Source organism: Desmodus rotundus, chromosome 6 (assembly GCF_022682495.2).
Source record: "Desmodus rotundus isolate HL8 chromosome 6, HLdesRot8A.1, whole genome shotgun sequence".
NCBI classification, from domain to species: Eukaryota; Metazoa; Chordata; class Mammalia; order Chiroptera; family Phyllostomidae; genus Desmodus; species Desmodus rotundus.
Window position 1 is genome coordinate 147954720 of NC_071392.1, and position 144179 is coordinate 148098898.

A 144179-nucleotide genomic window follows, 5' to 3' on the forward strand; every position below is an offset into this window, starting at 1 on the left:
GACACTTGCATGCAGGTTTGTGTGGACATGTTTTCAAATCATGTGGGTATCTATGAATGTGATTGTTGGAACCTATGGTGAGACGATGTTTAGCCTAGTGAGACAGTAGGAAACCGTTACCTAAATTTGTAGTACCATTTTGCACTTGCATCCGCAATAAGCGAGACTCCGGAAGTCCGCACTTCTGCCAACAATTGATATCGTCAGTTTTTCGGTCCGTGGCCATTACCATGCGCACTGTGGGGACTCTGCCTGAATTTGCATTTCCCTAACGACAAAGGATTTTGATCATCCTTTCATATATCATTTGTCATCTTCATCCTCTTTGATAAAATGTCTGTTCAGATGTTTTTCTTCCCATTTTAAAAATCCAGTTATTTCTTATTTTTGAGTTTTAGGATTTCTTAGTATGTTTTGTATACAAGTTCTTTATCAGATATATTTTGCAAACACTTTGCCATTTGACTTTTCATTTTATTCACAATCTGTTGGTAGAACAGAAAGTTTTATTTTTAATAAGATCTAATTTTTTTTCCAAGAATTGTTCTGTTAGTTTTATGTCCAAAAACTCATCACCACAACCAAAGTTCATGTAGATTTCCTCATCTGTTTTCTATCAGAAGTTTCATAGTTTCATATTTTAAGTTTTAGTTTATGGTCCATTTTGAGTTAAATTTTATAAAAGCTCCACGATCTTGTCTGGGTTCTTTTTATGTATGGATATACAATTGTTTCAACAGAGTCTTATCTGTTGAAAAGACTGTGCTTTCTCCTCTGAGTTGTCTCCTGCCTTTATCGCACATCAGCCGGCTGTGTTTGTCGGTCTGTTGTACGAATTTCTGTATTCTTTTCCATTCATCCATTGTCTACTGTTTCACCAATGCCAGCTGTCTTCATTATAACACTTTAGTAGTTAAGTCTTGAAATAAGATAGTGCGAGTCTTTCAATGTTTTCCTGTTTCTTCAATATCATATCAACATCAATATAAGATACAGAATTAGTTTACTGGAACTTTGATCGGAATTGTGTTTCGTCTACAGATTAAATTAACATAAATTGGCATCTTAATTCTAATTCCAATCCATGAACTGAAATGACTCCATTTATTTAGTTAGATCTTTGATTTCTTTTATCCGTGTTTTATAGTTTTCTACATATAGACTATATATATTACTAGATTTATACCTTAGCATTGCATTTTTGGTTGTTGATATTGTAAATCATATTGGCTTTTTAATATTAAAATTCCATTGTTCATTGTGGCAGACAGGAAGCATCTGACTTTTGTATATTAGTCTTGTATCTTATAGTCTTATTACGCATGCTTATTACTTGCAAGAGGTTTTGTTTTTGTTTTGTTCTTTTCTAGATTCTTTAAGATTACTTACATAAACATTCATGTTATCTATGAATAAAGTATTATTTCTTCCTTTACAATATGTAGATGTTTTATATTTAGATACCTTATTGCATTAGATAGGACTTCCAAAACTATGTTAAATTTGGGTAGCGAAAGAGCATTGCTGCATTGTTCCTGATTAACGTAAATGCATCCATTCTGTCTCTTACTCCTCACTCAATATGTTTAGTGTAGCTTTTCTCTGCTTCTATTTTCTAAAAGAGATGGTAGATAATTGGTATTATTTTTATTCCTTAAATTTTAATAAAATTCACCAGTAATACCATCTGAGCCTGATGCTTTATTGAAATATTTGAATTATTAATTCAATCTCTTTAATAAACTTGTGGTCATGAATTTGTAGTATTCCTTTATTATACTCTTAATGTTCATGGGGAATGTATCTTGCCTCCTTTTGACTTTGTTAGCCTGGCTAGGATTTATCCATTTCATTGACCATTTCAAAGTACCAGCCTTTGGTTTTATTTATTTTCTCGATTTTTTAATTGCTTTCAGCACTAATTTTTAATATTCCCTTTCTTCTATTGCCTTTAGGGTTAACTTGATTTTTTTCTAATTTTCTAAGGTAAAGGCTATTGATCAGATCTTTTCTCTTTTCTAATATATGCATGAAAAGCTGTAAATTTCCCTCTAAGAATTGTTTTCATTGTGTTCTACAAATTTGGATTATTTATATTTTTATTTTAATTTAGTTCAAAACATTCTTTTCATTTTTCTTGGAAATTCTTCTTTGACCCAAGGGTTATTTAGTAGTGTGTTGTGTAATTTCCAAATATTTGGAGATTTTTCAATTATCTTTTAAATGAATTTGTAGTTTAATTATATTTTGGTCTGAGAACATACTTTGTATGATTGCTACTCTTGAAATCTATTAATGTATGTTGTATGGCCTACCATCTGATATCCTGGTGAATATTCCATATGAGCTAGAGAAGAATGTAGATTCTGCTGTTATAAGATGGAGCATTCCCTAAATGTCAGTTATATCAGACTAATGGGTAGTATTGTTCACTTCATTTGTATCCTCACTGACGTTCTGCCTGCTTAATCTATGAATTACTGAGAGAGTGGAGGTTGAAGTTTCAACCATAATAGTGGATTTGTCTTTTTCTCTTTTTATTGCTGTCAGTTTTAGCTCATGTAGTTTGACATCTGTTGCTAGGTCACACACATTTAAGATTGTTCAGTGTTCTTAGGGAATTTACTTCTTTATCAACTGCATTGCCCCTCTTGGTCCCTCATAATTTTGCTTGTTCTAAAGTCTGCTTTGTTTTAAATTAGTATTATAGCTACTTCAGCTCCTTTTCATTATGTTGGCATATCTCCCTCCATCTTTTAACTTTGAACCCAGCTAAATCTTCGTATTAAAAATGGATTTTTATTAGACCAGCTATAACTGGATCTTGCTTCTTTGTTGTTGGTTTTACTCACTCTGACATGCTCTGTTTTTAGAACTTTCACATCCAAATGATTATTGCTGTATTTAGATTAATACCTACCACGCTTGAAACTCTTCTCTATTCTTCATAATAGTGTTTAGACATCTACATAATTTATGAGGTGATCTCCCCAATAAGTCTAGTACCTTCCTGGTCGCATACATAGTTACTGCAATATTATTGCTTGATCTTTTTTCTGCAAAAGGGTATCTGTATTTAAGAATACATTGAAACAATGCCTTCTGAGAATGTTCTGTTCTAGGACTTAAATAATAATGTTTGAGAGGGAAAGTTACTTAATGCAGTTAAAGCTCAAATATTTTAGGATAGAATTTGCTTTCTTTCAAAAAGGTATTGTCTAAACCCAAAGAAAGGAAAATAAGTGGTAGTTTTCCCTAAATAGCCAGAAAGTATTGGGGAAAATAATGCACAAAACTTAGAGACAATAATTATGTCTCAAGGTCATACAGGCTTTCAGATTCTGACTTAATTCAGCTCATGTCCTTTTTCTCCACTCTGAAGCGATGTTTGTGGATGTTAAAATAAAGCCAAGTCATTTGTATTTACCAGAATTGTGTCTGTAAAATTGTAAACATTTTGCAAGTAAATGTCCTTGATTTATCATTTACTTCCAGTGAACTCAATCCAATATGAAATAAGGAATACTAAGCTGGCACACACAGACATTCCCTGCTGTAACTGCCTGGGGTACATCCATGCCAAAGAAAGCTCTGAAATATTTCCAAAATATAGGTGGATAAATTGTCTCCAAACAGAAAGTATTTAGAATTTCTCTAAGTATAGTGTCAACTCCTTACTGGTCATATAACTGATGTTTTCATTCTAAATATAAACTCTGACATATAGAAGTGATGATTAAAGGACATCAAGGCAAATTCTATTTGACATATGTTGCCACTGATTACCTATGGAGAGATGAATTCGCTTTGTACAGGGGGAGTCCCACAGATTCCTGTAACAAATCCTGAGTTACTGTTTATGGAGTACTTAATAGTGTCAAACACTTTATTACATAGGTTCCTGTTTTAACTTTCCCAAAACATTATAAGGTAATATCTCCATTTTTTAGTAAATTAAACTGAAACCTAAGATGGCTAAGGACTTCAATGCCTCTACCATTTTGCCTCCAAGCTAATATGAGTTATGCAAACTTAGTTCAGTAAGTTTAATTTCTGACTAGCAATTAAATTGTACACTCAGAGAGAGTGAGATAACTTCTAATCTACCTCAAAGAGGTGTTCCTTTTACATTATTTTATTCAATCACTTGTTAACTCATTTAACAAATATTTATTGAGTGCAGATTCCTTGGACATTAGAAATTTGAAACAAGGCAGTTAAGTTAAAGTCCCTGCCTTATGGAAATCACCTCCTAGTGAGGATGACTGATAGTAAGAACAATAAAGAAGAAAAACAAATGAATAAGATAGTTTCCAGTAGTGATAAATGCTGTGGAAGTAACTATGTATAATAGATAGGGAGTTAAATTTAACCAGGGTAGTCAAGGGATAGTCCCCTGTTTGTTGCAGAATTAACACTGAAGTTGAAAAAATGCAAAACTGACCCTCACTATTTTGAAGCTTGAATTCCATACCTGTCAAGCCTTAAGTTTGGTTAATTCAAATTCAAATTTTCTCTCCATTTCTTGAAGATTGCTTCAGAGGGAGAATTATTGAACTCCTCAGACAGAGAGGCATCCTTCTATTGCTAATATTCTTTTTAATCACAGGTATTGCTTTATACTAGGAATATTTTTTGAAAAGAAAGATTGGCTCCTGTGATAGTGTAGCTTCAAAGAAAACGGTATTTTTTTCCATTGCTTGTTCCTTACCATTTCAAAGGGCCTCTTCTCCCATTGTTAACATGGTTCTAATGTTGAGAGCAGAGTGGTCTGCTTAGTGGAAGGGGTGTGTCAATTCATGCCGTGGTGGTGAGTTCCTTTCTTACCTAATGTGTTAGGAAACCCATTAGCCAACTAGGAGAATGGGAGAAAAGCAGTCAGGCTACCCGATAGTCATGTGGGCACTATTGTTTCGTTGGTTTTCCTGAACTGAATGACTGTTCATCGCTTGTATGAACCAAACACTCTCTCCTGTGTACCTATAGTATAACGAAAAATAATACAGGTTAAAATTACAAAAATTAAAAACATTACAAAATTCCTATCACCATAACAATACACTGCTATATTAATCACCTGCTTGCTCTAAAGGCAACCTTTGAGTTAAAGTTTTATTTGCCATATTTCTTGGTAGCATCAAATAAAAACCCTGTGTGTAGACAGGCAGTTAGAAATTTGCCTAACAGTGGGGAGGATGGACCACTGGCGAGAAAGGAGGACTCTCTGAAGGACAGGGCATCCGACGCCTACAAAAACACTGAAATGGCATTGTAAATTGTGATTACATATTGTTCTGCTATGGCAAACTGTGATTAAAAGAATATTTATATTCTTATTACCAAAACGATACAGTGCTCTTTTTCTTTTTCTTTTTATTAATTGAAGTGATATAATCTCTAAAGGTGAGAATAGAGCCATCTGCTCTCTTTGCTTCCTTTAATTATTTTGTGTTAGCTTAGACAAGCTGTTACTGGAGATTTATTGCAAAGAATTTCACTTCACTGGCACTTAGGCCTTATTGTGTAAACATGAGCAAACCTCTGTAGGTTCTGTATATCATTTTGAAATAGCTATATTTCCAAAATAAAGCTCAAAATCCATAAAAGAGACGAGATATGACAGGTGCCACATACAATGTATGATTGCCGAAGGCAAGATCTGGTAACTCAAACTGCTTTTCTGTTAACTCCTTTATGTCTCATCTGAATAATCATCATATCTTCCTGAATTTTTGTTCCACAGATGTTCAGTCCTCTGTTTCTCTTGTGCCTTCTTTGTAAAGTCCCTTACGGATGGTTATTTGCAGAATAAATGTTTCCTGTTTCCCCCACTTGCTCTCTCTTCCTGATGCTATTAGATACTGATGCTTTCTTCTCCAAGAATCATCTGAGAATCAGGGGTGATTTAATTTGCTAAGTAACTTTGGTTAATTTATTCAATTACCTGAGATCTCCAGAACACTTCAACGTCTCATCAGCATTGATAGGAAAAGTCACTTTGCCATCTTCTGCGTCTCCCAACACACACGGAAACTCCAGAGTGTTTCTGCAGAGACGCGGGCAAAGCAGAGAGCTGCATGCACATCATCAGACAATGTACTCGGAATTATCTAAACGTAGTCCTGAATTCGTATCCCTCAACCTCATAAAAAAGCTGTACACTCATTCACAAAAGAGGTTAAAGCAAAGACACTGTGAATTTCAATCCAGGAAATACGGTGAGAAATTAAGGTGTTCATTTAAATATTTTTATTATTGTGGGAAACAACCTTTCATTTTTCTGTGACTTTATTATGGGAAATTATGAATTTTATTATTATTTAAATAAACTAAAATCAATACTCTGTTAACTTGCAGCCCCAAATAGTCTGATATTATAACTCAATGATTTTTAACTGCTGTGCTGCAAAAATTTTAAGACACGCAATATCGGACTATTTAGTCAGGGGCACTGACCTCTTTTCCCTTAGAGTGTCAAATAAAAAATGACAACAGCTAACACAACAGTCGCCATCTGGTGAAATGCCCTGTCTTGAAACATAAATATATGGGTCATGTAACAGAATTGTATCTTATTGGTCACATCACATAATAAGGTTGTATCTGATTTGGTAAATTCTTGGTACCAGAAATCCTTATACACAAGAATAGGCATCTAATCTTTCAAAAAGTCACTTTTTAAGGTACAGGGAATAAGTAGCAAAAATGGAAGATACAAAATAGACAGAAGGACGGTAAGAATAGTATAGGAAATGTAGATGCCAAAAAACTTATATGTACGACCCATGGACATGAACTAAGGGGGAGGAGGATGTGGGTGGGAGTGTGTACAGGGTGGAGGGGAATAAAGGGAGGGGATGGGACAATTGTAATAGCATAATAAATAAAATATATATTTTTAAAAGTCCAATTGGTTTCCATCTCACCTGCAAGATGGCACCATGGCAGAAGACATTGCCCGGGCCACCCTTGGTAGGCTGGGCACCCAGTGCTTAGAGCCAATGCAGGATCAGCAAGAACAGGAGGGGAGGAAAAGGGACAGCCCCTCCATAGACAGCCGTCTCCGGCCAGTAACCCCCTCTAGAGGCCTGTGGACCAGAGTGCAGCATTGGGGATAATAAGGAAACAGGGTTATAGGAAGTGATCCCATTAAAGACCATCCTGGACAGTTCAAGAATACACTTGAGTCTACAGACAGAAAAGGCATTCTGGGCCACCCTCCACTAAGAAGTCCAGTGTGTTTTTTACTAGCAACCCATCTTTGCCCCCGACACACACGCGTGCTTGTGCATCCCACACGGCTGTGCTGAAACTGAGGAAGCCAAAAGAAAAAAGTCACTTTGAAGCAAAAAGGTAGATAATTACTATTGTTATTTATTTTGTAAATCCATTAAAGTCATACCTTTTTGTCAGATTGGGGAAAAAGTGTAATATATTTTTTGGTGTGCTGCAGAATTTTAGTATTTAGTTTATGTTTGCCATGAGACGAAATAGGTTGAAAATTGCTGCTATATCTCAAACACTATCAATGGCAATGTACGTAAATCACTGCAACGTTTTTTGTATACGTGTCAGAAAGTAACTTTAAATATTTTTAAATGTGCACTTTCTTTGACCTAACTACTAACACCAGAAATGCATCATATGGAAATAAAGTATAAAATCATATGCATATACATAAGTATATATAAATAATACATAGGTACATTTATATGTATAAATGTTCACTGTAACTACTTTTAGGCTGCAGGGGTGTTTCACTGCTTTTGAATGAATGGATCATGAGGGCAGTTGGATAAACACCCATTTGCCCACCTCCCAAGGTCTTTCAGGTGTACCACCTGCCATCAGGCAAAGTGCATTGCATACAAAACATTGTACATTTTATAATAACAGATGAACTTGTACTTCCTTCAACAAGGAAAGATGATGCTGTGTTATCTTATAAACACCAGGATAAGACATCTCTGATGTGTTATGAACATCAGAGAGTAAATGCTCTCCTTTTGTCAATGAGAAAAATAGGGATTCGATGAAGGAAAGTGATGCACGTGAGACTTTGGTTAAACAGCCAAAAATTGTGATTGACGGTCAGCATAGTTTACACTCCTTCCCTCCATCACTGCCTGTCTCTACAGAAAATTTTTAAATAGACATCAAATATATATAGATTCGAAACATTAAGTAGATCTAGAATATGGAAATATTTTAAGTAGGAATTTATTTACATTAGGACCTAGCATCATATCTATCATATAGTAAATTAATATATGAAAGAAAGGAAGGAAGGAAAGAAGGGAATATTCTTAACATACATAGATTATAAGGAAAACCAGCGATGGCTGAACTTAAGAATATGTTCATGACTAAAAAGACTTCAGTTAAACATCATTTTAAATATATTTGAATACAGAGGTTTTTAAAGCAAATACAATAAAATAGTGATTTTTCCCATTTTAAGTATACATGCTTGTTAACCTTGCATTTTCATTTCTCCATTTGTGTCTTGATTTCTAGGGCATATTTAGTGGTCAATGACTACATATATCTCAACCATTACATATGATACATTCATCAATTAAATGATCAAAGGCTACACATATATCACGGGAAGTTAGCTGCCGTGCACTCACGGCAGTTTCTGTATGAATATGTTGTGACGAATGTGTGTTGATGAATGGAAACGTTTTCTAAATGAGGGGATAAGGATTATGTACTTAGTCACTGATTAGAAACTATAAAGGTTATGTACTTAATCATGGCTTCGAGAATATAAGTGGGTAATCTTAATGCCTCTTAGAAAATCGTAAGTATATAGTATCAAATGTCAGCAACAGTGTTGAACTACCGGAATACATTGCTTGTGTGAGAGTAGATTGATGAAATATCTTTGAAAAATAATTCAGTAAATATCTGATAAAGTTGAGTTTGCTTAAACCTCGAGGCCCAGCTCTTCTATTCCTAAGTATATGGCCTAGACTTTCTCGATCATTGTACATGTATGTGCACCAAAACAAAACTATAACAATGATTACAAAAGAACACTTTGTAATTGGAAAAAACTGATTTATGCATCCAAATAACCACCAATATTAGGATAGGTCAATAATTTGTGATAAATTAATTCGATGGACTATTCTACAGCAGAGACAACAATTGTGTTACAGCCACACGAAATAACATGGATGAATCGCAAGATCTACATTGAGTGAAAAGTAAAGAATATACAATATAAAATTTTGGGGGATATAAACATATACAACTAAAGAACAGCAAGGGTATTCAATATAGTGGCTACTCTGAGGATATAGACAAGGACGTGGGGGAGGGGTTGGGTACACAAAGAACTTCAGGCTAAAGATAATAATTTTTTAATTAAACTGAATTATGTGCCTACAGAGATTACCATGTCTTTATTCTTGATATATGTTTTGTAAATATCCCTTTGCACCTGCTTAATATTTAATTTAAAAAATATTTAATGAAGAATGATAGAAAATGATATAATAGTGGAGTTTAAAATAGGTATTTATTTTTATTAAATAAAAATTCAAACCACAAACAAAACCTAAAAGGAGAGATAAAATGAAACAAACAGTATTTCTCGATATTCCTGGCATTAGCTCCTATCATGACCGCTTTGTCAGCTGTGATGTGGCTGAGGTGAAGCCTCCGACTTTGCCTGTCTCTACATCTTATTTTTGGCACGCACTACATTAAAAAAAGAACTCTTAAGAATTAGGATTGCCATCATTTCATCTCTCATAGGAGCCAGGTGTTCAGCCAGGTTAAGTCTGTATTTTCATCAGATGGGTGTACATGCACACATATGCACAGATGCACACAGGCACACGCGACCACAAGCATGCAAGGCACTAAAAACCAACCAGTTCAACACAGATTCATAGGCAAAGCCATCTACCACTATTATGACATTGTGAGTTGTCCCTCACAAGGGAAGTCACAGCTATTAGGCTGCCCCAAAAAGTTGAGGGAACTAGAAAGTAGTCAAGTCAACTCACAGAGGTTTTCCTTCCCGTGTGAGATGTCAAATGCCCACGGTCCACCTCACTACTTCTTCAGCCACAAGCAGCCAGGGCTACATCTTTAACTGCCGTGAGCTGATTCTGTGGGACACGAGTTCTGCACCACACGTTTTCACGGGGAAATAGGTGGGGACACATCGTCACACAAAGACAGTAAGCCCACTGCAGTACATTTTCGAGGATGTGAGACACTAAACTGCATTTTGATTCTCCTCTAAGTGGGAAACACATTTGCTCCTCAAATTCCTTTGATTATGATGACTTTTCCTCCTCGGAGGATTGTAATAGGGGATTCGCGATTGGTCTAACAAACTTTGAGAAATGCTGCTCAAACCTATTCTATTCTGTTCTCTGCTTTTGCTAAAAAGGTATGAGAATTAGAGAACTTAGGCTGTGTCAATAGACTCGAAATTATCACTGGATGGCAGAGTGGGCAGAGAAGCAGACTGAAATAAAACAGGCTACACAGATACTCTATAAAACTATTAGAAAAAATGGTTTATAAAGGCATACTTTATATCTTTTGATCACTTAAGGTGCTATTAAAGGTTCCCACTGCCTTTTTTAATATTCCCTTTTCATCCTATTCTACTTGCCCCCAGCTAGATCCTAAATAAATTAAGTAAATTTAATCTGGCCTCTCGAGTTAAAAAAAAAAAGGAAAAATAGAAATCTTTTGATAGATTCACCATCCCTTTAATCAGGCCAAAGAATTTTCACTTTAAATATAGAAATGTGTCTCACTCAAGCTTCCGCACAAGTACCATGCGACCCACATCATACTCGGTTGTTTTTAGATTCGTAGTCTTCATAAAAGGACCAGACTAAGAGGTGAGAAAAGTCAGGTGAGTGTTCCGGATGGAACGGAATAAAACATTATTTTACACTCCATATGGAACCAGGCTTTATTTAAGTGTGAAATTGGGATAAAATAACCTATCATGCTTTTATTATTACCATGTGGCTTTTCAGAAGTTATGTCACACCCACCAAAGCCCTCCACAACTTTATCGAGGTCACGCATATCGGGGTTCTTATTTCGGTTTCTGGGTAATGACTAGGAAATTTAGATAACCTGCATAGAGTCCCAAGGGGACAGTACGACATTCATAAAATGAGAGGGTTGGAGTAAATGAACTTTAAGAGCTGATTTTAGATTTAACACCATTGGATTTTAAATTTTAATAATGTTCTTTCTGGTCAAGCTATATTCTAGTAACATCAAGGAGATACGGCAATGTTGAATACAACCGAGGTTATATATCAGGGATTGTCTTGATACTTTTTGATATATTTTTACTGTTATTCTGTCAGAGTTGGCCCAGTTTTTCTGCCTTTGTGCTTTTCTGCCCAGCCCACGCCCCACTCCCCCAGTCAATCCCCACTCCATTGACCATGTCCATGGGTCATCCGTACGTGTTCTTTGACTAGTCTGTCCCCCTTCCCATTTATCACCTTGATTAATTTCTAAATCAGCCGTTAATCTTTGGGTCAAAAGTGAGAGCGTATGCTGACTGACCTGGGGTTCATTTGTGCCCTACTTGCCTGGGAAGGTAGGTGGCTATTATAACCCTTGTTCTACAACAGATGGAACCCTACCTGCTGCAAGTGCAAGAAACAAAATAAGACATTCAGATGCTGGATAGATTAAATGCATTAAAAATATATAAGTAAGGCAAATAATGGAACATCTGGTTTCATAATTCGTGGTCTCTTGATTGGATGAGCTTTCTAGTTTGGCAGAACTGGAAAACTGTCACTCACAATGGTTCTTTTATATTTTATCCACTCTCAGTCCGAGTTTGTGCTGTGGAGTCTCCAGAAAATGAAGCTTGGTGGTAATGTCAGCTACTGGGTAAACAACTGGCAAGTATATTTGATAATGACTCTTGCAACTTCCACATAGATTGTCAGTACACATGAGCAAAGGATCATCAGGTGTGGAGACTGAAGTATCAGCCAAAGTGTAGAAAAACATTGGGAAAGAAAATACATCCATTCCTTAGCTTGTCAGGAGAGGACTCTGCCAACTGAGAACTTGAAGCAAATCTTTGGTTGTAACAAGGTGGAAGGGGAGTAAAAGGTAATGAAAAAAAAGTAAAGGAAAAAAAATTAAGTGGACATTGGCACTACAAAACTGTAGGATGGTGAATTCCAATGTTTTCTTGTGTTTACATGTTACTTAAGCCTTTGACACAATTGTTACAGAATATGCTGATGGTTGTTCCTATTATGTACAATAGGGAACAATAGGTTAAGTAAACTAACAGAGATTTAAAACCTGGATTTCAGCACCCGAAATCTTAACCACTAAGGCATGTTGTCTCTAAAGAAACTAGAAAAGATCGCCTAATGTGGAGGAGGTGTTTTCTGGAGCCCTGAGCTAACACCATTGTGGTCTCCCCTCCGTGGAAAGCCAGTCTGGCATCCCTCCCACATTTATCTCACCATTAGGGACAAATGTAGCCATGTGCCCATGTGGAGTGCAGGGTGCTGTGCTCTGAGGCAAGTCACCTGTTTCAGAATTAAATTTCCCCATTCATACAGTAGGATGGTTGGCTTTAACAGGTGATCTTTAACGTCCTCTGCAGATAAAACACTGTTCAAATTTCACTCACAATTTTCCCTTTAAGCCTAAGATTTTAAAACTCTTCTCATGCTTGATTCTTTTGGCAAATAGGATCATACTATGAATATGTAAATAAATGCATGTATTGACATTAAGACTTTTTAACCTAAATCTTACAGATCTACCTTATTCATTTGAAACTTTGTATGGTAGTCCATAGTACCCCCTGGTATTTCATGTTGCACCAAGTTTATTTACTTATGTATCTATATAAAATCATATAATGTATACCTCCCTAATCTTATTTATCTAGCAAAATATCACCATTTTCCATGTCTTTTAATATTATTAAATAGTCTTCATGAAACATATACATTTCCTTATTTTAAACATTATCTTACCTCTTTTGTCAAAAGTGGATTGTCTATTTTTACTTTCTTTTTACTTAACCTGTCTCAAGACAAATTAACATTTGAGATTCTTAAAAAACCCAGAAAATTGTGGCATTTTATTCAAGATTTATTTATAAACCAAATCAAATGTCACCCTGAATTTAATCCTGTATTCATACATTAAGTATAAATTTATGTATACATGACTCATTAAAAAAAAAAAAAAACAGTCCCTTTAAGTAGCTGAATTTTCCAGGAATTGTTCATTTATTTAAAGCTGAGGCTCCAAGTGTAAAATGAAATGATAAATGACTAACTGGGTCCTCCCCAGGCGATGGAGATGACAAGGTTAATATGATCTAAAGGAAAATGAAAAATGTTTGGAAGCATGAATTTTTATGTCACAAAAGAACATTTTGTTTCTCATTTTTCTGTGCTGATCCTAACAGCTTTATGCCAGCGTTGAAATGAACCAATTCTTCTCAAGTAGAAATAAAACTTAAAATCACTGCTTACATTTCGGTAGATGTAAGGTACACAAAGGACTTTTTTGTAAAAGAGTATCCAAAATAAAAGGGTTGGCTGTCAGTTCGCTAATTACCTGGGTAGAATCAAGATTCCAAAAAAGAAAGAAAAGCAGGCTGCCTGAAGGGGAGAGTAGGAGGCTGAGAATGTCACCAATTCAGTGGTTCAAACCAAGTTCTACCATGAAACTGAACTGTAAGCCACCAACACCACCCCGCTGAATCCCCGCCCACCATGCCTCACAACGGCGAGTGCTCCCTTCTTCTACATCCCAGCTCCATAACTGATAACCGCCACACTGCTCTGTTGAAGAGTTAAGTGTCAGGATTTAAATAAAGTAAATCACCCTTTGAAGACCGGCTTAAATAAACAAAAAACCGTCTCATAGATTGCAGAGTATTCCATAAGAACTGAACCATAAATACTTTGCAGTGACCATCTTTACCTTTGTCTTAAACTGCAAATTGAGGTTGTTTCATGGGGGTGAGAGGGTAGAGCAGGGTGGGGAGATTGGGTCTAGCAGACAGAAAATCTGCATTCCCCATCCTGGCTCTGTTATTCATCAGCTGAGTGCATTGCAGTCAGTTCTTAAACATCTCTGGGCCTAATTTCTCATTTTTGGACAAAGAGAACCTTTGGTCGAATACTTCCTAAAATCAGTATCAGGTCTAATGTTATAATTTTTTTCACAGAGTAATTAATTTGATATGGATTAGTGGAAACGTGGGCAGAGTAACTAAAGTATGAAAGTATCTAATGTCACAAGTATAATACCCATGAACTATAACAATTTCAAAAAGTCTTAGTTGCTATATTCTATTTAATATCAAATCCCACAACCAGCCACATATAATCTCTTAGAATGCCAACAAATATTTCACCATCTGAATCGTTTTTTCAAAATGTGAATATAGCACCTTGAAAGTGAATACCAGGCTGCCTTCCTCATGCACCTGTGTGAGGCTTGAGGACAAAATTCATGCCTCACTCACTTTTCTAATCCCAGCACCTGGCACAGTGTTCAATGCTTCAAGTGACAATTAGCAGTATTTGTTAAATGGGCAAATGAATGAATTGACAAATGGACTTGATCTGGTTCGCCTAGGTTTCTGGAGATTAAGTTCCAATGGATTTCTATTAGAAATAGTATTCCAGCAAGTAGAAATAAACTTTATATAAAAGTAAAGTAAGTAGCTACCTTGCTAATATGAATCGAGGGAATAACAACGGAATTCTCTTGTTTATTGTCACAATGTTGTGCAACCATCACCTCCACCACCGACTGAACACATTTCATCATGTTAAACTGAAAGTCTATACCCATTAAATGATAAGTCTTCATTCCCTCCTCACTACGGTCCCTGGTCACGATGTCACTTCCGGTCTCTAGAATTCTGACTGCTCTAAGTATCTCATGTAATTGGAATCATGCAGTGTTTGTCTTTGGGTGACAGGCTAAATTTCACTTGGCATCATGTCCTCGAGGTTTCATCCATGGTGTTGCATATGTCAGAATGTCATTCTTTTTAATGCTGAATAAAATGTTATATTGCATGTATATACCACATTTTGCTTATCTATTTATCCATCAGTGAACCCTTGGGTTGTTATGGTGAATTCTTTGCCTCATTTTAAGCCACAAATTTGGAGTTCAAGAGAACCACCCAAAGAGAAGGATGTGTTCCTTGGCTAACATGGAGAACATAGAGATCTACCCATGACTCGGAACCGTCACAGTCTATCATAGCAAGAGGCTATGGCTAGAGCTTCCTGGTAACAGAGGAAGGGACTGCGTGCACTGGAGATATTCTGCACTTTCAGAGCTTGGCAACAAAACTGCGTTCACCATGAGTCAGAGGTAGCTCCCAGGAAAGGGGGTTGGCTATGGGCCATCCTGGTAGATTCCACAGAAAGGACTTCTGATCAGCACAAAGATCTCGAGATCTTCCCAGAGATGCAGAAATTGCAGGAGATCATCACCCCCACTCAGGTGCAATGTTGGCACCAGAAAACTGATTCTGGCGGCTTTTAGTGGGAATCTCAGAGGAACTCTCAAAAGTGCCTCAAAAGAGAGAGATGGTAATTGTGTATCTAAGGCCCTGACACCAGGTCATCAAGTACCAGTCAAATAGTATCTTTTCCCCTCCCACCCTTGTTAAAAAGCAGCTATAGGGTGTGTGCATGTGTGTGGCAGTGTACGGTGGTGTTTCTAGGTTAGCGACAGAATGAGGGAAGCTGTACTAAGAAAAAGAAATGTCAGTTTTTATTTCTCCCTTCCCTTATCAGGCTTCTTATCCGGAAGTACTACATCTTTTCAGTGCCACAGGAATGCTTTCAACTGCAAAGTGCTGAACAGAGTTTAACGCTAAGTTGAAATTGCACGTTAATACTTGATAATAACCTGTTCATTTGATAGCTGACAGGCCAGGGACAGCTGTGAGACGTGCCTGGGATGTCATGTGGGAGACAGGAGGATGAGCACACAGGAGAGACTTGTAAAGAATTTTTGTGAGAAGGGTCTTGAGAGAATGTAAGCCTTAGATACACTGAGCTAGATTTCTGGGAGACTTCGAAGTGATGGGGTCCAGTGGGCAGTTGGATGTTCGGCTGTGACACGCAGAAGAGTGTTGGAAAAGGGCTGGCTCTATGCTCCAGTAAAAATAATAGTGGTAGAAAATTAACTCACCACACTGTTATCTCTTCAAGGGCAAGAAATACATTTAATGAAACTTTAAATGATGCCTAGATCGAGGCCAGGTAGCGATTAGGCGCTAATAAATTTTGCTGAATGTTGTTAAATACTAGAACAATAAATAATAATAATAATAGGTAATATTTTTGAATATTAAATATGGGCCAGAAATTTCATAAATTATTTACATATATTCATTCATTTAATCCATGGAGCAATATGAGCTCAGTATTGTTATTAGAGTATAGGCAGATGAGAAAAATATATTCAAAAAACTTTATCAGTTGTGACTCAGGCATGACAGTAAAATTTCTGACAAGACTTAAAAAGTGAATCAATTTTCTTGCTGACACCTCTTGCTTTTTGACAAAGGCAGTAGAATTGTTTAACATATTTCTGTACATTTAAAGAAGCCCTGTTTTCTTTAAAGTATTAATTTGAGGTGCTGACATTAGTTTCCTCAATAAAATGGTCTGATGATTTTAAACTGAAAGTCTTCCTACAGTTTGGTAGATCCATATTGTATTTCTATTTTCACATTTGTTTTTTGCTGATCTACATCAAAAAATTCCAATGGTTGCAATAATGATTTTATATATGAGTTGTGTTTTATTTTACCAGAATTGAAATTTTAAAAAATGCAATGAATCATTTAAGAACTGATTCACCTGTCAACCAAAACACACACACACACACACACACACAATAATTTATTTTAAATGTATTCCAGGAAGATGATCACTATAATAATTTACTGTTATTTTCATGGGCCCTTTATTTTACCCTGAAGTTTAAAATCCTCTTCCCTGGAGTAATGGACAGGATTCTGAAGCCAGTGGTGTTGGGTGGGGGGAAGCAACTCATACTGTAGTTTCAGGCTTGCCTGTCCCGCCAGTCCCTCCTGCTAACAGTGTCCCACTAAATGAGACACCTGTGACTCCAAAGTCTCAAAGAAGGCCCCCGGGAGGCACGTTATTAGCAACGAGAGACATTTGCCCGGGGAAACTCTGCTTCACCGTATCATGATTGCACAGAACATCTGAGAGTCATTACAAGATAATTTACAGCCTCGATCAAGTTCTTAGATCATGTGTAAATGTTGAGAATGCCTGTGATTTTCAGAGACCATAATTTGACATTCCAAAAACAAAAACAAAACTATACCCAGTGATTTCAAAAGATTGGCCAACTTGTGATCCATATACCATTATTGCAAAAGTATACTGACATCTTCTGGAAGAAACTCTATGAGAGTCAACTTTTAGATTCCAACAAATTTTTAATGAGCATGTACTATGTGCCAGGCCCTCTTCTAGGAGCTGGGGAGTGCATTAGATAAGGCAAGTCAATGCCCGTTGTCATAAAGAACTGATGTTGTTACAGGATGGCAGGAGCATTGCAAGAGGATGAAGACGGAAGTGGAGATGCCTTTCACAGCTCAGACTTCAGAACTCACACATATATATGTTCTACTGGACAAAGCAAATCATAAGGCCAGCCCCAACTCAAGCCTGGGAAAAGAGACCCCACCTCCACCTCTGGTTCATCTAGTATCCTGAACCATGAGGTACTTGCACTCTCTCATGAGATTTAGGAAGATTAAGACAGAGATAACTAAGCCAAACTTTTTTTCCAGTTTATTTTAAGGTGCAGTAACATGAACACCGACCCCTGTAATGCTGTGCTACAATTAAAGAAGCTAACGTGTTTGAAAGAGCTAGTTATCTCTTCCTACGTCACTCACAAGGAAATGCTATTCAAATTATAGTCAATGAGTGTTAAAGATGAAGGGTTGCATGTATATCACCTGTACCATCCATCATTTTACTGATGAGAAAATAAGACATAGAGAAATGAAGTAATTTCCCCAAAGTCACAAAGTTAATGACAAAGCCACGATTTCTGACTCTGAACTGTATGCTCTTTGTATTACATCATGTTGACTCTGCAGTTTTATCATCACTGAGATTAAAGAAGGGAATTAATAACTATGTTATTCATTGCCAGAATCATGTTACTGAGAGATGGTTTACAACCACGCTTAAGAGTTCAATTTCTTATATTAGGCTGCCTGGGTTTAAAATCTGCTCTGCCACGAGCTGTATAATCAACTCTATAGATTATTCTGGGCAAGAAACGTCACTTTTCTAAACCTGAGTCTTCTCGGGTATGAAGCGCTGATATTAACAGTACCCTCCTTGTAGATTTTTAATGAAGATCCAATAAGGCCTGTCACGCAGCACCGCGCCTGACACGGATTATGCTTATTGATGAGGATAATGCTTATTTTAACAATACAATTTCTGTGAAGGTGAAATTAATGTGCAGTGACATGCTCAGATCTTAAGTGTATGACTTCATAAGTTTTATCAGTGTATGAGACTATGTAGTCACTTACCTAATTAAGACGTAGGATACTTAATTTACCCTAGACATTTCTGTTGTACCTCAAAAATTATAGGCAAAATCTGTGCTTACTTTAATCACATAGAGTTCTTCTGCTGCCCTTGAAGATAATATAAATGGCGGCATCATATAGTATGTACTAGTTTCTGCTTGGCTTTTTATGCTTAACGTAAGATTTTAAAAATTTGACTATGTGGTTGAATGTATGTATGTATATATGGGTGTATATGATATGTTTGTGTGTGTGTATATTCATATAAGTTATTCATAACATTATTGCAGAATAATATGTTTTTCCATTGTCCAAAAATACCGTGGGATCTAATTACCTACTTTCCTATCGATGATATTGGGATTGTTTCAATATTGAATAAATCTCCTACAGAATTCTTTGCTTGTGGAGCTTTCCCACCTGGGGGCTGTTCTTTAAAAAAAAGTATTTTAATATATTTTCTGAAATTTTTAATACATATAAGGTGGGACAAGAGTAGGTTTATACTTTTTCATATGGAAAATAATATAATAATTAAAAATAATAATACAAGATTAAAGTTTGTTTTTCAGGTACTCATAGGTATATTTATTGTTGGCCACTCTTAATAAGATATGCTTATAAAACACTTAAATTACCATCATTTTATAAACATGATGTCTGTATTTTCATTCTACATGTTTATTTATTTATTTATTTACATTAAGGTTTTAAAAATATGAAAAAGTAGAAAGAAGAAAACTAACACTTATATCCTCTCATCCAACTAGTCATTGTCAATATGTTGGAGAATCATTTAGTGGGTTATTTTTCTCAGAAAAAAAATTTATTTAAAATTTTAATTTGGCACTGCATCATCATCATCATCATCATCATCATCATCATCACCACCATCTTCATCATTATTATTACTATGCCCAGAAGTGAATTATGAGGTCAAAATCTTGACCAGTTTGGTTTTTGATGCCGGATATTTTATCATTTGGGAAATTAAAATATATTACTTAGGTGCTGTTTTGGTAGTTATGAAGTAAGCTAATTATTCTGCAGATAATAATTATAACTAACGGACAAATAACGGAAGTACTAGAAAGTTACCAAAAGCATGCAAACGTGATGAAGATTTAGCCCTAGAAAGAGAAAACTGAATTGGGTGAGGTCTAAGATTTTGTAGCTTTCCCATGAGGACATGTAAAGGATGACCATTTTTCTTTCCATTTGCCTGAAACTTTACTGGTTTCGGTATGAAAAGTGCCACAGCCCAGTATCACCCTCAACACCAGCAGTGCAGGCCGGCTAGAATCAGCAGAAGGCACTCATCTTATTGGTTTGAGTTTTCAGAGTGTGGGGCTGCCAGAGAAGCTCAGATTGAAGAGGGAAGTCCTAGAAACAAAGTAACAACAAAGAGGCAAAACTCCAATTTCACAGGCAAACTTCCCTTAAATGTTGTTTCTGGGTGGAAGGAGGGAAGACACCAAGAAGCCCTAGAGCAAAGCAAAACTCAAATACTCAAAAAGCTGAGCCAATATTTCAGACACCACTCATTGCAGAAACACTGAGTTTGGAGTTTGAATTCCACCAGTCTTGATAAGCAATTCAGACTTTGCTCTGAAACCCCAGAAGGACCCTAACCCTTCTCTGTTTTAGAACTTAGAACTTGCTGGAAGCCTGAGGGCAAAACTGAAAGTAACCCAAAAGCAGTACAAAACCAATCCTGCACAAGATTAAGGTGATTTGTCAATGATTTAACTCCCGTTAGAACAAACATTGACATTCTTCAGAGGAGCATTAAAAATCAAAATGTCGATAATATATAATACATGAGATCCACGGTAAAAAAATAAATAATGAGATATACAAAGTACAGTCTAATAAGACACATTAAAAAATAGCAGTCGATATAAATGAATCAAACCTGAAATGAAGTTAGCAAATAAAGACATTCAATTAACTATTTTTAATAGTGTAAGGACTTTAAGGGAAAATGGTCGTAATGTTTATATGATCAATGAGTATACAGTAGGCAATTCCAGAAAGTAAGTGAATCACTTTACTGACTCACAGCCAGCCCATTTCTATCATTTATCGCACTTGTGTGGTCTTTGTAGGTATGCGACTATATAAACCTTGGCCTACAAAAACATGATCGAATATCTTCACTAGATATAAATATACGGTTATAAGCCACCTAGGTATTTTTGTTGAAAAATCATAAAGAGGGCTAAGTTTTCTCACAGTGCAGCAAGGAACAAGGAAATTACAAAGAAGGGGGTTTACATTTGTTTTGGCTCCAATTCGATTATAACTGGAAGGAGTTAACTGACTATGGAAGTGAATGCTGCTTTTGTTGGATTTTCCCTAATCCCATAAAATAACTGTCTGAGTAGAATTCTGAAGTCATGCAGCTGTGCAGGTACGTCCGTTAGGCCTTGTTTGCTACCTAGTCAGAATGCGTCCCCTCAGCCTCTGTGGTGAGCAGAAGCCACCAGTAATTCTCTCTGCTTTTCTTGGGTAGCCTTTAGGGTTGGGGCTGGACAGTAGACCTCCTCGTCTCCGGGTCTATTTCTATGCCTCCTGGACTCCTTCTTCATGTTGCCTCCCCGGAAGATTTAGTTTATGCAGAAAAGCCAGTGGTTCTGATATAATCCCCTGCTGTGCTCCAGGAAAGGGTCCGGTTGGTTTTCTTCAGCTGTATCTCTACATGAACACCTTTGCAGTGGTCTGGACTCCGCAGAAACCTTGAAACACTCCTCCACCTTCTTCTCCATGCTCAGTGAGTGGAGTTCCCTCTTTGGTGGATGAACTAGGTTCAAATAGAGGTTCAAATGTCTCTCATGTATCAGTACCCATGGTAATGTTCTGTGCCAGAAGGAAGCATGCTAACACCACTCACTCACCCCAGAAATTTTCAGGATTGTCATGAAGAAGAAATAAAAAATGTCAACTCTGCACAGCAATTAAAAATCCCTGTGTATTGTTGACTCTCTCCCTTTGTCCAACTTCCCTTCTACAAGCCCCCTTTGGTTTTGTGGTTTATATTCTTTACTCAGGCAGCTGTCTCCAGGCAATTGCATTCTTCAGCCTTGAAGTAGTTTGTGTCTTTACATTTTGAGAGCAGAACAGGGAGGAGTGCATCCTGGAGAACATAGAATTTCTTCCTGTCTTTTAAATGTCAGTGTTTTCTCCCTTCAGTCCAATTGAAAATCCATCAAATCTGTTTTTAAACGGGATGCTTTTACAGAGAGACAGTCATGCCTCCCCTGCATGCTGCTCTCCCCTTTCCCACAATGGGATCATGATTTCTAAGTCTGCGCGATTTTAAATAAGGATTCTTGGCAGATCTGACGAGACAGACCTCCTGTCATTGGTGTAGAGTTTATGAGCTAGCTGAAGCATCTCCCGGCTTTCGTGGGGATGAAAGGCAGTCCTTGCAAGCTTGCGTGTGCAGTGAAGGGTTAAGAAGCACTGGAGAGATACCACGCATGTGTTAATTCGTGCTGCTGCAGCGTGCATCACTTCCACTTTGACCTCATAGTTATCACGCAGAGATTCTCGTGATTTTTCTGTTTCTTTTAAACACACACACACACACACACACACACACAGCCCTGCCCCCCTCTAAAAGAAAAATCAAAACAAACAAATAAACCTCCAATGACGGACCTGGGGGAGTATGTGTGAGTGTGTGAACGTGAGGGGCATGAGTGTGTGTACCAGCGTGCGCGCCTTTCTCTCCCTCTTATTTGTCTCTGTGCGTCTCTCCCTGAACCCTCCCCCTGCCTCAATTATATTATTCCCCCAGACTTGGAAGCTGCTCCCCGAGCTGACGCTTTGATGGTATCTGCAAGCCTGTGTGCTGATCTTATTTCTGCTCCCTGAATATTAATTCCTGAAGCTGGTGGCAATACATCTCCCCAGTGACGGGACCTACTAGAGGCAGGTGGAGGGAGCCACCATCAGATCATAAGCATAATAATAATACAAAGGGGAGGGATTCTTCTGCAACCGAGAGGCAAGAAGCAGAGAGGGAAAAAAAGCGATGAGTTTGCCAAATATATGGAGCACAGGAAGCTCAGTCTACAGGACTCCTGTATTTTCACAGAAAATGACGGTGTGGATCCTGCTCCTGCTAACGCTCTACCCAAGGTAAGATGCGCCGGTTTCGGCTTTGTTTTGTTCCAGAGAGGTGGGGGAAGGGGTGGAGATGTGGCATTATGGAGACCACCCAGATGTAAAACACTCTTCCAGTATTTGGGGCTTTGTAATTTAGGGGAATGTGAATGTGTGGGGAGGGAAAAAGAGGGAGGAAACAGGAAGGTCACTTTCGTTTATTTATTAATTCATTGCATTGATTTGTTTTGTTTTAGAGTGAAAAAGCTATCAACGTAAAGACTTTGTGTTTGAGGAGTAGAATTCTGATATTACTGCAAAATGAAGTCTGGGTGGGCTGTGCTGATACATGTGGGCATTTGAGGCCATGTTGGAGGCGTTTGGGGGGGGGGTCTGGAGGAGAAAACTGCAAATGAGGTCCCGGCGCACCCCCGGGAGAGATGGGTTTGGGGGGAGGGGTTCTGTTCGCGTACATCAGAGTACTGCTTGCGCCTGCACTTTGGCGTTCTTAAGATCAGTCAGGCAGGTTTTCTATCCAGCCCCATTGACCTGGCAGCAGCTTCCCTGATGGGCAAACATGGTTCAGCACCAGGGACAGCAATTCTGCTTAGGGCCAAATGGAAAGAAGCTTGTCGAACCCCATAGGGCACCCCTAAATTTACACAGGACACCCATAGAGTGCAGACAGAAGGCCAACAGAGCCAAGGAGCACTCATGACATCCAGGGACCCTATTCTGATTAGTCCTACCCCTTCCTCGAGATAGGGGGGGACTTTGGGGCATGGGCTTAGAGAAACTAGTTGATGAATGCATGGAGGAGTAGATGCCTGGGAAAGAGTTGGCCTTGATGCAGTGTTGAAAAACATGCTGAACCAGGGGAATGTGATGCAAAATGTGTGAAGTATGCTTTCATGCCCTGGAGACTTGCTTCACTAAACAGAAAAGATGGGAAGGAGGGAAGGATTCCCAAACCCCTGAGCAGGTGGGTGACCTGAAGCGCTTTGAACTTCCTTGGACAAAAAGAATCAAGGGAATATTCCACCAACTATAGTTCACCATTTATCCACCCACCTAAACATTCCCCACCCCCAACACACACCTCAGGATTTCCAGCAAGAACCAAAGGCAGGCTGGAGACCCCCTATCTACATTACTTGAACTCTCCAATACTGAGAGTGATTCTACTCTCCCCCCTATGAGAAAAGAAAAGCTATGTATCAAGCCATTGCCCTAACATTTTTGTGGGAGTTGACACTCTTATGTAGTAGTTGTAACAAAGGGAGAAAAAAGGGATGAGGGTTAAACTGTTATTTTATTAAAAATAACTAGTTAACTACTCTGATCCTTCATTCTTTAAGGGAGGAGATGGGATTTCTGGTAAACAGACCCATGCAAAATAAGGAGTGAAAGGCTCTGCTGGAGTTTCTAAGCAGACAGGGGGTCTGCCTAATTCTTCCAGTATTTTTCATACTTTCCTCCTTCACTATAAAGAGTACGTTTTCATTAAGAATATAAGATTAAGTGGATTTCTTAGAAGAGGAGAGGTCTTTTTAATGGTTTGTGTGCAAATACATTTTAGTGGAATCCTGGAAAAACATTTTTCTGTTCAAAATTTGCAGACATGTTTTCCTGTCTAATGTGTGTAGTTTTTAATTTGTTTCAGGTATTAGAGAGTTGTTAATTGCTTATGGGTAGAAAATATCATTCGCATATTCCTACCATTTATGAAACCTGTGGATAAAAATCTAGATAAGACAGGGAAATATATCTTTCCTTCCTACTCACCTTACATCCATCTTAATAAACAATTTTGTAACTAAATAGATGAGGACATTCTTACGTATTTTATCCTAATGGTCTTACTTTAACCAAAAAGTGTGTAATTTTATTGTTATTCATAATAGTATCATATCTAAGATGTCTTACTTTTCAGGAGTCCCATGTTTTTCTTTCTAATATCATATAAAAAGTAAAACTTAGAAATACATTTTAATTTTCAATTCTTAGCATAGTAGCCTAGATGAGCATTTTAAATAACTCTAAATAATGGGACTTACGTGCCATAAACTGTCCAATAGGAAGATTTTCCCATCCCAGGAATGACAGAAACAAGGGGTAGTTCGGTGCAGAGAATGTGATTGGGGTTTCAGTTTACTGCAATTCCATAAAAAAGCTATTTGTGTGGCTGCATCAGGCGGGGTGGAAATAGAAGCTTGGATCTGAAGTTGGTCCTAAAGAAGAACTACCAATTACAGAAAAATATGTGGGATCCTAGGAGGTGATCTGAAAGAGGCTTTATGGGTAAACAGTGACAGTAGAAAGTTGAAGAGAAATTATAAAAGAAACATTTAATTGACTTTTGCACTTACATAACTCCAAAGAGTAAGTTTTCCCCGTGATTAAATTGACTAAACTCATTAGGTTGTGTTTACAAAAAAGGAGGAGTAGACAGCACTGGAGTGAAGACATATAACAGCGAATACCTCTTCCTGTGTGTGAAAGAGTTAATTTTTAAAACTCAAAATTATCTAAGCTGTCACTTAACTTGTACACAGTGCTGTCACAGCATCACGTGGAGAACTTTCTAAAATGGAGATTCCTGGACCGTACGCTGGACTCTGAATCAGTGTGTCCGGGGTGGAGCCCAGGAATGTTCATTTTCAACAAATGCCCTAGACCGCACATTGAAGAGAAGGGGCGTTTGCCTTGCTAACGTCCGAAGTTTATTTATCACCATATTTAATGTGTACAGGCCTTTTGATTATGACTACTTTATTAAACAGCTGAGCACAATGAGTTAATTTTATCTCAGAATTTTTTATTTGTATACAAGTCATTGAGTGTATTATAGAAACCATAAAGGGTGAGGAATAGCTATAAAGAATTTTAATAAACCCTCCTCATATAAGAGAAAACATTGGTTGAAAAAAAAGAGACCTCTCTCATTAAAGGTATGTATGCATGTGTATATAATTGTATTTTTAAATTATATATGATCCCTGTGGAAATATTCATACATATAGGTTTTAAAACAAATTTCCTAATTTTATAAACTCTTTTGATGTAACTACATTTCATTTCAGAGTAAAAACACTTTAAGAAGAAGAAACAGAGACACAACAGAAAATTATTTAGAGTTAATAGGAATATGTGCTCCAAGTAAAGATATTTTAATTTTTTCTTAAAATAAAATAAGATTTTATAGGATACTTCAAGTGATAAAAAATTAATTTTCAAGGATAGATTAGCAGAGATGAATCTGATGAAATTTGTGACAATCTAACGCTTACTCTGAAGTGCTAACACTTAATTTAAAATATACATTAAGTCAAATACAAATTAAGTCGATTATAACTTGTAAATATATTTTTCTGTTCTTATTTGTAGCCTAAACAGAAATACTTCAGGTAACTTTTCTTATGAGGTGCTGAAATTGTTTATCCCATAACTAGTTTCGTCAGAGTTTTTAACTTGTATAGGCTATGAGCATGCATGGAAGGCAATATTATAACTTTTATTATAATCCTGTTTATTTACAGAATTAACATCTACAGACAAGCTTGTGCTTCCCTAATGTTCCACCTGGTTTTATTTAGAAAAAAATCGTTTCCTCAGCATATTTAATTGCTTAGCTATAGACATAGTATTGCAAGTAGTCTACACTGAGGCAAACATATACATAAAAAAAAATCAAAAAGAAAGACAGAAAGAAAAGAAAAACGAAAAACATTACTAAATATTTTCCGGGATCCAGCTGCCTACCACGCACACTCTAGACAAAACATCTGGATCCGAGGCAGGAGTTCAAAATTGGCTTTTAATTTAAAGAATGAGTTGCATAAATGCCTGCTTGATATCTTAGACACATTTTAGAACTAAGAGCTAATCCCCTCAAAATAATTCAATTACAGAATATTTAATGACTGAGGTCTCCGTTTTAAAATGGGCTTCGTGCGAGGATCTCTGCTCCCCCTGAAAGGAAGGCTAACTTTAGAGACTTTATCTTTGTTGTAAATATTACATCACCAAGGTTGTGGTTGTTTCTCACTGTTACAATTTCCTAGCTGTTCCAAGACAGACTTGCCACAGTTGAAGTACAACTGGAATTACACATACTTGTAGTTGAAGGGAGAAGAATTTCTCTCTTTGGTGTAAGGAATATTTTAGACTGGTTATTTTTAAGAAACAGCGTGCACAGGAAAAACTCAAAGCCAGTAGAAGTTACCCTTTTGGAAGAGACATTTACATTTACAAGGGAAATCTCCATTTGCAAGGGTGTCTCCCTCCCACTAACAGGTAGAGGAGACTGGCTAAATCTGCAGAAAGGCTTATCAATGGAAAAGGCAGGGCCTTAAATCTCCATAATAACCCTGTCTTCGGGTTACTGTGCTTTGCCTGATAGCTTTCCAAGTCTGCCTTCCCCCCAATTTCATCTTTGGTCTTTAGCTGGAGATGGTCATTAAGGTGGTGGACTGGTCATTCAAGGGAGTTCCGCAGTTTTCCTGGTTATTTTCCTGGTTATACAGGAGGTTATACATGTTATCAAACTTCTGTTTGTTTTCCTCCTGTTAACTTGTCTTTTTTATTACAGCAAAGAACCTAGAAAGTTAGAGAGAAAATTACTTTTCCTCCCTTACATGGTTCTCTCCAAAGTACTTCTGCCAAATTCACAGATTGCAGAAGATTGGTTAAAAGTTATAATTAGCACAGTTTAGGAACTCTTTGACCACCGTGGGTGTCAGCACAATTTCAGTGCTTAAAAATTCAGGATTTCAATTGGGATGTTCATTCCAGATATGATAACCTATTCAGATAAATGTAAAGAGAAAAATCCATCCCTCCACTACTGGGCCATAAGACATCTATGTGACATCTTCAAAGTTAGTGTGGGCAGTGAAGTTTTCCTCTACTGTTGTAGGTTCTTTTGGCTAGTCTAATAATTAAATCTACATGAGACAGGTTAAGAAGAGAAAATAGCCAGATTTAATTAGATACGTGCATATAGCAACCCGCATACATGAGAGCTTCAGAGACAGAGAGGGAAAATGTGCTGTCTGCGATATTCTGAACTACGGAGGAGATAACGGCCCCTGGGGCTTCACAGTGTCATTGAAGGACAAGAGGAGCAGGTGTGCGGCCACTGACAGTTTGCCCTGCTGTATAGTCAGATCACAAAAAGTTATCTTTGATAATTTCTTATCATGGGCAAGGCCTCTAACTCAACTTATTCTAGGTAGTTGGAGAGAAAAGCGGGGGTACAGAAGTTTCTGTGGAGCCCACTCAGTTTCCTTTAGCTCAGAATAATCCACATACCACAGAAGCACATCTGGGGGTGACTTGTACTGAACCCCTACATCAGAAACCAAATAGTCACAACATAATATCAATTTCAGAGTTTCAGATCTACCCATGTCATGCACACATATACAATGAACCAAAATTTTAATATAAATATCAATAAGTAATGTTCACTTTAACTACTATATAAAGCATGTATTTCAAATATATACTAATGAATTAATAGATAATTAATATATTGTATATACTATATTTTACTAAAATCTATGAAGCAGTTATTGTCAACCACATTTGACAGATTGGGAAATCAAGATTATAGAGAGATTCAATGACCTGCTTATAAACAATAGATAATTGGAAAGATAAAATATACTTCATAAAATAATAAAGTGACAATGTAGCATGTGTGTTCATACACATAGATATGGATGTATAATGATAAGTAAACATACATGCATACATAATAGTGCATGTTTGTGTCTGCGTGTATATCCCATCTTGCCCCTCCTGTCCTGTGTCCCTTAGTGGGTGCCCTCCAGGAACCAGGAGGCAGCTCTCATTCCAGTCAGCAGCACTAATCGCATCCCCCAAATAATTCTCAGCAAGGTCACTGTGCATCCCACCCCTGACCCGCCAACGGAGTTGACCCGCAGCAAGTGTTTCCTTTCTGCGGCCCCACCGCCCCCCCCCCCACCGCCCAGTGCGCCTCACCATTCCACCCAGACCCCTTCCTTCCCCCCAGCAGGGCCTCAGAAGGCTGCCACCTCCTTCCTTTATCTCTTGGGACAGAGCCACTCTTTTCTCAGTACGTCCCTTTCTAAATATTCCTCTTGTTTTTTGTATAAATAACAGCTGATTTGGAGTTGTCTCAAAAAATACTTAATGAATATATATACACAAATGATCATAAGAACTGGTTATATTTTAGATCTGTCACTAATTACGTTCTAAAAGTTTTGACCAGTTTCACCCCATCGATACTGCTTTCTCACTAGAGTAGCTAATTAGTCTAGATTATCTATATTTATCAGCATTAATTTTTATAATTATTCGATCCTATCTTCAGACAATAGAATCTAGAACAGACACCTTACTTCCAATGAGCCCACTGAACAAATTAAAATAATCCACATGGTAGTATGTTTTGAGATCCTCAGCCTCCAACAATCACCATTCTCAAATTTATCTTCTTACTTTTGTTGAAAACTGTGAGCAGAAATGCTTAAAATTAATCCACTATTCAGTTGTTTTGTGAGTTTAAAAACATGTTAAATGGTATTACAGTTGCAAAATACAGTTTCTTAATGGTTATTTCTCTGTATATAAATACAGCTTAATCTGCAATTCAGTCATTATCCAGGAATTTAGCTCCTGCATGTCATTCCATTTTCAAAGAGGAGAACTTGCTCTTCCCATGAGCAAATGTACAGAATAATCCGCTGCAGTGTTTCCACAAAAATTCTTAGAAAAGTGAAAGACAAAATCAAGGCAACTATACTGAATATTAAAGTAGAAATAGTATTACTACTTCAATATCTGATGTTTATATCTTCAATATATAGATATATAAGGTTGACATTTTAAATCACCTCAATTATATTGGCAACTTCTTTGATAACTTTGGCATGTGATAACTTAATATCAAGTTTAATTTCCAGAGGAATAAAAAGATGTAATTTCTAGAAGCTGGGGCTTTAATTTTTCCTGAGAATGTTTGCATACATGTCCTTATTCTCTCCACAGCCTTGTGAGTTAAATGAAGATACATTGCCCTTTGAAAAGCTGTAAACAATGAGGTACAAGGAGCCCAAAGGACTCGCCCATGGCTCCCTGAATATTATCTGTGAAGCAGGGTTTAGCCTTCCTAGTCTCACTTTAGTCTATACGCCATGCCACACAAGTATAGTCACCCTTCTTCTTTCTAAAAGAAAGAAGGATTGTTCGTACTTTGAAATCCAGAAATAATTGGATGGTTCCAAGATAGAGCAGCCCTCTTCAGTTTGCTTAAGTGAGAGTGTTATTTGCTATTCATTTCTTTCTTATTCTAGAGAATAAATATCCTTTGGAAGGAAATGAAAAGTTCTTTTAAGTTACACATTAGGGTAAAAATAAAATTTAACTTCAAATCATATTAATTTCTATAACATTATGGTATGAGTCCAAAACATGGTAGTAATTCTATATCATTATAAAACTCATTGTATAACTCTATGGATCTAGTGCCACATAAATACTAAATAAGCAGTACTGATTGAACACTTGCCACCCATTCATAAAGAAAACCATAATGAATAGCAAGTAACATAATAGTGGGGAAAACAAGGAATTCTTTTTAAGCAAAGATCCTTTGTAATCATGGAAACCCTGCCATAAACTTGTTCAGTTGTACAACCAAAGTTTATGTACTGAGACAAATATAAACTGAGTTCTGTACTTTATTACACATTTAAATAAAATAGCCAAAACACACTGAATGTAACTTGTCGGTGTAATCTTGGTAGAAAGAAATAAATGATTGACTCATGTTATTTTTTGAAGGTTTGCAGTCCTTTTTGTATAAATTGCTTTTGAAAGCACCTTTGAAATACATAATTGAGGAAAACCACTCTAGACACAAAACACGTTTAGGTATCGTGCCTCCACTAGGTCTGTGCTGGGGACTGGGCGTACAATTATGGGGCAGCTGAGGCCGTGCTGTCTGCCATTGTGGCGTTTGAATCTCGTGGGATAGCAGTGACCAAAGAGGTGTACAGATAATGATTAAATTTTAACTCAGGTAAATACCACACAAAAAAGCCACATGGTGCCATGAGAGAGAACAATAGCTCTCTGGCACAGCAAGAGCCAAGGACAGAGAAACTGAGAACAGCAGTCCAGCTGAAACTGACCTACAATCATCCAGGCAGTTGATTTTAATATCCCAACACTTTTCTTGGTCATAATAGTTTTGCTGAACTTGTTGCCCTCGATCAGAGAGGTTTTTATTTGAAAATGAGTTTTTTTTGGAAGAAGAAGAAAAGTGGTATAAATTTTTAAAAAACTGTTCTGAAAACTATTTTTCAGGATTTACAAAAATCTATATAATAAAGATCATATTAAAGATAATTAAAGCAATATGGTCATCTATGACATTATTTTAACACAGACAAAATTTACAAATCAATGGCCAGTTGATGGGCTTTTGTTCCCCTTACTCCCTATCCTGTAGGTTCTCAAGTTACATGCATGATAATGGTCTATTTTCTCACCATACTTGTCATTGATTCAACTTCTCTGAGCCATTATCAATCCAACATAAATAGTCAAATACAGTGAAATGGGGGAGACAAAACATAACCACTTTAAATATACACACCAGTGTGAGCTTCAGTTAATTTCAAAAATATTAGGGCTTGAAAACTTGGATGTAATTGGATCGAAAAACATAGTGAATATTTTGAAGCTTTTAAAAATTAAGTGCAAACTATACTGTGTATGGCCTATGGAAATACGGAACAAGCTTTCAGTGCCTCGATAATTTTTTAACATTGATACATTATAATCTTTGGTAAGAGTATAGATCGTAGTAATTATATGCAAACAAATGGCCAACTGCTTTTAAAAATCAATTTAACTATTTTCTTCCAGTATGCCCCTTCACTATATTCTCTTAGAATAAGCAAGGGAGTATTTAGTTCCTCTCAAATAATTACCTTTCTAAAAGCAAGGTGCCTTATCCTCATGTACATGCACACGAATCTGCAACTTTGAGATATTTAATTAAAAGCTCTATAGTCTTCTGCATTTTAGCCATTATAGTGGGACTAAACCTGTATCCATCAGCTTTATGTATTTTTTATTATATTTTATTTTATTATTGACTTGAAGAAGTACTTTGTGAATTTTAAGTAAAAAAATCCATGTCCAACACATACAGTGAAAATATTTTTTTCCCATTTTGGGGTGATTATTTATTTACTTATAAAGCAAAATTTGTCACTTTTTAATTATGATTAGTATTTTTTTCTGTATTCACTAATAAATTTTTAACTCCCCTAAGCTTGCAAAGATATTTTCATGTATTTTTAGACTTTGTAGTTATAGCTTTTTCATGTAGCTCTGTGATCCATTTTAAGTTATTATTATTTTTATTTAGTGCATATTAGAAGTTGATATTCCCTCATGCATCCCCTCATGCAGTTATCCGATTGTTTTAGCCCCATTTTTTGAAATGATTTTTGTTTTCCCATGGACATTCCTCAGTAACTTTGACAAAATGTTATCAGCATATATATATATATATTGATCTCTCTATATATGATTGATATATATATATAGATCATTCCATTGATCTACTTGTCTATGTCTATACCAGCACCATATGACTTTGAACTTGGGAGTTTTATAGAAATCTTAAAATCAGTTAATAAATATGAAACATATTCATATGTGTTCTTCTTTTGTAAAACAGATTTGTCTATTTTAAATCTTTCATATTCTTATATGTTTTAGAAAATTTCCCGATTTATACCAAAGCAAAACAAATACATCCCACTGTATCTTTATTGAAATGGTGTTCAATACATAGATCAATTTAGACGGTACTGACATTTTTGACAGTCTTAAGTCTTTCAATTTATAAACATGGTTTATCTCTCCATTTGTTTTAGTTTCTTTTAATTCTTCTCACCAACTTACTGTTTATTTCAATGTCAACATCTTGCACATTTCCTTGTTTATTCTTAAGTATTTTGTGTCTTTTATTCTATTTTAATATCTATTTTCCAAATGTTTACCATTATACAGTAAAGCATTTCTTTTGTATATTAATACATATCCTGTGATATTAGCTCTAGTAATTAATTCTAATAGTTTTTGTAGACTCTTTATGATTTCTATATGTACTATTTTCATCTTCAAATAAAGACAATTTTGCTTCAGATGGACTTCCTAAAATATAAATATGGTGGAAGCTTTGCAATAACTCTCCTTTCTCCCATAAGATACAATTGTCTTACCTAGACAATAGATACGACCATATATTTATTGTACAAAACGCACACCTTTTATAGTGAAAGAAGGCATAATTATGAATGATGATGTCAGAACCACAGGTGCCAGTTGGAACTTTCCCAGGCAAACTGGGCATGTGATCACTCAACATGGTCCTTCCTGACCTGATCCCTGACAGCCTCTCCAGCCTCGGCTCCCGCTCTCCCCCAGACACAGTTCGACCACCACACTGTATATCAGTAGATTCCCATGAAGATTGGTCTTATTTTCCTGCCTCCTTTCCATGTGCCCTTTTCAGGGCTTTTTACCCTTCTTCCATTTTCTTTTAAGTCTTTCAGTCTTTAATACAGAATGTTTACCTGAGAATGTTTTAAGATCTGTAAATATTTTTATTAGAAATCATTTCGATTTGCAGTTAAAAAGGAGAGATCACAGTGAATAAGTTTAACTAAACTAATATTTTCAAAATCATGAAAATATTCAATAAGAAAAGTGACTCTGAATAGATTATTTTCCAGTGATATCACATGTCACTTCCCCCAAACTCTTTTACATAGTAAAATATCACAGCAAATAAAGTCAAACCCAATGTTATAACACCAAGGACGTGTTGGCACTCTACTGCTCGAAACGTCCATCACAGTGACTATGATTTTCCAGGTGCCCTTGTGGTCAACAGGCCATTAACAATTTCCAAAGCCCACGACAGAAGCTCCTTTTTGTAGACCTGCTGCCATATGCATTTTACAGATCCATTTCTCTGATGAATAAGCATCAGAGTAAACTCTGCAGAGAATCACACGGGGAGGGAGAGATTTCCTCATTCAACTTGATTCTCCTTGACTTCAGACTCTAAGTAATCTCCCAAGCCGATTCTTAATAGATGCTTAAGTACCGATGAAATAGATCATAAAAATGCATATGCACATAAAGCAGAAGATTGGAGAGAGGGGTTACACACGCTGATTTAGGTGATCTGAACAGTGGCCTGCTTCATTCCTATTTCTTTTGTGAATCACATTTTGTTTAATCCCTATCCACTGTGTTCCTGGCACTCTACCTGATACGAAGGATACAGCGTGGAGCAAGGCAAACATAGTCCTTGTTCTTCTGGAACTTATATTGTAGAATGAAGACATGTTTTTTTTAAAAAAAAAACATAATACTGTATTATAGTAATATATATTATAACCATACTTTTACTTATCAACAGTATTCTACCTTTGTAGTGATTTGTTTCACTTATTACCTCTGATTTAAGTAAGTTGTATAACCAGATACACATTTTACATTCAACCTTTTTTTTACACCCAGAAATTTACATGATTTTGTTCTTTTCCCCTTGAGATAGGCTAACAGGGGATGTCATCTGACTCTTGTTGAGTTCTAAACTGCTATGCTAAATGTAAATAAAAATAAGTACAAAGTGGACAAACTTGTTTCTTCATGCCTCTGGCCTTCCTGCCATAAGTATTTATTGAATTCCTAATACCTGGTTTGCACCATACTGGAGTTAAACAGTGAGGAAAACAGACATCTTTGAATCCCCTTAGAGCAGTGTGGAGGCAGGCAGACGGTAAACAAATAAGAAACTTCTACATATGATACATGTTGAAGCAATAACTAAACAAGTGTGGAGTCAAGGAGAAAATGAAGAAAACCTCTACTTCAGACAGATGATCAGGAGAGGCTCCTGAGTGATGAGTAACAACCTGAGACTAGAAGGAGGTGGAAAAATTCGGCCACGAGAAGATTGGAGGGGAGAGTTTCTCAGCATTGGTAACATAAGTACAAGGACCCTGAAAGGGGTAAGAACCAGGTTTGGTTAGGGAACTAAAAAAGGGCCGGGATGGCTGTAAGACAGTGATTAAGAATGAAGAAACCAGCATACCGGGGTTGGGAGGCAGAAAGCCACATGACCTTGCAGCCACAGTGAAGACTGAATTGTGTTCCAGTGAGAAGTTTGGGTCATGAGAAATGCTTCATGTACCACACCGTCAGTGTTCTTTTTAAGGAAGAATGTGCCTCTATGATTCGGGAAATGGTTAGAATTGCAATTTACCTACCTATATTCAATTGCTTGGCAGTTAACTTAATGGCTGACTTTTAGTTTCTTTAGAGTTATATATAGTGCTATGTATATATGGTTTCATACAGTATATATATACAAACAGTGTTATAAAATCTTATCAGGATCATGAATTAGTTATTGATTCTGTTATGTCAATTATTTGAAGCATGCTAATTATTTTATGGCATTGTTATTAAATTATTGCACTATATTTAACTAACACATTTCAACAGATATATTTTTATAAAGATTAATACTTTGCATCGAAGAAATGACAGAGAAGGTTCCAAAATTCCAAATTAATCAGTATGATTTGAGAGGAATTATTTAAGAGACTAATTTTTAAATTTTAACAGATTCTCATAGAATTAACAAAAGTAGGCTTATCTCTTATTCATAAACAGCTGTTGAACTTAATCTGTGTATAGCAGAACCAGGGAGGGTAATATCCCATCTAAACCCTGTAAAAGATACAAAAATCTACTTACCAAATTGAAAAGAAACCACAACACTATTTTCTTTCTTACTAGGAGATTTAAAAATTTTTAGACTCAATTACCTCATACTTTAGTATGAGAAAATTTCACAAAAATCTCGTGTCAAAGAATATTTTCAAATTCAGTGATGTACTTTACAACATAATGGCTTTGTTTTTTTTGTTTTATTTTTAAGTTTGCATAGAGCAAGGTTGACCTTTATTGGTGTACAGTTGTGTGAATTTTAATATACATGTAAACTCTTGCAATTCACTATCCCAAGTCAAGATACCTAACAGTCTTACCTCCCCCCAAAATAGCTCCCTCCTACCACCCATTTATAGTCATACCCTCTCTCACCCTTGATTCTGGCAACAACTGGTGAGTTACCTATCACTGTAGTTTTTCAAGAATGTCATATAAGTGGAATCATATAGTTGACTCAGCATAGTGTCTTTAGATTCACAAGTTTCTGAGGTGTTAATAAGCACATTAAAAGATATTCAACATTGACTAGCCATTAGGTAAATGCAAATTAAAAGCATAACATGATACCACTATATGCCTTTCAGAATGAGCAAAGTGAAAATAATATTGGCAAGACCAAGTGTCGGTAAGGATGTGGAGCAACTAGAACTCTCATACATTGTGAATGGGGATAAAACAGAGAAAAGGTTTGCAATTTTGTTTAAGATTAAGCCTATACCTAACATATTACTCATTCCCAATAAATTTTAATATATTTCAATTTGATAGACTTGAATATATATCTGAAGATATAGAGATACTTCATGCAATAGAATCGACCTTCATATTCATTTTTCAGCTCTCGGTGACCTTGAAACTATCCTAAATCTGGGATAATGTTGCCTTTTGTTCATGGGCCATGAGAAAGCACATAGAGATCCTTAGATCCATCTGTGGCCTTCTTAGACATAAGTGAACTATTTTGCACGTTTACATGTATTACCTTCTATCTGCTAGAAGAGGGAACTGAAAGGTTTATCAGTTCGCCAGAATGTTTTATGATCTAGAGAAGAATATTCTTATCTCAGAAATTGAAAGTTGGAAGTGAGTACAGAGACACCCTGATAGAAATAACCGTCATCCCAAGGTGGAGATGCTGGTAGACAGAGGTTAGTCATGATCTGCCGTGTGACAATGCCTTGTTTTGTTATGTAAGTGTCGCATCTTTCTACCTGTTCAGGTATTCGTCTCCTCAAATAGATGAGAGGTGTTTTAATATCAACATTGCAGTTTGCACTTCCTTCCGTCTGCAACTGTGCCTTTTGCAAAAGAGTCTGTACTGCATGCTGATTAATGGAGAATCAAGAAATCTAAATCTATAAGGAGCTGTTCCCCAAATTTGTCCACCTTCACAGTTTTTGCCACATCTAAGAGACATATGGCTTTTTTTTTACTTAATTGTTATCATAAAGCCAGTATTTTTAAAAATACAATTGTTTGATTTAATATACTTAATAAAAATAAAAAGCCTGTAAAATCAGTTTTACTTTTCATAACAGACAACTACAAAGTAAATGCAATGAAACCAGAATAATGTTATCATGTTGTAATTATATATTGTTTCCTACCAGAAGTTCTGAGCATAATGTTGCTCTCCTTAGGAATTGGGTTAGCCGATTGGAAAGTGTGGTTCAAGCCAAATTACAAATAAAATGAGACTCTGTCCTTGATATAATTGGAGGTGCTGAAAAACAATGTTAAAGGAAAAAATTGTCTAATTACTTGTTTTCCAGTCTATTAAATGCTATGCCTATGGGACACTTAAAACTGTCTTGGGGACAAGGGGTAGGCATCCTCAGCTTTGGGGAACACTAACATGGGGTGATCTTAATAGGACATAAATATTGATGGCGATCATCCTTTGGCGTGTTATATAGGTGGCTCATTTTAATATTAGCTACAACTCATAGGCGTATTTGTAGAGAGTAAGTTTTGCCAAGTTAATTTTTACAAACATTGAATCTTTAAAAATAACTCATACTCTCCCTGATTCATTTCATACTTTGAAAAGCATTCATTTGATGTCTTATCAAGTGCCAGGCACTTGCAAAGGTTTAGAAAACAATACTGTTGAAAACCAAAACACTTCTTGCCCTTAGGGGCCTAATAACATTCTACTTTTAATGCTCACACCTAAACCTGATTTTTAAAACACTTTTATTGTTATTATTATGAGGTAAAATGTATAGAAAGTACATAAGACATAAATATGGCCCAACGAATTATCACAAACTGAAATAAAAACCCATATAACCACCAGCCATGTCTGAAAATAAAATATTGCCAACACCCTGGCAAACATCCTCACGTCCAGCTCAATCCCTTGCCTCTTCTCTGCTCTCAAAATAGTCATTGTTCTGCCTTTGAGCTGGAGGGTTGAATTTTGCCTGATATTAAATTTTACAAAAAGAGAAACATAGAGTGTATGTGTTTATGCGTGCAATGCGTAGCATCATTGCCTCAAAGTTTTAGTTTTCAGATTCATTTTGCTGCAATTAGCAGTAGGAGTTCACTAATCTGTATTGTCATATAATATTTCACTATGTAAATATACCACATTGTATTTAGCCATTCTTCTGTTGATTTAGTTCCCATTCATTTCTGTTGCCAATAATGCATGAATGGCCATTCCTGGGCATGTCTTTGAGAGAACCTATGTGTGCATTTCTTTCTGGAGTAAGTCTAGGGATGGCCTTTCCGCATGATAGGACACCCCAGTGCTCATCATTAGCAGACGATGCCAAAATGTTGTCCCTCAGCCGTGCATGAGTCCTAGCTGCTCCACATTCTCCCACTTTTATTTAAGAAGGGGTAGAATAAACTAGCAACAGCAACATGACTACGAAAAGGGGACCGACCCACAGAAAATGGACTTCGGTGATAACCTGGAAGGTGACCTGCCTTTGATGGTTTTTTCCTGTTACAGCCCTGGCCCCCAGTGAATGTTGTCATTGCCCCCAGAGAATGTTCTCTACATCTTCCCTTCTCACCTTCTGAATTATCCCAATTCTAATTTGGTATTTGGGAAGCCCATGTGGTTTTTTGGGAAGCCAATTCTATCTTTGATACTAGTGGTGGAACATAAAATTATCTTTTATTTTTTTAAAGCTTTTATTTATTTATTTTTTAGAGAGAGGGGAAGAGAAGGAGAGAGGGAGAGAAACATCAATGTGTGGTTGGCTCTTGTGCGCCCCCAACTGGGAACCTGGCCCACAACCCAGGCATGTGCCCTGACTGGGAATCAAACTGGCAACCCTTTGGTTCACAGGCCCACACTCAATCCACTGAGCTACACCAGCCAGGGCTTAAAATTAGACTAAAACAATTAATATAGTCCCATTCTGTGCCCCTAGATACCAATTTCAAAGTATTCAGGCTAATGATACACAAAATGAGACTTAGGCTTTAAAAGTATATATGCCAGTGCCTCCTCATTTCGTTTGAATGGTCTGGTTCTTGCAATAAACTGCATCTTAGCCAATAAAACCCTATACATTTATTTAATACGGGTCACTGGTGATCTCATAAAATAAACAGTTTGCATTTTACACAACGGAATATGTAGTTCTGATAATGATGGACTGAGTCAAATGAACACACTTGCCAACAGCTGTTATCCTAATGTTTAAAAAAACAAACTAGGTATGAGCTAAGGAAGTCATGACAAGTAGGACAATTCACTATCAGAATTGATACTTAGGAGTTTACTTCCCCGCCCAAACTCTCCTGTATCTGCATATACACAATCGTCTGTACACACCTGTGCATAGAGCACCTGTCCCAGCAGCTTCTGTGCTCTGATGCACTAGTCACCGAATACGAGCATAAGAAGAGCTCCCTGTCCTCTAGACAATACAGAGTCTCCTCCTCCATGATCAGGTTCTGAGTCCCTATCACCTCTGGTGATATGTACTCACCTTACATAGCTGCTCCTACACTTTCTGCCATGGTCCACCGTTGCCGTCACTGGTGGAACCCTGTGAAACGGCCTAGCTGACGCGAATGCCCTACCCCTGCACTGTGCATTGCTTTCCGAGCCCAGAATTGTTTAAGCGAGGCAGCTTATCACATCCATTAAGTTAAATTGTGAGCTCTGCTTTATTCCTCGGCGTGGGGAAATCAAATTACTGGTATCTGCAACGGCAAGCTTATGAAATTTGAATGTTGTTAACTTTGTGCTGAAGGTGCCATACTTTTATTGAGGTCAGGCATAAACGAATTTGTTGTCCTAAGGGAAAAATGAGTTTGAGCAACCATTTATTTTGGTTGATCCTATTTTTTGATGAGTGTACAGTGGCAGATTCTCTGGCCCCAATTCCTGTTTCAAAAGCTTGTGGATAATGGTTTAACATTTTGGTTTGGCAACCTAAAGTGACTATTGGTAAATATCATTGTTTTCCTTCAAATCCATTGGTGTTTGGCATCATAAAGATAGAACATATATATATGTATGTATATATATATGTATGTATGAATATATGTGAATATATCTGACATGGGTAAGTAAATGGGATAATTATAGGAATATCAGTGTTTTAAGAACTAAGTGGGAGAATGTATGTGAAGTCCCTAAAGTTATTCTTAGAACATAGTGAATATTTAACGGTAGTCACTGTTGGTTTATTTACCTTAGAAAAACTAGTTAGCAAAAAAAAAAAAAGATTCTTACCATAACTTTGAATTAAGCATGTACTCATGGAATTTATTGTCTAGCAATGGAGACCGACAAGAAGCCAATCAATAAAAACACACCACAACAAATGCTAAGAAGCAAATAAGGGACTGAATAGGGTATATAAAGGCGGGGTGGGGGACAAAGGTAAATAAATGGTAAGGGAGGGCCTCCATGAGAAGATAATGTTTATGTTGAAAATTGAAGGGCAAGAAGGAATAAGCCATTCTAACTGTTGTTTTGGAAGTTGGAGAGAAGGAAAGACTGTCAGCAGAAAGAACAATATAGGCAAAGGTACTGGAATTTGGCCAGCTTTCTGAAATTCAACAAACTCTCGGGTAACACCACGGCGTAAGGAACAACACATTCTTCTGTCACTGCTGCTTTGGGACTGTGAGATTCCCAACCGGGTTTTATAGCCTGATGAGAATTTAGGGTAACAGGGGATCCCTGTGAGTGCAGGACAAGGAAGGAATGGATTTTACACTATATGGCAGAGACAACAGTACAGGTAAAATTGACAGAGCAGCAGGTGCAATGCACAGGAATTTTTAATAGAACAGTTTCAAAAGGTTTCATTTTGCTGGCATATATGTCTTGGGAGATTTATTTTTATATCTAAAACACTCCACATTTGACTCATTGCACCTGTGAAATGAAAGTAAGCCAAAACTTGTACCAAGAAAAAAGTATTAATAAAATTAATGGCTCAGAGGAATCAAATACTAATCTTTTAAAAATATGCCAAGTGTTAAAGTAAATGAGTTTTCCAGTTCCAGCCATATTGAACCAAAAGGAAAAGGACTCGTGGACATGGACAACAGTGGGTGGTCATGGGGGGGAGGGAGGGAGGGGGTAAAGGGGACTTAATGGTAATGGAAGAAATACAATAAAAAAATTTTAAAAATAAATGAGTTTTTGTTTATTTGACTATTTACCCACCTATGTCAGAGAATATATATAATATACATTATATATATTGTCTTTATGAAGCCAAACAATGGACTTAAAGATATCTGAATGAAATGCTTTATATCTCATCCAAACGTTCGCTGTTGTACACCCTGGGCTTTATTGCATCTATGGGAATCTGAAATACCTGGATTAAAATGTATTATTCCATAACTGCATGATTAATCTTCACAGTGCCAAATATCCAGAGTATGTACCAAATTCAAATATTTAGAATCTCCTATATTAATGAGAGCAATCTCTCATTAAACTATGTCTATCCAGGATTCATTTTGTTTTTCTAAGCCACTTATGAGTATTTCTCCTAAATATTATTTTTGTTTCTGATTGCAAACACAAATTCATTACATGTTTATATTCATGCATAAATTTAAATCATGAATAAAACTGTAAAGATTAAAATTAAAATTTATAACCTAACTCACAACATGGCAATTCTGAATCAAATTTGAACTAGGAACCTAGGAATCTGTATTTCTAACAGTGCTCACCCTGGCGCATGTGTGCGCACACACACACGAGTAAGAACCACTGATTTAAACATTCTATGTCTGAGATTCTCAAATTCTAATACGTATGTGAATCACTTAAAAATTTTACTAAAATAAAGAATCTGATTTAGGAGCCTGGGTGGGGTCCAAGGTTCTGCATTTTGCATTTCTAGCCATTTCCCGGAGATGCTCCTTTTGCTGTCCAAACCTCTCCGTCAGACGGCTTTCTAACAATTTTTTGGAAGCCTTCAAAAATGAAAGCTTTAGAACATTTTCTGGCACTATATTCCAGAAATTATTACTCAAACTGTATTAAAGTTTCCATTATGATAAGTTAATTTAAGAGTAATATCACTTGTAGTTCTTTCCTCTTAAAAGATTGGGGGGGGGGATGGAGACAACTGTACTTGAACAACAATAAAAAAAAAAGTTAAAAGATTATTTTTTAAACTGAAAGACCCAAGAAGGAGTAATCACTTTTAAAGTCTATTTATTTAAATAGGTGCCTTTAGCTAGAAGTTTAAATTTGTGTTTGCTCTTAGCCCGTTCAACTGTTAAGTCAATTTTCTTGAGTCTTTGTCAATTTATTTCTATCCTGGGGTTTTCATGGAGCTCACAATTGTACAGGACGGTCCGAGTTCTTCACCCCTCGACTGTGCATCTAGAAATGTGGACGTTCTTGACTCCAAAGGATTCCAGAGGGGAAAAAACAGCCAACATTGAATGAGAGAGGCCCCTTTCTCCTTTTTTAAGACAAATCCGGGCACAAACCCAGATTACGCTGCAGCCCTATTAATTTAGACATCAGCTGGAAAAGCTCTAGGGAATAAAAACTTCATTTGTAGGGGCTGATTGTTTTTCCTCCTGGAAAACATCTGTTTTGAGTCCTTCGTAGCCTGTGCTAGACAGAAGCCTGGAAGCAGCATCTGTAGAATCAGCCTTAGCTACATGGTTGGAGCTGCTGTTCTCAACTGCAGTGGGCTCTTTATAATAATAACTGTAACGAAACTCTCTTCAAAACGATGCGTCAGGCACTACGCTAAGCATTTAGTGAGTATTCTCTTAACCTTACACAAATGTGTGATATGAATGCCCGTGTTAACTGTGTTTTAAAATGAGAATGTTGATGTTTAGCCGGGTTAAATAATTTGCTCAAGGTCCTAAAATAATGACAGGGACAAGAAGCCAGCACACACACTTGGTAAATCCTAAATATATAATCTTAATTTCTCTACCCTGTTTAACCTCTCTATGGCTAAATAGGCACCTTAAAGTATGAAAAGAAACGCATCACTGGCACTTTTAAGTGAAATCAATATGATTATTGTTCTGGCATCCAATAGGGGATGAGATTAAGAGAATTGTTGGTGCAAATCTGGAAAGTAACATTTCTTCTAAGCAAGTATCTCTCATCATTTCATTTGGACTATTTTTCCTTCTAGTTCACCAGGTAATAGCAATGTCAGTAATGCAGCACCATGAGGCATGGACCATGTATTTCTTAGTATGAGGAAGTGCTTTAAACAAGCAAACCAAACAAGTGAATAATACATATCACCTTCCCTTGAAGAAACGTTAATAGGGTGTATTTGTCTGATAGAGAGAGCCAGAGAGAAGTGAGAGAGACACACACACAGGAAGAAAGGGGAAGAAAGACAGAGCATTTTTTTTCTGAAATGGCCCTTTTGTATGACCAAATTAAACGGTAGTAAAATTCCATTACAATGACATCTAATGGGCCAAACACGTTTTTTTTTTTTTTTCTCAGTGATTTATTGGAAGGATTCAGAAATGTCTTAGAGAGATTTTGTTTTCTTCTTAAAGTAGTAAGATTTGGGCCACAGGATTAGAGTTCCATTAGGCAGAGTTCAGAGTGTTCTAAAGAAATGAGGAACTGAGGGTGGAGAGGGATTATCTGGGTGCAGAGAACTACTCTCTGCTGGATGAAGCCGGTCAGGCCCCCTCCTCCCAACATGCCACCTCCCTCCCCCCAACCTCCACAGACACGCTATGATGTTCTCATTCTGTGTAAAGCTCCCCTGCTACTAAAGTGCAGGATGTAAACCACTGCCTCTGTTGGGTGTTAGCAGATGTGTGGCTCAGTTTACATGGTTCTTTTTTATAAAGGAATATAAAAGGAGATTACTTGCTTACTAAGTAGATTCATGCCAGTGGTTTTTCTTAAAAGTTCATCTCCCTCACTCATTCTCAGGCCAGACTAATCACTTATTAGCTTTCTTCTACCATTTTTATCATCTATCTATCTATCTATTTATCTATCTCCAAGTTTCATATATAAAACACAGCCACATATATATATGATTGAGTATATTGAAGAAAGGTGGTAAATATAGTTTGAGAAAAACATATACTTTATAATAAGCAATATATGTATATGTTCAGTTAGGGTAATGTGGCAGTGATTGGATTTCTGACAAGATCCAGTCTATACCACATATTTAGGAAAATAATGTGAAGATGGGGTGGGAAATTTTATATTTTGCATTTGTTATGTCTTTCACCACAAACCACAGAAGTAACCAATATGCACTGAGTGCTGATAAAAATGAAAATAGCAGCTTTTGTAAGGTGTGGCTTGCCTCTAGATTTGGAAAATACAATTGTCTTGTGTGTTGGGGGCAGGGGTGGGGGAGGGGGAATTGAACTTGGGGTAAGAGAAAGACAAGCTACAGTAATTCTATCTTTCCAAAGTCAGCCTTAGCTTCTGATCCAACCATGGGGATTTTCTGACATGTTTGGGCATAGAAAACTGAGTCACAGGATATTTTATGGCCTTCTGATCACTCAAAATATGGCATTTTATTTCTATGATTGTAATACATTAAGCAATAGTATGTTTCCAGTTCAGGAGCTTTTGCTGTAGTAAAGAGTGGTTTAAAGTCTGCAACTACATTTTTCTTCATACTACCAGGTTCTTAACAATCAAAGATAAATGAACCGCCCTTGCTTCAGTGCAAGTGAGAGAAAAAATACACATATACACACCCTGGGGGAAGCAAAGGCAGCAAGACTGAGCTCTCCTTAGTAGTTCAATTGAGGAGGGAGAGGCTCGCTGGCGGTTTGTGGGAGTGAATCTAATTATCAGTCTCTTACTTTCATTAATAGGTGGGAGCAAGTTAATGTCTCAAAGGAAAAAGAAGTAGACGTGCCTGAATTCTTAGACTACATTCTGATCGTTTAAAGCCTTGCTTTCACAAAGATAGTTTAATCAATAGGTCCTTCTCGAGGCTGGACAGTTAGGCAAACAGAACGTCAACTATAGAAAAGGCAAAAATAACTTACAGACGGGAAGGCAGAGCATTCTGAAAAAACTGGAGAGTACACTTTTATAAACGGTAACCTACATCTGTGAGTTTTTGTAATCTAGACTAATCCTCAGGTAGGAATTTTCACTGTGATCCATTTTCAGTTTTATTCCTGTAACCTGGTTTCATTTCTCCTTTTCCACCAGTGCTTTGGGAGTAAAAGTTAGCCTGGATACAGTCTGTGTGTTTCTTAACCGATATTTTGTTTCTTAGCCTCACTAGCCAAAAATCTGATGATGACTATGAAGATTATGCTTCTAACAAAACATGGGTCTTGACGCCCAAAGTTCCCGAGGGTGATGTCACGGTTATCTTAAACAACCTTCTGGAAGGATACGACAATAAACTTCGACCCGATATAGGAGGTATGTGGGAGTCTCTTAGAAACTCATAAACATGCCTACTGCATTAGAGCAAAAATCAGCACATTTCAATAACCATAGCCATTTAAACGATACTTTCATTATATATTATAAAATAGATAAAGAATATACAAACAACATTCTGCTTTGAAGGTAGGAGGGGCAATGATAAGTTCAAATGAAGAAAGATCATTTTCAAGTGAGACTCAAGAGCTAGAAATTCATTTTTTGGCTAGATAGTCCACACAAAAGCTGTAGAAGAAAAGCAACAAGTTCTTTATGAAGTGATATCAAAAACAACAAGCAGATAATGAGAGAGGATGTACACCCATTGCCCATTGCAACAAACAACCACACATTCTTGGTGGGGTCCGATGGTCAAGCCCAAAGTGCAGAGGAGAGAAGTGCCTCATTGGGGTGACCGCAAGGTTGTGGGTATGTGGAAGAGTGACGCCTTCAACCCACCACAGAGAGTCAGGGCATGACGCCTTCAAGGAAAATGGATAAATATGAGACAAATGTTGAACTGAAGCCCAGTAGGATTTTATGAATCCTTGTTCATTAAATGCGACATGAAAACGGAGCACATGCCTTTGGTCGTAGATGTAACAGTACATTATTTTCAATGTCAGACCTCTTTGACAAATAGGCGTGTGTTGGGTTTCCATATGGTTTCCTCGTGTTCTCTGATGAGTCACAGAACCCATGAAGTCACTGGGGAAGATTGATTGAGTGGTGGCTAGAGGCATATGTGGGTACAGTGGGCGTACAAGGAATGAACAGGTGCAACTATTCCAAAGCAATTTACAATAGGTGTTGCTCTTTTTATCTACTTCATGCTTCTTTTACATATTTTTCTGGGTCACAAAATTTTTTTATAGGGGGCAAGCCAGGTTGCAATGCCCAAATACATTTCAGAGCTTGAAGGAAAAATGGTAAAATTCAGGATATCTGAGAAAAAGATAAAGAGAAAATCTGAGTTTTTCTTATCTATTCATCTCTACATAGTCTTGAAAGGATGTTTAGTTATAGCATTGACAAGCTAAACAGAGATACTCCTTTGAAAATAAATTATTTAAAAGAAGCAAGTTAGTCACTGGAACCAAATAAATCATTTCTAAAATGGAAAAAGAAATGTATTTCTAGAAAAACAGACTAAAATATTGTGTTTCTCTATATGTATATATCTCTGTGGTTATCTTTACAGTGAAACCAACATTAATTCACACAGACATGTATGTGAATAGCATTGGTCCAGTGAACGCCATCAATATGGTAAGATTCTAATAGTTTGCTATTAACATGTGGTATGATGAGAATAGCAACAAATATGCCAATAAAAAATTCAGAAGGGAGAATCTTTCAGATAGTTTTTTTTCTCTCTTGCAATAAGGAGATATTTTAAATAATTTTATGAGAGTGAAATGTGATCATATCTATAAAATTAATTTGGGTAAAATGCTATACTAGAAATTCAACAATAATTGTTTGCTTGGTAAGTATTGCTTTCTACAAAATAAAATATAGTGTTCTAGTAATTTTTAGAATATTAATGGTTTAGAGAAGGCATTGTTTGCTTCAAATCAGAATTGTCTCTCAGAGGAAATAATTGATCAGATATAACAATAAATGTAACTTTTTATTTATCATATAACCCTTTCTACCCAAATCTGAAGAAACTAGATTGGAGTCTATAACAGAATAGAGTAGAACATTAACATAACATAACATAATGTGATGTAACATAATGTAATGCAACGTAACATAAGGTAACAGAACTAAAACTTTGAAATGATGTTTACCAACCTAGCAATAAGGACACTCTGTTGGATCAGAGATATGAGAAACTTTCATTGCTCTCATTTGGGGTGAATGATAATTTGCTTGTTTAACCATTAAATAAATGCCAACCTGTTTTGTTCTTTACAACAAAAATTCTCAGAATATTTAGCATTCAGATGCAAATTGGAAATATTTAACAAGGAGAAGCAGCTATATATGTACTTTATTTAAGCATAGAACTTTTAATTTCCGGAATACCAGCCCCCAGAACTACTGTCCCAGGATCACAGTGGATGAATCACTGGTTTAACTAATCTTAAAAGCTTTTATTTTTATTTTGCCTTATTTATTTGTGTTTTGCCAACATGTACATCAGAAAATATTTAATTTTTGTGTGCTTTGCCAAACTATATATCAGAGATTATTACTCTGTTTACTGGCACATCACCAATTAGTTGAGAAAGAATTTCACAAGATAGGTTCCCTTCTCATTAGTGCAGACTGCACATGGGGAATTAAATGGTGAGCCAAGGGCACGGCTCACCCAGAGGAACCGTAGTCCATTGCAATGAGATGAGACAGCGGGAAGTGCAAGGATGTAACACAGAACAGTACGAGTGTGACTCCAGTCTAATCCTGACGGGCTGTGTACTCTCGGGCAGATAAACGATCTCCCTGTCAGTCCACGTTCTTCAACGTAGATTGGGGATGGATTAAGCGGATTGGATTAGGAAATGTGGATGACTCCCAACCCTCAGCTCTTCCATTCTAAGAATGCTAAAGTTTCCTTTTTTAATTTTTCTCATTTAAAGGCATGATCAAAATCAAATTTTAAAGTAACACTACATACTACTTAAGTACGATAGTCAAACTGGAACTCGGGTGTTCTGATGCCAGGCCTAACAGTCTGAATTCATATCATACTTCTCTTTGATTAAAGTCAATCCCTTGCCACTTAGTGGTAGGTCCTTGAGCATATTCATCACAGGACAATTTATCATCATAGCACTCTGGCACTTTGAGAATATGCTCTGTGATGGAGATTAGCACAGTATTCAACATTATCATTAATTGGTTTATTTCCCCATGTTTGGAGGAAAAGACAACTATAACGGTTTTAAAAAAGGAAGGCCATCTTATGCATTATACTGGTGCTCGCTACCTGCCACATACAACGCAAGGCACTTTATGTGTATTCTCTTGTTCTGTCCTTACTCTGCCTCACAAGATAGGTTCTTTCGTGTCCTCATTTTACCGTGAGGTGACTGCGGCTCCACAGCTTCAGGTTAGGACTGCTTAGTTACTCTGGGCTTTCACTCCGCAGCGGTGATTCTCGACCCATGTGACTGCTTTCCTTGAGGCATTTAGCAATGTCTAGAGGAAGTTTTGAGCTGTCACAACTTGGCGTGGGGGTGAGGTTGGTGTTGGCACTACTGACAACTAGTGAGTAGAGACTAGGAATTCCACTAAGCATCTTAAAATGCACAAGAGAGCCCCCACAACCAAAAATTTGCTAGCCCCAAATAACCCCGAGAGCCCTGGCTGGTGTGCCCCAGTGAACTGAGTGCTGCCCTGCAGACCAAAGGGTCACCAGTTAGATTCCCAGTCAGGGCACATGCCTGGGCTGTGGGCCAGGTCCCCAGTGGGGAGCACGTGAGAGGCAACCACACATTGGTGTTTCTCTCCCTCTCCTTCTCCCTCCCTTCTTCTCTGTCTAAAAATATATAAATAAAATCTTTTAAAAAATAACCCGAGAAACTACGCTCTATGGACACCAAATGCAAACAATTGTATCAGGGCTATGATATTGTCACAATTTTGTTAGACCAGTCCTTCCCCCCCCCCCCCCCAGAAATATATCAACTCGTCTACAAGAGATGAGTGAGTCTTCTTAGCAAAGTCTTTGCTTTCTTTGGGACAATTTCAAGCCAAATTAGCTCAGAATGTCAATGAGAACCAAAAATGACAAACACAAAAAATATGGTTACAATATAACCCTACTATGTTACAAATGTTGTGTTTCACCCTTCTCTTTATCACAGGAATATACGATTGATATATTTTTTGCCCAAACATGGTATGACAGACGTTTGAAATTTAACAGCACCATTAAAGTCCTCCGACTGAATAGCAACATGGTGGGGAAAATCTGGATCCCAGACACGTTCTTCCGAAACTCAAAAAAGGCTGATGCACATTGGATAACCACCCCCAACAGGATGCTGAGAATTTGGAATGATGGTCGTGTGCTCTACACCTTAAGGTATTCTTTTGGAAGAAGAAATGACTAATTGCTGGGAATAAAACAAAGATCAACCTCTTAAGACAAAAAAGAAAGAAAGAAAGGAAGTTTCAAGCCAATATCAGGGTTGGCACGTTTGATCAAAATAGTATGTGACAGGACAAAATTCGTTTTTCTTTCTGTTGTCAGTGAGCTTTTCCAAAGGACTAGGAGTAGGTCAAACTTTGTTTCTGACTGATGTGAGAACTCTTTTTGTCTTTCTCACAAGTGCATGGAACTTCCCTGGCCATTGTAAGATCCTGACCCCCGCACCAACCTTGGCTTTCGTGTGTGTCCTGCTACTTTAACATATGGAAACTAAAGCATAGTCATCTTTGGGACCACCAGTTGTTATGCTTGGAAATGTCTCCGTTTCCAAGGATACTGTTGCAAAAGTAGATTTTTAGATGTGGAGGTCTGCTGTATGTTTTCTCTTTTCAGCTACACGATGGCAAGTTAACTACAGTGAATTCCGTCTCCCGGCACCCACCCCCAATACACTGATAGGCTCTTTGAATTAATTTATTGGCTATTTTGGAAAGACATCTTTTGGGAAAACTTGGAGCTATTTTTTATTTTCTGAACTTAAAAATAAAGTAACATTTGGGAGGTTTTCTACTTATACATGCCATTATCTTAGCACTTTATACTTAGATGCATTTAAAATATTTTTATGCTGATGTTTTTCATTGGTGAGCATGTATTATTAAACAACATAATAGATAAATACATATACTTACGATTCGAACAAACCTGGCTTTAGGTCTTAGCTGTATACCATGCTACCTCTCTGTATGAGGGCAACTCTCCAAAATTTCCAGGGGGCAGTTATTGGATAGCGTGGGTGTTAGTGCTAAAAGACACATCTCCAAGCTTTATTTGTATAGTAAGTTTGATGTTTTTACTTGAGTACATTTTTATTTAGAGGAATTAGGTGGGAATTGAGGGGATTATTGTAAAACAAGGCACAACCTACCCACAACACACTGCCCACCCAACTGAGCTAACTCTTAACTTTTCTTTCTTTAATTTTTAAAAAAAGACAATTATTCTTATCTTACAGAGTTATAAGGACTAAACAGTGTGATATGAAAGTGCTTAGACCCTGATATGTAGTAAGCACAGCAGACACTAAATTTATTCATGTACATTTTTAGTAAAGGTGTAAATACGATTCTTCTAGGTCTTGGTATCCTGGAACTTTTAGCTCCAAAATGATTCATGTTAAATGCCCTTGTGACATATACCTTATGCCTTATATAACATTCAACATACAACACAAAATGCTTTAAAATGGCTTCAAACTTTTATATCAGTTAAACAGAGTTATATCAGTAACTAGGAAAAATGGCTATAAGTTTAGAAGAAAGTCTTTCATATAATTTTGAATTCATCATGGGTTTTATTAAATGTAAGGTAAGGTAATGACTGGAATTAGAATCTAGTAAAAATAAAAGTTTGTCTCATAAATCAGAGCTCAGTCTAGCTTTTGAAATATTGTCAATCACACTACCTCAAGTCCATTTATGTTTTCATAATGCGATAGTCATTTTTTCACTTCCATTGATCTGCAGAATCACTATACAATATTGAATTACAGAAACCACCTCAAAAATGTCACTCACAAAATTCAAAGTTTGAATGAACTGGCACTCTATGCTGAGAGCTGATTTTATTCTTGTTCTATGAATTATGAATGTGCGTATACATAGATATATATTGTATGTATCTGTTTCTGCAAACTATATTATTTTCAATGTTAATAATTCCAGTTTAATTTAGAAAGATGATACTAAAATATCTAATTTAATTATAATTTTACTTATGAATAAAACTAATCTTTTCTTTGGAAGATCATTTAATTATTGAGTGACAATGATTACAATCTCCAGCTTTGGAGACACATAATCTTGGAATTAGATCATAACTGGGCCACTAGCTTTGTAACTTTTGGCAAGTTCAAGTACAATAAAGGCATAGTAACATGTACAGAATGAGAAGACTATTCACTGTAACCCAGTATCATATAAATAATTAATGTCTCAATGTTTATCAGTTATGTTTTAAGGTCATTAATTGCCCTATTTTATTATAGAAAAATAATCTCCCCAATTTAAAAGTATGCTCAGTTGAAAAATCCTTTAAAATAAACAAATATTCATAAGATAGCATTTCATTACTTCATGATTGATATCATTATAAGAAATAGAGCTAACAAATATGAAATTTAAGATATCATCAGTCTATCTCCTGTGTAACTTTAGAGTATGTTCATACTTCACCAAAGGTAACCAAAACATCCGAACACCTTTAAATTTTGTCCTTCCAAGTACCCAAGTCCACTGAGATCCAGAAACCCTGTACATTTAATAAGCCCCCCAGATTTAAACTATTTGAGACTCATTGGAAAACATATTTCTAGTATATCTATGCTTATTTAACATGTTCTGTTTGCCAGTAGATACTTTTGTGCTCTATTACATCCTAGTTAATGGCTTCATCGTGTTCCATTGTAAGAAGCATAACACTCCATTGTGAAACATAGGTAATTTTAAATTCACATATAGTAATTTAAAGCTAACAGCTAATAAGCACTTACAAACAGAAGGTTCTGCTTTAATTAGCAGATAAGATCTGAGAATCATCAACATTCATTTACATGCAAACAGTAAATGAGCTTAAGTTCTTATAACAGTTTGTTCTGTTAAGTTAAATATCTCCACTGAGCAATCTCCTGTGAGCAATTAATTTCCCCCCAAAAAATAATAATTGTGTGATCCTAAGTTTTGAAAAAATGGAGTTGAGGTCAATGACAACCTATTGTTTGGTCTGTGAAAATGAATGGATCACATTAGGTCCTAAATACTTTTCTCCTGGACTTGGTAGATTTCTTCAGTGAAAATCACCTTGTGTTATAGGTAAGAATGTGAGATATACTCTCCAGGAATAAAGATGAAAAATGGACATTAGAAATTGTGATGATGTACATTTTAAAAACTATGTCTCAAATCTTTCTACTTATGTTTCATATTTCCATTGAGATTGACAATTGATGCCGAGTGCCAATTACAGTTGCACAATTTTCCAATGGATGAACATTCCTGCCCCTTGGAGTTCTCCAGTTGTAAGTAGTACTCATTCTGCATTCTGTATCCCCTCTCACCATAGTCTAATTGCAATGTCAATTAATTGGGAGATTCACAGAGAATGCAAAATTGCATTAAGCGATGTTGTTCACGTTGAAGATCTTGACAGTTTCTTTCATTATACCACCAGCTTGTCCCTATTAGAGTGATTCTTGCAAAAAGGAATCTAATTTATCAGGAAGTAGAAATAAGTTGCATTGCATTATAAACTTTTAATAAATTGGCAGGTGTTGCCAGGAGCCCTTTGATGAGAAGAATTGTGAAGCCAGACCTGGGCTGAATAGAAATGGGTAATGGTGACTTACGCACCCCCCTCCCTCCATGGGCTCAGGAGAAGAGAGTGACAGTATGTTTGCTGCTTATTTTCTCCCTTACCTGTCAGGGCACGCAGAGGTCCAGCAGGGTTGTTTGCATACTTCAGTTTTGTAGACCTGATAAAGAGAACAAAATTAATAATTATCTCTTTGTCCTGGAGTTCTAGTAATACCTAGAACTAGTAATCCACCAGTGAGTAAAAGACTGACTTTTGGTGTTGTTTGGGTCTAGTTCAAATTCTGAGTCTATCTCTTTAGACTTGAGCAAATTACTAAACCTGAAAGTAAATCCCCTTTCCCAGGTACTCACCAGAGATTATAAGATCTAACCCATTACAATGTTGTTTTTTGTTGATGTAATGTATGTAAATTGTTTGGTATGCTACTCCAACACACAAGATTCAATAAAAACTCTATTATTTTTATTATTATCATTATCACCAGACAAAAGACTGCAGTAAGAACATCCATGATTCTAACGCAAATGACATTGACCTTTGGTAACCTTCACAGATATTTCCTGCATGAATCAAAAACAAGCCTCGGTTCCCCTGAAGCGTTGGCCTCACTACTTGTTCAGCACTCGTTAGGTCGCTTGCCTCCTCCTAAATGTCAGTCTGCCAACCGTGTATATCTAGCAATGAAAACTGATTATGAATTTTAAGTTTTTATTTTCATAAATACAATTTCTCAGCTAGGGAATGAGGGAGTTTCCTAAGAGCCAATAAAATCATAATAACCATATTTTTTAAAAATCAATGATGAGAGAAACAATCATTTGTTTATCATTGCAACCATTGCAGAGGGAACTAGAAGAAAAATATCACATATACAGGGTGGGGCAAAAGTAGGTTTACAGCTGATTGTATGGGAAATAATACAATAATTAATAAATAATAATACAAGAATAATCTCTGTGTTTCATGCACTCACAACTGTAAACCTACTTTTGCCCCACTGTGTATTTTAAAACGTTCCATTATAAAATGTATTTCATATGTTTTACCTCATCCAAGATTGGGATATTTTTAAGTGCAAGCTTCCCCAAGCTTTAGGAGACTAGACTTATTTTCTTTTAATTCCTAACTGGGATTACACCCCTTCTGAATCAGCTAAAGTTTGAGAACTCGTGATTCCTGTGCCATCAGGTCACTAGTTGACAACTGTCTTCTGAGACCAAACACAACTTAATTTCATTTACTGCTATCAAAAAATAAATCACAGTCAAATGATCCATAGGGAGATTCCTAATGTCATCACTCTTTTCCTCAGTTTTCACACATCCCGCCTCCCCACCTCTGCTTCACAGCACACGGGGGTCCTGCTTTCTCTTCTCCTTCTTAATTAATAAATACCTAACAGCCAAAGAGTTGGACCGAAAGAAAAGAAAATGAGGAAAAGGAAGAAACATAAGGGATTTTATTCTAAGTAGTGAATCAGCCTCCACAATCAAGACATCTTTTCATAACATCATTCATAGACAACAGTTGAGGTGATTTCTAGTTTTTTCAAATCTCTCCACTTACCTATTTTTCACTTGAAAGAGTTTATTGTACAGTTTACTTAATAGTAATGTTTATCCATTAAAAATACACTGACCATTAGTTTCATGAAATAAGTATTATCATCATCCCCATAAAGGAATCAAATAATTCAGAAAAAAATTAAACTTGTCTGGGGTATGGGGCTTGGAGATGGTGCTGCCAGTCACTGCATTATCGGTGCGCTGCCTCTTTCGCTAAGGCTTTCTGTGCTCTCAGCTGAACAGACTGACCCTTGGGAATCCACGCAGTGCTCATTGGTACCTTCCCCTGGAAGTTTCTACCCACTGCTTTCATTGCAGACTTCTGTTTATGTCAGGACAAAGTCCCAACAAATTGAGAGAGTGAACGTAATGTAAATGGTTGAGGTTATTTTTCCCAACCACCTTCCGCCCCAAGTGCATGCTCTGGAGGAGAATTTGAGAATCTCTCAGTATTTTCTGTTTCTGCAGGACTCTCCAAATCTTGCCCTGGTTGACTCCCTTTTACCATGAAACAATGTTTTGCATATGTACTATTTATTACATACTGACTACTTTTTATAGCTCACCTCAGACAATGTAAAGTGTGTATATAGTATATATTAAACCATGTATAGTATACCTTCTATGCAATGTAAGTGACTTTCAAGGATGATTTTGACTTCATGATTTTCAAATCTAACTCCCCATTCGGATATGATGTCATTGTATTTATTCTCTCCAGGGTGAGGCTCTTTAGTCCAGGGTCCTCATGAGGTCATAACTTGATCTCTCTCAGTACTTTCCTCAGTGTCTTGTTACTGGAGGTGTTTGCTCCATAATCTCATTCATAATCATCTTAAAGGCGTGCTTTCCCATCTTGTGGCAGATGGCTACCCGCGGGAAGAAATCGTCTATCAGTGGAAGCGTAGCTCTGTTGAAGTAGGTGACACACGATCTTGGAGGCTTTATCAATTTTCATTTGTTGGACTGAGAAACACCACGGAAGTAGTGAAGACGACTTCTGGTAAGATACACTTAACCAGAATTCTGAGTGACCCTTTAAGAGCTAAAATTCTGATGTATATGATTCAGAAGGTTTTCCAATACCTGTCTACAAGTGACACTCAGAAAATTTAAGTGTTTCAATTTTCTAGAGAAAAGCATAATGGGTATTCTAGTATAATAGATAAATATAAGTGGATTCTATCAATTTGAAGCAAACTGCATTCAAATTGAATTCATAAATTATTTGCTTAATTTCTGTAAGCAAAAATAAGTAGCAATTACTTTAAAAGAATATTTATTATGTATAAGTGTGATGTTTCTTTTAAGAAATATGTTTTATATTATATTGAAATAGAAACATTTAAAGTAATAACACAAAAAATGAACTTTCTATAAATGTAGAAAAATGATCATAATGAATATGGATGAATTCTCCATTCAATGACTTAATGTGTTGGACTGACTCCATCACTGGATAAGGGACTGCTCTTTGATATCAAACAGGCCTGGGTTCAAATCCCAACTCCATCAATTACCAGCTATTGACATTGAGAATATTGCTGAATGTCTCAGGGGACCAGCTTTCACAGGTAACCAATGTGGACAAAATGAACTGCATCACAGGCATTCCGTGTGTAGGGGAAAGTAAAATGCTTAGAATAATATCTGGCACTTAGTGAGCATTCCACAAACAGTAGCTCTTACTAATTAATATGAATTATAATTATCAAGTGTGCATGACACTTAATTGGGTCAGGACTTCAGATTTTTTTCGAGAAGCCAAAAATCTACATTTTTGTATTAAAAACCTATGATTATAATAGTATTAATTGAATTGATGTAAAAAATCCATGGGAGGCAAGTTAAACATATTTGCAAACTAGATCTGTCTTCTGGTGGCAAGAACGAATCTTCTGCAATGCTGAACACATACCACATACAGATTACGCCACCTTTTAAAATTAATATGACAATTTAAATATGCCCCCGTTTCAAATACAAACCTTGTGTCCTCAGCTTACCATCTATTCAGACATATCTTCCTATTAGTTGAGCTGTTTTCTGTTGATTTACTCACACATACCTGATGTTTTTCCCTTGGAATTTGTAAGACACAGTTTTGTGTTGACTAATTTGGAATAAGGTCTTGGTCTTTTTTATGGAGAAAAGCAAATTTAGGGCCTACACAAAGATGGAAATTTAAGAGTCGACCTTCGTAAAAATTTAAAATTCTACCTTTAAGATTCCCTCATTCAAAGAGCTATCTGGCCCTAATATTGTTTTTTGGCATTTATATATTTCTCCTAAACACACTTTCGTTTTGAAGAAAAGAACCTGAAAGAAGGTCAAAGAAATGCTCGAGTGTATTTTTTGAAAAGTTTCCTTCTGCTCCCTTATTCACTGGAAATCCTGACCACCAAGTACTAGAATAGCGTTTCATCTGGTGCCAAAGAAGACTATTCAGGATTGCCTTGGGAGTAAAGTCTTCCATCTGTGGGAGAAAGGACATGTGTAAAAATACTCTCCAAGTCTGCGTGCTTCCAGAAAGAGAAATTGAGCATCCAGTTTTGTTGTATATTTATATTTGCACACTTATTCCAGCACCCTAAAACAGAACCCACAAATTCATGACTAGTCAATCTTTTGTTCAGTCATTTGGGCCCAGAGTCGCATTAAATCAGAAGTTGATGAGGGAAGGGTTGGGTTTATATCACAGGGCCTAGCATCACCCCCTTCCCACTGCCTCACATTGAGAATGATCTAGAGTAGTTACTACCTATTAAGAGATACTTCCAGAAGAAAATGATCCACTCACTTAAAGCACGGCAAGAAAAATCAGCAAGGTGTCTATTAACCTTCCTAGGGAAATCAAGCCAAACTGCGTTGATATCAAACTTAATATTGAGTAGCATCATCTAATGGATTGCATCAGCTCCTTGTGAATTTTACTGTGGTAGTTAGCCTTCACCTTGGTCTCCTCGTCCACACCCTGCTCCCTTGCTGGTCTGTGTTTTGCGTGCAGCACTGTTTCACTTTCTCTGTGAAGAAGAGGGTTGGGCTGAAACTTAAAGCCAATGCCACGAGACAGCCTGATTCTCGTCATAGTATAGATTTTGTGATGACTGGAAGTTTCTGCAGGGTCGTTTGTTGGATTCCTGGTGCCATTCCTGTCTTCAAGCATAGCTCCATAATTAGTCAATATCTACAAAGAAGTTATGTTAACAATTTTCTTGGGAAAGTGTTAGAATATCAAATTTCTAGCCCTTTTTCAACTTCAGCCATTAGAACAACGTGGCTTTCTCCTAGACTTGTAGTGAATGTCCTCCTTTAAAAAGCCTCTGGGGAAACTGGGTGAGAATATTTGCTTAAAATGTTGCCTGGCTGACTGCATGGAGTTTCTAACCTTCATTCATACAAGCCCCCTTTTCGTGCCTTTGTTTTATCCAAGTGACTCTACTGCTGGTCCCTTAGTATTTTTTCTTTAAATTGATTCATTGTTATTCATTTAAACATTTTGTAAAGGAAAGCTCTTATGAAGACCATAATCATAAACCAGAGACATTTGACATAACTAGAAAGTGATATAAAATTTCATAAAAAACAAATGTTTCAAAAACCTTTTTAATGTTCTTAAATTTTAAGTGCATGTATATTTGTGCTCCCCAGACTCTGAGTGTGTTGGAAAAGATAGAAAGAGAGGTACTGGAAAAATGGGGGAGTGCAGCTAGCACCAAAATGAAAAAAACATTCTTGAGTAAATAGGACAGAGGGAGTGTTTCACAGAAAAGAATTTTCTTACCCATGGAAATGAACGCTATTGACAATCCTTGTAGCCACCAACCAGATCATCTGCTCACCACCATTTGTATCTGATGTATCACACTTGAGAAAAATACTGCCTTGGTGGCAGATTGATTAAACTTGAAGAATACCTTTAATTCATAGTCAACAAGACTTTGGATCCATAATTTCTTCTCCAAATCATCATGTTTTCCTGATTGTTCTATATCTGGTAATAGCGCGCCAGGCACGAACACTCAAAAGAGCCACGTCTCTGCCTCCCACATCTAATGAATCATGAAGGCACTTATGCCTCTGCAATGTCTTGTGTAACTGTCCTCTTTGCAGTTGCCATCGCCACTGGCCTAGTTCATGGTTTTGTCTGTTTTCATCGGGACTGTGTTGGTGGCCTACTAAGTCACATCCCTGCTCAGTCCCTCTCTTCTATAGCCTGTCATTTACATATCAACCGTAAGAGGTAGCGCTTTCGGAGTACTAACTACATGCACCATTGCAAGCATTTTATATAAACAACCTACTTTCATTCTCATAATCTAAGTCACATTTGTTTACTATCATCAACGCTGTGGATGAGGAAACTGAGATTTCCAGGGCCTCACTCCCTAGCAGCGGTTGCTAGGAGAGCTGAGACTTACGTTTAAGAGGCTTGCTCTCAGAATCAGGCCCTTAACCACTACCCCGTGTTACTCCCACTGTGGCCCGGCGCATCTTTCTGAAGCACATCCTTCATCGCGTCTCAGGAATTCAGTGTGTTCCTTTATGCACAAGCTATTTGCTCCTAATATGTGAGCGCCAGTCTCAGGGGCTTTTTAGCTTTGTTTCCTGTAATTTCCCAGCATGTGATGATCTGTTATGGTTTCCTGAATATAACAAGCCAATCCCATGTGCACCTGTGGAATCTCGTTCTCCTTTCTCTTTTGATAGTTTCTCCTCTCATCACCATCCTCCTTATGACTTTAAGGTTTAAATAAGCAGCGCTTTCTCAGTGAAGCCTTCATGGGTCTTATCACCAACACGAATTCAAACTGTTTTTAAGAATGTGTACCCTTGGAGTGGGGCAGCTCACACTTGATTACTGGCTTGTGTAAATTATTTAACATATCTAAATTCAACATCGTTAGTATTGCCAGTTTGCTCTGAGGATTGAGTGAGGCTTAAAATTTTGCCTGGCACATAGATAGGACTCAGTAGATGAATGGCATTATTGATTATTATAATCATTATTCCATTAATTACCCTCATCATATGTTCACCCACCTTATGAAAACAATTTCTGCCTCGTGTTGCTTGGATATTCATGTTCCTCCTTTCCTGCCTCCTCACTCCAATAAATCACCAACTTCACAACAGAAGCCTTTCAAAAACCATCTTTGCACCTATGAGGCTGCTAGCATGGTGGTTTGCTCAGAGTTGTTAATTAGCAGGTAACTGCAGAATTGTTTATGACAATTATATTGATAAAACTCTGCATTTTTTCTCAGTTTAATAAGCACTGCAGAATCCTAGTACGTATTTTTCCATTACTCACTGTTCCTTCTGAAGGAGAAGATTTTGTTCTTTCTGGTCGTATTCCCATTTCCTGTTCACCAAATTATCTACCCAATTTTTAGTATGAAACAGAACTTCGTTCCTTCATTTTCTCACTGTGAAATGTGGGCTAGAAAAGTGAGAAAATTAGTTTCTTAGGGAAACCTATATTCTTGGGATCCAAATGCCATCATTTTGATTCAAAAATAATATACCCTAGTCTCCCCAAATTAGAATACCATTAAAACTCCCATACTGTCCTAAGCAATGCAAACATCAATGTTTCATGAAATATGATCATAATTTTTTTAACGAGTCAATGTAGATTAACTCTTATTTACTTTTTTATGTCTTTCACATATTTTTGGCTTAGATTCCATGTCCTAGTTATATTTTCCTGATTTTCGTTATAAGAAATGCATAAATATTAAAATAAAATTTTACATTCATCTTACTTTTCAACAGTGACAAGCAGACCACAATTGTAGAAAAGTCAGCTCGACGGATTAAATCCCTGTGTACTGCTTGATTTCTCAAATACATATAACCCACTCTACCTTCAAACCTTTTCCACCATTCTCCCAGCTTGTCCTTTATCTTCCCTAAGGTTTTCTGGGTAGCTTGTACTTCAGGTTTTTGTGCTCAATTTTCCTTATTTAATACCAAGCTCAAGTCCAAACTTCTCTGCTTATATGAGTGTGTGTGTCCTGGTCATATAATTCAAATACCTCACCGAAGAGGGGGGAAGAAATCTCCCACCTTCCAGGCTATGTTTTAATTAAGACAACGTTCGACTTTTACTCATCACTGAGCACTAGTTAGGAGAAAAGAAAAAGGAAGTATAAAAAAAGATGCAAGTTTACAGTAATTTTTTCACTGATGAGCTTGAAAGAAAGAAAAAAAATTAGAACCCTAAGTGATAGGAGCGAAATAATACAGCATCAGCCCGACAGTCTCTCAGCACGTCTGAGTCACAGCAAGTGGTGAGCCCGGCTCAGTCAATGGTAAACTTTTCAAACTACTTGAATCAATGTAATACCTTAAAATAAACCAGTGGAAGACTAATAGGTTTTTATTTTCTTTTAGCTTCAATTTAGAAAAATTACCTTTGGATTCAGGAGAGGAAAATGTATGAATTACATAAAGAGAGCTGGGCCAAGAACAGCCATGGGGAAGATGATTGAAATGAAAGTTTCTTATTTTTAAAATAAATGCATTTGACTAGAAGTCCCTTTAAAGTCCTTGTCCTTAGAGCTACCCACACTCTCTGATGCAGCCAAGGTTACACGAGACCTGCCTACTGCGGGGGCGACTCTCCTTATAAACTAATGTTCTCCTAGAACGTTTGCCTTCATTAAGTTTTCAGCATGTTCTTAAAGCAGAGTAAAATGCTAAAAACACCTTTAGGCTTGTGATTCAGAAGAAATCACACATACATACACACACACATGCTCTCTCTATTTTCTTTCAGTTGCAATAGTGGAATATTACTATGTCACATTTAAGAATCGGACATTGGAATTTTAAATTCCAAGGTGGCTCTGACATTACTCAGATGAAAACAACACTAACTTTTATCCAAGTGTTTGGTGTTTCCTAACTGAATTGAAAATCCTTAAGAGACACATTTATCAGTGGGATTGATATAACTATGAGGCCACTCTTGTCCAGCTGCTGCCCCCCCCAAATAAATGCAAAATAACAACTAATTTTTAAAAAATATAGACGTGAGTGAGATGACGGAGACTGGGTGTACAGATGGCACGCTAGAACTGAAGCTCATTGAAGGTTTTGTTCATTCTATTGGATGCAACTGAACGTTTCATCTTATTTTTGCATTTTCAGAAAATAGTGCTGTTCAACAATGCAAACACGCAGATTTAAGAATGCCAGAGACTGCTGTGGGCAGCAAATAGTAATGTGGAAAATAATGCGTTTTTTTAAAAAAAATTAACTTTCTTTCTTCAAAAGGAGGATATTATGCAGATCACAGCATACAGCTGTGCCAGACAGCCCAGAAAGGAACTTTCTGGGAGTACAACCTAAGCTGACCAGAACTCGCTAACCACTCTCTCCTGCTACTCCTGTAGGAAATCTATTTCCTGTAGAAAATCCACGAGCACATTCAGTAAGAGCAGAGAGCTCAAGGAAAAGAGAATTGACAGATGTGTTAAACATGGCTTAGTGTATGATTTTTTGTTTACTTTTATAGATGGGTGTCTCTGCTTTTCAAGAAACTGACAATGCTTCCCATTTCACATATAAACCACATTGTTAATTCTAATTTTCCTATGTGTCTTCCAATTTATCCACCCCCAAATTAACTACTCTTTGCTATAAATCATCTTTCAGAAAAACGACAAAAAGAAATGCTAAAAAGAGTGTTTTTTAAAAAAATTACAGTTCTCTCATTCCCATCACAAACCTAGTTATTTTACCCATAAGTGCTTCTCTGTCAGCAATATATCTATATTTATGAACACTGAAGGGCATTATGTGATATTGCTGATAATATAAAAGCTTCAATTTAGAAAACTGAGTTTAGTGGAATAATTTCCAAACATCATCTTTACACTTATTATATAGATTACATAGGTTATATATTGCCTATACTCACACTACAGCACCACACACCTCAATTTGTATCATTATATCTATTGTTTACTGCCAAGTGGTGAAGAGCTATGTGATATAGAAGACAATGCGTCATTCGTGAGCTGTTAATAGCTGCTGATTAGAGGTAAGAGATAATGCAATCACAGACACCAATGATAACCACCTAATCATTGCATTTTCTTAGTTGGTGATTTCTGGTTACCAGTATCAGTGACAGATGGTAAAATAAAATTGATAGAAAAGTACAAATTCACGGACATGGACAAGAGTGTGGGGATTGACTGCGGGAGAGGGGGGTGGGCTGGGTGGAGGAGGGCAGAGGGGAAGATTTGGGACAACCGTAATAGAATAACGATAAAATTTTTTTTAAAAAGATAAAAAATTTCGTGCTAAATCTTGACGACCAAGCCCAATTTTAATTTTAGTTACAGAGAAATTATTCCAAAGAGGTAAAGCCAATTGTTACCAATTGTTTAACTGCAGCCTAGATCATGGATAGTTAGACAAGGAAAGAGTTTAATTTTATCTATTTTAGTTAACACTGAACAACTGAGAGATTTTATATGAAAATCTTAAACATCTTTCCATCTTCAACATCTGGGTCTTCATTTTCATATGAAAATGATTGTGTAAATCTGAACTGTCACCTGCCCCAGTAGGAGAGGCACCATCACCAGTTTACCGGAGTCCCTACCGCTCGGGTGCATTTTCAGGGCTCCACGTCTTTCTTCTTACAAAACAGGCAACGGGAGTTTCTCTCACGCCACCGCACTCGAAGAGATGAGCGTGAAACTGTTACTCAGCCAAGGCTGGTTTGAGAATATGTAGTGAAGGACAGAGAAGTGCCAGACCCTGGCCAACCCGGGTCTCACTTGGTTTTTACGTTCTGGAATTGGGTCTATTTATCCAAACTATCTAGTGTATACAATTTGATGGATTTTAAGGTCATTCAGTTGACCTCTATGATCCTCTTTCACCGAAGACGGGCTTTGAGTAAACGTAAAGTTCTGAAGTTTTGTATATAAACATCTGTGCATCTAGTCTTCTCTGTATTTTTCTTCGTTAGCTCACATCCACATGGCTAAAAGCTTTGTTGCAATTCTCCTGCACGGTATTGATTAGCAGTCTTGCATAGCCAATTAACAGGTTTTCCTGCTGTACTTCGCTGAAGATGAAGTCAGTCTTTGTTCTGTAATAAAACCCTGTCCGTTTTCTTTGATGAAATCGGACGGCTGGCTATAGAGCAAAAAACTATGACTGCTATTTAAGAGTTGCCTTTGTGCTTGTGCTGCCCCATAGGTGAATGACCTTGAGCCAGGGATTTTCTCTTTTGTCTCTCAATTTCATCTCAAAAAAAAAAAAATCAGACTAGATTGAAATTGAAGGTCCTTTTCATCCCTGAAAGATTGTGTTGCATTTCCTGATATTCAGCAGCTCTGTCACAGAGTAAACTTCTGGTGGGTGTTTAGGTTTTCTATGTCCCCATGAGTTCTTAACAGAAATTTCCTTGGGCTTTCTTACTCTGTGAAATGCAGAAACTCAGATCTATTTTTATGTGTCATGTAGAGAGAACTTTGGTGGCAACTGTGGGGGCAAGAGATCCAGGGCTTTGCCATAGAGATGGTTGATAAGTTAGTTAAGGTCTGAAAAATGAATTTGGAACAGGAAAATAGGCCCCCTGTGGCTGTGAGGCATGACAGTGGATGTCAACTGAGTTTATAGTGAATGAGAAATTGGGAGAGGGTGAGGATAGGACAATGGTTATGACACAGCTCTCGAGAGGATAAAGAACGGACACTCAGTGATCTCAAATAGAAAGAATATTTGCCATCAGGAGTGCATGGTATAACCTTAAGTTATTACTTTATTTTTAGTACCTTAATTATATAAGTTTGGCTGAAGTACATAGAGCTATGAATTGGCAGTCCATTAAAATAGTACTGATACAAACACCTCTCTAATAAGAATATGAGATGCTAGCCTTTGCAAGCCCTGTATGCATACATCATTTCATTCAGTTTTCACAGTAATTCTATAATGTGACGCTCATTTTCCAGGTGAGGTTTCTAATCTTGTAGAAAAGCATCCGGAGATGGCAAGGACCTTGTTCAAAACCATAGAGTCAGTTACTAAACAGACACCCATGTTTCCTGCCTGGCAGACTGGTTTTCCAATCCAGTGATGCCTTGGGAGCTAGGGCTGTCTCTGAGCTTGGGTTTGCGGAAAGGCTTGCCCTTGGCCATTTTTCTTTATCTAGTGTATCGTTCATTTCCTCTTTATTGTTCTGGCATCTATCTGTCTACCATCTACTTATCAACTCTCTATCATCAGTTTATCTAACACTGGTCGTATGCAACTATGGCAGAATTGGACTGCACTGATCAGTTTAAGCAAATAGCCCTCAAATCTCAGTGGTTTAAAACTGACATATAATGTATTGTTTCCCTCCCCCCCATGATTTTTCATTCTGTGGCTTGCCATTCTCATTGCCCAAGTGGGAAATAGGAAAAACAATAAATAAAATGATTCTTGAAGTTTAGTTTCTACTTTGATAGGCAGGAGTCACTTTGCCCACATTCTATCTGCCAAAGCACGTCACGGGGGCAAGCGAAGGGCACCAGGGAAGGCCTCGCTAGTTTTGGACTTGGTAGAACGAAATAACAAATATTTTGAACTACCAAATCATAACCAAAATTTACCATTAGTATAACCCTGCAGGCTATACATGGCCCACCTACCTGGCCACGTAAGTGTAGTTCAAGACCACATGTAAGGATGTCATCCCTAGCAAGGGAAAGGAATGCCTTTCTCCCCAGGAAAACAGAGCCCAGGTATAAAATGTCTCTCACTCTGAGAATTATCCTCCCCCAAGAAAAGACTATTTTTGGTTTAAGCCTGCTTCACTCTGTTAATGACCTAAAGCCACAATTTCCTATTTATGCAAAAGTGGCTTCAGAAGGAGCAGGGGAGAAGACCCAGTATGAACATGAAAGTGACTGCAGGGTGATGGGAACTGTGGGGTTTTATGGACATGGGCAAGATTTCCTCTGCTGTCCCACTGGGGCAGCCTATTAATTACAACACCACCAACAAAACAAGTCCATAAATATTGGTCCCATACTGAATTCAATGTTACAGGAATTAGGCAGTGGTGACTCTAAGACGCAATGAACCAGAATCATTCTCTTGTCAGTAGGAGAAAGTAACTGAACATGATTTAACAAAGATCGGCCATAAAACAATGAGAAGGTCAGGCTCTCTTGATGGCTGCTACTTGTTGCAGGGGAAAAACTCCTCACCATCTCTAACGGTCCTGTTTTAGGAAAGAGTACAGATGGAGTCGTTGGGAGTAAAACTTAAATATTTTATTTAATCAAAACAATGAGCTAAAAGTTTAACTCCTTCCTCTATGAAACAGTCTTCAAATTAATTCTGTATTTTCCATAAAGTACTTCATCTACCAATGATTTAAAACATTTTCTTGTGTCCAGATCAACAAGCCTCTCTGTCCCCAAGCCACTGTCTCCTTGCCACTGCCCAGGACTACTCTAATATAGAAAGGAATTCCCATTTCATAGGCTGACATGAGCAAGTAAGCAGTAGGAGATATTTTGGTCCTGAAAATCTGCCACTATTAATTTATACACAGATCAGTCATGTTGATAATGATGTGATGATGATGATGATGATGTGGATGTTAAAGCCAGCTTTTATGGGACATTTCACACAGGTGAGGCACTGTGCTGGGTGCTTTACAGAGTTCACGTAAAGACGCAACAACTTTAGAATGTAGATCTTAGTTTTATTTCCAGGATTATATAGCTGGTAAGTAGCAGAACCAAGATTCGAACCTATGCTCTGAGAGTGGGCCATAACATTTATATTGGGTCTCATCTGTAAGAAGAAGTGATTTCCTTTTTATTAAGAAAAAAGGCTATCATATGAACAGGTGCGCACATGTGTGTGATACATACTAGAGATAAAGATAAAGAACACGTGTTTTCAAGGTGCCTCATGCCACTTGCACACTGTTACAACTGAATGTGTTTTGTTATTCAAATTGATGGCAATATCTGATATTGATAACTGACTCTAACCTGGCATGTCCAGCTTTCTTTTTTCAAAGAAAAGAATGAGGAAGTAATAGTCTTGACCAAGACCAGTTAAAATGCTTCCTATTATTAGAAGAATTATCTGTGACTCAAAGGAACACTCTGGATAAAAGTACCTGGGCACTATATTAATAAAACATCACCTCTAATAAAATTAGAAAAGAAAGAATACTGGGCTAGCGGTGAGAAGATCTGTCCTTCAGTGTTAGCTGAACTTAGCAGGTGTTTACATCTAGGCAGGTGTTTCACCTCTCAGACCTCACCTTGCTTATCTGCAAAGTGAAAGAATTATAATTGCCCTTGCCAGAGTTTCTATGGAACTTAACTGAAGTGTCTAAAAATGTTTAGGGAATTACACATAACTTTGGAAATAGATGAATATGATCATAATATAATTGCATTTCCACTCTTTCTTATCCCTTTCTCTCACCCTTGAAATTAAGGCAGGATTTCTGCAGGAACATTCCAGCCGTATTTAACGACTTTGAGAAAAGAGAAAGGGTGTGTAACTCATCGCAGACTTGTAGGCGATAGTAACTGATGCAATGACCCACTCCTGCTTGCCTTACACCCTTCCGTGTAGACTAACGAAGGGGAAGAAAGCTGAACTGTGCCCCGCAATGGCAGAGGTGTGCATGGGAGTGCTCTTTTAATAGCTGTCCCAAAAAGGTGGCTTTGGAAGAAAAGTGCTTGAGGATTTGGGAAAGAAATATTAAGTTGACTTGCTGAGTGATCATGACTACCTCCCTGAATCTAACACACACATACACACACACACACACAAAATTTAGTAGATGCATTATTTATCATCCCACACTACTAACAACACTGGTTGCCCCGGTTATATAATAAAGACAAAAGCATGCAAATCTGAGATGCTCTGGGCTTGCCTAGTCAAGTTTCCTTATATCCTGGGTAGAGAAAAATGAAGTCCAGAAGAGTGAAATGGCTGGCCGATGGCCTCCCACCTATTTTCACAGGAAGTAAAGCATCTCCTGTTTGGTCTGGGTTTTTCAGACCTCATTCCAACAGACCTCTCCCCAGCCTCCCTGTTAAGTTCTGAAACGCAAAGGCTTACTTTGGCAGGTCCTCTCTCTCCCATCAGGTATTGAGGAAAAACAGAAAAAAACACAAGAGGGGGAAAAAATGACTGAATTAAAACAATGACACACAACTACTTCTATGTTTGCTGGAAGATCTTGGCATTCAGTGATTTCTGAAGAACAATTACATGTGCCTTAACATTTTTAGTAGTGCTTGTGAATTTAAGTTGTTAGTTAGAATATCATGGAGTGGTGGGGGAAAAAAACCCAAACTTGAGTACGTTTTAACCCCCACCTACCATACCCAGGCCTCCCGCTAAGTTGTTGGCAGTTCCTTGATCAAATTATTTTATCCCTTTGTGCTTCAGTGTCTCTTTGGTAAGGTACCTGTGACTTTAGCAGGCGTTCTTCTCAGGGAGGTGCAGAGAGAGCCAAATGAGGCAAGGGATGTGAAAATGCTTTATAACAAAGCATCATCGTCATCGCTCTAGTAATTATCTATGAGGCCCCCTGGAGATCTGAAGCCTCAAGTCATGCCTTGGAGTTAAGGCTTAAGATATATTATATATCTCATTGTGCCAGTAAGAAAAAGGGGGCATGAAAAAAATCAATCTCGTAGCCCAGCTCCAGAGGGAGCGAGCCTGGAGTGTGACTCAGATTCCTACTTCTCACGCTTTGGGTTCCTGTGATCAGATTTTTGTCATCAGTACATAATGAGAATAACAATCTGATAACCATCAAGGGTGTTATTAAAGCAACACAAAAGGCAAAATTCTGACTTTTTTTTTTTTTTTTGGCAACTCCTGGGAGAGGGAATTGCTATTAAAAACTCAAGACTAAATTTGGAAATGACAGGATGAAGAAATACTCAGAGGAAGACAGAGGAATGGAAGTTGGCTGGTCCTCAGGGTGAATACATTTTCAGCTAAAGCCAGTGCAGGACCTGTAGCATTTGACAGCTTTGGAGTCCCTAAGAGATTCCGGGGGTTGCCGAGCAGGGCTAAACCCAGTTCTTTAAATTTCTGGGGCTGAAAATTTAAACTCTTAGATGAGGAATATAGGATGGAAAACATTTTGAAATTAGAATCCATGTGGAGTTTTAGAAACAAATTGTAAGAGAATTATGCTTTCGTTTTAACACATTCAGTGAAGTCTCTTGCTTCTCAGTGCGGATTCAAGAAAAATTACAAAACTCTGCATTAGTGCTACTCTCTGTACTGGATGAAACTGAGAGGAACAAATGCCTGGTTCTTTTTTTAAAACTGATGGCCTCGTTGAATGTTTCTCTCAGGATAAATGCAGTTTATTTCAAGATATTACAGTTATCCAATATTGCAATAATTAATAACATGGTTTACTTATTGAAATCAGATTGTGGAACAACTGCCCATGGCCATTTCTATAAAGTATCTCTTTTAATCCCCATGAAAACCTCCAAGTAGACATGATTACTACCCGTCTTTGAGATAAGAAAACCATAACTCAGGGAAATTAGGTAAGGAGTCCAAGCCCAGACACTCAGTAGGAGAAAGAACGGGTTTGAAATCAGAGTGAACCAGGTTCTGAAACACTCTGCTCTGTGGGGTTCCTTGTGAGCATGCCTCTGACGAGGGATGGGGCTGAAAAGGTAGGGGAAATCATTCTGCACTTGAAAGTTACTTTAGAAACCACTGAAACCTGAGGCCAGCAAGGCCATACAGACAGCACGTGCCCAAATGCTGCTAGATTTTGCCCAAGGCAGGTGCAATGTTGCTGCTTTGGTTTCTCCATCGCGGTCCCCTCCATATGGTAACTAATGCAAAGAAACATTTTAAAGGTCACTTCACAGGCACCTGAATGTATCAGCTTCCTTTTTTCTCAGAGGCTTATTTAATGCTGAATTTCACTAACTCAGAATAGTCAGAAACTCAGTATAGGTTAGGGATGCATGCTCATTAGAGGGTAAACCCACTTAAAACACGTTGGACAGAAAAAACGGTTTTGTCCTAGTTTTCTTTTAACTGGCTCAGTATTTTTTACTGTTTTAAATAAAGTGTCCCTCACTTTCTAAAAAAAAAATGCAAAAGCTCTTTTTTGGCTATTGAAATAATAGTACCAATGTTAATTCATTCTCTCAACTACCCCATGTAGTGGGTATTCATACAACCATTTTACAAATGAAAAAAAATAGAGGCTCGGAAAGGATGAGTAACTTGCCCAAGGTCACATGACTGATGAGTGGAACAGCCAGGGTTCAGACTCAGTGCAGACTGCAAAGCCTGCCTGTACAAATTCACGCAACACTGCTCAGTTTTACCAAGAGTGGTCACAAGCTCTGGTGAGCGCCTCTCTTTGATGTCAGCCAGGTTCACTTCACTGGTGATTCATTCAGGGCTTCCTGTGTTTCAAGCACCATTAACAGGATTCAAGATGATCAATTAGACATGGTTCTTGCCCTTGAGAAGCCCACAGTCTAATGGAATGACAATGAGCTTTACCTAACTGAATTTTAAATAATTTTTACATGAATCTCCATGTGACAAGCCTAATGAAGCATCACTCACAAAAATCCGTACTTTTTACCGCAGCAGAGCATATCAATGCATGCATGCTTCAACTGTATGTCATTCTCACTCTTTTTTTTTTCCTGAAGGAAGAAATGATTATCCTAAAAATATCTCAGATTTTTAAAATACCTCAGTATATGTTTGGAATATAACGTGAAAGTATTGGTACAGGTATTAATTCGGTTTAAGAGCTATTGTAGTTCTTAATTGTGATTGCACCAGAGGCTTATTTTTGCAAGTTGCTTACCTCCACCCACCCCTCTTTCTGGAGGTAGGGATGCTCACCCCCATGCCTGCAACGCCTAGTGCCTCCCAGCCAGAAGCTGGTGTGTGAGAGCTGTCTGCAGGGACCGACTGCCAGCCCAGCACCCTGAAAACTGGAGTTTGCATGATGGGAGCCTTCACTAAAAACTCAGCCAAGGCGATGCTTCTGTAGCTGTGCCAGTGTGATGCTGAGTGAGTGAGAGGCTGCATGGCTTCTGCTGGCCTTCCCCTGCCTTTTACATTCAATCTCCTGCCCATGGAAGTCCCAGGCATGAGCTTTGCATCCAGACAAATCTGATCTGCCTGCGCCTCTAGATAGGGTAGCCCTTTGACATTACAGTCAACCTGGCGATTCACCCTCAGTCCCTCAGGAGCCCTCTCTGTGGCCCAGGAGACTATAATCACAGCGAAGGAGAGCACCGAGCGCTCCTTGACATCCATCACTCATCCCTCTGGGACTGAGATTTCCTGTCTGACATGGAACTGTACCTGCTGAGATTCTCTGTACAATGGTGATATTAGGAAGTTGCAGTCAGCCCTCCAGCACTAAAGCTTTTACTTGAATAAGGCATCTTTCTAGCCAAAGAGGTAGCCTTGGGAGAATTCTGGATGAGGAGTCAGATAACCAGAGCTCTGGTGCCATTTCTGCAACCTACATGGACTCAGGCAAGTTTCTGAGCTAGTTTCTTATGCTAGTTTCTTATGCTTATAAATGAAGGTTGAAATATTCTATTTAGTCGACCATATAGAATCTTTGTAATAACTAAATGAGATTAAAGTATGTGAAAATGGCTTTTTCATTGCAAAGCACTATATATAACTCTATGGGATCATTTATACAAGGAAACTTGACATTTTATATGAAGAATTCCTATTACACATGAGAGGAAATCTAACATTGCTTTCATTAACCAAGGTATTCTCCAGTGAGTTCATCACCAAATACTAAAGGAATAATTGTCATCATTCAGTAGCGCATATGATGAATAAGACGCTGGGCTAAGAGATAACAGGTTAAAAAGCAATATGAGGCATGCACCTCACTTTCAAGAAGCCTAAGGACTACTTCTTTTAGTTAGTCATTCAAATAATCATAAAACTGTAGAAGCACTGTGTACTCCCATTATTTAATTCACTTCAAACTAGTCTACACAGCTACCCTTTGTTCTGTGGGAAGCACTGACTGACATCCAGGGAAATTCGAACCCTTGAGGCTCATGGGTTACTACAGCGCCTATCCTCACAGCTCTGTTGAAGTTAATGTTTAACCCGAGTCCATGGAGTTTCTGACCAGATCTGTTTATAAAGGTTGAACTATTTTAATGATATATTAAATACTCCCCAAAGTCACATATTTAGTTGTAGGCTAATTATAAATTATTATAAAATCACCATATTTTAAAAATTTTTACACTTGATATTTTTAAAGTGGATAAATTTAGATGTGATTTATGTATAAAAACATGACACTTTGGTAACAAATTGGTAGGTACTTTTTCAAAGAAAAGAAGTCTTGGGTCTGTTTTTTTTTATAATGATGGATAAAGTATATATTTTGTAGGTTTTTAGGTTAAAATGCATTTTAAAACATTGTGTAAATCAGCCCTGGCTGGTGTGGCTCAGTGGACTTAGTGCTGGCCTGTGAACCAAAGGGTCACCGGTTCGATTCCCAGTCACGGCACATGCCTGAGTTGTGAGCTAGGTCCTGGGGATGCGGGGGGGCGGTGCGTAAAAAGCAACCACACATTGATGTTTCTCTCCCTCTCTTTCTCCCTCCCTCCCCTCTCTCTAAAAATAAACAAATAAAATATTTTTAAAAATAAAAACATTGTATAAATCATATTTATTAATACCTGACAAAAGATCACTTCTCATTAACTGACCTACCACAGACTCTGTGTATGTGATGATGGGGCTTCTCCTTTATAAGACTGAATACAGATAAAACGCTGTCAAAGTCCGACTTCATTGTTACCTGCGGGCAGCTAGCACAGGACCTGCACACGGTAGGTGTTCCATAACTACCTGTTGTAGAATTCACGGAAGGGAGCTAAAAGAAGGAATTGTGGATATAGAGGCATTTGACTGAATCTTGAAAATAGGGAGAAATTGGTTTAGATAAAGATGTGGACAGAGCAGAAAGAACATCGATGTGTCCGCTTGAGAGCAAGCGATTATCGCTTAATGTCATTTAAGATTTGTGGACATACCAGAAAATGAGTTTAAATTCTGGGCTTGTACTTCTCACAATTATTGGCCTTCAACAGAGGCCGAGAGTATGACATCAGGAAAATTAATTCCTGGTTTTTGCTGAAAGTTCTTAGTTTGGCATTTACGTGTTTGTTCCTGTAAAATGTGGAAGAGCTGAGATCAAAGGGTCATCTAGAACTATGATTAGGCATGCCTGCATGCATAAATTCATCTTTCTCTAGCTTTGCAATGTCTTAGTGTTACTGAGGGGGAAGGTTGGTTTTAAAAAGTTCTTAACTTTAAAGTACATAAAGAAGCATAATAGAATTTGTGGAATTCCATGAGATAAGTTTAATACATATATTTCCCTATTCCACTAGCCTAAAGCTTGCAATATTTTGCTGACTTTAAAAGGTACACACATACAAATACAAATATTTATTTTAAAGCTGGACAAAAATGTACTTACATATTTTAAAGTAACTTTGATTTATACAGAGTTAAAAGATGGTTGCATTGATTAAAATTAAGCAGGAAGTTGAATATTTACGTGCAACTCACATATCCTAATAACTCTAAGAGTTAGATCTCTAGTGCGATGCTGTGCCTGAAAGAACCAAATCAAACCAAATCGAACCGAAACCAACCAGGCAGCTCTTCTACAGCACAGAGTTGGTATTGTCTACATCAAAGGATTACGTGAGGCGCCAAGGGATACACTACAGGAAGCGGGCCTCTCCCCATAGCTGATCACCAGTGCGTGACGGGGTAGAGTCAGCTTCTCCACGACCATCCCATTACCATTCTATTCCCCCTCCGTAAAACACTCAGCCCCTTTCTCTGTGGTCAAATCACATGCAGCCTTCCACACCCAAGATGTAATCACGCCGTGTGCATGACATCTGCCCTGATTCATGTGCTGCTATCTGCAGCATTTTTATTGCACTTACAGTCATTACCACGCGGCTGAGCACTTTGTGATTCTTTCATCATTGCTCAGATGTTTCTTGCCTCCCCAAACAGGTTGTAAGTTCACTGAAAACAGATGAATTAAATGACCCCCTTTATGGCACCATTTTGAGTGGATATGTGAGGGAAGCTCGGTGCATACTTGGGGACGTTCTAAAGCCTAGTTGGTCACCAGTTCTACTCAAGAAAGAACGGTCCACAGTTTCCAAGTTATGTGAAGATACTTGGTTCCTTTGTCTCAATGTAGTCTAAGTAAAATTTACTTTTAGCATGAAGCTATGTGTCAGACAGGATTATTTAAGTCACGAGTATCAGATTCAGTAACTTGAAAAATGTTTACCAAAGATCTGGCTCCTGCCTATGTCTTTCATCTTCTAGCCACACTGTTGGCTCCGTCCTCAGTCTCAGTGCCGCCATGGCGGTCCAACCTCTCGCTTTGTAGAAGTGACATGGCACAGTGAGGCCAGCCCACACACCTTCCCACCACACCATCAAAGCGAGCCTCCCTTTGGAGTGCCTGGGATGTTGCTTTCCTTGTTCTCAATCTGGTCTGGTTCACACCCTTGAACTCATCCTCTAGCCATAAGATTTGCATATGAATCCTGCCTCTAGGATCTGGAGTGGGATACTTATGCAAATTCAATGGCTTAGAAGGGAGAGAAGTCAATTCTCAAAGGGAAGTTAGGGTATTTTGGTCAAAGAAGGAAGGGATAAGATATTGAGTAAATGACCAGTAAACATTTATTACAACGGTGTTCTTTTTCTTAAACCTAGAGAAGATGGGAATGAAATCTCATTAATAAGAGCAAAAATAAATAAGAAAAAAATCTGTTTAAAAATAAGTTGACATCAAACTTACTTTTTCTTAACATTTAATGTTAAACCTAGAAGTTCAGAGCAATCTTCGGTGTCAAACCCAAAATACATCAGGGTGCATTTTCTTGGATTGCTTTAACAATATAGGGTTGGTGGCAGTGGCCCAGGGTAGGAAACAGTGGTAATGTCAACAGCAAAAGTATTATACAACATTATCAACTGATGTTGACTTTGGTCATATTATAGGTTAGAAATGGAAACTGAAGCTAATAAACATAGACGCAAAGTGGAAAACCAGGGAACGGCAGATTAGTGGGGCCTCCCCTTCAGGACGATGCTGCAGGAGCATCGCAGGGCGCACCTCACTCCAGCAGGGGTGGATGAGTGGGTTCCTACCATGTCCAGAAAGAAAGGAGAACGGGAATATTCATGAACTGCACTAAGAACTACAGAAGTGCATGAAAATTAATAAAACATCTTAGGAATTAATAAACAGAGATTAACTTTGCGTGTATATTGCCGTTGAAGCTCATTTTTCTTTCTTAATTTAGTTGGGAGCAAGAGGATTTTTGGTCAAGGCGGGACAGCGCGGTATAGAGGCTGCCACCCTCAAGTCCTGGCTCTGCCATTTGGCAGCCTGTCCCCAAGCAAATCATTTTAACCCTCTGGGCCTCAGTTTCCTCACCTTTAAAATGAGAGCAGTAAGACACCCCCTCTATAGGAATATTATAAAAACCACAAAATCCCATATGAAATACTATACAATATAAGTATTAAGCATTCAATAAACTGTAGCTATTAAAAGTCCATAGTGTCTTACCCACAGTATTTAATCTCAAGTCACAGTCTTAATTTGACAAGTAAGGCTTTTATTTCCTTGTGAGAAAAATAACATGACTTGATCTCAGCTCATTTGGCAGAAAGAACTGACCTGAAAAGACACGAAGCTTGTTATAGACTCGATCCCATTGAGTATGAATATTCATACATTTTCCTGAGGAAACATTAACATGTTTGATTTTTGGCTACTGTCCTAGAGTCCTCCAAATTGTTCCATAACCTGGGTCATATGCATACTGTTACTATTTTAAAATTATTTTTTTAAATGGCTTCAAAAACATTTATCCCCGGGAGGTGTAGAATAAATGATTTTATGTCTTTACGTAAACCTCTGCAACTGAGCCAGATGATTGTGTTATCCACTCATTTCAGTCATTAAAATGACTTATAGGGACAATTGATTCTCTTCTCCTTTACAGCAAGGATGGGGCTTGGGAATAAAAGAAGAGGTAGCATTGGAATCCTTCAGCTGTGGCTTCATTCCGACCCTTTGTTAACTGGCCCTTTACTGCTCTGAGTTTTAGAGCACGAATTCGCACAGTACGTCCTGAGCATGTCAGCATCATTCCTGTTCCTTGTTCACTGTGTAGACTTCCAGACCCCACCCGTTCTGGGGAATTACAAGTGTGGTCTTAGAACCAGGATTTGAAACAGGACCCCAGGGTGATTCTTCGGCATAAGAAAGTCTGAGAAGTGCCGCCTCAGATATGAAGGACAGCTGGCCTTTTTATTTCCCCTTGCATAAGTGGTTCAGGCCCACCGCAACCAATTTCCGCCCGTCTGTGTAGTGTGTCCTGCATTCCCATATCCAGGGGTGTCACTTGAAATCTATTGTGTTGGATATGGGTTTAGTTCCCTGGATACTTAGCTGAACCTTTCTTATTGCCAATGGCTGCTACCGAGGCTTAGTTTCTAAGTAGAGGTCTTGAAACAGCACCTCAGAAAAGGAGAGGGCCTTAACCTTCTTCAGGAAATTGATCCAAAGAGACCCAGGGATATGAAAGAAACTCTTTTTCTCTTTTCAGAAATGGCAGGAAGGTAACAAAAGGTGCACATTCTTTCTTACAACATCTGGCCAAAGTTATTAAGAGGCAAGTGGTGATGTAGTGGTATCTGAAGTCCAATAATACTATAAAGCTTTAAGTATTTCAAAGGGAAGCATCTAAATCAACATTAATTTGTTACCTTAGAGTCACAAACTTCCAGCAGGCCATGGTTCTTCAAACAAGCATGGGAAAAATGTGGCTCAGTAGTTGGAAAAACTGAGGTTTAAACCACAAAGCCACAAAGGACCAGTTTAGTGAGTCATTCACGTTATCTGTTTTTAATGGACATTTCTTCATCTATACAGTTGAGAAAGTACATACCTGGAAGCTTACTTGAATTAAATAAATAGAGGGCAAAATACAGTGCTTGACACTTTGTATCTTCAACCCATTCTAGAATTGGATAATTTTCTCAGGCAAGTGTCAGATAAGAAAATCCAAATGCATTTGTGAGCGTCCTCAGACATAACACGAGGGGAAGTTACTAGGCCCAAGAAAACAAAGCTATTGAACTATTTATGAATAATCTCTGTGGGTGTCAGTGAGAACGTGAATGATAAAGTGGAAATGAGTATGAACTTAGAGGTATAAAACTGTTTATCCAACTGGTTATTGATAAGCTCCGTTGGACTCAATACTCACTGTTGCTTGATTAAGCTTGGTGCTTCCTTCCCTGGTTTATCACGCATCTCTGTGCCTGACCTGGGCATTGCTTTCACTCTAGTCCTAATCTTCACTTGCCACTTGAGATCCAGTCCTAGCTCCTCATAAAAATTCCCAATAGCATTGACATAGAACTGAAATAATCCTCTGCAAAATGGCTCAACAGAGCTCATGAAGTCACCTAGAAAGGGCATTTCTTAAACATAAGGACAGCCTTGAAATAAGTAAGATACACTGTTCCCTGTTTCTTTCTCAATGGAGGGAGGTGAGTATGTATTTTCACCTAAGCGTGTCAAACACTGCGTGCAAGATGAGTTCTCTCAGCTTGGGTCAACTCATCTGTGTTCAATAGTTTGAATAAAGAAATCTGAAAAGATAAGACCTTGGGATAAATATGCTGTATCCTGAGATGTCAGAGACTTGCCCTTTCAGGTGGAGTAACAACTAGAGGAATCCATTGCCTGTATTTTTTTTTTTCGTTCCATTCCTAGATTTTACATCTGTTTGCTTCCGGCTGAGTCTTTGGACCAGCTGTATTTGGTTCTAGAGTCCTACTTAACCCTCTGGGTGTTCTGTGTCATCGTGTTGTCTCCTCACGTATCTGTTCTGTCATTATTGTCCGTTTTTACAAATCACTTTAGATTTTCTTATGAAGGTATAGATAATCAGTGGGCACCTGGGCTCTAGTGATCAAGCCACTTCCCACCAAGATGGCAGGTGACATGGGCACTGAAGACATCTCAGTGCAAATATTCATAGTGGTTACACTTTAAGTCCTAAAATATAAGGTCTATTGGTAACCTAGACACCAATCTGGAAAGTTAGGACTCCCAGATTTCTAGATACCACCTGTTGATTACCTCAGAGTTACCAAGGCGAGAGGAAACCTGGACTGTCTAAGGAAAAGCAAGAACGTCCGCTTGGCCTGGAAGTCTGGGATTAACCAAGGAGGCCAAACCAGAGGGAGGGAACGTGACACAGAGGAGAGCTGAGTGTAGATATGAAAAAACTGAGGTACCTGGGGCGGAGTATCTTCTTACCTAAAGTTATATACCTAGTAAGAACTAGAGGGGAGGTGCACATGCAGATTTGATCTCGAAGTCTACACTTTTTTTAAAGTATATTTTATTGATCATGCTATTACATTCCTCCCATTTTTCTCCCCTTTACCCCTTCCACCTGGTATCCCCACTCCCTCCAGCAATTCCTACCCCTATTAGTTCATGTCCACAGGTTATACGTAAAAGTTCTTTGGCTTCTCCATTTCCTATGCTATTCTTAACCTCCCCTATCTACTTTGTACCTACCATTTATGCTTCTTATTCCCTGTAACTTTTCCTCCATTCTTCCCCTTCCCTTTCCCCACTAATAACCCTCCATGTGATCTCCATTCCTATGATTCTCAAAGCCTACACTTGCATAAACAGGAGTTGAGTACAGAGTGTTGCTTGGGGCAAGCGGGTCGGGCAGAGGCTCAGTGTGAAGTTAGGCAGGGGGTGGAAAGGCGATAGTTGGTCCCATAGGACTGAGAGCATCAAGCAGCAAAAAAGCAGAGAAATGGAAAACATGATATATAAATTCAGCCTTTATCATGCTTTCACTTAGATACTCCGAATTAACCAAAAAAAAGGGTTGTTTACTTATAACTGCTGGTCCAGTTTCCTGAATGCCCTTCCTTTCCTGGTGATTAAAGAACGTGGCTACATGCCAAGCCAAGATGCTCTTCTGCTTAGCTATCCCAAGTTCTCTTCCTTGGCTGAGATACAGTGACTAGGTATATTGATTTCAGCTCAGATTTTCATCTGGGTCATTCAACTCACATTCAGCAAGTGGCGTTCTTTCACTGCTAGAGGCAGAGACACTGTCAGCCTCTCCCTGGAGGGCAGTTGACTAAGCGTGGCGAGACTGTTGGCATCCCTTTCCTTGTCTCGGTTTGTTTTACATAACAGCATGCCACAGGTCTTCAAGGAACAATGCTGGAAACGGCCCTGGCTTCCCTGCTCATACCATGTAGGAAGGAAACATCAGCACTAGGGAAATGCTGTCGCTCCAAGCTCAGTTCTCAGCAGGCAGATAATCAATTTTCTCCAATGCCAAGCTCCTCTCTCTTTTCTACTCTTTCTCTTCTGCCACATCACACATGGCAACCTATGACAAGGCCACTGACAGCTGCCAGTTCTCTAGGAGGGAGGTTGGAGAAGCCTCTCTTAGGACTCAGTCTCCTCACTTCTAGGATGAAAGAGTTGAACAAGTCGACAACTAATATTGCATATCTCTGTGACTATGTTACTGTGCTATTATTTCCGTGGCATGAACCAAACAAATCTGTCTGTGCTTTTAATGGAAAGCCACTGTGAGAAAATTTCCATTTCAAATTGTAAAAGAATCAAGCTACTGGAATTTTATATTTTATATCTTGTGTTAACCAATGGTGTGGCCCTGGGGATACAATTTTAATTCTCTGAGTTTCAGTTACAGCTAGAGTAGGTGACTTTTGAGATCCCTTCTAATTCTAAATAGTTTAAAACCGTATGGTTTATCTTTTCCTATTAATACAGTTTATTTACTCTAAAGTGATAGTGGATTCCTTTAGTTCTAAAGGAATTTTAGAACTAAAAAAGAGTCTGTTTATAGCCTATTCTTTATTTATCAGTGTCTTTTTGTAGTGAGAAAGAAGGGCCTAACTATATAGGAGAGCAATGAGTTTGTGGGAAATGTTTACATCCCTAGAATTTTCTTTGCTGTTTTACAAAAGATGAGCTGCATGTAAACCTGGTGAATCTGTCCTCAGGGTATATTACAGGTTGTCCACCAAAGAGGATACATAGCAAACAAGGAAAGAAGGATCTTGTCCTTTTTCAGAACACAAGTCTAAAAAACCTCACCAAGACTATCTTCCCTATCACTGAAAAAAACTGAAGATACTGATATATAACTTAAAGCAGTTTTATTCAATTCTAATGTCCTACAGTGTGCATGCCAGTTTTTACAAATATTTCCCATCAGCACTTCCATGCCACCAAATCTAATAGGTTGTCAAGAAATTGGTTGGGGTGAAGGAGCTGTACAGTAGTGGGAATAAATTCTAGAAAGTGCACATCTTAGAAAAACTGCTTGACAAGAGAGTGAGGTTTTCTCTTTCCCTTCAAGGAAACCTCTAGAGGGGAAGAAAAAGATTTCAGTTTTTTTCTCTATTAAACACCACCGACTCCACGTAGATTGCAACGTCATTAGTGCCCATCTTCCTTGAGAAATCTTTCCTCATCAGCTGGCCGAGAAGTTGTGTCAGTGCTGAGAGCACAATAGCACTCTTGAACTTTAGGAAATAATAAACCTCTTTACAATGAAGAATTATCATTATTTTTTCCAGTTTATTCTATGCAAGTCATAAAAGCAGTTTATTTCCTAGTAAGGCTTGGTTAACTTTGAAGTTAATGTGGGATTTCAAGCATGGGAAAGGAGAGAGAAAAATCTAATTAAGTCCTTAATGCATAAAACCATAGTTCCACTTTATCACTCAGAGTTTAGTCATTTAAATGACAGTATTCACGGAAAGAACAAAGCGCTCCATGGTGAAGGGAGAGACCTAGCTTCTGGTGCAGGTGCTATGGTCTGAGCGGCCACCTTTGGCAAGCTCCTGCACTCCTCAGAGCGCTCCTTTCCCACCTGGAAAACAAAGAACCTGTCGAATCTCTAAATTCCCTTTCAGCCCTGACACCGAGAATCCAAACCCCAATTCTAATTCAGTAACGAAAGCACTGGAAACTCCCTGGGTAACAGTCCAAAGGCAGTTTCAGTTTTGGTGAGCAGAGCATTCCACCATTGCTCTCGAGGCTGAGTAGACAGGCAACACCATCTGCAAAAGGAAAGCAAGTGCCAGCTCAAAAAAGGAAAAGGTTTCAGAGGGCCTCTGATAATCCCCTGCATCGATTCTGAATAGCAGAAACCAGATATGAGGCAGATACCACATCCATTGGTTCACATAATTCTCCTCTCAAAGTAGTTGTTCCCAGAGGCCCATTTTGCTCAAAAAAAAACAAAAACAAAAACAAAACAAAACCCAACAAAAACCCCCAAAACACTGTCCTCATCTTCTCTGTGGGCAGAGAGTGCTGGGCGTCAGACTCCCTGATCTAGACTGTTCTTTATAAAGTGAAAGAAATACAAGACTCCAAGTGGCAAGCAGGCTGATGCTAGAATTCTTTCTTTGACGTGTAAATGGAAAACCCACAGAGCCTTGAGGTTTGAATCCCACCAGATCAATGGATGTGGTTGCCTGCTTTTCTGAAGATCCATTATCTAACTGAATTAGTTATATTTCATTAAAAAAAGAAATAAAGTGAACCAGGAAGGAGAAGGGATTTACCTAAGGTCACTCAAGATTGTAGCCGGGCAGGAATCAGAACCCAGGTCTGCTGACTGGAGCCTAGTACTTTCCTCAGCAACAGAGAAAGTTTCTTAATCTGAGAATCTGAGCTTTTTGAGAACCAACTATAAGTAGTATGATGCAATTTACACATGTTTTTTACAACATCTTAAAAATTACCTTAAATATCACAAAATGCAAAACTTCCTGGGTAAGAGAATTCCAGCAGAGAAACACAAGAACGAAAAGAAAAACGCTTTAAAATTGAGTGCTTGGCCATAGAGCAAAAAGCAAGTGAGGTCAAGTTCTTAAGCCTATAATTTTGCAGAGTATCCCCAGGAGTGATTTCACATCTAGGAGAACATTTTGTAATTTGACCTTTGGCAGCCATTGCCTGCAGTTGACTGAATTTAAACGTTCTTTCTCCAGCTGCTTTCACGACCATTTTAGAAAGCTTGGTATTCTGACAACATTAGGTTTCTCAAGCTCTGTGGAGTCTTTTCTTTAAGAAAATGTCATTGCCTGGGTTACATTAACCAGGTCCCCCTTCAAACGCAAAGTTATGCCAAGCCCATCGAAGCAGGGAAAATAAGAAGAACAGAAAGTGTTCCTGCTAATATGCTTATTTCTCCAGAAGAGGTTTCTGGGTTTTGAATTATAATCATTATCAACATGTCTCTCTTTGCCTTCTGATTTTGGAACAGTTTGTGAGATACATTCATAAATTCAACAGACAGAGTTTAAATACCACCCTCATTCCTAGCAGTAACGGTTTGGAAGATATTCCTGACAGCTGCAGGTAGCCTTTTAACAAAGGCTAAAAAAAAAAAAAATCACTTAACAGGAAGCCTACATACCAATGTCATGGAAGCTCTTTTGCAAACAGCTGTGCTTGGGAAGCTGCAAATACCACCTCGTCTACACATTGTCTCTGAAAGATCACAAAACACTTTCCTTACCGCTAGCATATGTGGTTTTCACAACAGCCTTAGAAAATAGGTATGACATCCCTATTTACTGGAAGAATTCGAACAATTTCCACAAGCCTTTGCATTTTGTTAATGTCACTAGCACTTGAATCCTGGGTCTGAATCCTGCATATTTCCTGCAATCATGAACCACTCTGCACTTTCTGTTAAAACAGGTTTTCGTGTCTACTCAGATGTTTGTAGGAGTTGGGTTTAATTATGCTGGGAAACTGCATTCCCCTTTGGATGGATCCAAGTGGCAAATGCATTTATTCATTTGTATCTTCGGCTTTAGATTTCTGAGCCAAAGTTGTTTTATTTACATAAATCCCAAGGTGAGTTTATTCACTGCATTGTTGGGATTTGACAATGGCCACAAAATAATGAATTGTATTACAGAAGGCCATGTTGAGCCTAGAATCTGTGATGGCTTTTTCAGGGGGCAAGGAAGAGAAGCTATTATACTAATGTACTTTTCTAGTAAAAGTGTAGAGAACTGAGATACTAGCAAATAGGTATGTTCACTGGGTGAGCCTAAAGAAAACCACTACTCTCTGGAGGCTGGAAATACTGAGCTTCCTTTTGTCTAAAACTATTCTCCTAAAGAAAAACTCTAGTATGTTCTGTTGAGTCAGACAGGCTGGTATTCCAGACAAATGAGTTTCCATCCTCTTAAAAGTACTGTCTATTATATTCTGTAAGGTTCAAGGAGAAATGAAAGGAATGTTTCCCTTTATGGTTGGGGTTCCCAGTTGTCCAAACCAGCTTTCCGTATTAACCACCCTCAATAATTACTCTTCTTTCACTGTTTTTGCTTTATACCCATGATCCTAACCCCTGGATTGGAATGAACAGGCTATTCACTCCAGAAGGAGTACTGGTTTGGGAGGCAGGATGCTGGGTCTGCCACTAGACAGCTTTGCCTCCTAAGACAAAACACCCATCTTCTTTAGTAATCTCAATGACTTAATCTGTAGAGGATAGAATTGGTTGATATGGGTAAAAGCTAGGACCCTTTTTAACTTCAGTTTTCATTTGGATGCTTAGTAACATTTCTTCTATGCTTATATGCACCAGAATGGTGTTGATTATATTACATGGACTACAGGCGATTGTAATAACTGACACTAATGGACTTTTCCCTGTGAGTTGGGAATTATACCAGGCATATTATTTGTGTTGAATATTAACTCTTTTTATGATCAGAACAACCCAGTGAGGTGAGTTCTAGTAAGGCTGTTGGGACTCAGAGAGTTAAGGAACTATGGTCACACCACCCTTTAGTGAAGGACTAGGATTTTCGAACCCATCCAGTGTGACACCACAGTCCTAGCTGTGGATTTTATTAACGCCCCCTCCTTCCCATGATCCTCTCTGAGCTGGTGCACCTTTTCCCCAGGTGCTGCAAGGGTTGGCTGCTAACAGCCCACCACAGACCCCTTTCCTGGAGAATTGCCTTTGGCCACCACAGAACCATTTCCACCAGGAGACTAAGACCCCCACCTCAGCCTACAGGTAACAGATGACTGCTTCTCCTGCCTCCAGCTGGGACTAACTCTGTGGCGCAGTTTGCTCCAGAACCTCCTAGAAGCTCTCCTCCTTAGGCTGATGTAAATCCTGCTTAGCTCTTTTCCACTCACCTTTCCTGCCTCCCTCCTCTTTTTCTGACAGATCGACCCTGTAAGTCACCCTTGCAAGAATGCTGGACGCCAGCTCTGCTGGGAGGCAGTCGCACCTGAAGCTGCTCCTGTTTTTCACCATAACGCTAGGCTCTTTTTCCTCACTGGGGATAGATGTAGCCTACAAAAAATATATACATTACACTTTTTGTTTTTTATTATATTTTCCCTAGTTGTGATTTTGTTCTTTTTCCACCTATGAGCTTAAACAATCAACAGATGAAGCAAAAATAGTCCAGCTCTGAGATGAAAACGCACCTATTATGCTTGATGTGGCAGACGGTGATGGTTCTGTTTCAGCAGCTAACCCTTTGTTCTCGTCTCGCACTAATTGGATCTGGCTGAGAGGCTGAAATCACTGATCGATTCTTTAATAAGCATAATGCAGCCACTCTGATGTAGCTTTATTCCCTTCCCTCCTTTCTTCTTGGCAAGCAGTTAAGGTTGCTAACAGCTCTTTGTGACCTTATATCCACATCTCTGGGGTTCAGCAAGGATCCAGTAAAATCATTTCCAGAAGCGATAATGTCTAAAGTAAAAGATTAATATTTTAAAAGCCCATGCTGATGTTTGCCTTGATCTTAAATGCTTTTGGTAAATAGTTCACCCAGAATGTTCTTCATGGCCTTCTTAGCTCAATTTACTCATTTATCAAATAACTGTTGAATTCCTTCTATGTATCAGGCACCGTACTAGATTCTGAGAGTAAAATCCGTGAGCAAAGTAGGTACAGCCACTTCGCTCATGGAGCCCATGGACTAATTGTAAACTAGAGTGAATTCAATATTCACACCAGTCGCATACTTTCGGTGATGATCATCTCTATGAAGGTTATATGATGCTGTAAGTTCCTACTGAGGACATCTGATCTAATAAGGGCTTCTCTAATGTTGAGCTAAATTAAGCGACATCTGAGAAAGAATAGAATTAAGATGGTGGCATTAGAGTTTGAGCCAAGGGAATGATCATGTGAAAAGACCCTAGGGCAATAAGTAGCAGGGAGCATTGAAGGAATTACAAGAATCCCAGATAGGCTGTGACAAAATACTATTTCAGATGAGCCTGGAGGTGTACTCGGGGACAAGACCATGCAGAGTGTTACAGGAGAAGTTAAAGAATTTTAGTGTGTCCCAACATTGATGGGTAATTCCAGAAGGGTTTAAAGGTTTGCATGTGTGTGTGACATGATCAGAGGAGCAGAGAGTAGTCCAGAAATTCAAGGTCACATGGCAAATGAGGACAAAGGAATGAGCAAGACCACTTGGGAGGGCAGAAAGTAAATCTAGTTGGGTGGTCATAGAATGGTGATTATAAATGATGTGAGACACAGCTGGGAGGTTCCGTACGGGTCCGGGCAGAGTGAAGCAATCGCATCTTATGCGATGTGGATTTCATCCTGAGGAACTTGAAGGGAATGAGCAGAAGGGCATTGTAGACAGGCTATTTAAGACCAGCACTGTCCAACAGAGCTGTCCACAACGAAGTGACTTTTCTATAATCTGTACTATCACAATGCAGTGGTCACTATACACATGTGTACAAAAATGCAGCTTGATCGACTGAGAAAATACATTTTTAAATTTTATTTAATCGTAGCACAAGTCTAGTCACAATAAAGAGTATGCATGTCCGGGGGTCAGGGGGTGGAGGCTGGAATGAGGAAGAGGGGTGAGGAGAAGAGGTAGGGATTTGGCAGAGATGCGATGCCAGGATGAATAAAAACAGAGAAACTCTAGAAGCATGATATGAAAATGTTGCATCTACTTTGTCTAGGGATTCAAGGACATGGAATAATGAGAAAGAAGGGTCTAAGTTAAAGTCAGATTACAGACAGCCTTGCATGCCAAGCTAAGGAGTTTGGACTTTCTTTGTAGAGGAGCGTGGAACTCTTTAAGGCTTATGAGGGTGGCTGTTATTCAATGAGAACTGTCAGAAATGTGCTTGCCAGAAACTTGATCTCATCACAGCATGTAAGATAACTTAGCCTGCACACGTTTTATCGGGGCCTTTGCGCACTGAGTAGTGACGCTGCGTTTACATGTCTTTCTTAGCCTGAGGATTCCGTTCAGGTCTGTTTCTCCCTCTCTTGACTTCACAGAGCCCAGCTGTTGGAAGGGTGTTGAGCGTAATTCCCAAAAGGCTGTTAAGAGCCTAAGCCACCACTAGGAATGGTGGGCAGGGGACGAAACACTTGGGGGCGGCGGCATGCACAGAAGTCAGAATCTGATTGAATATGAAAGTCTTTTCTCCCCCACAATGCTCTAGACTCCTTAAGCTCAGGGACCTGGATTCTGCCCAAGGACTTGGCGTTCTTTTCCTTTTTGGGGCACACAGCAAACCTTAAAAAACGCTTAGTGTCAACTGAAAGGCAGTAGTTTAGAAAATGTTTTTTTCTTCAGTGTTTATTCCAGATATCTAGGAGTAAACTTTTTAAAATATACTTACAGATTACTGTCTGAAGAGTTTACATCAGTGAGTACCCCTAGCAAGAGAGTGTAGTTGTGCTCTTGCTCCACATCTGGCCAGTGCTGAAAATTACAGTTTATTTTCTCCCCAGTCTCACTGGCTGCACATGAAAAACTAATACTTTCCGTTACTGATCACTGCTGAAGATAAGACTCTTTTCATATAATTAGCACCCATGAATTGTCCAGAGAGTTTAGCCTGCTTGAAAATGTGGGTTTCTTTTCTCAATAATGAATGAAAATTCTTTGTGCATCAGTGATATTAGTCTTTGATTTCTTATTTATTTTGGAAATACTCTATTTAAAGCAAATTATTTATAATACATAAGTCCTAAGTTCTACATGGTAAACCTATCATTTTTTTCCTTTGTGCCTCTTATGTTTTGCACACCTGACCAAGCCTTTTCCACACTGAGATTATACAGACAATGCCCTATATTTTCATAATGTGTAGTATTTATATTCACACTTAAATGTGGGCCTTTGGTCCATTTTAAATTTATTTTTGTGCATTGGGTGAAGTATTGATCTAATTTCAGAAAACAGTTTCTCCCAATAAAAGTACAACCAATCAACTATCCTGCTGGCCTGTGGTCAAAACGAATCTCTAGGATTTATGTTTCAGATTCAAGAGGTTAGTAAGGAGTTCCAACGGTGGATATAACACCTTGTCTCAGCACGTTTCCCTGTCTATCTGAGTTGTAGTCAGAGAGGATATAATTTTGTTCTCATTTAACCCACTTAATTTAGAATTAGTTGTAAGATTCCTTACGTCGTAATCTCCACTTGGACTAATATAGTGCTCTGTGCACAGAAAGATTAAAAATATTTGTTGACTTAAAGATGAGACTCGAGAAAGGAATGTAAAGAAGAGTGTAACAATAATTATGTCTTCGAAGTTAACCTGCTAGAATAATACCTTCTGTATCCACTGTATTTAAGTGGAGGAAGAATCATGGGAAAGGAACAAAGTGAAGTGGGCTTCTTTTTTTTTTTTTTTTGCCATCCTGACAAAATGATTAGGGAGTTCAGAGATAATATATGCAAACCATTTAGTCCAATGTCTGCACATAGTAGGGCTACATTACTGGGGACTAGAATATAATTATTTTTATGATTTTAGATGTTCAATGGAGAGGCAGACTTCTCAGTCATGGAATCTTTTTTCAGAGGAAATAGTTCATGTATGAAATGGAGCCTAAATGCTCTAATAAATTGGAATTTTAAAGCTTTCATATGGTTTGCATCACACTAAAGAAATAATCATCAGAGCTCATTGTTCACTGACGTTGATAGTCTCTTCCTGAAATTAGGCATGAGAATCATACTAAATACAAAGAATAAATATTCATGGGTATTATTAAAATTCTGTGTCTTCTCTCCTCTGTCATAGCCTGTGTCTATTACATCTAAATTGGGTGGGGGGCGGGGGGAGGAAGCAGGGGACAAACTAATCTATAAACTGCTATGGCTTTAAATATTTATCTTCAAATAAGTCAATTGAAAAATAAATTTGAAGTGGCTGAAACCAGCACCTTTGACTGAGATGACATTGAACCCTTCGCGCTTGGTGAACCTCCGGGAGACTTGGTTTTCAGGCACCACAGCCCAAGTTTTTAAAATACAAAAAGGACATGGCCTTAGAGATAAGGAGACAGGCATTGGCTGTCACTGAGAAGCTGCTTTGCTCTTCAATGGCCTGCTCCCAAGTCTGAGTCTGTATTACAGAGGTAGAAAAGTTTTGGATTTGCTGGTAAAGATGAAAGATGCTCAGAAGCTGTTATCTTAAAATAGCTATCGATAGACTAGAAGGCTCTGGAAGTTTAGAGTCTGACCAAAAGGGAATAGGGGAATTGAATCGAGATAATTACCTTGTTAATTGGAGGCAAAATTAAAATTCACCTTTGAGAGCGTCAGATCATTAATGCCAAAGTGTAGAGTCTCATTCATTTATATGATAAGGAATAAAATTGTCCAGATTTATTAAAATACTACTTCTCAAGTGTCATTTAACACATTTAAAATATGCAGGAAACCTCAAGGTCTTGGAAAATAGGGAGAAAAAGTACCTCCTGAATATTATTATTTTAGAAGAAAGCCTCTTCCTTTGTTTTTCTTAGTTTGCATTTGCCTCTGGTATTCAGATCAGAAAAACAGGAGGAAAAGAGAAAAAAGACAACCATTAGTAGGGATCATCTCAAATTAAATTACTTTAATCCTAAATCATAGCCTGCGTATGCTATATTCTAAATTAAATCAAAAGCAAGGACCCAATTAATTTATAAAACGTGTTGACATGATATAGTTTTCAGTCTAGATACATCAACATGGAGGAGTATAACCTCAGGGAACTAATCAAAATCTAGTTAATATGATAAGAAATTCATACCTTCAAGTTTCGAGAGATAATCACTACATAATTGCTCCTTATTGATCTCTGAGAAGGAACTGATGTTCCAGGGGGAGCCCACGTCATTGCTGCTGCCCAGTGCCCACGTCATTGCTGCTGCCCCCACCAGGCCCCACCCGGAGAAGTAACAGTGCATTAATCCACCAAAGGGCAGCGTGAGGAGCGGCTCAGAACCCCACGCAGGAAACACCGCAGGGGAGACTCTTGACTTCGTGAAGAAGAGCCAGTGAGGGTTTTCTGTCTCAGCAGCTTGGAAGGGTGTGGAGTAAAGACTGAGAGTAGAAGGAAGAACTGGACTGAGTGGTAGTATCTCATCTTGCTGAATCAATCTTCTCTGCATGAGGCTGCTAAAGCACCTTGTTTTCAAATCAGATCTAAATCAGCCAAGTAAGTAGAGAAACATGGGCTGGAAGCCAAGTAATTAAAATGGAACGCGTGGTTTGGATATCATTCTCCATGCATTTTAGGGCATATTATAATTTAGTAAAGAAAAAGAAGCAATATTTGAAAACTGTATTCTCTTATTTGTTCACCCCTGATTGCAAGAACAGGTACAATCTTTGAAACTGATGTTTTCTAAAAGTAGAAAGAAAATATAAATATATAGTAACTGGGCTAAGTCTCCATGGTACATTTTCTAAATTCAAAATGTAAAATTCCCTAACATTGCACTTCGAAGCATACAAAATGAAGGACATGGAATTTTAGAAGCAATGCATGAATCCTGACAGGAAAAAATCGGAGACCTCAAATTTTGTCACATTAAATTATTCTCATGGTTATGTCTTGATTCCTTTATTATATAACCTCCTTTTTTAACCCAAATGTCCGAAAATACCGCCTTCTGATTTCTTGGTTTTTGCTTTATATATGAATTTATAAGTATATTCATTCATTTGATCATTTATTCAACAAACGTTATGAAATGCCTATTTAGAATCAAGGGAGTGCTAATTACTAGTAGTGCAATGACCGGCTAAAGTAGGCGGTTTGTGGACTCACGCAGATACAGTCTAAATGGAGGAGACAGACATTACAAAGACAGCCACACATATAAATGAGAAATTACGAACTGAAGTAACCGCTAGGAAGGAAAACCATGTGATTCGACGAAACCTTGAGGACACATGTCTCAGCATAGGAATTTCATTATAAAGCGAGTAAACTAGTTGTTCACTAGTGTTCAGCACCAGCATATTACTCTCTGCTTTGGAAGGACATAGAACCTGAGAACAAGAGGACATGGGTCCAAATCTATGATTCATTTTAGACAAGAGGGGCACAGTATAAAAACACTGTTCCTTCCCTCCCCAGAAAACAACAACAACAATATATATTGCATGCACTAAGCACGCAGAAGAGGCACTATCAAAGCTCACCTGAAACAAGAACGTCCTATGAGTGTGTTCAGAAATGTTTTCTCCTATCTAGTAGTCACTTCACTTCTAAAAGGACCAGACTTCCGTTTCATTTGGGGTTTGCTTCCTGCTTTCTGTTTTCGCATACCCCTGTATGAACTCTCAGTTGAAAGGTGTGAGGGTTGGCTATATGCTTCTTTTCGAATGCTTTCCAGAGTTCGATAAGGGGGTGCGTGGGGCCATCTTTGTCCTGTCCTGTTCCAGGAGACTACGTGGTCATGTGTGTCTACTTCGAGCTGAGCAGGAGAATGGGGTACTTCACCATCCAGACCTACATCCCCTGCACACTCATCGTCGTTCTGTCCTGGGTGTCTTTCTGGATCAATAAGGATGCTGTTCCAGCCAGGACCTCTTTAGGTGAGACACGTCTTTATTCCTTTTTCTAAATTGATTTGCTTTTAATTCAGTCAGCAACTACATAGAAATGCTACTTTTTCATTTTTAAAGAAAACCTCACATATTAAAAATGAAAAACAATATTTAAAGTTTCCTAATTCTGCCTTCCTAATCACCTTAATAGAATTTATTTTTAGTAAATTATTAATGAATTTAAGTTAAATAGGAAAAAATCCTTCTAAGTTCAATAGGTTTTATAAAAATTTTGGTCTCTGAGCAGTTTTATATGCTGGAGCTACCTATACCAGCTCCTGAGAGCTGGTCATTTGTCCTTTCCCAAAGGTGTGTCCCGTAATGTCACACTGGCAGCTTGACATCAGCCAAGGTGAAAGTGGTAATACCAAAGAAATAGTCAAACAGTAAAATTCACAGCCTCCATATTTTGTAGAGTCATTTGTTATACATTTACCAGCATACCACTGGCTGTTAATTAATTCTGACATAATCATGAACACATACACATATATTAATTGGCTACTTACCCAAGAGCCACTAAAAAGACTATTTTTGGGAAAACACAATTGCCTGTGAAATTCTGAGGACCCAGCTCCCCACTTTTAAGATCACTTACAGTTTGCTCAATCTATTGTATAATGGATGATATTTGTCTCGGATTTTCACATCTGTTTTGTCACGTGAGGAAGAAGGTATACAGAGACTATAACAAAGCCACAGACTCCCAGGGACATTGGGGTCCAGGTCCACGAATAGACTTTTCATACTCCATAAAATTCCATAAAGACTTAGCTAAGAATAAGGCTACTGAAAAATTAATTATTAAACCGTAATCTCTTCCATCGGCTACGTGAAAATTAGAGCCACACCCCTCGCTCAGTCCTTTCTAGAGAGGCAGGATCACGCAATAGGTAAGAGCTGGAGTTTTGAAGTCCAACAAATCTGAATTTCAACCCACAATTACAGTACAGCCTTGGAAATACCCGTTAATCTCTAAATCACAGTTCCCTCGCATGTAAAATATGTATCATTTCCTACCTAGCTTGTGGGGTTTTAATTATGTTGAATAAGGTATTCTGTGTAAAGTGCACAAACCATAGTAAGACCTCAGAAATGTGAGCAGCTATAGTCATTTTCTGACAAAATGATCTGTACCGAGCTACTAAAACGGAGGGCAAAAGCAATTACTGGGGAAAAAAACTTTTTAAAGCTATCATTTGCATATTGATCCTCTTCCAAACCTAATTTAGTCTGCCATCTGTTTCAAAATAAAGTTATTTTTACTTTTTCTGTTATATGTGGTACTTTATGTTACAAGTCCTATTCAACAATTATAGTGTCTAATGCTACATGCTGAAACAAGCCCAAAATATTTTGAGCTTATGACTTTAGAGCAATTACTTCTCACTGCGGGTAGAATGTGTTGCATGACATGCTACGTCTGTCTCTTACATGAGCAGGTAACTATCTTTTTTATTTCCAGTACAGTGCCAGGCACATAGCTGGTAGTTCAACAGTTATTCAAGTAATGTATGTACACTTATGAGTAAATGGAACAAATGGATTGATATATTCCAATTTATCCATCCCACAAACAGTTCAAGGAAAAGATTTCATGTCAATTTCTTCTTTTGAAGTCTAGATTCCTGCTAGTCACATCCACTCTTGTGGCCACTCTCACAGCTCATTTTAACCACTCATTAATGACTGCTCACTGGCAAAGACAATGGTGGGAGAAGGGATCAAGGTGAGAGGGCTGAGGAATGAGGGATGAGGGAGAGACCCCTAAGCAAACAGCAAGTATGCGCTCCTGTTTGTTGATCATCGACCAGAAGTTGACTTCAAGTCAGACATGTTTACTATGCCTTTTCTATTCTCCATAACTAGTGCATGCAGAAGTTGTGATGATTTAAAAAACGATCACATTTTTTTAGAGTTAAAGAAGCAAAGGTGCTGCAAGATTAAATGGCATTTAAGATGCAGTGAGTATTTGAGGGCATAGTGAATGATTTCGATTGTACTTCCTTTCCCATTACTGAGGTTGCTTACCAAGTATCACAACACAAGCTTCACCTCAGTAGTGACTGATGTGGTCACATGACTTGTTTTACTGTGTCCCCCTTCAGGTATCACGACTGTCCTGACAATGACAACCCTCAGCACCATTGCCCGGAAGTCACTCCCCAAGGTCTCCTACGTCACAGCGATGGACCTCTTTGTATCTGTCTGCTTCATATTCGTCTTCTCCGCTTTGGTGGAGTATGGTACCCTGCATTATTTTGTCAGCAACCGGAAACCAAGCAAAGACAAAGACAAAAAGAAGAAAAACCCTGTACGTATCATTTCCCACTGGGACCACTGAAATTTTTATGCAGAAAGATCACCCGACTTGGTTTTGGTTTGGTTTTGCTTAGCCAGTCTGTAGGTTAAGCCTCGACACTTTGGGCTCCAAAATGAAAAGTCAATGTGTGAGTTTGACCAGGACATAGGATTCATTGAGAAAGACCGAATTTCCTAGGGCAGACTCTTGTTCTCTTCATTTCATGGGGAGTAGAACCACTGCTAAGAAATGCATCTGTGTGTTAGCCACTATTATTCTAGGTTTCACTGACTTTCATGTTTTTGCCCCTTTGCTATAATAGTTTGTAAATTATTGAGGTTTTCAATTAATTTTTAAAAGATTTTATCTATTTATTTACTTTTAGAGAGAGTGGAAGGGAAGGAGAAAGAGAGGGAGAGAAACATCAATGTGTGGTTGCCTCTCACACACTCCCAACTGGGGATCTAGCCCACAACCCAGGCATGTGCCCTGACCGGGAATCAAACCACAACCTTTGGGTTGGCAGGCTGGCACTCAGTCCACTGAGCCACACCAGCCAGGGCTAAATTAAAACTTTTATCCAAAGCTTTCTACCAAGAAGTCACAAGATTGTTGAAATTTCAAGGATCACCGCACTTTTGCGAATAGTTTGATGTGTGTATACGTGTGTGTGTATTGCCACCAGAGGAGTTCTATTGGTTTCATATTCAATTTATTATTATTTTTGTCTTAAAAGAAATGTCCCATCTATTGTTGGGCAGGTTATTTAGCCTCCCTTTGTTTTATCATGTATAAAATGAATATTATAAAAAACACATGTCTTATGGAGATGCTGTGAGAAATAAATGTGTTCATATGGTAAAAAGCATTACATAGTATTTACACATGAAAGTTCTTATCATCACTATTTGACAATGATGGTTGATGTTGATGATCTATACAGAAACCAACCTGGATTGATTTCAGTGATTTGGAAGCAGGGAGAATGATTTCTCCCCGTTACCAAACTTTAAATAGAGATGATAAAGCATGAATTTGAATGCCTAAGGCCATTGTCTTTTACTATTAATTTTGAAGAGAGCACGTAGCTACCCATTTACCCACCTGAATACAATGTCTGGCTCTAATGGGGCCCTATGAAATTTAAGGCCCATTCCCTCCCAAATCAGAGGCAAAGGAATGAACTGAATGTACAGAAGGCCTTTCCCAGTCTTCTGCTCTCAGGTTCCTGAGGGTGATGATAGTGGCTAGCTGTCTGACCCATGAACTTCATGGGGCTGGATGATAATGAGGAAACCTAGCTGATTCTAAGTTGTATTTTGATGCATGTCCGGGAACACCAGTGAAATTCTCTAAATTGTATGTTTATTTGAATATAAGAATTCATAACCGGTAAAGAAAGAAGCACCATTTCTCCTGATGGATAAAAAAAAAATGCTTCTCTTTAATTTCCCAAATATTCACTATGCTTTATGCAGTCCTTTCCTTCCCTGTTCTGCCTCTCTCTGCCTCTGCACTTTCTCTCTTTTAGTTTCCTTGTCCTGTTGGTGTTTTTGTTTTCTTCCTCTTCTTCACTTTCCATTTCATTTCCCCCCAAGAAGATGGTTCTATCGACACTCAGCATTGTTACCTGCCAACAGTAACAAGGGCATGAGGGGACTGGCTTACAAACAAGTCTGGAGAGTTCTTTTTTACTCCTTCCTTCCTTCCTTCCTTCCTTCCTTCCTTCCTTCCTTCCTTCCTTCCTTCCTTCCTTCCTTCCTTCCTTCTTTCCTCCCTCCCTCCCTCCCTTCGTTCCTTCCTCCCTTCCTTCCATTCTTCCTTTGGAAAAAGCCCTTTGGCCCTCTCTAACAGCTAGGTCATTGCAGAGTACATTTTGTTACAGAAATAGAAACCATGGCTTCCTTGCTCCAAGGCCATGAAGACGACAGAAGAAGAGAAGAAGGCAGAAGAGAAAGGCAATTAAAGAAACTGAGAAACTAAAGTTATCTGTGAATTTCATGCATTTCCCCTTTTTAAGGCAAAATTATGTGATTTATCAGAAGATGCAAGAGCCTAAGGGGTGAATGAGAGACTACATTTTCATTTTCCCATTTCGTATGTCCTTTGGTTCAGTATCGGGATTCACCTATTAACACCCTTTTAATGATAATTAGAAAATAAGATAATAGAAAGATTCCTCCCACATGAACAACACTGTCGTTTGCAGTTAGGTAACTGTAGATTAATTCACTGAAGATTTTACTAGCAATCACCAAATTCCCTTTTCCAACTTTAGGCATATACTTCGTTCCATGTTCAGAACTGTCATTCTGTGTTTATAATTTCAGTTCATTTTACTTACTGTTTTCAAAATGCATTTTTAATTTATCTTATTTTGTCTCTTTTTTCTTTTTTTCCTTCTTTCAATAAAAAAATGCAATTCTCTTTTCTGTCTACAAACCCAAAGCTTCTTCGGATGTTTTCCTTCAAGGTATAATGTTTTTGGAATGGAAATTTACTGCATGCAACTGCTGAATTTAAGTATTAACGCTTACATGGTGTTTTATTTTTTTTTTATGAGTAGACATTTAGGCCTTCTACTAAAGATGACACATTTAAGATGAGAAAATTCTATGGATTTCTAGAGTTGATTCAGCAACCCTACACTAATTCACAGAGGTTTTGACCTTTCGTGAAGCTAAATGCTACAAGCACTATGAGATGACATTCGTCAAGAGGGCCTCTTTAAACATTAAAGCCAAATCTTACCTTCTCTTCTCAGATGAAAATTAAATCCTATTTCACTGCCTGTACCTACCACATACCACATATAACCTATGTGCACTTAAAATTTAACTCTGCAAATCCTAATGCAAAACAAGACTGCTTTCGGATAAATAAATTTAATAATCTCTATTGGTCTAAGCTCTACCTGTCATGTAAAAATAATACTGTCTTTAAAATGTTTCAGTGAACACACCCTTCCCACCTGCCAGGGTGAGCCAGGAGCCTTGGGCTCTGTCATGCAATTTTACAAGATTTCTGCTCCCAGTTGAATTTTGACAGCTGCGTCAGAGACACTAGGATTTGCATTCATGCTATCCTAAAGCTCACTCATCCAAATTAACATGAAAAAGGCCATTGAGTCTTACAGCAATTTTATAATTTGGCCTGAAGAAAAACTCATATGAAAAATGCTCAGTCACTAACCATCAGGGAGATGCAAATTAAAATCAGAATGAGATATCCAAAAAAAGATAAACTTTGACTAGCATTCAATTAATTGGTACTAGTTTCTTCTTCCGTGCTAAGTAATGTTTGGCGGCAGTAACATTTTTCTCTGAATTTTCACTCACAAGCAGGTAAACATAGCTGACATTCTGAAGCTTCTAGATGGTGAATGTTGCACAAAGAACCATATTCCTTTAAAACATAATTCATACTCCTGTATAAACTCAGGAAACCTCTCTATTTATATACTTTTTAACACTTTATACTAAAGCATTTAAGGCATTTGCTCAGTATGATGGGGTTTACTATTTGCTTCTAGGTAATAAGCATGACACAAACTTTGATTTCAAAATTGATGCATTTTTATTTCTCTGTTCTACTCACATGCAAAACCATTAAATGCTTTCATGTAACCAACCTCACATCTAATATTTACTAGAATAAGATTCCATGTAGTTGTTTGATTTAAATCTTTAAACTTTGAGTTCCTTTGGTGCTCAATCTTCTTGCTCTAGCTGTTAGCTTGATGGTGTTATTTTCGGCCGCACTGCTTAAGCTCAAAATTTGAAATCTGCAAATGTGCTATCCTTCTAAGTTCAATTTCACCATTGTAGATCATGCTGTCATAGCAATTTCCTGAGCACCCATTTTCAGATTCATCATTCACATTGGTAACATTTTGGAGACACCGTCTAGGACTGACCAAGCATAATGAACTCTGATCCCTCTTTGTCCCTGCCCTTGTCTCAGGCCCCTACTATTGATATTCGCCCGAGATCAGCAACCATTCAAATGAACAATGCCACGCACCTTCAAGAGAGAGATGAAGAATACGGGTATGAGTGTCTGGACGGCAAGGACTGCGCCAGCTTTTTCTGCTGTTTCGAAGACTGCCGAACGGGAGCCTGGCGGCACGGGAGGATACACATCCGTATTGCCAAGATGGACTCGTACGCACGGATCTTCTTCCCCACTGCCTTCTGCTTGTTCAATCTGGTGTATTGGGTCTCCTACCTTTACCTGTGAGGAAGCATTGGTTTTATTGACGTGGGTCTTATTCTTCGCTAAATCTCATGGGGAGAAGATGTCCTTTCTAAGTCCACTTAAGTAATCCTTCGTGTGGTTTACAATGATCTGAATTTGTTTCTACGTTCTAACCTGGTAAGCTGTATTCATGTCACACCGTTTGCGCCCAACTCTCTTTCGGTGAGTGTAATTTAAACTATAATGTTCTGTGTTGCAAACCTGCAGGGCAAAGTGAAATTAGAGCGAGAACATTGAAACCAAACAACCTATTTCCAGCTACAGAACTGAAATAGTAAAAGCAATGATTATTCACAGTGCTAGTGTCCTTATTCAACTCAAAATACAATTAGAAACAAAACATCCCAGACTGTACTCTAAGTTCATGTCGGGTCAACTTGTGATACATTTAATCCTCATAGAACATCTCCCTCATTTGAGACAAATCACAACTCATTTGAAATATAAGAACCTAGACAAGAAATCAATTTACCTCTATCCCGAGATAGACAATGTCCTCCACATCACATGTACAATGATGTAAATATTTCAATAACATAGAATGCTTCGAGTTTAATGCATGCATCTCTTTAGAGCCAAAATAAATGGATTAAACTTACCATCATAAAGTATTGTCTTTTATTTTTGTGTGTTGTTGGGCTACAAAAGAATCATGAATGTAATTATAAGGATTTGGGATTGGAATTGGAGGGGAAAATTTTCACTCTTTTCATCCCTCATGCATGAAGATTGAAACAGCTTCTTTTTTCCTTATACGATGTATTAAAACACTCTAAGTAAAATATAGACTGAATATTCAACATCTGCTGCCTCTAAATATGCCCAGTTTCATAGAGTATAAAGTGATTGATTGTACGTGCTTGCTGCTATTTTTTTTCCTTTTTGGACTATAGATATTGACAGAACTTAGTCTCCACCTCAACATGTGCTTCCAGTGACTGTGAGTGCCTTGTGGGCAGTACCCTTGTCATTTCCTGTTTGGGTCCTCAGCACCTTGCGTAGTGCCTGGCACACAGGTGGTGCTCGACAAGTGTAATTTGAAGTGAGCTGGCCCCATAGCTCTGTGCTGGCCCCGAACCAGTGACTCATCTTTTCACCTCAGCAGTGTCCAAGGATATTGGATCTTGCAGAGATAACTGGGAGGATCCAAAGAACTTTGACTATTTATATTCATTCTCAAAAATGTATTTTAGTCAATGTGCATACTCCTTTAGAACAATATTTATGTCCTGTATTTGTATACAAAAAAAATGAGTCTACTAGGGAATGTTTGTGTATAGTTCTCCATGTGCAGGGATGAGTCAGCCTTGACCCATGTGCTTGAGGCCCCATGATAGACATAAGCAAGATTCCTACTGACTAGTGTTCAGAATATAGTAATCTATACTCTGTGAAATTTTTTAAAAAATGAACTGAAGGTTGAATTTCAAAAATGAAATAACAAATGAATGACTTACAAGGAGGTTGAGTTTACGCCTGAGGCCTCCTCCTTCAACTAGGTTGTCATTACACGCAGTGGTTGTCCCAGACTTCAACCCATCACAAGTGGAGCTTCATCTTTGTGTGCTCATCCTGAACTCTTATTTTTCCAAATTAGCATCCTCTGTCAGTTCTTCTTTATGCCACTCATTGCTCTGAGTTGATTCAGTCACAGCTAGCCAAACTTTACAGATAACGTAGCAGGAGTAGAAAAGAAGAGACGGTGACTCTGTTAATACAAATCCATGTAAAGTCATCATCGAGTCATCTGGATGAATCTTGAAACACATTTAGCTGCCAATTTTACAAACTTTTAATATATCAGTGCTCTAGTATACAACCTCAAACACATGTAAATAGAATCAATTATTTTCTTGTTTTGAATTGTTAACCTATTAACTGTGGACTCTTTGGGAGAGTTGTTGGCAAATTTTCAACGTTGAGAAACATGTTATTATTGTCAACTTGAGATGTATTCCATAATGGGGATACTCAAAAAAGTTAGCTTTCCAATGTGTGCATAGTATGGACGATATGAATATCTATTATCTATGATCTAGTTCTCAATTTTCAGCTGTTCCCTGTGTATGTATTTGAAAACCTTTTCACAAGGGGAATTGCCTAATATGTGGACTTTTACAATAAAAATGCTGCATCCTAATCCAAGGTGACATCCCAGTGGTCTGGTTGGTCTGATTGGACTTGTTTGTCTTAGAGATCGTGCCCTCTCTTTCCTGGCTCATGCCCCAACTCTGCCTTCCCTTTGGGTGGCCTTCCTGTGTGCGCATCTGCGATCACATTTTACATCACGATGCTCCTCGCTTTGAAAGAGTGAAGACACGCATTTGGGATGTGGAGTGGAGATGGAAGGTAGAAACGTCATGACGTAATGAAGCTCAAGCCTTCTGTACCTCAGAACTTGTGGTGTGGTTAAGAATATGGACACAGGGTCAGACATAATTGGGGTCTCATTGCTACGTTGACCAGTTGTTTGACAATTGTCGATTCAGCCTTAATCAGCCTCCATTTTACCAGCTATAAACTAGGTATGATAATGCCACCTCATACAGTCCCCGTCCTTCACTTCTAGTGCCTACGGTGCTCTGCTAACCACGCACCCCCATAGGTCAGCTCTCCTAAAGGAATCAAGCCTCAGTATGACTCTCTTTCACGATGATTCATTTTTAAAGAGTATTTGCATTAGGAAAACTTTAAAATCTAGGTGGAAAATCCACGTCTACTGTTGAAAAAATTCTCACACATTAGATTAGTTTGTTGTTGTTTTTTTTTTGAGGGCAGAGAACCCTTCTCTGTACTCCTGAAACTTAAACACAGGGAGCTACGCTCCAGAAACCATGTCATGTTTCTTTGAAGTCCTCTGAAATTTTCAAATGAAAAATGTCACTTAGTCCTTTACCAACGCAGCTGCCGTAACCTTCCTCTGCCTGTCATTCTTGTGGCCTCTTGTGGCTCCCTGCATCCAATTGAAGCATCTATTTCTCACCTTCCAGACATGTATAAAAACAGTTTTCACCTAGGTTTTGTCTGTTTCCTAACTCGGGGGTCCCCAACCTCTGGGCTGCAGACCAGTACTGGTCTGGGCCTGTTAGGAACCCGGCCACACAGCAGGAGGTGAGCTTGAATGTATGCACTTGAATCATCCTGAAACCATCAGACCCCCCAAGCCCCAGTCCGTGGAAAAACTGTCTTCCACAAAACCAGTCCTGGGTGCTGAAAAGGTTAGGGACCGCTGCTCTAACTAATGCCCTCATCTTTAGCTGGGTAGATATTCATTGTATGGATTTCACCCCTCCTTTTTTTTTTTAATTCCCAGTATTATTCTGACAAGTAGTAACCATTTTTATCTATCTGTGTTGAGGGTCAAATTAAATTAAGCAAATGAAGCAGTCTTTGGGGATTATGTCAAAAATTGCTATCTCTGGGCTCTGTCACTATGGATTTTTGTCAAATGTGTAGACCAACAGCTCTGCTACAGTATTTTAATGCTCGTTGAGTTTCCAAAGGTCACACGGCCAGTTAATGGCAAACCTGGGAACCCCCTGAGCGTTGCTCTTTCTACTGAACCTCACAGTGTTTCAGGGTTTGGAAGTAAAATTCTGAAACGCCTTATCTTTCTGTCAATGCTTTAGGATTTGCCGAACTTGAGGATGGCTTCTTTCTTTGATCTGAATCTCACTTTAATTATTTTAATTTAAATGAGGGAATTTTAGAATACTTAGCAACACAGGTAAGTTGATAGATTTTGCATTTTATATATATTTTATATAATATATATTATATATATATCTGCATTATATATTTTAATATAATAGCCAATCAATATTTAATGTTACCCACTGCTTTCAAAATTCTATTTGAAAAAAGGGATCTACAATTATCTGAAAAATTGCAGAACCAGAGTTGGCTTTGTCCCTCAGGGAGGGGGACATGACACAGCCACACAGCTTCCTTTGGCTAGTCTGCAGGCTCATTCTTTCTACTGTGTCTGGAAAGTTGTAGGAATGATCTATATCATTCGTTCTGACATTAGAAATTATTGGCTAATCCCAAAAGCCAGTTGTAACTTCCTTTTGCCATATTTGGAATAGTGAATAAAAGTTTTCCCCTGTTATTGTTGGTAAAACAAAATGAAGAAGCAGAGGCTTTTGCCCTCAATTTACCTACGTTCAAATCCTGGCACTGGTAAGATGTAGGCCCAACTGTATTCTGCCTCCATTTCTTCATCTGAAAAATGGGGATAGTGATGGTTCATAACTCACAGTTTTATTGTAAGGAGTAGCTGTGTTAATATGAAGGGATAATTGAAGGTTATTAATTTTCTTCACACAGATATGAAGTGTCAGAAAGGAAAGGGCACAAGAATCATAGTCTACTTTGCTTAGGAATAATTATGTTTAATGAAGTTAATTGCTACATTTTTCCACTTTGTATGAATGCATTTCACTAAACATCTTTACTGACATCATGCCTTACTTGGGAAATTCATGTACATAAAGAAAATTATAGAGCTAACTGACTATTTCCAAGTGGAATAGTGTATTGTTTAAATCACTATTATGTGATATGAAGATACAAAAGGAGATATTTTTAAAGTAAAAATTATGATTTCCCTTAAAAATATAGAAATATCTAATTGAATTGCTAAATAAATAAATGTAAATAACATTATAAATATGTAGTTCTGTTTTAATATAGTATTTTTTGCAATATAACTAAGCCAATAAATTATTTTGTAGCTAAGTTTACAAAATCATTAATGAAATGAATATGCGGATGCTTAATCATTATTGAGGACTCTTGCCATAAAAAAAAGAAATAATGTCACTAGACTAGAGATAGATAATTCAAGTCACTTCTGCGGATTTTCCTAAAAACCCCTATCTTGGGAGACTCAGTTTCTCATATGTAAACGAGGGTATTTGGTCACTTCTTCTGACATATCTTAATTCTGTCGCTCCTCTGCTATTTTATAGTGTTGTTATTATGTCTTATTATTGGTTATTATCTAACGCTCAGACCCTCCTAACTCTTTCATATCTTCACACAGCTATTTCCACTCATTTGCCCTATTTTCTCCTTCAATACTCTCCAAAAGAGGGCCATATGCCTAGAATGCCTTTCTCTGTCCAACACGCTAAAAGTTGTCACTTATTGAAGATTCTACCTGGTCCCTGAAGACTTTCCAATTTCATCGAAGTACAATAGGCTATTTCCTTTTACCTCTTCCAGTACTTGAGGTGATTTTTGAATAGCCTAATCCTAATGTTTACCTCAGCTAAATACTTAGATTCAAGCAATCGTCTTAGTAAACATATTTTAAATGAACAATTCCATGACAAGAATATGATATAAATAATTCACTGTCTATTTGCATCTTAAGAGTCTTCTGTGAATCTCCTGGCTTTATAAATTTGCCTCATAATTCTTTCTGCCACAAGTATTTTTTATTGGTCTGGAAATAAGTCCCTAATCAAAGAAACTTTGATTAAGCACCTATAACTTCAATTCGATATGAAGCTTTCTGTAAACACATATTGCAACCCTCATATAGGGCACTATGAGTCCAGGACAAAGTATATTTTAGGGCATTTTCTGCTCCAAAATGCCTCTAATATGATAGAGGAGTCAGCTAAGAATACAAGTAAGTATCATGGAGCTGCATAAAAATAGTTGTAGGTAGAAGAAATCATTATTCTCACTGTGGCTGCAACCAGAAAGTATTTTTTTTCCTGGCATACAAAGAATTCCACCACATGAGAAGAATTCCCATTCCTGCTTTAAAATTTTCTTCCTGATTATTAATGAAAACCTTGCAGAAATATTTAAAAATACAAAAAAGCACAAAGAAAAAATATCCTTTACTAGCAGGAATAAACCAATAAAAACATCATTGTCTTTTCTCCTTTTTCTTTTTTTCTTTCTCTCTATAGTTACAACATACAGATAGAGGTATAGCACAGATAGAAATCTGTTTGAAATATTGAAGAGCTATATATTTTATACCATGTATTCTGTTCAACATGAATAACTTTCCAGTTGGCTTTCTAACGGTCAAGCAAATGCCTCCTGAAAACTTCTTTCTGGCAGTTAATGTGGGTTAATAGCCATGACCTTCTGGTGAGCCCCACGCAAGGTGCCAAGTCAGTCAGTGATTTGCAGTCAAAAGCAGCCTGCAGCAGTCTTAACAAAGGCTGGACTTTCTGAGCCAACATTTCTCATCTGTTCAGTTCAAAAAGAGACAGGCCTTCTGAGTCAGTCGAAGCCCAAGGGTATAATTCTGTACTGGGTTTAGGGCTAAAAATAGCACAGTCAGAGTCCTGTTTTTATAAGCAAAATGAATAGAGGGACAATTAAAACTTAACTGTTACAACGTAACCTAAGGTGACTATGGCTGGACCACTGGAAGAACAGATCAGCTCGGGAGACACTCTGAACCCAGCGACCCACAGAATACAAGACTACTGAATAGCGCCTACTGCCTTAATCGTCAGAGGAGGACCAAGTCCTCGTTAGGACCAGATTTGACTCTGCTGGACAGAAGAGGAGGTCAATTCTACTTGCTACTTAAATTTAGCTCCTTTCCTCTTCTTAGAGACTTTGTTTCTCTCTGTTCACTTTCTGTCCCCCCAACCCCCCCAACCTTTGATGCCTCTGTAAGGTAATGACGATGCGATTGCATTCAATTAAGTATATTGAGTACCTACCATATGCCAAGCACTACACTAAGCTTTAGAAATATTGCGGTAAAAACTATTGGTGCAGGCCTTGTCCTTCCAGAGTTCACAGTACAACGCCGAAAAGTACTGGATTTGAGACTCAGCAGGTGGTGAGAATTATTACTGCATAAGTACAGATGTGATCACAAAATAGTTAACCCCCCAATCCCATATATGTAGGGAGAAATTACCTTAAACTGGTATCCTTTTATTAATTTTAGTGTATCTGTATCTTATAAATAAAAATGAAGCTTAGAAAGTAGTAGACCCTTGGTTTCCCTAGATCAATACATTATTTATTTAAAAAGTCACTATAATGTAATTATTCATGACGCTTGATAAAGACATGAAGAAATATGTCTTCCTCAAGAGGGATTACTGCAGTGGGGTTTTGAGTAGGGGAGAGAGATTGGCCTCAATTACAAATAGAGGGCAAATGGGGATTCATAGCAAAGAGCACAATGGGGGTCAGTGGATGGAAAAGTAGAAGGGGAAACATCAAGGCCAGCGGGCGTTTTGCTAAACTGACTCAACGGGATGTGAGAAGTATAGACAGATGTCCCCAGGTCGGTCCTAGTGGAGTAAAAGGCGCAGAGGGGTCTGATGAAAGTTTGCTCAAGGAGAGAATCACTGTCAATATCTAGTACGGTATTGAATGCATTTTTCTCTCAAAAATGTCTTTTCTGGAGTATGTATAAAGTTAGGCAGCCAATGTGCATTTCTTTCGGTCTACAGGCATGGTGACTTTCACTTAGGAAATAAGCAATAGAGAATCTTGAAGTGCCCTGAAAAGTGTCTTAGATTAAGTTGTTGACCTCCCTCGCTGGGCGCTGAAGAATTGGTAACAATTACTAACGTAGACAACGTCCTGCCGCTCCCATGACAGCTGGGACTTGCAGCTTTGGATTGACCTACGGTAAGAAATCATTTTATGTTACAAAATACCGTATGCACATGAACCACACATTATATAATGGCAAAAGTGTATTCTATTTAAAATTCAGTAGGTAGTTAGAGTTATTACATTAGAAGCCAAGCTTTGATCACAAAATCCTGACCCTTCCCCAACTGTATAAAATGAATACATGACGTGTATCATGTATACACATATTTTCCTACAAAGTTTCTCCATGCTAAGCTTTCTTATAAAGCTTCTTAGGGCTTTCCTCTGAAGCCATGAGATCCACAAAAGTGGGGGCTATGATCTTCACCTCCAAATATTTGTTGCCTAGCAAAGTCCTTTCCCATAACAGGCACTTGAGAGATGAAGAGTTTTCAAAACAAAATCTGTAAAACGAATGCCACTTACTATTATTTGTGAAATTTGCACTGAAAGTACTCAGGATATTTTTGATTTTTGAAACAGGTTATTCAGAAGAAATATGTATTTATATATTTATTTGTAGTTATATATCTCCACAGTCTTCCAAGGCACACCTCCCATAACCACTCCCTCAGAAGAATACACTAACTAGAACAAAATCAAAAGTAATCTCCAGATTTTAATCTAAGATCAACATCAAAACCAACATCTACTAACAGACAATAAGGAAACATAATGAGATTTGTTATTTACTAATTATACATCGATGACAACCAATAGACTAAATTAGTTTGGGGGAGAATTTTTAAAAATTTTCCTTAAATTAAATTTTTCCAGGAAGAGTCTGTCCAGCAAAGGGCAAGACTGGGCATGCTTTCCTTTCTGATAAGTTGGCTGTTCTTTATAATTTTCTCAATTAACTTTTTTAAGTGATCATGTAGCCAATTTTGTGTGCCTCTTGTTTTTCATACATAATGTTCTAATAGCTAATCAGAAGTAGGGAAATAAAGAGATGACTATGGTTATGGTTATTTTGTGTAGCTTCCACATCATTCAAAGGATTATTTTGACTACATCATACACTTTATATAAAACATAAGAAATAGGTCATCTTTATGTCTTCTGAGTGAGTGACAGTAAGAATAAGACAAATAGCAAGTTGAAGTAAACAGCACATGGGGAAAAGGATGCAGATAATTTATAATTTCCTGACTATGAGTCTATTAATGTCAGGAATAATCTAACTAGAATTCTAAATATAATAATTCTGTCATATTGTGGTTTGATTGTTATTAAAATTTACATGAGCCTTCATATTATCACTTGTAATAATTTAAGCACTCATGCTTATATTTGTGTTTTTATAGAAAATACTCCAGTATTTCAAAATGTCTTGCTGTTCCTGACATAAAGCTTAATCACAGTATGCTGCTCACAGATGGTGCTCAATAAATGCCTGCTTTAGTGACAATAATAACGACAAAAGTTTACATACCAAGAGAGAAGCGTTCCTATGTTTTGATACACATCATTGTTATACAGCTCATATCATAGACATTGATATTTTAGATCTTTGTGTATCCCCAGATTATTTTCCTTTCTCTCTAACAAATTATCCCTTGTAGAGCTTTGTGTTATGGAATTTATAAAAAAAGTTAAGAGATTCTCAAAGGAAGAAAAGATGTCTTAGTCAAGATAAAAAAGGTGCTAACTATAATGTAAGCAAGCGATAAATCGAATTATATTAAAAACTCCTTTTTTCCCCCAAAAGACACATTTCAGGAAGCAATCTACAGAGAAGTTAGTAGTTATTTGCAATATGTATGTATAACCAAGGACATGTTCGAATTCTAAGCAGAGCTCATATAAATCAATAAGAAAACACAACCCAATAGAAAAATGGGCAAAAAATGAACAGGCTCTTCACAAATAAGGACACTCAAATAATTTTATATAGCCCTTACTGGGGTGTAAATTAAAACTACAATGCCATGTAACTATACAACTGCTGAAACAGGTTGAAAAAATAAAATAAAATTTAAGTGTTGGCCAGTACGGAGCAAAACAAACTCCCACACTCTGTGGACGTGCAAAATGCAAAATACTTTGTAACTGCTGAAAGAATCTACTAAAGATAAACCAAACATAACCAAATGACCCAGCAATTCTGCTCCTAAATGCATTAACATGTTCACCAAAACGAAATGGTTCCAGGAATATTCATCAGAGTACCAGTGTTTAATAACTTGTATCGTGACACCACTCAAATGTCTGTGGGCTGCAGACTGGACACAAAAGCTGTGGTGTATTCTCACAATAGCACATTCTACACTGCCGAACCCACCGCAGCCAGATAAACTGCACGCACCAATCCGTGACATGGAGCAAAATGACAGACTCAAAAGACAACACCAGTAAGATTCAATTCCTATAAAATTCAAAAAGAATCAAAGCTAATCTATGGTACAGAAACAGGGAGTATTCTTCTGAGTATGGGGCGGGGGGGCAGTTTGGGGGTGTGGGAGGAGAGGATTCCTGGGCACGGAGAAGCTTCCAGAACACTGCTGATACTGTTTCATGGCCCGGATGCTGGGTACACGGGTAGGTCATTGTGTAAAAATTATTTTACTAGTGCACTCTTTGGTGCATATGTACGTACATATACTTTTCAATATAAACTTTAAGGGATGTATTTACCCATACACATTTTCGATACTCATTTATATCCATCTACAAACACTATCAATCTGCTGTAATAGTAAATGCGCCCTTTGGCTGTGCGGCTATGGGCACAGTGAAGAGGATGGTGATGGAAAACCAATCAGTTTCAGTCTAGCTCTGTTTTCGCAACTCACGAGCGTTATGAACTCAGGGGGAAAAATAGCAGGTTCAGAATTTTCTCATGAGGGATTGGGACCACATTAACTCCAGATTTAATCTTTTTATATATATATATCTTATATAAGTTCTGTACAAAATTTCACATAAACATCCCAAGCCTTTGACAAAAAATAAAGGGAATGTACATAGCTTGTCGAGTATCAGTAAACCTATCATTATGTTTGTTTAGGGTTACACTAGTTCGCTTTACAAAATGCATTTTGTAAGTTGATCACAAGTTTTGACTATGTAATTGCAAGTAGAAGAAATTAAAATAATATTTTAGCAGTTGGGAAATATTCTGCAAGATGTATAAATAATCCAACTGTGAAAAATAGATACATATATGTGTGCATATATTAAGTCATCCATGCATTCACACCCATACAGTGGCCTTCATTTCTCTGTCTGGCAGAATCGTGAGCCCCCAAACAGGAGGAAATCCCTAATGCTGTTTATCCTGTTGTGTGTCGCATACATTTGCCAGGTGAGAATTTGGCACAGGAGAATTAACTGCCCTTGGGGCGTGTAACCTGAAATCACCGTTTCCTCTGTTTGTAGTCTCAGTGCCTCTGGGCTCCTGTCCCCCGGCCAGAGTCCCATGGCCCTCCAGCTGTCCTCGATCTCAGGCACTTTGGAAGCCAGCTCTCAAAGAGAAATCTTCCAGCGAGACTCATGAAGGCTTTTGCTGCCCACCTGAGCACAAGCTGCAAAAGACACTCATGTTTGAAACAAGTCACAGCCCGCAACCTCTGTGGGTGTCTAACCCAGGACTTCCCTGGGTTAGAAAAAACAGAAGTAAATTTTAATTATACCACCTGATATATTTTAAATCTGAAAATCATAAAGCTAACTTCCAAATTTGGTATATAGATAGATTACATGGCTGGAAAGATGAATAGATAAATGATAGACAGATAGGTATGAGAAAAACGTTAATAGTATTTATACTGTTTGGAGTATTAGAGATTAGTGGCACTTTTCTTTCAAAAACCCTCTACTATTTTCTAAAATCCTTTGTTGTGCACATGAGTTAATTTAGTCATCAGAAAAGGCATGTGGTATTAAATTAGAAAATAGCTGTGATAAAAATTTGGATTTTTAAACACATTGTATGTGCTCAGCATAGGAAAGAGGTTAGAGAACAAGAAATTCTACCCCAAAATTAATACCAGCAAAGCAGACCTCAGTGGTACCTATATGTGTACACAGTTCACCAAAAAAAAAAAAAGGTTTTTAATTGTTAAATGTTCTAAAAACCATAAATCGAGCATATTCATGTTCTGCTGTTGTTGGAGGGCCGTCCCATTGTCCCCTCTCTGAGCCCTTCCTGTTTCACATGGCAGCTCAGGAAGCTCTTTGAAGACTGAGCCTCTCCCTCACCACACCTGCACTTTTGAGTCCTTTTTTTTTTTACTACAGATGTTCATGGGTCGTGTCAGAATAAAAGATCTGGAGACTGAAGTTCTCTTTACATTTCTGTCACTAGTGGAGCTCAGGTGGCAATAGTCGATCTATATTTTACCACCCTGCAGCGAGGTTTTAAAAGTTTCTCAAGTGACAGGGCCCTCAAACTGGGTCACGGTGGCCCTCCTCCAATTAGTCACCGCCACTCTGCCGCGAGGCCGATGAAAGACCTTTGCGGTGTTCCTCTTCCCTGAGGTGGACTAGTTCAGGATGATTAAATCGTGTGCTTTGCTCTCCACAGTGCCCACACCCAGATTGTAAAGTAACACAACAGGACCCTATGGAAAGTGCATATTGATTTTTTTAATATTATAAAACCTCACAGCTTACAAGAACCTTAGAGATCATCTACTTCATTCCAGTGAGAACTTTATTCAATTACTCATTCATTCAAAATAGTTACTCAGCTTACTAGGTGCTAGAAATAATGCTACACACTGAAGATTTAACTATAAACAAGCTACAGAAAATTGCTTCCTTCTTTATTAGGAAGTCAATTATTTAATAAATTTTTGAGTACCTACTATGTACCCTGTGAGGCAGTAAGTAGAGAAGAGTAAAGAAGGTTGTACAAAGGGTGAGATCCACATTTACAGTGCACACTATGCCCGGTGTACACTAGCCCACTCTTCAGCTGCCAGCTCTTACATTTCTTTACTTGGGGACTTTTGTGTCACTGGAGTTAATTGTGCTGTCTACACAACAGGCTAGAAGTGTCAGAGAATCAATACTTCCTCTTCCACTCCCCTACTCTCCCCTTAGTTTCCTTCAGTCATACCTGATAAGAGCTGATGGTAGGGTGATGAACTACTCTGGTTTGTCTAGGACGGAGGGGTCACCCAAGGCTAAAACGGTAACTTTAGGGGGAACCAGGGTAGAGTGGGACTCTGCTAACTCTCTCCTATGTGGGGCAATTCTGAGGCACAGATTTTATTAACACTGGGACCCAGAGTGTCTCAGCATAGTAAGCTTGGCTAACCCAGAGTGGCAATGCACTTTAGCTCTTCATTCCCCACCTTCCCTTCCCTGCCTTACATCTTCATTGGGCCTCCAAAGTTTACAAAGATGAGATTGCCTCCCAAATTATTTGCACTTGAATCCTTCCCTCAGGCTCCACCTATTGAGAAAACAGAAGGTAAAACAAAGTCACAAAGCGACTCCTGAATGGCCTTAGAGTGCAGTGACGGAGTCAGGCAAGCAAATGGGCGGTGCTGATGCAATGTGATGGGTTTCACAATCAGGGCTCCTGAGCCCTGGGAGAACGGAGGGGGCTTCCGGTGGGAGTGCGAAGGCTGACGAGAGGAAGTTCTGTCTGAGCAGAAAGGTGTGGTGCGGTTAACTCACTGACTGGGGAAAGAAAGATATAGCTTTTCAGTAGGATGAAAAATATTTTTGAAAATCTTAGAACTCAAATAAAAGTAGCCTGCTTAGAGATCTACAGATAATGTCTGTCCAACGACTGCAGCTCGGGATGATGTGAGTAGTTAGGGTAGAAGAAGACATAGATTTGGAGAGGCTCAGACACAGGGGGCATTGCAGGCCCTGGTAGGGAGCTTGGACTTCATCCTGAGGGCGGTAGAATGGCACTGACTGGCTGTAAGGAAGCGAGGACATGACATGATCAGATTTGACTTCCGAAAATCATTCAGACTGCATTGTGGAGAATGGCTTGGTGGGGCCATGACGTAAAGCAGGGGCACCAGTTACAAAGATGCTGCATTGATTCAGGGAGGGTTCGTGGCATTTTGAATGGGGGGTAGGGGGACATAGGTAGAAAGTGTTGTATTTTTTGAAGTTATTAAAGAAGTAGAAGTTATTTTGTAATATATTACACAAATTTGTGACTTATTAACATATGGTCTGTAAGAAAAAAAGCTGTTTTTTAAAAATTATATTTTATTGACTATGCTATTACAGATTTTTTTTAAAGTCCAGTTTTTTGGTTGTGTAAATTGATTTAGAATTTGAAGATCATTGCGATAATGAGTCAAATGAAAGCTTTCAGTCTAGGGCCTGTTGGATTTGAGTTTCCATGGAGAACCCCTTATATAGATATTGTTAGAAGAATTATAAAAAGTATTTAACAGCATGGGATTCAAAATCAAGTACATCTAGATTCTAGTTATATGCCAAGTAATTTATTACATATCTCTGAGCCTCAGGTTATTCATCTTAAAATGGGAACAATATTTGAACCTATTTTTTTAAGGTTGAGATAATTCATGGAATGTGTTTGGCAGAGAGGCTGGTTCACAGGTATTTCTCAATTATCACGATCTTACACTGAACAACAGCATTACTATCCCAGTTATGGTTTGTGATATGCAGTAGAGACTGTGCTTGGCTACTTAGATTGGGGCCAAAGAGAGAAATATATAATATCATCTAAATTATGTTGATTTTAAAAACATCCAAACCTGTAAAGAATCTTTGTAAGATTTTATTTGAACTAAACTGCCAATTGCCAGGAAGCTAGATCTCAAATGCCCTGAGAATAACAGTTTTGTAGTTTCTTTTATGCATTTGGAAAGAAGGAAGATTACAGGAAGGTGGGAGAAAGCAAGGTGGGGATTGGATTACAGTATAGCCAACAAGATCATGTGCTCTTCTGAGGATGGTTAGCTTATTTCAAAGGTGTGTTACCCTAGATGCACAAAAACAACGGACAGGATTTGCTTAAGGCAAAAATAAACCTTTTGCTAAAGAAGTTACATTCCTGGGGTGAGACCACCCACCATGACCCGCCCAATTAGAAATTTATGATCAGAGCACCCTGTGAGGTTACTTTCTGCAGAACCTACTTTTCACCCACAATGATTAGGATATAAAATAGTACATGAAGATCAGAAAATGGATAGAATTACTGAGGGAACGTGTTTAGAATGAGAGAGAGAGAAAGAATGTAACTATGAGGAAATTCCAGCAAGGAGGTTCAGAAAGTCACAGCACCCCTACCTCCTCTAAAATAGAGCACAGTGCAGGGAGAACTTCATGAACAATTAGAGTTTCACACGAAGGTTACCGAAAACTAGCATTGAGAAGTTTCCACTGTATCTAGTAGCAAAGAAGTCAGTGTTGATTTTATCTACGGCCATTTCAGCTGAGTGGAGGTGGCAGAAATCAGACTATAGCTGTCTGAGGCACAAATGGAAGGTGAAAAAGTAGAGACAACCATTGTAGACAACTCCCTTAACACACTTGGTATCGAAGGAAAAGAAGAGCGGTAAGGAAATAGCTCAAGGGGTTGTAAAGGAAGTGAAGGGAAATATTTACCTTTGAAAGATAGGAGAGAATTTCAAAGTTCGAAGTGCTGTTGGGAAGGAGTCAGAGAAAAGGTTGAGGATAAAGAAAATAAGTTCTATCTCTAATGACGCAGACTGCTCAGGAGACTGACTGCACGCTGAAGGAAAATCACCGTTAATATCATAACTCAAGAAAGAGTGAAAACCACTGGTGCAGATGTGATGAGATGTGAAGGTAGTTTGTTAAGACAGTAACGGATCTAGGAGGGAGAGTGGAAACAGTAAATACTGACAGAGATGGTTACAGTGCAAAGTCACGGAATAAATCTAAATTATGCAGATTCCCAGACGCCAATCCAGGTCTATAGAATCAGATTCTGCAAATACTGGACCCCCAATTGTGCTTTTAACAAACTTCCAAGTAATTTTTATGAAATGAAAGTACTCGACCCCATCCACGAAGAAGGATTTGAAGGGCAGTCACCGAGTTGGCATCAAAGAATAGGTCTGAAAGATGAGAGGACATAGGTCCAGATAAGCACTAGGTGCAGATTGCTGGCATTGACTGAGGTCGAAGGTCGTTAGAATTACTATGTTCGAAGGACTGAGGCTATGTGTGATCCATGCAGACGTTGAAGAAACAGTTTTTTTAGGGCCTTAGGGTGAGGAGCAAGATGTAAGTCAGATGTTTAATTCGCCAGGAGGTGATGGGGAGCAATAAGAAGATCTGAAAATGTCACCAATGAGTAGAGTAAGCAGTGACATAACTGAAAGTCATGCTTCTCCAATGAATGTTTTTATTTTATTGGGCTCTGTTTTTATGTAGTTTAGCACGGAGTAATTGACTAGAATGGTTTTGAGATTTAAGGTAATTCAGACTTCACCAAGCAAATTTGTTGGTATGGGAGAATAAACAGAACCTCAGAAATGAAGAGATCTTTCAATGTAACAGTTCTAATTCACTTGCTTTCTGCTGTAATTTGTTCCTCCTTATATTGCCTCTATATATTACAGATGAAGAAATGGAGACCCACAGATTTAAATAACCTGATTTAAGTTGCAAAGTTAGTCATTGATAAATTATGATTAACAAAGAACTTTCAAGTGTGCTTGCCCAAATACCTCACTGATTTATATAAGGTTTCTAGAATCTACTCTGGCTGTAAATGGTAACTTCCATGGTACATAAGTTAGTCAGGGTTAGTTGCCTGCAGATGCATGGGATTGGTTACTATGGAATGAAGAAAAGTTAATCAGCATCTAAGGACAGACTTCCTGTCCAGACACTTATGCTAATCACTTAGGAGATCCTAGCCACGGGAAGTGAAGTTGTTTCCACACTGTATTACTGTTTCCTAGGTCTGTCACAAAACTACCACCAACTTGATGGATTAAACCAACAGTAATTAATTATCTCACAGTTCGCAAGGATAAATGTTGAAGATCAAGCTGTCGACAAGTCCATGTTCCCTCCACAGATCCAGGGAAGAATTCTCTTACAGCTCTTGGTGGCTCTGAGGATTCCCTGACTTCGGGCTGCATAACTCCAGTCTCTGATTCTGCATTCACACAGCTCCTGCTTTTCCCACGTCTCTCCTCTACGTGTCCCTTACAAGGACACTTCACATCAGATTCTAGTCCCTCCTTGGTATTTTAAAATAATCTCATCTTGAGATCTTTAATTTTTCAATTTTCACATAGACCATTATTTCCAAAATGATCACATTCACAGATTCCAGAATTTGGACTTATATTGGTGGTTCATTGAATGGGATTCCATTCAATCCGCTACACACCTCATGTGCCATATCCAGCAAGTTAAAAATGATTCCTTGAAACATTGTCGAATAAGAATTCATGTCCATGAAAAAGGTGACTGAGGATGGGGGGATGATATCTCATATGCTTAATGTTGCAAATACCTTTCATTTATTATATATATATGTATACCTTTCACTTGTTACAACATATATAAATTAGATACCTGGAATTATGTTTTACTTTTTCTTTTTTTGAGCTTGTACTTTCTCATTAACATTTTAGAGAGTTTTCAGTCAACACATTGACCAACCCAAATCAATGTCAAGACTGTTAAAATAATTGTCAGTGTCTTAGACTGTTTGGGCCACTGTAACAAAATACCATGGACTAGGTGGTTTATAAACAACAGAATGTATTTCTCACAATGTTAGAGGCTGGGAGATGGTGCCCCCAGATTTGTCATCTGGCGAGAGCCCCCTTCCTGGCTCATAGCTGGCCATCTTTTCATTGTACCCTCATATGGCAGAATGGGCGAGGGAGTGCTCTGGGACCCCCATTATAAAGGCACTATTCCCATCCATGAGGGCTCCATCCTCATGACCTAGTCACCATCCCACTGTTTCATCTTTAAATGCCATCCCTTGAAGACGTTTGATTTCTCTGAGGCTCATTCACCTCTTCAGCGAAGAGACATTATGCCTCCTCAGGCGGATGTGAGGTATATATGAAATAATGTATCTAAAACAAATCGAGTATTTGAGCCAAATACACATTCAAGAAATGAGAAGCGCTGTTAGCGTTATGGAGATAATGGAACACCAATTAAGCAAATTATTCAGTAATGTCCTTCTCTGACCTCTAGTTTTTAGTATGCTAGATATGGTAAGAAGATTCAGTTTACATATAATTATTCAATATTAATATGACGCTTAAAATTACATTTTAAGGTGTTTTGTATACTCCAAATAACCAACTGGGTGAATGTAATCTGTTCCTTTGAATAAATCAGATCCAAACTGAAAATGAAGAAGTTCGGGACTCAATTCCCTGGGAGCATACATCTTTTTGTGCTACATCCCATTGGCTTTTTCCCACTTCTAAGAAATAAATTGTGCTTGTCTCTGTAATATGCCTTCTCACACTACCCACAGAGACATGAAAAACAGTGATATTTTTAATACAGGCTTTTTTGCTCCCCAGAAACTGAGCTAAAAGAAGGTGAGAATCTATCGGATTGCCAAAAGAGAAATGTTTGGTGGTAAGTTATCTATCTGAGTGTGTACAATGGACTTACAAGATATTCTGAAACTGTCAAATTGAATGTGAGCATGATTAGAATAAAGTTGCTCCATGTCAGGGTCTTGCTTAAATAATAGTGACATGTTCTGACAGAATTCCTGGCAGGTGTGAATGATTGAGGAAGTGGCACTGAGATGATTTCTGAAATAGCTTTTTTGTCAAAGAAACATTAAAAAGTCAAAGTGTTTCTGCTCTATACCATCTTCAGACAACACTTTAGAAATGAAAAGCATATTCTCCCAGAAGCCACACTTTTCCCTAATTCCAATGGTGTGGACTTTCTCCCTCCGTCACTTTCAGCTGGACATAAAATGAGTCTGTGGTTCCCAAACTTGCACGGGCAAGCTAGATGATTCAGAGAGCATAAACTATCACAGGTGGGCTGAATTCTGGGAGGGTGGGGAATCGGGGTCACAGTTCTGCCTTGGGCAGTAACTAACAGTCCCTTGCTCCTGCCCTCGCTAGGGCCAGGATAGGTTATATTCTGACTCAGCTCATGTTGTTGAAATACATGTCCCAATACCCAACAGGTAAGTAAGCCTCTGTGAAGGCCCTGTGAGTACTGAGATGGATGTAAGACCCCACAGAGAACACTTCATTTCTTGGATGATTTCACTAACAATCATGCAATATAGAAATATGATTAGATTGTTTTCCAGTTCTTTATTTGTTCATTCTACCCTTTCTCAACTGGTGTTGTTTGAATGCCCCAGAGGAAACTGATACTGTGCCCAGAAAGAAACAGATACCATAGACATTTTTTTTCCAGTTAAATATTTGTTACAGCTTCAGCTTCCATTTTCACAGCCAGAGGGGAAAGTAAAGTTATTAAATAAGAAAAGAATGCCTCTTTCTTTTTTGCAATATCTTATTCTGTCTCTTTTTCTCTTAATATGTGAAAACATTCAAAGTAGAAAGTATTATTTCAATGAGTTCTCCTTACAATGTGACAAATGGATTGGTCCAGCAAAGTGGTGCTTTTGAGGAGCTAAAGAAAAGTCTGGTTAAGAATCATTCTACAGCCCTGGCTGGTGTGGCTCAGTGGATTGAGTGCTGGCCTGCAAACCAAAGGGTCACTGGTTTGATTCCCAGTCAGGGCACATGCCTGGGTAGCAGGCCAGGTCCCCAGTAGGGGGCATGCGAGAGGTAAACATATATTGATGTTTCTCTCCCTTCCCCCCACCACCTTTCCCTTTGTCTAAATAATAAATTAAATCTTTAAAAGAAAAAGTATCACACTACCACTCTACCCACCATTGCACAGCACTTCAGTTTGTAAATAACTGTATATTCGACTTTATTCCAGCTTCATGAAAGACTATGGGAGAGGTAAAATAGCATTAATCCTTCCATCTATACATAAATGGGGATAAGCAGTTATTTCGTGAGAACTCGTGTTATTTAACTGACAACTGAAAGATATTTTAGAATAGGTTAGTGTTGGGAGAGAAATACAGAGGAGTGAAGAAGAGAGGGAGAGGGGGAGAGAGAAAGAGAGAAAAAGAGAGAGAGGAGAGAGAGAGAGAGAGAGAGAGAGAGAGAGAGAGATTAAAAACAACTATCATGTCACAGCAGGTACCTGATGAGCTGGTGAAGCCCACAGGGAAGCCCAGGCTTCTGAAGCCACACAGCTGACTCTCAAAGTGAATACAAAGCTCCTATGTGAAACAAGAGAAAGAAACTGAAGATTTTTTAGGCTCGGTGAGTCACAGCACCATGGAAAATTTTGAGCCTTAAAACTTGCATTTCTTCCTGAAAGTTCTCTACTTTCTGGGAAACTAGTCCTTCTTGATTACAGTCAAAAGCATTACTAAACAAAAACAAATTAGTTAGAAACATTTTGACCAAACCGGTCTATGAATTTATCCCAGTAATTCTCAAACTTGAAACAGAAAGCACCAGCATCACATGAAGAGTTTTTAAAACACAAACTGGTGGTGGGAAGGTAGCCCAGCGCCAGGCTGTACGATTCAAGAGGTGGAGCCCAGTAATCCGCACTTCTGACCAGTTCTCAGGGGATGCTGAGGTTGCTGGTCTGGGGTCTGACTTGAGATCTATCCAGTCTCTGTGCATTGCCTCTGATGCCTTCCACGCTGGCCCAACCGATGGTGACTACAAGAGACCATTCTGCGTGTCATGGGCCCAGCTCCCACTCGAAAAACCCAGTGGGGAGTGAGGTCCGGCACACAGGACCCACGCCCATGGATAGGTTCTCTAGTGGGGAATCAGGCCTGCACTGGATCTGGACGCTTTGGGACTTGCTTTTGCTAAAACTCCCTCACCCTGAATTGAGGCAGCAAATGTTTACTGCTGATCTTTAAAGTAACTTCCTAAAATCTACGCTAAACCTTCCAAAGACTAGTGTAACCAGTTCAACCACTTTTCCCTTTATGTTTGCAAATATCCTTCCTTTTTGATGTAATTAGCAACATCCTCTCCTTTGTGTTCTGTAAAAGGTAACCTCCCAAAGCAAACCCCTGCATAGTAAATGAGGACCATCCTCAATGTAATGTGCCCAGAAAAGCAATAAAAGCCTGTCAAGGCCAGGGTCAGTGCATTCTCCTCTTGAGAGATTGACCTTGCTGTCCCTTCTTCTCCACAGGACTAGTAGTCCTTGTGAATTTGTCCATTGCAGCCGCAACACATGGATCCCAGTAGGATCCACATCAGGTTACCCTTTATTTTATTGTGCAAACTGGGATGCTTTTCAGAGTGCATTTGGTACTAGTAATAACTACATTGGGTAAACAAGCAGAGAATTATGTAGAGAATTGAGCCAAAGCAGTGGTGTATGTTCCAAGCCCTAAGATTATTGCTATATACATTGAATATATGTATATTTATTTTTAATGTATGTATTGTGTATAAAAATGGATCACGTTAAGTTCTTCCTGGGCAATTTACAAAACCTCCCTAGGCCCTAATTACATCATCTGGAAAGTTGGGAAAGTAACACCTACCTCTTACTATACTGTGAAAATTTAAACAAGAAAATGCTTGTTGGGTGGTAAGCCCAGGTCCTGGTACACTGCAGTAGATGCTCTGAGGAGCATCTTCAAGAGGAAAGAATTAATTTATTCTCTTCCCTGCTAACCAAAGACAGCTAACAGTGTTTTCAGGCCTCTTACGAGGTTGCCTCGGTGGAAGCTGACTGCCTCACCCAAGGTCATGTCTTACTCAAGGGCAGTCTGCACCAGTGACTGATGGACACTGGGTATCTAGGCCGAATCCCTTATCCCAGTACAGGGGTGACTCCAAAGAGCCATCCCAGCTGTAGGGAGACATCCAGAGCTGACTGAGGCATATGCTGAGCCTGTGCCCTATCTCAACCCCTTCGTCTTCCCACAACTGCTGTTTTCCCTCCCGTAAGTATCGATTCCTATGATGTTTGCCACGCCGATCTCCGTCTTAGAGTTGCTTCCTAGAACCCAGCATGGGGCATACATAATGCACATTTAATGAGTATGAGTTACGCTTACTACTACTATCATTCCTCCTATGGAAACCACCACAACTTCTGTCTTCTCCAAATAATTGTCTACAACAGTGGGTCCTAATGATTAGATATCATATTACTACATGATCTATGACAACTACTGCAGGTACTACTACAATTCTATGACTAAGAACTAGACTTCATAGAGTTTATATCCTGTACAAACTGTATCCTTGGTAGTGATAAAGGCTTTTTCTTCAAGTATAATTAAAGCCTGCCCTCATGGGGAAGCTGTGTTCACATGGTGGGACTCACTTATAATCATTTTTTATGTCTGTAAAATCAATAGGAATCTCCTCTTTTTTCTTTTTGATGTTAGTTACGTTAATTTTATCCTTTTCTTTTTTCTCCCTTAGTTACGTTAGCTGAAGGTTTTCCAATTTTGTTCATGTTTTCAAAAAATCTAACTCTGGGTTTGTTGATTTTCTTTATTATTTTTCTATTCTCTGTTTTGTTCATCCCTGTTCTAATCTTTATTTTATTCTTTCTGCTAGCTTTGGGTTCAATTTGTTATTCTTTTCTAGTTCATTTTAAGGTGTAAAGTTGGGCTGTTGATATGAGATCTTTTTTTAATGAAAGTATGTAGGGCTATAAATTTCCCTCTTGCCACTGCTTTTGCTGCATTCCATGAATTTTAGTGTGTGCTGTTTTCATTTTTATTTGTCTCAAGATATTTTTAAATTCACCTTGCAATTTATTCTTTGACCCAATTGTTAGCTCTAAATATATTGTTTAATTTTCACATGTTTGTGTATTTTCCAGTGTTTCTTTTGCAACTGATTTTAATTTTCATTCTATGAAGATCAGAAAGATACTTAATATAATCTCTATCTTTTAAAATTTGGTAAGATTTGCTTTATGGCGTAACATGTGGTGTATCCTGGAGAATGTACCACGTCCACTGAAGAAAAGTGTTTATTCTGCTATTGTTGGGTAGAGTGTTCTGATTATGTCTACTTGGTTCATTTTGTCTGCTGTGTTGTTTAAGTCCTCTATTCCTTATTGATCATCCATTTGGATCTGTCTGCTATTTTAGAGTGCAGATATAATTTTATGTAGCTTCTTGTTTCTTCTCAGAATTTGTAGCAAAATTTGGGAAAAATATATGACAGGGGTTAATAAAACAAAGTGGTAGGATTATACATTTTATATTGTAAATTTTTAAAATTATTATTTTCTTTTGTTTCCTGCTGCCTCAACATCCCCACCAGCAGGCATAAGCACTCTACCGAAGTGACCAGATGCACCAATGTGACAAAGTTGATCCTTGCCGTTAGTTCTCTTCCTACCCTCCCTTGACCATGACTTAGTAACATTCAAATCAATGAAGTCCTACCCTATTGCACCCTAATTGCACTGGGGCATCACCCACCTCAGTGGCTTCATGCATTGCTCTTTATTATGAAAGCAAGATACGTTTCTGCTCAGACAAGTAAAGACATTAATATTAATGTAAACTTTATTCCTTTAAAATCAATCTCCTATGCAGTACTCAGCTGGTAGAGTGCGGGTAGCATTGATCTTTGTCATTAGTTGTATTTTTACAACTGTGATCAAGATGAATTCTCAACGGTGGACCTAATATCCTAGAGATAATGAGAGAGTGGGAGGCAATTAGCTGGTTCTCATCATTATTCTTGTTTTTAAATCTCTAAGTCCTGCCCTCTCACTACACTAAACTGTTAAATAGTAGGCCATCTGTTCTTTGCTTAACAATTATGTGTCTCTATTGTTGGGTTAGGTATCAGACCCTCTCAGTTGTGCACGGTCTCTTTCGAGCACTCTAGAGTTTAGATCATGGAAAACACATGGGCTTCGAGCTCAGATGCTCCACGTTCGAACCATGGTGCTGTGGCTCCCGATCTTTAGGCCTTGAATAGAATTATTGAACTCCTTAATTCTAGCTTCCTAATTGGTAAAACCAAAATATAAATACCTACTTAAATTTCTAAGAATAAAAATGAAGCAAATATGTATAATGCTAACCCCATAGGCGTGATTAAAATATTTTAGTTATTAATGATAATTCTTTGCATTTTTATTCATTCATTCAAAAAGTATTTATTAAGATGCTGTTATTTGTCAGGTATGATATTCCACTTTAAGAGTAGGAGTGTCTTTTTATCTTCATACAACACAATACCTGCTACACTCCCTTGCCTTTACTACATGTAAATGTGAACACAGGACTATTACAATTTCTATTGTCTTAGAAAACACTATAAATTGCAAACTTTTCCTAGGTTATCTTTAGCTGGAAATATTTAGAAGGTATGGCATCATCATGATTTATAGTGTAGCCGATTCAAGAGGTATCTAAACATTCGCGCAAGAGAGTATTTCATTGTCTCACTCTTTTCCTGTGTGATCTGGCAAATTATATGATGCCAACTTGCTGTGACTCTGCTGCTTCAAATTTTTCATCTCTAAACTTAATTTATACATTGATTCATTACATTTAGATGTTTTCTTCCATCGCATTCATATATTTATATATATTTTAAAGCATTCCTTAGGTACGTAAGAACTTATTCATGAGATAAATTCCAGGCCACAATTATAAGCTATTTCTTAAAATGGATTAACTAAATGCAAAATGTTATTGATCTTAGAATACATGCTTTTTAGCTCTCTCCTGAAGTGAATTAAATAAAAGAAGGAGATTTTACAAGTGTGTGCCAGAATGAACTGTTGAGGTATTGAAGGAAGGACTTCCATTAAGGATTAAATATATAGGAGTTGGCTCAAAACTAGGGTTACAGTTGTAAGTATGCAAAACACAGAGTTTATTCCTGTATTATTATGTATTAATTATTGCATTGTTTTCCATAGGTACAACTGTAAACTTACTTTTGTCAACCCCTATATTTAATATTTATATAGAGATTGAAAATAAAATATAGCCCCTATGAAATATTGGTGTGTGAAAAATATAGGAGCCTGATACACATTTTGGAACTGTAGCAGAATTACTGTCTTACAAAAAGAAGTCATTCAATCTTTATACAATACTTTCCCTGTTACGTCAACAAACCTCAATGAACTCTATTCATGGTATTTGCCTTGAACCCACAACACATAGGTATCATACTATTTAATATTTCATGATTATATAAGGCATGAGGAGATTGCGAGAGTACTTAATAAGAGTTGGGGAGTTCTATAATCCCCATTGTGTCTTCTCAAATCGAGGGAACTAGTGTGGGTTCTAGGTATAATGCTAGGTGAACCCAGCATTTGGAACCCATCCAAATTTATTATGTTCATGGATCCACCCCTACTATTGTCTACTATATGCTGGCAGTAGGGTAAATATAAAGGATGCACAAATAAACAAGATAAGATACAACAAGTTCTTGTCTTCAAGGATCTCCTATAAATATATGGATATGAGTAGCGATTAAATTGGTAATTTCAATATTTTAAAATACATTCTGTATAAGAGTAAATATAAGGTATTAAGGTGACACAGAAAAGTCGCACAGATCCCAATATTGTGCTATCTGGCATGATTTTTCAAAGGTGGGGACACTGGAAACAATTTTAAATAAAAAGAGCAGGAAGTTAAATTGTGAAGGTTGGTGTTTGCGGCCTACAGATGGTACAAGAAGGCATGAAGTCGTCTACTCAATTCTTTTTCAAAAGGAATACCTTTAGAAACCTTGTAAAAAGGACCGTGGTGTTGGTGAGCAACTGGAAAAGCAAACCAGTAGTTCCAGCAGATCCTCGCTGCACTAGCTGAGACCTACGAAACTGAAGGAACCTTCTGCAGTTAGTTTTACGAATTGTTCAAACATAGCTATCCAATCTTTTTTTTTTGAGAGATAAATACATATATTGATTTACAAAGCACTTTCCTCACCCAGAAAAAGATGCCCATTAACTTAGACTTTACTTTTTATCCCTTGACACATAACTCCATTAAATGCAGCTTTATTTTTTAAATTTTTATTATGGAATTTTCTTTCTAAAAATTTTTATTGAATTTATTGGGGTGACATTGCTTAATAAAATTATATAGGTGTCAGGTATACAATTCTATAATGCATCACCTGTACATTGTATGTGTGTTCACCACCCAAAGTCAAGTCTCCTTCCATCACCATTTATTGCTCTTTTACCCTCTTCTACCTCCCCCTCTTTTCCTTCTGGAAATCACCAAACTGTAGTTTGCATCTGAGGTTGTGTATTTTAGTCAGGGTGCCAGCCAGAAACAGATGGCACATTCAAATGAGGATAACTCAAGGGAGTTTACTAAAGGGACTATTTACAAAGATGTGGTCAGGTCAACACCAGGGCTGCTTGCACCCCTGAAGTGGTGAATAAGCAGAGCATTTATAGATATTCTTAAAGAGAGTTATGCGGATATGGCCACCTGGAGAGGAGGTTTGACCTGCAGCTAAAGGATGAAGCCAGGCCGAGGAGAAACCATAGAGTGGGGAGAATAAATACCCTGAGTGACCTCTCTCTCTTCCCAGTTGTCCACCCAATGGGAAAGGCAAAGAGATTCTTAAGGTCAGCCTTTGAGAGGCAGAGAACAGGGCAGCAGGCACAGATGCCCTGGAGGGTGTGAGAAAGCTACCCAGCACAGTGTAATTCATGAATCAGAAAGGGGACCAATTCACATACATCTACTTAGTTATCTTCTAGCCTTTCATACCGCACTGCTTAGGAAATTCTTTACAGAAAGTGCTATGAAGGAACTGCGATTATTAAAGAATTCTGTGTGTATGTGTGGTGAGGGGGTTCAATTATGCCCTTCTAATTCTTCTGAGCCCATGTTACAGGCCTCTTAGCTGATCTATTTATTCATCACCACCAGGGACATCATTGGACGAGCTGAGTCCATTTTCATCTCTTCTGTAGGATTATCATGTCTTAGCAAAAATGCTGTAGACCTCACCGAACAATAAAATTAACCACCAGGAAATGTTTTATAGCCCTATAAAACTGATCTGGCACAGCTGGTATTATTGCTAGGTATTATATATTCACAACCTATGGACTACAGCCAGGCAGTTTTAAATGGATACATTCCATGTTTGAAGAATAATAAATGCCAAGAAAAATACTAGTACTAGAGCCAGCAACAATTTTCTATGGGATAACTCTGAGGTTCTAAGTCTGATCGTCATCTATGGATTCCTAGTTCAATGTCAAGGTACATAGTGCCAGTCCCACATTAAAGAGCCATTGATAGATTACAACAAATAGGTAAGATGCTATCCTTTCAGTTTTAGGAAATACTAACCATGGGAACTGACTCTGAAGGGATAGTCTGGGTATTGTAACAGAAGGTGGCCAACATTTCCCATCATCCAGACTGGGAATTATTTCCTGTCCAAACCAGAAGCTGACTTAAGTCTATTATCCCTGACATATAATAAGTACAAAATAAGCATTATTCATTGTTATTATGGAGCAAGTTTTAAATTTGTCCCTCCTTATACCTATCCTGCTCATCTTCTATTCTTGTATCTTTGCCATATCTTGTCTTCTTTCCACCATGACACAGTAAGCCTAACCTGGGGGAGAAGTGTTCTCTTTATTTTGTTGGAGAGTCTTTCAGTTTCCTTATCTCTAAATTCTAATGTGGGAGGGGATTTCCTCCAAACCACCAAGCAATTCTTGGACACTATCTACCCAGAGATAGCCTCAGATTCCACAGGTTAAGTGTTCAGTCCTACAAGACGGTATCCCCCTGTCTTGCTGCCAGTTCAGATGCCAGTTGCAAGCCCAGCTGTTACCTGTGCTGTTGACAAATCAGCAATAAATCAAAGGTCCCCACTACTCTCTTCTTGGATTTGATTCATTTGCTTGATTGGCTCACAGAACTCAGAGAAACATTTTACTTACTAGATTTCTAATTTATTATAAAAAGATATAACTCAGGAATAGCCAGACAGGGGAGATGCATAGGGAAAGGCATGGGGCAAGGGCAGGGAGCTTCTGTTACCTCTCAAGGTACATCACTCTCCCCAAATCTCATGTTCACCAACCCAGAAGCTCTCCGAACCCTGTCCTTTTGGGCTTTTATGGAGCTTCATTACATAGGCACAGCTGATTGAATCATTGGCCATTGGCAGTTGAACTCATTCTCCGGATCTTCTCCCTTCCCCAGAGTTGGGGGCTGTGGTGGGGACTGAAAGTTTCAACCCTCTAATCACATTGTTGGTTCTCCTGGCCACCAGCTCCCATCCTTAGGTGCTTTGCAAAAGTCACGTCATAAACATGCACACAAAACCTTTATGGATCTCAAAGGTTAAAGGTCAATATCATCATTCAATACATCACATGATATACCAACATCATTTGCCAATGAGTTTAGTGGTGCCCAACTATAATTAAATCTAGCAGATGCTAAGAACCATTGGAAAGCTATGACCTTCTTATTTATGAGAAGACTTATGAATAAGATTCTCAGAATTGCCTTCAAAACTAACAAGATTAATTACATGAAATGAAGTGTAATTATCCTCCATTCACATTTTTTAGTGTATTATTCTGTTAGAGTGAATTTTGATTTTCATAGTGTCCAATAAAACCCAGCTTTAAAATATTTCCTTTGGGTTTTAACCAAGTGTAGTCTGGTAATAAATTAAAGAGATATATACCTTCACCAACAGGACACATCACTATTTTCTCAACACCTTTCTTCTCCTTCCCCTTCCTTCTCTCCCATTCTCTCAGCATCTTTTTCAAAAAGCAATTCTCTTAAAAGCCAAAAGCCTTGTGGTCATTGCTTTCTCGGGATTCTGAAGTTAGTGTACCTCCTCTTATTTATTTAGCTCTTTGAAAATAACCAGAAATTCTCTGTTTGACCAAGGAAGACTGCAATCTCTCCCTCTGTAGCCTGGTATGGTGCCACCACGAATACAGAACATTTAGAAAAGCTATTGGGTTAAGTGTGTAACACATGTCCCTGTGAAGAAGTATGGAGTGAATGAGCTCTTTTCCATAGCAATCTCTTTAAATAAATGTTTGAAGCCCTTTCCATACAGCACCCTGTGGCTATTTCTCCTTTCACAGAGCTCCCAGAGCAGGGTCACTGCAGCATTTTCAATGTCTCCTACCCACCACAAGAGTCCTCTGTCATGGCAAGACCCCTAGCGTTACAGGGAAACTGAGATGGCTACATTTTAAAAATGCATAATTTAAAGCTCAGGTTTTTTTTTTAAGTTGGTGTGTTCTTAACATTGAAAGTGGAATGGAGAGGGGTTTGATTCAATAGTGACAGTGTACTTGTATTTCCAGGAGCACAGTCCCATTTCATCTGCACGCTTCCGGTTAAGAGGGTCAGCAAGCACTCAGCCCTTCTGCTCTCTGAAATGGTTAAATCAGGAGAGAGCACAATCAAGAATGAATATTCAAATGGGAAAGGTGATTTTACTGTGTTAATCTAGAACAGCCCTCTCTAACTCACTAAACAAAGGGGTTCTGAAGGCTGGAGAAGGGAGCTTAAGCTTGAAGTTGAAATAAGGCTTCCTCCTCTGTTCCCCTCTTGAATTTACAACAGTCGTATCCAGAGAAGATTCAGATTCACAACACTATACTTTGAATAACGGACTTCAAAAGAAATTATCAGCTATTTTGTACTGTCACTTACCTAATGTTGAATTTTTACATTCATTTTTCACACAGCTGTTTCTGCATATGTGTGTATTTCCATTATAAAGGATTATAACAGATAAAAGGGTTTGGGGTTTCTTTTTGTTTACTTTTAAGACTTCTTACAAAACACACACACACACGCTTTACATATTACACATATATGTAGGTATACATATACATTTGCATAGAGATGACAACTTAAGTCATCATAGACTTCTTGAGTTACAATTCTTTTTTCTTCAAAACTGTCAACATCACTGCATTGCCTTCTGGTGTTCCAGATTATAGAGGGGAAGTCTAAGACAGCTTTTTCCCTATATGTGGTTTTCATCCCTTTTGCTGATACATGAATGTTACATTTATTTTATTCTGGCATTTAATATTTAGGTCTGAATTTTTAAATTTTGTGGACTTTTAAAATCTGTATTTAAATCTTCCTTTCAGAATAAATGTAGTTATTATTATTATAATATTAATTATTACTTAACTGAGTATCTGTCCTTCTCTGTGCATTCTTTCCAACACTGGCCCCCACCCCAGATAAAGTAACCCTCACACACAGAGACTGGGTCTCCTGTATCTAGTAATGTCTTTCAACTACTTTATACTTTATCTCATGGATCTCTCAGTAAATATCTCAACTTTGTCTTCTGTGCTTGCTTGACTTTACCTTCATTTGTAATTTAGTAATTTTGTTGTTCATCAAATGTATTTTTCTGACTTTAGAGTCACCCCCACTTCACATCTGTTTGCTTTAATTTCAAAGTTTATAATCGTTTTTTGTTTTTTAACGAAACTTATTTTCAGATACAAGTTTTCCTCTGCATGTTCAGGGTATTTCTCTTGTGGGCTGTGATAAATATTTTTCACAGGCCCGGTGCTTTTCTTCTGCAGTAAGAATCTGACAGGAAGTTCCACTCAGTAATATTGTACTTATTGTGAACAAACAGTAGCTATTGAAGCCCATTGGGAACAGGTTTCCTGCTTGGTGCGGCATCTGCTTTGAGACAAAGCACTGCCATTTTATTCATTCAATTCATTCATTCAATAAAAATTGTATTTCTACCAGGGCCCAGGCGTGGGCAATGGAAATATAATAGGGAACCAAGGAGGCTGCTTTGTTGGGCTATCTGCCCCATTAGAGAGAGGGAGAGAGACAGAGAGAGAGAGAGAAGAAATCCAAAGCACTAACACATCTCAAGGAAGTGGTAATGCCATCGTTATTAGCACTGAAAGTTCTCTTTCCGCCATGCTGGCTGCGACAGTCTTTAAAGAGGCGGAGTGGAGGAAACAAGAGGTCAGCCACCCTCTCCATCCACAGAGAGGCAGTTTTACTTCCCACCAATATTTTTATAGCTATAGTAGCCCTTTATCGTTGTTTTCTAGAGCCTGATTCTTGCCAGGGTCTTCCCTGAAATCAAAGGCATGTTAAAAGGTACAATTGGGGGCCCTGGCCACTATGGCTCAGTTGGTTGGGGGTGTTGCCCTGCAAAGTGAAAGGTTGCCAGTTCGATTCCCAATCAGGGCACAGGCCTGGGTTGCAGGTTCAGTCACCATTCGGGGTGCATAGAAGAGGCAAACCATCAATGCTTCTTTCTCACACTGATGTTTCTCTCCTTCTCTCTCTCCCTCCCTTCCCCTCTCTCTACAAATAAAATAATCTTTTTTAAAAAGAGGTATAAATAAGGAGGGGTTAGAGGAGATTTATCTACGTTACAAATTAAGCATCCCTGTCTTCTGGAAACTGCTAACATAAGCTACCAAGCTAACAGTGCTTCTAGGAAAGTTATCTCACCATTTATCAGCTGAACAAAATACCGCAGCAGAAAACATTCGGAGCCTAGTGACCTCAGGGAACAAGCGTTTTACCTCACCGCTACCAGAGTGAAAACAAAATGTTTTTAAAGGGTGTAATCCAACCACTACCACAAATTATATCTACTGATGCTAACATTCCAAGGTCAAGTTTAACAATTGTTTTCTGAGTGTTTATTATATGCCAGGTACCGTGCTAAATGCTTTCACATTACTGACTTTCTTAATGGTTACAAAATTGTATAAGATAACACCAAATCTCTTCTTAGTACAGTTAAGAAAACCAAGGCTCTGATAAAGGTAAGAAATTCTCCCAACATCACAGAGAATCAGACCTGGAATTTGAGTGCAGTTCTAATGCAAATCCTTAACAAGCCCAACTCAAAGAAGCAACAAGAATGTTAAGCATATATAACTTTGAGGTATATTGTATGTACTATACAGAAGCATTCACGAACTAATTTGATATTCTGAACTATCATTATCTTTGTCATCCTTCATATTTTAGCAATCATTTATATTTTACAGGAAGTTTTCAAATATACTGGCTTATTCAAGAATCAAAATGATTCATTAAGAAAAACAGGGCAAAGACAATTACTAATCCCATGTTACAGAGAAATAAACTGAGGTTTAGAAAATTGAAGTGTCTGACACTAAACTTTTTCAAATAGCTAGGTTCAGGGCTCTCTCATACCCCCCCATATTTTATCAATTGCCCTCAATTGGCCTCTTATTCCCTCTCCTCAGTTAATGCCTGGTACCTCCTCTTATTACCAGAGCTCAGAGACTTCTGCAATGAAGTGTGGAATGTGTTTAAATATAAAAATTGAATAATATCACACATGGGGAGAGGGGAAAGGGCTGCATGGGAATATGCTGAGTGAATCTCTCTAGGAGAACCAGTAATAATTACAGGAACAAAATCACTGTGATTCGAGTGGACAGAGAAAAGGCAAATTCAGTTTTTCATGATAGAGTCAGATTTTCCCTGTTCAGAAAGGGTCCCGGTGGGATGAGAATGTCTCAAAAAGGATTCAGACAGTGTAATAGACAAGTACTTTCTTCTAACTTGGTTTTAGTCACGCAACATGAAATAAATGAGAAGAATGTATGTCGGGACCACATATTCTGTTGTCTTATTGAATAAACACAAGAAAATCTGGACGGATGTACGTGGAACCCGCTCAGAGTCTCAAAACCTGGCAACCTTGGCTAGAACTAAGCAATCACAGAACACAGAATCTTGGAGCTGAGAGGACTTCCAAAATTGTCTATTCCAGGCCTGTAATATCCCTAAGATATGATGGTCCAGTTTCTGTCTGAATCTCTCTGAGGGGGGGAGAGAGAAATCCATTAAGCCCCGAGTAGGTTTATTACAGTGCTGAATAACATTCATTCATAGAAATTCTTCTGTTCATCAATTGCAGCCACGGTTTTCAATTTCCTCTCAAGGGGTCTCATTGAATAAGTATAATCAATTTTTACTCATCAATAACTTCAACTATTTAGATATACGTATTTTATTCTGGGTCTTTTGTTTTTCAAGCTAAATATCTTGTTATCAACTTTTTTTCATGACACAAAATTCCAATTCCTTTACACCTAAGTCCTTTGCTCCCGCCCCCTTTTGCTTTGTTAACATTCTATTTAAAGTCCAACCTGTGTGTTCTGATGAGGATGGAAAATGAGATCAGTGCTGAACAAATCCAAAAAGCAGGAGAAAGATTTTCAGATAGTTGTTAACTCTGTCAGCTCTCATGCACAGGACTCGTTTACCCAATGAACTTATTTATAAATCATGAAGTTTGCTCCTATTATAGTCTATAAGAATTTAATTAGTCATTTTCTGTCTATTTTAGTGTTTCACCCCCAAAGTAGAAATGCTTTGTATTTTCGTTCCTTCTTGCCTTTCACCCACTTCTTACTCATATTTATATCCTCTCTCTGAAGGCACTCTTTCTGACACATGCAATTACGCTTAGATGATAATTTGGGAACTTCAACCGCCAGCTCCAATAGGAACCTACTGGATTGCTTTTCACACTTGTACAGCAAGTCCTTGAGTAAAGTTTCCTTCAAGGTGTTTTGTCATAAAGTTAATGAGATGCCATAGGAAATCAACTCTTATTTACATCAATTAGCCTATGGTAAAATTGGTTTCATTATACATAGTTTTGCTTAAAGTGGCAGAACGTTTAGGACTTACTGTATTTTGTCTTACTTTCTTTTGTCTTTCAATATCATTCACTAACGTTTCTTGACCTTTTTATACTCAGGAATAAAATGTATTCTTATATTCAGGAGTGGAGTAAGTCATTCATTCAGCCAAGAAATACTATTGATTGTCTTCTCTGTACTGGCGTTGGACTAGGCATTGGAAATCGATGGAGATACCTAATCACAGAGGCTTTAAGATCTGAATATGTTAATACATAGAATAAAAATAGCTAGTGTTTATCATACATTTAGTATATATATGTCAACACTCTATTAAGCATTTTTGTGCCTTAAATTCACCCTCATAAAACTTCATGAATTAATATTGTTATCTTGATTTTACAGATGAAGAATCTGATGCTTAAAGTAGTTAGAAACTTATCATTATTTCACAGCTAGTAAGTAGAGGGTTTATAAACTAAATCTAAGATTATCTAAGGCCAAAACCCACTGACTCACAACCAGAATATAATAAACGTAATGCATTATTTGGAATATCATGTCAGCAGTCATTGTTACTTCTCTTTCTTAGCCTGGTCAGTTTTAATTTTTTATCAATTATTTGAGTCCTTTTAAGGAAAAAGCACGTTGTATTTTAGGGAAATATAGGTTATCCTGCCTAGAGGTGGCTGTCTAGTTGATTGCCCACTTCACAAACTACAGACGGGGATATCTGTCCGTGTTCTAGGCAGTCAGGCAGCTCTGATGTGAACAGATTTCGAATTTCATTGAACACATAATGTACCCCTTCATAAAGCCTTAAAGATCGTCATAGGCACTCGGGAGCACAGCTGAGTGAAATACAACAGCAATTGAAAATACTCTATAAAAAGTAGAAACAAAGCCACTATGTTCCATCTCTGAAACTAATATGCCGGAGGAATTGATTTGGTAATTGTCGCCTTACCTGCTGAAGTCTTAAAGGGTGTTGTTGTGCAAAAGCAATGCAATGCAGTGTATTATCTTTTTAGATGGGCTCGTCTAAATGCACAGTAATTGCAGGAGTTGTTCAAATGGTTGGAAGGAAGCGGTTCAGAGAGACGCTGCAGCCTGGGAAGGAAGGTATACGGGGCTTAGCTCCAGGGAGTCCTTCAGAAAGAAACTGTTGAGGAAGTAATTAACTTCTCTTGGAAGAATGAAAAAGCTTTACTGTGTAGTACCAGGAAACTCCTGAGTTGAGCCTGAGGAGAGTCCATGACTCCAGCACCTTACTCACAGAGATAGGCGTGAGTTCTAGGGGACATGCCTTTGTTATTTCTCCACTCTCCTCCCCAGGAATTTTCTTTTCTTTTCTTTTTTATACTACTGGTGTTTAAAAGATACACTTTCAAAATATACATTTACAAAACCCACGTAGATATAAAATAAACACATATCAAAGCTTGCATTTAACTGTTTAATTAAGGAGAGGACCAGTAATATATTATTTTTGATTCTCAAAGAAAAATCTAAAGGGAAGGTGACTATACTGGCCCATCAGAAATGCAGAAATTAATGTGCTTAAATAGATGCAGAATTGGCAAAACTGGTCGGTCTCCACAGGGATTCAGTCAACTGAGTCTCCACTGGAAAAATTTACATTGTTACGGACAACGGTCTTTGCATAATTAGTAGTCTCCTACAACTGACAGAAATGAAAAATAGCTCAAAAACAATGAAAATCCAGATACAACCTGGAGAGGAGTACTAGACAGGACACTCAGTAATCTCTTTGGTCCATTCAAAGTCTTTCAAAATCTTTCCCTACATTAGAATCTAATTTTTTAAGTACCCACATTATTTCATTTAACCCAAACTTAGCAGATACTGTTTTCATCATCTCCATTTTTCGGTGGGAAAAGTGAGGGCAGAGAGGTTGATTTGACAAACATGACACAGTTAATAATACAGCGGCGATTCTTAACGCAGATTTGTCTGAATTCCTACTTCATATTTTTCCCTAGTCCACATCAAATCACTTACCTAACTCTAATCTGCCCTTATCTAATGGAATTTAATTTTAAGTGAAGCTTATCATTTTATGGAAATGTCCTTATGCACCTATGTTTTTAGAAATGTATTTAATGTAAGTTTTGCTTCTTCAGAAACATTTCAGTTCCTTAGTAAAGAAGATGAATGCATCAAGTATTATTTGAGTTGACTTTCCTAGAAGGATTGCATCTGTAAGGGAGGGAAAAATGTCTTCTCTTTTCTCTTCTGGTTCTTCTGGCTGGTCTACTAATCAAATTGACATGAGACAGATTGACAGGAGAAAATAACCAAATTTTATTGCATATGTACATTCAAGGGTTCCATGAGAATATGGGGCCCGAGGGCAAACTGAGCAGTTGAGGCTTGTATGCCATCTTGAGCTAAGGAAAAAGCGTTGGGGTAGTGACTTGGTGTTTAGGTAATTCACATGGAGATTTAAAAAAGCAAATGTATGGTAAACAAATGTGTGTTGGGCCAGCTTTAACAGTGGGACATAGAGAGGACTTCGATCCTATCCCTGTTAGGTTCTTCCCTATCACACCTGTTCATGTGAAAGCATATCTATAATAAGTTACCTGTAATAATTCCCCTCCTAGAGCAGTCTCTATCTAAATGCTTTTAGACAGTTGGGGGAAGGTCAAAGGTTCTCCCTGAGTCTTTTGTCCCTTAGAAATCACCAGCTTAAACATAATATCCTGAAAAAGGGCATATTTTAGGGTGGCAAACTGTTCTTCCACACATCCAAAGGCAGATTCATGTGTAAACATATATATTTATTCAGTACAAGTTTCTTCAAAGAAGAAACAGAATTAGCCTGAGCGAAATAATTCCATTTAATATTATTTTTTTCAGCCTGTCAGAGCAGATGTGAGATAAAAAGAAAGACATATTGTATTTAGTCTCTAGTATTTCAAAGTGTCCCTTGTGGTTATTCTCAAAAACAAGGACAAAGGCTCTTTCCATACTGTTTGCTACTCTAAAAGCACAAATTCTACCCTCTCCTTAAATCCTCGGTACTCGAGCTGAGGATTCATCTGGAATACTTGCCTCTTGCCAAAGAAGCTTTCTAATAGCATGCAAATTGTTGGAGAAAAACAACTATACCTTAGTAAAGAGAAGCCCCAGGAAGTGTGCCAGCAGCATTAGGCGGCCGATAGAATATGATGTACTTTCTGTCCTCCATCAAAAAGTTAATGTCACCTAACCTTGAACCCTTTCTTCCGCCTACATTAGCAGTTTTCTGCAGTTCCAGAATCGTCCTTTTCCCCATTGGTATATCTAATCACCACAGTTACATACATTTAGCTAGCCAAGCAAATACCTGTTAGGGAACATGCCGGGAGATATACACCATGAGAGTGTATATTTATTCAACTTTAAAAACGCATAGATATCCTCTAAATAAAGATACATGCCAGGGCATTTTAGGTATGCAGTAAATTCATTCATTCAACAAATGTTTATTGAGAATGGTCCCCGTATCCAAGGTCCCTACAGTCGATTGGAAGAGACAGCTATAGTCGTTGCTTGACTAGAATCACTCATCGTTTTAAAATACAGGTTTAGTGTTATTTAGGTATGGTGAGAAGACTGCCATTGAAAACATATAGTTTGCCATATTCAAAGGGCCCATGAGAATGAAAATGTCTCACCACAGCGGACCACGTAGGGAAGCACTGGGTGGGGTAGGTCAGGGGGCAGAGGGAGGAGGGGGAAATGTGGGCAAGACACTTCACAGTGGTTTTAGAGGGAAGCAATGGGAGAGGCAGAGCAAACATGCCTAAGATTGGATAGTTTAGATGACTGTAGTGGGCTCGAGGGCATAGGGACCGTCCCTGGTTGTCTGGTGCCTGGCCTTGAGGTAGCTAGGGCAAAATGCACAGTGGCCCAGAGTGTGAGAGCTTCATAGAGAATGTGGTGGAGTGTGTGGGCTCTGGATGGTTGGCGTGCATGGGAAAGCAGGCTCCTGGAGAAGCTGTTGATTGTCTCTAGGGATTGTCGAACCCTGGGCCGGGCACTGCCTCCGGAGTCAGCCAGGACCTGAATGCCAAAGCATCCAATACAGAAAATAAAAGACATGGTTAATCCACTAATACATATTTTTTTCTTCATGCTCAACACCAAAAGTCACCAGTGCTACAGGCAGAGGGATGAAGACGATTCAAATGACAGAGGAGGAAGAGGATGAGGAATGATATCATCACAAATGCAATTTAAAAAAACAAAACACTAAAGTTCAGAAACCCTTGTACTCCCTTCCAGCTTCTCAAAGGTTGAGCAAGATGGACCAGTTGAGCAGAATGTGAATCCGGAGGAAAAGCACAGATAATAACAATAGCCATCGGGGTTTGCTCATTAAGAGCGGGGCACTACGCTCAGGGCTTGGCAGGCAGTTACTTAGTTTGGTCCCTCCTGCAACTCTTCCAGCTTAAAGAAAGTGAGGCTTACACGGTTTAAGCGATTTCCCAAACTTACATAAAAGTGGTAGAGCTGGGATTCATGCTGAGGTCTGATGGTCTCCAGAGCTGGATCTCCTAGTTTTTACATATACAGACACACTTAGTCATACATGCATATATGTGTGTGTATCCACATACCACAGAGCCTTTTATTCGATGGAAGAGACTTTTAAACACATCATTCAAATTAGATACAGTAAGATTTTAATTTTTCTAGGGTGGTTTGGAAATGGAGTGTGGGAATTAGATTATAAGAGTATTGAAGATATAACTATAAATGTCTTTCTTTCAATAATTATGATTGAAAATCTTCACAAACCACAGTCTTATCAAAATGAAATTCTTCTAAGAAATCTAATGTTACCTTTGATGATTAAATACCCAAGCAAGCATTAGCGTCATCACTACGAACATGGGTGGGAACTGGATCGTCTGAAGCAGTGCTAGGTGTGAACTACACGAACTGACTCCCCAGACCATGAAAGCCGCATTTGTTGTTGTGGCTGTGACTTTCCTGCCTCTGGCTCCTAAAAAATGTCATGACAGAAAAAAATGGATAGATACATATATATTTATATATTAAACACATAATTTGAGATATATGTATCTCAAATTATATATGTGTATATTTCAAAAGGGCTTCATAGAGTAGATTCACTACTACTTGCATTATTTGCTGGAAACAGAAAGGCAGGAAAAGAGTCACAACCACTGAGATTAGAGAGAACGGGGAGAAGTCCAAGAGCGAATACTGTGATCGACAGAGTGCTCGCTCTGGGTTCACACCGATTTGGGTTTGCACGCAGGCTCCAAGTTCCTGGCTCTGTGAAGTTGTTCCTGCTCTGTGAAAGGGTGAAAATCTCTCTCACGAATGTAAACTCCCAGCACAGTGCTTAGTGCCCACTATTTAAGCATTCAGTAGAGCCCATTACCACTGCCATCGGAGGATGATGGGGTCTCCCGAAACGGAACTTCAGCTTTGCCCTTAGTACCCTTTCTTGGCCCCTTCTGGGTTGAATTGCTGCATCTCTGTGGAACCAGCATCCTAGGAAACAAGTTCCTCACACACAAGTTCCAGGCACGTCTGGAACCTGTCTCACCCCAGTCATTTCAATGGGGAAAGCAACCTTCTAGCTGAAGAGCAGTAGAGGGTAAAGAACATCGAGCCTCAGGCTCACCAGACAGACCTTGAGGCACTGACACAGAAGGGCGTGGAGGCAGGATGCAGCAAGCTCCAGCTCCGCTAGCTCCGGTGGAAAATGGGATAATTGTCCTGCTCTTGCCAACCCAAGGGCTTGTATTCTCCAGTTCTTATCAGATGGTCCCTTAGCTCTATTTCTTTGGAGGAAGAATCTTGCTCCTGATAATTTTCTCACAACAGCAGGAAGGTCACTGCTCAAAATCTCGAAGTTAGGTGCGGAGTTGGCTTTGTTCCCAATAGTTGGGTAAGCAAAGTTCTTTAATTGCCCAAATGTCAGCTCTTTAGCTCTGTCTTCCTCATGGATACCTGACCCCCTTCCAATGCATTCTTTTCCCTCCACTGATCCTGCCCCGGAAACCTCTCGATTAATTACCAATTCCCAAAGGCATATCACTTTATATTAATAAACATAGTTATAAGCCTGGCTTTCTAATAGTCTGACAACATTTTCTTTTGAGAATTCAAATTTAACAGCAAAATCTAGCACAAGATGTGATGATTTCTGGAGTTATGGATTTCCTAATCACTTGGCTGTATTAGGCCATATTAAAAAAAAATAGTGAAATTCATATGCCCAGCATTTTCTCCATGAATGTATCACCTTTTTATCTCTGCCTGGCACCTTAAAAAATAATTTCCCCCATTCCCAGGCAGGTCTTGATAAAAATAAAAATTTCACTACATAAGAAGGGCGATGTTTTAAAATATATTATTTCCATTTCTATTGAACATTTGCCCATAGTCAACACCCTCCCTGGTGAGTCCAAGGCATCCTGCTCTCGCAGGGTGAGTTCAAGTTGATGGTAAGAATTACATTGTTATAACAATATTTACATTAATAAAAGGAGAAACAGTTAATCTTTGGGGACAGATGAAATTCTGAGCCTATTGTCTCTTAGGGACAGTGTTTCTGATCACACACCATAGTCGCCCTAAAAACCATGATGATCCCCACATGGAACCCAAGATACAACAGACATCATCGGCGATGCCCACCACAGAGGGGGTGGCTTTTGGGTAACACCTGTACGATCTCTTGGAATTGGGGGTCAAAGGAAATAATGGAATATTCATAACTTGAGGACATGCCAACATTCTCAAGAGCTGAGTCACCTGAAAATTTATATCATATGCTCATATTTACACTATTTGTTCACGGAGTTGAGGAATGAGAAATGTCACAATTGTTGATGAATGTTCAGCATAGTTCTTTTTTTCTTTTCTTATATTTCTTGAGGCCATCATATCCCCGATACTAATATTGGAATGCTTTACTACACTTTTAGTTGTAATATGACCTTCAAATACTATAGAATTCTCAGAGCCAACATTTAACCCGAATCAGGCCGAGTTCCAGTGAACAAGGATGTCTCGTGTAAAGAAACAAGGAAGTCTTTCCTGCAATATTGTATACCCGTCATTGTGACAGACTATCCTGGCTGCGCCAACGTGGCTGCCTTGCAGTGTGTTCTCTGCCTCTCTGACTGGTGAGTGCTCTGGATACAGCACAGACATGTCACAGAGGGACAGTAAAAAGCCTCATGTTATTTCTACATTTGTGTTGATGGGCCACGACCAGGCTCTATGGAGCCAATCCGCACTAAACAGATCCTCTTTTTTTTTTTTTTTTTAAGTTTGGAAATGAGATAGATCAGCCAATCAGGGAGCCTGGTACAGTGAGACACAAACCAAGAGCCATCTAGGGCTATCGCTTTGTGGAAAAGAGAAACTCTAGTATCTCAGTGATTATATTCCCAACTGACTTCCATTTCTCTGGCATCTTCAATGTGCCCCTCTCTATATTTAGCTCTTATCTTAAATATGAAATACATAAGGAGGTGGTCCCTGACCGCTGAATAAAAGAAGTAATCTAATAACTCATTATTATATAATCCTATATTTAATTCTCTGTTGGACACTCCCTTTTATCGGGTATTTTCTTCTGCACTTATTTGGGTACCATCTGCCTGTCCCCCTGCCCCGGACCAGCAGCTCCATGAAAAGAGGAGCATTACTGCTCACCATTCTGCAGCTGTCTCAGCCTATTAATAACCACTGTTGTGGCTGGGCTATATCCCTTGTGGTTCTTTTTGTGACTGCAAGGCACCTTTCAGCAATAACCATCACAAAACTTTGAAAACAAATGGTTTATTACTTACAGGTCCTGGAAATCACATGGGGCCATATAGCAAAGTCATGGGGAGAGAGAGAAAAAAAAAAAAACTGTGGGCCTGGGATTCTGCTTTTACTGGGGTCAAGGGTTGGGCCTAGGGTTTTGTGGGGGTCGTTCTTTATTGATGAATTTAAAATGTGAGCAGGGATTTAAACTTTGGGAAGTAAAAAACCAACCAAACAAAAAACAAGTGGCCCAAATGGTCAGCTATAGAAATCAGCCAAGATCTTTAAAGCAAAGGGGACTTGCGGGTTGGTGGGAGGGTCGAAGGTGACTGGCCTGGCTTTTTAGTCACATGTGGTTGGTAACGTGTTTATTCAAGATTGCCCTTTTTGAAGTGGGTGTCTCTTCGCAGGGCATGCAATTAAAGCTTATGTCAGGCCACAGCTGGTTTGCTCGATTGGTTGGAGCATCATCCCGAACACCAAAAGGTTGCAGGTTCGATTTCCCATCAGGGCACACACCTAGGTTGTGAGTTTGATCTGGCAACCAATTTCTCTACAGAACAGGGAAAGCCTAACTGTCAGAGCTTATACCACTTTTATGAACTCCAGATGATCCCAAGTACTCATAAGTGCTTTTGGCACATAGTAGGTGTTCTAATAAATATTTGCTGAATCTATTAAACATTATTGTTAAAAGTCTGAGCCAAATGATTGTACCGCCTATGGGAAGAAGACACAGGAAGGGCAGTCTGCTCGCTGGGCTATTGCCCGGATGCCACCACGCTGTAACTCTGTCCTTGAGGTTTCCCTGTGTCCTTGGTTTTCCCTGGCCTCTGCTCCTTCCAAGCAATGATGCTGGAGCAAGCACTTGCCTTTTCTAAGCCTCAGTGTCTTCATTGTTAGAGACAGTTTTCATTTTAAGGGGGTCAAATTGATCCAGAGGGATTAAATCACTCTGTCACATTTACAGAAAGTGTGTGGTTTTCAGACTCCAAACTCTTGAGTTTGATTCATTTTCCCAAACTGCCTCCTCCAAATTTTCCCCCAGCATTTCTCCCTGAGGTAGGGGGAGGTGACTTGTCCAGAGCCCTCCGCCCAGCGTGTCGCCAATCCCTTGACTCCTAGTTTAACACGTTTTTACATTCTATCTGGCTGCCTACCATTCTCATTGAATTATAATGAGCTCTATTCTATTATAATGATTATGTTAATGTGTTAAGTGTTAGTCTCAGCCTGACCTTGTATATGTTTGTTTTTGATGCTCTGTTTCTATTTAAAGTGCAAGGTCTTGGGAGGAGGAAAAGATGCCAATTTAACCACCCCACTGCCTCGTGCTCCTGGAGGCTTAGCAAACACTATTTGGTGATGATAATGGTGATAGAGTAGACATAATAATATTCCCTTTTCTCTCTAGGGAACTGTGTGGTTGCTTTATTTTGCATTTGGAATTATTTTGTTGTTGCTCCAGAGATAGGTACTTCAAGTCCTCTAAAAGTCAGCAATGGGAGCAGCATTTTCCATTAAAAAGTTTTCTCTACAGAATTCTGAAACTTCCCCAGATTTGCAAAGGGGAACAGAAGTGTGAAACCCAGAGAAGAGTGTGGAGTGGAGCTGTCGTTTTATATTTGTTTTCCAGGACACTGCTGAGCACAGCAAATATAAATGGTAAATGCTGCATTTCATTTTCAGGAGAGCAGGTGGCACCTGAGGGAGGGGAATTAAAAGAATGTAGGATGTGCAGGAAAGAAAAACAACACTCTGAGAAATATGGAAGCCTACAAGGAAGTTGAATTGCCTTCTTTGCTACTCCTTCGGTGATGCCCATGGCATCTAGGAAGGCAAATAGGTATAGGTCTTTGGCACAAAGACGACCATATTTTTTGGACACACACCCAAACTTGTGCATCTTTATCACTTGCATGACAAAGGGATTGAATGAAGAATGAATTTCAGGCCTCACACTCTTGGCCAACCTGTAGCTCATGGTCTTGTACAAAGCAGGAGGAGGTACTTTTTCCTCATTCATACACACCGAGGAGGCAGGTAAATGCCTTTTTCTAACCTCACTGTGTACGTGAGAAGCAGCCTTGTGTACAGAGTCCAGATAGTGTAAGAGCCGTGTTGATATCATTTCAGTCCATCCGGAGTTTGCTTGTATGAATATCAATGAGCCCCTTCTCTCTGATCTCCTTTTCTTTAACCCTGTACACTTCCCTTGGACCCTTGGATTCTTTCAGAAAGGCAGAAGTACATCTTTGGTCTCCACAGAATAAGAGAAAACTCTTACTACAGATTTTTCACAGCAACTATATATATAAGACAAATAAAGTGTTTTTTTTTTCTTTTTTGCTTCTTAAACTTCACCTCATAGTACAATTTCCATGTGTTTATATGCTCACAAATTTGTTTTCTCATTATCCATTCTCGGGTACTGTACTACTTGAGTGAGGTCTTAAAAAAAGGATTAATTAAAAAAGAAGGATGTTTTTTAAAATGGGGGGTGGGTGGGAAGGAGGATTAAAAATGTCCACATTGCCCCATAGGAATGTCTCAGGGCATTAAAAGGGATTAAGGTGATTTGAAAAAAAAAATTATAAAATACTTCACAGTTGAAAAAAATACTGCAACAACATGAGTGCAGGTATGATTATTTTTGTTTTATAAACAGGAAAGTAGTGGCTTATAGATACTGTATGACCTACCAGGGTCAGACAGCTAATAAGTGAAAGAGCTGGCCTGTTCTGAGAACGAGAATGCTGTTGCTACTTTGGCCATTATCTCTCATTTCCTTTTAAAAATTAATCTCAAACTTTCCGAAATGCCTACTATTCACCAAGTGGTGCTGGGGGGGGGGGTCGTGTATGATATAGGTACATGTATACAAATATTTATATATTTTTTAAACTAGGAAATGCCATCCCCTCTGAAGTACGTTTGAATGCAGACCTAATGTTATCCTCCAAATTTAAATTCCTGTTGAACTCGCTTTGCCGGTACCCACCACAGCTGCATGGACTGTTTTCTAGCATTGTTTCCCGGTATGTTCTGGGGCAGGCTCATCATCCTGGCTTACCTGAGGGCTCCTGCACTCCGGCCTCAGTGACAGCTCCTAGAACAGATTGCACTGGATCCGTGAGAATCCGTCCTGAAACTGGCCACAGCTCTCAGCAGGGATGGCATCTTTTTTCAGATAAGGAACTAGGATAATGGAGGTCTGTGGCTCCCTGTGGTCACGTAGGACTTGTGAAGAGGATACACCTGAGAAGAAAGAGGGGCAGAAAGAGCAGAGCTGAGAGACAGAGGAAGAGACATCTGTTGACACGCTTTACACTCGTTAATCTCGTGGGTCTCAGGAACTTGCCTGGGGGCGGTCTGCTCATTACGCACATGGATTTTCTTTTCGGATTAAATTGGTTCGAGGTGGATTACTGTAACTTAAAATCAAAAGACTACTGAATAATGAAGTAAAGACAATACTAAAGATGAACAGAAGCATAGGAATAGAAGTCAAAGCCCTCTACTCTTCAAATAACTGTGGAACTGACTGGAGGTAAGTGGCACTATTTCTCTCTCAAGTGCCCACTTGACTTTATCGATAATTTTCCTGTCCTTGACAATGATGTCACGGCTTACTTGTGTTTCTTTAGTCGCTGTGTGCTAAAAGGGCCCCGAACCTGATCAGGGGCCCTTTTTATACCAGTGATTGAGTTAGCTTAGACAGGAATATGGCTATCAAAAGATTCTGTCCACGCAAAGTGTAATGATGATTAACGAGCTCACTTATCTCATAACTCAACAGTGACTTGACGGGGTGGCCTATGGGGTGATCGGGAGACAAAGAAAGAAGTGGTTTGTGTGTGCTCAGCACCACAGACTCAGCCAGTCCTCCTTGACTGGGACTTACGTGCCCTTCAAATTAGGGACGTATTCAGTAATTTGTTTCAAATTTGTGACATGGCGGATTTGAAAAGTGGAATAAACTGTTCTCTCAATTAAAATAAAGTTTCTCCTCAGAGATGATAAAATAAGAATGCTCTAGCTACTTTTATCACTGTCTCATAATTTTCAAAAACCTCTACTGTTTGCAAAATATACGCACAGGGGCCAGGTGGTGATAAATGTGCGCGTAAATATGTAAAAATCCTGTTGTCTGTCTCTGAGTGATCTAGAAGCAGGAGAATTTTGATCTAAATACCTGAATGAGGCCAAAGATCTGAATGAACAAATAAACAGACCCCTCAATATACTAAATTCACATCCAAAGATACTTCTACAAAATCATGCCTGACCGACTCCTGTCTCATCGCTTCTCCAAGTCAATGTAGGATTATAAACACGCAGACTTTGTCTCTTACATTTAGCGGTTATATTCTTTAAACAAAATTTGTGTCCTCCACCCAGAATGTTTAAAGATATCAGATGGGAAAGGATGACTTTTAAATTGTTAAACACGTAACTTTTATCCAAATATGTTTTACTTATGTTATTAATGAGAGAATCGCCAGAATGTAAGAGACGGTATGGGAAGGATTTGAGAAAATGGCACAGATGTTTATTGGGGAAAGCACTGCTTAAACAAGATTGCTGTGTTAGAGAAAATCGATACCCTGCCAAACAATAAACCACACTCTGTGGAATTGTCATCTCCATTGGGGAGGGAAAAAATAATCACTTGATACCAGTTTCTATAACCTAATGGCTAACTGAGGAAGGCTGTAAAGCATCAGACTCCATCACTGGCCAGAGTGACATTTTCTGGGAGCATCAGGTATCACTGAGATGGGCTTATTAGAAAATAATCAAGTGTCATATTGAAGTCACGTAATCAACATTTTGTTTTATTTTAAATGTTGGTTAATTTTCCTATAAAGAGATAACTCAGCATAAGGGTGAGCCAAGTTCATTGATCTTACCTAACTACAAATGGAGTTTCTGAGATAATTGAGGGGCTTCATTGATTTTTTAAAAATTATTTCAGGCTAAAAAAAATAACAAATTTTCAATCATTCATAGCAAAAACATATCTCAGATATTTTTACATTTGCTATGGATATGAAAAAAAAATAGAAACTCAGACAGATATAATGAGGGAAAGATACAAATTAAACTGCTTAAAAATATATCTAAAGGGAGGGGAAAGTTTAGTTTAGAAAATTAAACAAATAATGAATGTAGACAGTGTTTCAAAGGAACAAATCAATATCAGATGCATTAAAAATAATAAATTATACATATTAATTTTGCCATGAAGAACTTTTAAGAGCTTTAGAACTGTATTCTCTTTGAGTGGAACAAAATTTTTTTAAGAATCTTTTTTCTTCACTTTTCTGTACAGTGTTTGAAATGTCACATACCTCCAGAATTTAAACAGGAAGGAAGTGAGGGATGGAGGGAATAAATAAACCTGAAATCAAATTATCGATTTTAGAATTTAATTTAGATCATCATCACCATCATCTTAGAGTGCTCTAATTTACTTGCCCAAAGCACTTTCTGTTCCTGAAATAATTAAAATTTGATTAAAAATACAAATTATACATTGTTGTTTTTAATTTAATTAAATGAGACGGCTTTTCTTCCTTTGCCTACCCTGCTGCCTCCAAAACCTTTCTTGCCCCCTTCCTTGGGAGGTCACTGGGACTACTTCCACCATAGTTACAAAGTCCCTGCAAATTAACTCACCTTGTAAGCAACCGTCAACCAATAGTTGCAGGATTTTAGAGACAGGCAGAATAGTACGCTGTTCCCAGAGAGATAAAGATTATGCAGGACCCAATTTATCTTCCCCGGTTAAATTTAGTAACATGAGCTTCTGGATACATGAGGCGTTTCTAACCAAATGCAAAGGCTAGAAAAGCTAAGCACAGAAAAACCTAACAAGAAACAAAACCAGCCCAGATCTGTGCAGCTATGAGCAGTGAATTGTATAAATGTAGAGGAGAGTACAGCATTGGGGGAGCGTGGGGTTCAGTGGAAGACCT

General features: G+C 38.3%; 1 protein-coding gene across 2 annotated transcripts; it reads left to right on the forward strand.

Annotated features, from left to right (window-relative positions):
- The first annotated feature begins 22278 nt into the window (after positions 1–22278).
- GABRG2 (gamma-aminobutyric acid type A receptor subunit gamma2) lies at positions 22279–99255 on the forward strand. Of its 2 annotated transcripts, XM_024576896.4 has the most exons (10): positions 22279–22768; positions 45271–45422; positions 46627–46694; positions 49244–49464; positions 52524–52606; positions 55333–55470; positions 90396–90548; positions 92669–92874; positions 95312–95335; positions 96826–99255. In XM_024576896.4, exons 1-10 carry the CDS (start codon positions 22662–22664, stop codon positions 97099–97101), a joined length of 1428 nt encoding a protein of 475 aa, XP_024432664.1. In that variant the 5' UTR covers positions 22279–22661; the 3' UTR covers positions 97102–99255. The 2 variants fall into 2 exon arrangements, with proteins under 2 accessions (XP_024432664.1, XP_024432665.1); XM_024576897.4 differs by lacking the exon at positions 95312–95335.
- The last annotated feature ends 44924 nt before the right edge of the window (positions 99256–144179 follow it).

What these genes read in the sequence shown, in the direction of transcription:
- GABRG2 (XM_024576896.4), top strand. Translation starts at nt 22,662, where the DNA reads ATGAGTTTGCCAAATATATGGAGCACAGGAAGCTCAGTCTACAGGACT. An exon ending in ACTTCGACCCGATATAGGAG is followed by an intron (nt 45,423 to 46,626) that starts GTATGTGGGAGT and finishes TTATCTTTACAG; the next exon opens with TGAAACCAACATTAATTCAC. An exon ending in CAGTGAACGCCATCAATATG is followed by an intron (nt 46,695 to 49,243) that starts GTAAGATTCTAA and finishes TCTTTATCACAG; the next exon opens with GAATATACGATTGATATATT.